This window comes from Neovison vison, chromosome 12, assembly GCF_020171115.1.
Source record: "Neovison vison isolate M4711 chromosome 12, ASM_NN_V1, whole genome shotgun sequence".
Taxonomy (NCBI): domain Eukaryota; kingdom Metazoa; phylum Chordata; class Mammalia; order Carnivora; family Mustelidae; genus Neogale; species Neogale vison.
Window position 1 is genome coordinate 143,235,337 of NC_058102.1, and position 142,521 is coordinate 143,377,857.

General features: G+C 49.5%; 3 protein-coding genes across 9 annotated transcripts; 2 read left to right on the forward strand and 1 right to left on the reverse strand.

Moving 5' to 3' along the window:
- The first annotated feature begins 25,316 nt into the window (after nt 1-25,316).
- IL15RA (interleukin 15 receptor subunit alpha) lies at nt 25,317-54,176 on the forward strand. 2 transcript variants are annotated; one of them, XM_044228220.1, is made up of 6 exons: nt 25,317-25,509; nt 29,547-29,639; nt 31,789-31,983; nt 33,567-33,599; nt 40,039-40,111; nt 42,697-43,573. In XM_044228220.1, the coding sequence occupies exons 1-6, from the start codon at nt 25,335-25,337 to the stop codon at nt 42,866-42,868; spliced, it is 741 nt and encodes a 246-aa protein (XP_044084155.1). In that variant the 5' UTR covers nt 25,317-25,334; the 3' UTR covers nt 42,869-43,573. The 2 variants fall into 2 exon arrangements, with proteins under 2 accessions (XP_044084155.1, XP_044084154.1); XM_044228219.1 differs by lacking the exon at nt 42,697-43,573 and adding an exon at nt 53,790-54,176 and having other exon boundaries at nt 25,325-25,509.
- Nucleotides 54,177-57,954: 3,778 nt separating this feature from the next.
- On the reverse strand, nt 57,955-105,696 carry FBH1 (F-box DNA helicase 1). 6 transcript variants are annotated; one of them, XM_044228819.1, is made up of 21 exons: nt 105,637-105,654; nt 95,329-95,484; nt 92,790-93,391; nt 88,789-88,919; nt 88,548-88,683; nt 86,639-86,829; nt 83,825-83,917; nt 83,385-83,476; nt 81,257-81,425; nt 80,351-80,573; nt 79,585-79,672; nt 79,422-79,508; nt 78,566-78,702; nt 76,577-76,676; nt 76,362-76,483; nt 74,358-74,433; nt 73,559-73,756; nt 72,914-73,039; nt 70,976-71,082; nt 58,768-58,899; nt 57,955-58,436 (listed from the first exon to the last, which is right to left on the reverse strand). In XM_044228819.1, coding segments are annotated over exons 1-21 (3,138 nt in total). In that variant the 5' UTR covers nt 105,638-105,654; the 3' UTR covers nt 57,955-58,265. The 6 variants fall into 6 exon arrangements, with proteins under 6 accessions (XP_044084754.1, XP_044084758.1, XP_044084753.1 ...); XM_044228823.1 differs by lacking the exon at nt 95,329-95,484 and having other exon boundaries at nt 105,637-105,696; XM_044228818.1 differs by lacking the exon at nt 105,637-105,654 and having other exon boundaries at nt 95,329-95,488.
- A 426-nt stretch (nt 105,697-106,122) lies between these two features.
- Nucleotides 106,123-116,315, forward strand: ANKRD16 (ankyrin repeat domain 16). Its single transcript, XM_044227353.1, has 7 exons — nt 106,123-106,832; nt 109,084-109,304; nt 110,693-110,735; nt 113,163-113,271; nt 113,570-113,731; nt 114,556-114,634; nt 115,693-116,315. The coding sequence occupies exons 1-7, from the start codon at nt 106,513-106,515 to the stop codon at nt 115,848-115,850; spliced, it is 1,092 nt and encodes a 363-aa protein (XP_044083288.1). The 5' UTR covers nt 106,123-106,512; the 3' UTR covers nt 115,851-116,315.
- Nucleotides 116,316-142,521: the final 26,206 nt, after the last annotated feature.

Genomic DNA, 142,521 nt, shown 5'->3' on the forward strand with positions numbered 1-142,521 from the left:
ATTACTTGCAGGGAAAACCAATCATCTTAGGCAGAAAGGAATTTATTTCTTAAAGATCCTCACAACCTGAAAAGCTGCAGATGATTTGCCAAAAGCAGCTAAAGATGAGGATTTGTTTGAAGATAAATATACCATCTTGGGTTCTGTTACACAGGGTATTAGTATGCTTTGAGGTGGTTTTACAATTTTTGTGTAAACCATTTTTCAGAATTCTGGGGAGTTTTGCCCAAACCTTTCATTTTCAGTTTCAGATCAATTTTATCTAGTTATTATTGTTTTGTACTGCTACTCACAGCAAAAAAAAAAAAAAAAAAAAAAAAAAAAAAAGTCCTAAAAACTTAAATGCACAAAATATGGGATTTATTGAACTCAACCTAAATGTTCAACAGTGGAGGACTGCAGAAATTAAATGCAGTTGTTTTCAATAATATGCATCATATTATTCCATTTTTACCAGAAGATCTAGAAGTAGCTATCACTGAGTAGGGAGACACTGAGTTGTTAGTGTGTGTGTGTATGTCTGTAGTTGTCTGCTTTTTCTCATTTTTGTCATAATTTGAAATGACTTTGTAAAAAGAAAATAAAACTACAAAAGAAGTAGCTCAAAAAGGCTATAGAATTTGGAGGTTTTTTTCAGAATCATTTTTAAGTAATTACAGCAGATCTTGTTTGGTAATGTTACCATGACTTTATAAATTGGAACCAATTTTGGGTTATAGAACTATAAAGTTACCATAGATAACATTTGTGCATACACTTTATACATTTTATATTTTATGCATACATTTTACAATATTTTACTATTTGTTTAAACGGTTCCTTATAATGCGCAGACTGGATATTTAGGTTGTTTCAAAATGTTTGATATTCTAAAAAGCACAGAGTAGGAACAATTGGATGAAAATAAGCTATATAGAGCAAAAAGGACAAGGGAAAACTCAAAGTCTAAAATAAAGTGGCAGAAATGCTTCTTGGGATATTCTTTTTTAATCAAATCATCACTTCAACTAATCTGTCTTGGGCTAAAGCACTTTTGCCAAATTGATTTTATTATATAGTGTGTAACCGTGTAAATAAATGTATAAAGCTCCCCGAACATGTACACCTGGAGTCATACCCTGTTACTCATCATGCACGGTGATGGAATCTGAATGTTTTCTACTGGGAAAGACTTGATTTTCTTCTGAGAAGTAGGGAGCCCCTGAAGGTCTCTGGGCAGGAGGGACAGTCTTGGACCGGCTTGGGGGAAAGATGACTGTCGTAAAGCATGTGAAGAGCCGACTGTAGTCAGGAGGGTCTGGGGGCAGGCAGCCAAGTTAGAGACTTTGCAACAGTTCTTGTAAATGGTGAAATCCTGAACAGAGACGGTCTCAGGAAGGGAGAGAAGAGGGGGCGGATCTCCTCTGGAGCCCTGCAGGCGCGGGCTGCATTTCCACTTTCCCTTCAGCCTATGACCGCGCAGCTGTTTCAGGCCCTCGCGAATCAATCTTTAAGGACCCCAACCAAGATGAATTCATCTACAGCACAAAATGTGGGCTGGGAATTTCAGTTAAGGAGCCTGAGAGAGAAAGAACAGACTTGATGAGTTAAAGATAATGATCCGGGAAGAGCGCGTACTGACAGCGAGTGCCAGAAGGAAATGAACGTGTTGGCTCGGCTTGGCTGGCATTTCGGCTAGAAAAATAATGAAGGCAAATGCATTGCTGTGAACATAGAGGCCTTTATGTTTTCGACGCCTCAGTGTCACAGTGAGCTTCGTGAGGGGGAACTTACATCTGATACTTCCTACCACACTGAGAATACTGTAGACATATGAATGAATGGTAGAATAAGACCCCAAAAAATATTGGAATGGATTTTGGATTCCAGATATGAGACTAGGCCAAGGAATCTCATTATATTAGACTACGTAAGCCACCTTGATAAAGAAGTCTGATTCATGAGTTCTACCAAGTAGAGAAAGCTGTGACCCAGCACACTATTTTGGTGACTTCATTTATGATCACTAGGACTTGTATATGATTTTTTTTTTTTTTTGGCTACTTAAGAGTTTCTAAAATCCCAGAATCTTGTATTTATAACTATTGACATTACTTCATCCATTCCTGTCTGATATTCAGAAGCCACTAGCCCCAGAAGGCACCTATCACGTACTAGGCTTAGCAACGTGGGAGCACCAGAGAATGCTGTGAGACATTCACCGCTTCCAAAGAGCTCACAAGATTGCAAATAAGGCAACACTGGCTTATGTGGAATATCTAAGGAATAACGTTATGGGAAAATATATAGAGAAATGATCACTGAAGTGTCAAAAGATGTGATCAGGGTCTCTAGGAAGAAAGGCTACTGATACAATCAAATGTACTGTCTCCGGTGCCCTCTTTTTTTTTTTTTAAGATTTTATTTATTTATTTGACAGAAAGAGAGAGATCACAAGTATGCAGAGAGGCAGGCAGAGAGAGATGGAGAAGTAGGCTCCCTGCTGAGCAGAGAGCCCGATGCGGGGCTCGATCCCAGAACCCTGGGATCATGACCTGAGCTGAAGGCAGAGGCTTCAACCCACTGAGCCACCCAGGCACCTACTCCAGTGCCCTTTTGGAGAGCCCAGCTTTGGAGGGTAAATAAGGGGCCATCATGTGACTGAGGGGGCTGGCTTCAGTATATGGACATCCTTGTGCATTCATATATCAATTATTATTATCAATTCTTATTGTTCTTTGAGGCCTGTTCACAATCTATTAGACCACTAGTAGATTTCCTTTTTCAGCAGAAAGATAGATACTCTGAATTGCCACAAAACACCTGGAAATGATGAGTAATAGAGAGTAAATATTTATTAAAATACAGACCCAATAAAATATGTAATCAAGTATTTAAAGCAAAAAAAAATCTATTTTGGTGTTTATAATATACGCAGAAGCAAAATGTATGACCACAAGAGCACAAAGGCTGCGAGAAGAGAAATGGAAGGATAGCGCTTAAGGTTCATATACTGTATATGTGAAGCAGTATAATGTCACCTGAAGGTGAACTGTGATGAGATAAAGACATAAACCGTGAACCCTAAAGCAACCACCAAAATCGTATGATCGAAAGAATCACAGTTAGTGGGCCAACAGAGTGGATAGAATGGAATCATGAAACATACTCAAATAATCACATGACATGATCATTTCCATAGAAAATCCTATGGAATCTCTAAAAATGCTCTTAGAATAAGTGAGTTTAGCAAAATTGCAGAATACACAATTAAATTACAAATATCAATATATAATATACCAGCAACAAGCAGTCAGAAATTGAAAAAAAATGAAAAAAACCCATTTGTGTTGACATAAAAAAAAAAACAACCAGGAAATATTTAGGAATATAGCTGGCAAAAAAATGTATAAAACCAGTAACCAAAAACTACAAAACATTTCTGAGATGAATTACTGAAGATTTAAATAAACTGAGAGAGATACTGTGTTTATAGATATTGAGAAGATTCAATATTATTAAGACATTACTTCTTCCCCAACTTGATCTATAGATTTAATGCAATTTCAATCAAACTTTAAGCAGGTGTTTTTTTTTTTATAGAAACTGATATACTGATTCTGAAATTCAGTAAGGGACCAAACTCTGAAAATGATTAACATATTTATTATAAAGCTACAGTAATCAAAACAGTGTGGTATTGGGGTCAGATTAACAAACAGACAAATATATTGATGGAACAGAATAGTAAGTCCAGAAATAAGCCCACTCATACTGAGTCCTGGCTCAGGATCTTATCCCAGTACTGCTGGAGGTCCACTACTAGGGAACAAGGGGAAGGAGGCTTTTTCCTACACAAAACCTGTAAAGATACAGGGTAGAAGTTGATGACGAGGAAGTAAGGAGCAACATGACTGACAGCTCCAAGTCCAAGAGCCAGACACACAGGGCCTGCCTGAGTTAGCTGATGGGACACAGAGAGCAGAAAACTTCTCTTGACTCCAGGCCAGCACGCACGGACTACCAGCACAGCAGTCAACCCCTGAGAATGCAGTGGGTGAGAGTGTGGAGATACCCTCTTGGGGTTTAGATACACAGAGAAGGATGAGAGAGGAGGGTGAATTAGGAACACAGAAGATCCCTCTGGCCCTCCAGCACCCACCCTATGCCCAAGATAACACTAGAGGAATTTGAACCCAGTGGTGTTCTTTTATACATTTTTTAAAAGATTTTATTTATTTATTTGACAGACAGAGATCACAAGTAGGCAGAGGCAGGCAGAAAGAGAGAGAGAGAGGAGGTAGCAGGTTCCCCACTGAGCAGAAAGCCTGATGCAGGGCTCGATCCCAGGACCCTGAGATCATAACCCAAGCTGAAGGCACGGGCTTTAAACCCACTGAGCCACCCAGGTGCCCCCTTTTATACTTTTTTTTTTTTTTTAAAGATTTTAAGAACCCAGTGGTGTTCTGAAGGCAACCTCAGCACAACAAAATCCGAACCTAATTCAACAACTGACTAGCCCAACTCAGTTCCCCCACACTATCAGTCTAGCCAAAGAAGTTTTCCCATTTTCAGGTATAAATACTGTTTTACCTTAGTTCTATACACATAGTCCAGCAGTCAATCAAAAATTAAGTGACACACAAAAATGCAACAACACCACAATCCCATTATCAAGGGACAAGAAATAAAAAGATTCAAAGATGACCCAAAAATCAGAACTCTGAGACTGGAAGTTAAAATAAATATCACTAACCTGTTAAAGGCTCTGGTGGAAAGGATGGACGGTATTTCTGAACAAATGGGGAATTTTAGCTGAGAGGTAGAAACCATAGGAAAGTGTCAAATGGAAATGTTAGAAATTAGAAAGAAACCAAACAAACAGTAATAGATATGAAGAAAGGTTTCAACAGGCTTACTGGAACACCAGATGCATCCAAGGAAAGAATCAGTAAATTTGAATACAGATCAGTAGAAATTACCCTAACAGAAACACAACAAGAAAAAATGAGAGAGAAAAAAATGTGAGACAATGTATCCAAGAGCTATTGGACAACAGAAAATGATCTAATGTATGTGTAACGAGAATTCCAGAAAAAAAAGAGAGTGGAGCAGAAGAAGTATTTGAAGAGGTAACAGTTGAGAATGTAAGATATTAGATCCAGGAATCTCAGAGAACATTAAGCAGGATAAACACCCACCCCTCTCCCATCCAAGACACCCTCACATCTAAACACATTGTATTCAAATCACTGAAAAGCAAAGATGAAGAAAAACTGTGACAAAAGTTGCTAAAGATACATTACACACAGAAGAATGAAGATAAGAATTAGAGCAGACTTCTTACCAGAAATTATTCAAGCCATAAGAAAATGGATCAACATCCTGAAAATGCTAAAGTAAAACAAGCCATAAACACCCCATCAAGCCAGGGTTCTATAGCCAGAATAGCCAGTTATCTTTTGAAAACCAAAAGCAAAAGAAAGACACTGACAAACAAAAAGTGAAAGAATTCATCACCTGCACACCTACACTCTAAGAAACACTGAAAAACATTCTTTAGGCAAAAGGCATAGAATCCTAAACAGAAACTTGGCTCTCTAAAAAGAAAAACACTGGAAATGGTCAAAATGGAAGCCAATAAAACATATTTGTTCTTTAAAATCACTCTAAAAAATATTTGACTCTCTAAAGCAAAAATAGCAAAGTATTGCTTTGTATGTAACAGTAAAATGTATGACCGCAAAAAATGAGAGAGTGATTCCTAAGAGGATTCTCTGCCTTGGTAGAGTTCTTAACTATATGTGAGGTGCTACAGTATTATGTGAAAGTAGCCTTTGGTAAAATAAAGATGTATTGTGTACCTTAGTGAAACCTCTAAAAATAATCTGAAGTGGTACATAAAATAAGCAATGGTGAAGATAAAGTGGGATAAATAATAGTCAATCCAAAAGCAATCAAGAAAGAGGGAAAGTGAGCAAAGAGCAGATGGAAAAATAGAAAACAGCTAGCAAAATGGTAGGCTTACAACCAGCCATGTCAATAATTACATTAAATATAAGTGATCTAACCATACCAATTAAAAAACAGAGATTCTTCAATTAAATTTTTTGAAAAGCTCCACTATATGCTGACTACAAAATAGCAACTTTGAGTACACAGATAAAGATAGGTTAGAAGAAAAAGGATGGGAAAAGATATAACATGCAAACAGTAATCAGAAGAAATCTGGAGTATTTGTATTCATAGCAAACAAAAGAGACATCACAAGAAGGAATATTACCAGGGATAAAGAGGGGCATTACATAATAAGGGGGTTAATTCACCACGAAGACATAAAAATCCTAATTGTGTTTACATCTACACAATGGAACTTCAAAATTCATAAAGCAAATCTGGTAGAACTGAAAGAAGTAAAATATAAATCCAGGATTATAGTCAGAGACTTTAACACTATTCCTTCAGTAATTAAAAAAAACTAATAGGAAAAAAAACCAGTAAATATATAGAAAATCAAAACTTTCATCTAAGTGGCATTTACAGAAGACCCCTGTCCAACAAACAGGCAACCCATTCTTTTCAAATACATATGGAACATTCACCAAAAGAGACCATACTGTGGGCCACTAAGCAAGCCTCAACAAAGTCCAGATCAATGAAATTACACAAAATATGTTCTGTAACCACAATGGAATTAAATTAGAATGCCTTAACAGAGAAATATCTGGAAAATCCTCAGGTATATCAAAATTCAACAAAGCACTTATAAATAACCTGTGGGTCAAAGAAGAAATTATAAGAGGAAAATAGAAAATGTCTTTAGTTGAATGATAATAAAAATACACTCAAACAAGTTATAATTTGTGGAATCAGTTAAAAGAGATCTTAGAAAGAAATTAATCATATTAAGTGCTTGTATTAGAGAAGAAGTCTCAAATCAATGATGGTTTGATGGTTTCTACCTGAAGAAACCAGACAACAATGAGCAAATTAACCCCAAGCACAAGGAAGGAAATAGTAATGATAAGAGCAGAAATCAATGAAACTGAATACAGAAAAACAATAGAGAATAGCAATTAAACTAAAGATCAACTTTAGTTGATCAAACTAAAAAATCAACAGCATTGTAAATCTCCAGCCAGACTGATCAAGAAGAAAAATGAATAAACATGAATTACACTGGGAATGAAAAGGAACATCACTGCAGGTCCTAGAAATATCTGATGGGTCATGAAGTTTTATTATGCATTACTTTATGGCTATGAATATGACAACTTAGGTAAAATGGACAAATTCATTGAAACAATATGAAAGCCCATTCAGGAATAACCTGAGTTGTCTTATACCTTAGAGAGTTAGAGCTGTAGTGTAAAACAACTCCAGCAAAAAATTCCAGACTCAGATGGCCTCATTGGCTAATTCTTTAAAAAAAAAAAAATCAACAAAGGTATGCAAATTTGAGTAATGGCTAAATCTTCAACAACAGCAGGGGACTATGGAAGGAAGGTATAACTTCTTGCTAACACAGAAGTCCATGCTGCACAAAACTGTCATTTAAGAAAGACAGTGAGATAAAGACCCAAAGGAAGAGAAAATAACAGGTGATGGCATTGAAGTATCTCTAAGGTTCTTGCATAGCTGGGGAGAAGGCTGTAGATATTGATCCCCTTTTCCATGTTATTAAGGACACACGTTAAAAAGGTCTGACCACTACCCAGAGACAGGTTGCTTAACATGGGATGGTAGCAATTCTAAAGATTTTTTTTTTTTAATTTGAGAGAGAGACAGTGAGAGAGAGCATGAGCGAGGAGAAGGTCAGAGGGAGAAGCAGACTCCCCGTGGAGCTGGGAGCCCGATGTGGGACTCGATCCCGGGACTCCGGGATCATGACCTGAGCTGAACGTAGTCATCCAACCAACTGAGCCACCCAGGTGTCCCCAGATGGTAGCAGTTCTAAAACACAGTCTCGAACTATATGAGTCAAAGCACTGGGTGTGATGTGTAAACAGTGAATCCTGGAACACTGAAAAAATTAAATTAAATTTTAAAAAAAGAAAATAAAATAAAAATTAAATTTAAAATTTAAAAATAAAAAAATAAAAGAAATAAAATAAAAAGTAAAAGAATTATATTTGAGGACAAAAAAAGAAACAAAGGAATGTATGTGAGAGTGTTAACATCATACAGGGAATATCAAGAAAGACATAGAAATTATTTTGAAAAAGAAAAAATGATCAGAACTATTAGATATAATATATATTAGCAAGTATACAATCATGATGGAAAATTTTAACATACCTCTAAGTATTTGATGGCTCAAATGTGAAAATAAATCAGTAAAAATATAAAAGTGAAAACAATTAACAGGCTTATCAAATTGTCTAACAACTGAATAACACAGATTCTTTTCCAACACACAGAGAACATTTATAAAAAGACTATGTGTTTCCCAGGCCATAAAATCAGCCTTAATACATTTCAAATGATAGTTATCATATAGACCAACTTCTCTGACCACAAGGAATATAAGTCAGAAAAAAAATTTTTGACTTGGACAAAACAACACAAAAGCACCAAACACCATCATCTGGCAACTTAGAGCCATAAGTGCCTACGTTAGAAAATAAGGAAAGCTTCACATTATGAGGTAAGCATCCTACTGTATATTATAAAAAAGCAGAATAGGGGTAGTGCCTGGGTGGCTCAGTCAGTCAAGTGTCTGCCTTCGGCTCAGGTCATGATCCCAGAGTCCTTTATTTGAGTCCTGCACTGGGCTCCCTGCTCAACAGGAGTCTGCTTCTCACTCTGCCTCTGGCCCTCCCCCCAGCCCTGCCCCGCAACTCAGGTTATCTCTCTCTCTATCTCTGTCAACTAAATAAATAAAATCTTTTTTTTTTAAAAAAGCAGAATAGGTCCAAAAGAAGTAGAAGGAGAAAAAAAAAAAGGATAAAAGCAGATATAAATAATACTGGAAAAGATGTACATTAGAGATATGGCAAGAAATCCAAAAGTTGGATTTTGAAAAATCTACTAAAATGAATAAACCTCTAGCAGAATTAATTGAGAATAAGAGAGAACGCATAAACAAATAAAATTAGGCATGTAAAAGAGGTCATAAATACAACATTTAAAATACTTTCATGCTAAAAAGTTTGCAGTATAGATAACAAATCCTTATTTTTTTTTTTTTTTGACAAATCCTTATTTAAAAACAATTTACTGAGATGCCTGCGTGGCTAAGTGTCCAACTCGTGATTTCCACTCATCATGATGAAGCCTGCATTGGGCTCCAGGCCCAGCATGGAGCCTACTTAAGGTTCTCTCTCCTTCTCCCTCTGCCCCTCCCCCTCTAAAAACAAACAAACAAACAAACAATCAAACAAAAAACAATTTAGCAAAACTAACTCAAGAAGAAATAAGATAGATAAACCTGAAGACTCCCTTTCAAAACATGAACAAGGCCAAGTTTCACAGAATAACCCCTCCTCTTCAACCTTATACAAGAAGTGCCAACCAATATAGTACAAGAAAAACAAACATTGTACAGATTGGAAGAGAACTTTTCAAGCTCTCATTATTTTCAGACATATCATTGTTATTCCATTATAATAATTTGCAGATAAATTAGTAAGGATTGAGCTAGATCACTGAATTAAAAGTCAATATTCAAGAATCAATATTCTTTCTGTACATGGGCAAAAAGCATTTTGATAATACATATTTCTAAAAGATGACATTTACAAAGCACACCTTCCTGCCCCAAATTATCAAGGAATAAAACAACAAAAGATACGTCACTCCCTTATACAGAAAGTCATAAAACTTTTTGAAAGAAACCTAAATAAGTAGAAAGAGAAACAAAAAGAAATCATTCCAAGAACCACTGTGATGAATCTGCAGAGCACCAAAGCAGAGATCTTAAGTATCTTGAGAGAAAAGACAAATTGGTAAAAAATTGCTAACAAAGAAACAATAATTTGGCTTTTTAGTAAAACATCAACACTAAAAGCGTCAAAGCATCAAAGTTCTGAGGACAAAAACCATCTGCATAGAGTTGTATACCCAGAGAAACATTTATTCCTAACAGTAGGCTGAAGTAGGATTCAGGGAAGGTGTAGAGTAGGAAGTATGCGGAATCTGTTCACTGTCCTGGACAATAGTTGCACTGGCAGAATCTGTGTGATAGAACTATTTTGGAACTCTGGGGTATACTGAAAGCTTGCAACTTCCAGGAGAGACTTGGAGGGTGAACAGTGGTCAGTTTCAGCTCTAAGGAGCCGCCACCCATCTGCCACCACCAGCTACATGGCAGGCAGCTGTGTGTGTGTTCCTGGAGCAGCCTGCACACAGCTTGCAGGAGCCAGGGTAGGGCAAAAGGGAACCTGCCCTATAAATACCAGGGATCTGTGCTGTGACTGCTGATTGGTGCTTCTGAGCACAGACTTGCTGCAAAGAGGTGGAAAGCCATTGTTCTGCACCTCTCCCTGTTGTTGCAAGCCCCTCCCAAACCAGTTGATATGACTTCCAGGGGAATTTAGAGAGCCAGCATCCTTTTCCCTCACCACTTCTTTTTCCTATTCCTTCCTTTTGGGAGCTAGACATTAAAGACTAAGACATTCATAAACAACTACATATTCAGGGAACAATAGAAAGTGAGCATACAAGCTCAGAGGAAAAAAAATTTTTTTTAAATATTTTATTTATTTATTTGACAGAGAGAGGGAGAGAGATCACAAGTAGACAGAGAGGCAGGCAGAGAGAGGAGGAAGCAGGCTTACTGCTGAGCAGAGAGCCCGATGTGGGGCTCGATCCCAGGACCCTGGGATCACGACCTGAGCTGAAGGCAGAGGCTTTAACCCACTGAGCCACCCAGGTGCCCCATCAGAGGAAAAATTTAGAAAGGATGTGAGAAGACCTTAAGATCACATCTCAGGATGACCCCTGGCAAAATCACAGCCTGCAGCAGTCGAAAGAATAAACAAATAAATAACAGCAAACCATGCGATATGGGCAAAACTGGAGAAAGTCAAAGAACAAAATGGAAATATTAATAAAGAGAGGGAAAACCTATAAAGAAACCAAAAATAAATTCTGGAGCTGAAAAATACAATGACTCAAATAACAAGTTCATAGAGAGATTCAAAGGCAGATTTGAACAGTTAGAAAAAAGAATTAACACATTTGAAGACGGAAACCACAGAAATGATCAAGTCTGAGAAACAGAATGAAAAAAATTGAAAGAAGGTAAACAGAGCCTGAGGGGCCTGTGGGACACCAACAAGAAACCCACATTGTGTGAGTCTTAAAAGAAGTAAGAGAGAAAGAAGCAGAGAGAATATTTGAAGAAATAAAGGTTGTAAATGTCCCAAATTTGATGAAAGACATGAATATAAACCTCCAGGAAACTCAAGTAACTTCAAGCAAGATGAACTGAGAGAGCTTCACCGAGACACAACAGAACCCAACTTTCAAAAGCCAGAGCCAAAGAGGAAATCTTGAAAGCAGCAAGAGAGAAGGAAATTATCATTTACAAGGGTTTCCCCAATAAGATAATCAGTATATTTCTCATCAAAAACTTTACAGGCTAGAAGGCAGCAGGCCAACATATTGACAATGCTAAAAGAAAAGAACTGCCAACTAAGAATCCTGTATCCAGAAAAACTGTCCTTCAAAAGTCAGGGAGAAATTAAGACATTATAGATCAGCAAAAGCTGAGGGAGTTCACTACCACTGAACCCAACCTTCAGTATATGTTCAGAGTCCTCCAAGGCAAAACAAAAGGACACTGGGACATACCTTGAAGCTGTGTGGAGAAACAAATATCTCAATAAAGGTCAATTCATGGACAATTACTGAAGCTGGTATTACTGAACAGTTTGTAACTGTAATTTTTGTTTTCTACATGATTTAAGAGACTAATATAGTTAAAGAAAAAAAAAAACTCACGTAAAAGGTAACATTAGTGTAACTTTGGTTTAAAACTCCAAATCTTGGGCGCCTGGGTGGCTCAGTCGGTTAAGCCGCTGCCTTCGGCTCAGGTCATGATCTCAGGGTCCTGGGATCGAGTCCCGCATCGGGCTCTCTGCTCAGCAGGGCGCCTGCTTCCCTCTCTCTCTCTCTGCCTGCCTCTCTGTCTACTTGTGATCTCTGTCTGTCAAATAAACAAATAAAATCTTTTAAAAAAAATAAAAATAAAACTCCAAATCTTTTTTTCTGCATAATTTAAGGGACTAATGCATTTTGAAGAATTATTAGCTTATGTCTTGGGATACCCAATGTATAAAGATGTGGTTTTGTGACACTAACAATAGTGATAGAGCTATAAAAGAGCAGAGTTTTTATGTCATTGAAGTTAAGTTGGTGTGAATGCAAATTAGAGTGTGATAACTTTAGGATGTTAAGTATAATCCCCATGGTACCCACAAATAAAATAGCTATAGAATAGACATAAAAGAAATTGAGAAATTTAAACATTTCATGACATCAAATAGGCTAAACATAAAAAAAGACAGTAATGCAGAAAATGAGGGGCAAAAAAGCTATAAGGCACAGAGAAAACAAAGAACAAATGACAGAAGTCAGTCCCTCCTTATTGGTATAACTTTAAATGTAAATGGATTAAACTTTTTAATGGAAATGGAGATTGGCAAAACACCCTCACACACACATACATGATCTGATTATATACTGTCTGTAAGAGACAAACTTAAGATCCTAAGACACAAATAGATTAAAAGTGAAAAGATGTAAAAAGATATTCTATGAAAATAGTAATCAAGAGAGAGTAGGGATGGCTGTACTACTAATATCAGGCAAAATAGACTTTAAATCAAAAAAGTTTAGACACAAAAAAGGACATTCTATATTAATAAAAGGTTTGAGATAGCAAGAAGATAAGTAATTATGTATCTAATAACAGACCACCAAAATATACATTCTTCTCAATCCACATAGGACATTTTGCAGGATGGACCATATATTGGGCCACAAATTAAGTCTCAATAGATTATACAAAGTATCTAATCTGATCATAGCAGGACAAAGTAAGAAATCAGTAACAGAAAGAAAACTAGAAAACTTGTGGAAATTAGGCAACACACTTTTTTAAAAAGATTTTATTTATATATTTGTTAGAGAGAGAGAGAGAGCGAGCACAGGCAGAGTGGCAGGCAGAGAGAGAGAGAGAAGGAAGCTCCCTGCCAAGCAAGGAGCCCAATGTGGAACTCAATCCCAGGACACTGGGATCATGACGTGAGCCGAAGGCAGCCGCTTAACCAACTGAGCCACCCAGGTGACCCAGACATCACACTTTTAAACAACCAAAAGATCAAAGAAGAAATCATAGGGAAATTAGAAAATACTTAGAGATGAATGAAAATGAAAACATGCATACCAAAACTTATGGGACATAGTGAAAATGGAGCTAAGGGGGAAATTTATAGCTATCCATGCTTACATTAAAAAGTAAGAAAGATCTAAAGTCAACAACTTAACTTTATACCTCAGGGCACTAGAAAAAGAACAAATGAAACCCAAAGTAAGCAAAAGGAAGGAAATAACAAAGATTAGAGCAGAGATAAATGAACTAGAGAACAGAAATACAAGAAAATCAATAAAACCAAAAGTTGGTTCTTCAAAAAGATCAACCAAAAGTGACTAACTTTTAGCTAGATGAACTAAAAAAAAAAGAGATAACTTATATTATGCAATCAGAAATTAAAGTGTAGACATTACTACCAATTCTATATAACTGAAAAGGATTATAAGAGAGTACTATGGATAATTTTGTACAAATAATTGGACAACCTAGATGAAACAGACAAATCCCTAGAGAAACAAAACCTACCAGAAGGTAGAAAAAAATTAAAGAAGAGAGAACATTTCCTAATTTAGCCTGAGGCCAGCATTACCCTGATAACAAGGCCAGATAAGGAAACTGTAAGAACAGAACATTACAGACAGAATATTGATGTAAAAATCCTTAACAAAATACTAGCAAACTGAATTCAACAGCATTTTTAAAGGATCATACACCATGACCAAGTGGGATTTATTCTGGGAATGCAAAGATGGTTCAACATATGAAAATTGATCAGTGTAACATACCCCATTAACAGCATGAAGGGGGAAAAACACATGAGCATCTCAACTGATACAGAAAAAGCATCTGACAAAAGTTCAACAACCTTTCATGATTAGAGAAAATACTCAAAATACTAGGAATAGAAGGAAACGTCATTAACATAATAAAAGTCATACATAAAAAACAGTCAACATGACATTCAGTGGTGAAAGTCTGAAAACTTTTCCTCTAAGATCAGGAACAAGGCAGGGATGTCTGCTTTCACCATGTGTACTCAACATAGCACTGAAATTTCTAGCATAGCAGGTGGGCAAGGAAAAGAAATAAAGGGCACCGAAATCAGAAAGGAAGAAGTAAAATTACCTCTGTTTGCAGACGGTACAATCTTTAAAATTTCACAAAAAAACTTTTAGAACTAATGAATGAATTCAGAAAAGTGCTGGACACAAAGTCGACTTACACAAATCAGATGCATTTCTATATAATTACAGTGAATAATCTAAAAGAAGATTACAAAAACAATTCCAGTTTTGATAGCATCAAAAAAATTAAAATACGTAGGAATACACTTAACCAAGGAGCTGAAAGACCTGTACAGTAAAAACTACCAATCACTGCAGACAGAAATGAAAGAAGACACAAATCAATGGAAACACATCCCATGGTCACGGATTGAAAGACTTAATGTTATTAAAATGTCAATACTACCCAAAGTGGTCTACAGATTGAATGCAATTCCTACCGAAATCCCAATGATGTCTTTTACCAAAATAGAAAAACCCATCCTAAAATTCATATGGAATCACAAGAACCCCAAATAGTCAAAACAATTTGGAAAAACAAAACTGGAGGACTCACACACATGGATATCAAAACTTACTACAAAGCAATAGTTATCACAACAGTGTGGTATGAGCATTAAGAAAGACATACAAATGAATGAAATAGAATAGAAAGCCCCCAAATAAACCACCATGTGTATGACAAAATGATTTTTGACAAGGTTGTCAAGATGATTCAATTGGGAAAGGACAGTCTTTTGAACAAACAGTGCTGGGGAAGCTGGACATCCACATGCAAAACAATGAGGTTGGTGGGGTGCCTGGGTGGCTCAGTGGGTTAAAGCCTCTGCCTTTGGCTCAGGTCCTGATCCCAGGGTCCTGGGATTCAGCCCCGCATTGGGCTCTCTGCTCCACAGGGAGCCTGCTTCCCCTCCCCCCTGCCTGCCTCTCTGCCTACTTGTGATCCCTGTCAAATAAATAGATAAAATCTTTAAAAAAAAATAATGAGGTTGGAACCTTACATAATACCATATAAAAAAATTAACAAAAATCAATAAATGATGGAAATATAAGACCTAAAAAAAATAAAACTCCTAGAAGAAAACATAGGACTAAAGCTTCATGACATTGGTTTTGCAAGTTACCTGGATATGACACCAAAGGCACAGGAAACAGGAAAAAAGCAGACAAATTGGACTTCATGAAAATTTTAAAATTTCGTGCACCAAAAGACCCTATTCAGAGAGTAAAATCAAGCCACAGAATGGGAGGAAACATCGGCAAGTCATATATCTGATAAAAGATTAAGGATCATATAAGATATATGATAAGTCATATATATCTGATAAAGGATTAACATCCAGAATGTAGGGAAAACCCCTAACACTCAACAAGAAAAACCAAACACCCCAATTCAAAAATCGGCGAAGAGCTTCTTATATCCCCAAAGATACAACAATGGAGCTAGGTACATGAAAAGATTGTAATCACTAGGGGGATGCAGGTCAAAACTGCAGTGAGATACGTCTAACCATTAAGATGACGACTGACAACAACTAAAACAAGAGGATGTAGAGAAAAGGAGCCTTTGTGCACCGTTGGTGGGAGTGCAACCTGGTGCAGCCACTGTGGAAAACAGTATGACAGTTCCTCAAAAAGTTAAAAACAGAATTACCCTATGATCCAGCAATTCCACCTTGGGTATACACCCAAACAATTTAAAAGTAGGGTCTCAGGGAGGTATTTGTACATCCATGTTAATAGCAGCCTTATTCACAACAGCTAAAACATGTTATCAAACCAAGTATCCATCAACAAATGAATGGTGGATAACCAAAATATGATATATACATAACAATGGAATATTATTCAGCTTTTAAAAGAGAGGAAATTATGTAATATCTGTGGTATATATGAATTGCGCTAAGGACAATATTCTGAAGTGAAATAATCAGGTACAAAAAAGACAAATATAGTTTCATGCCAGATGTCTTTGCAATCCTCCCCAAAATGGACTGGTCTTGGAAGTAACTGTATGTGTGGTGATTGGGGTGAGGTAAGGGTTCTTAGATTGTCCCTCCCTTCCAAAGTTTCAGAATAACCCATGGTAGGGGCCAAGGCTGAGAGCTTGACTCTGTGATCTCACAAGTTCCTCCAGACCCAAGACAACAATGCTGTCAGCATCGAAGAGAAAACTTGGCCAAAGGAAGGAAAGGGGTAGGTAAGGAAAAACCAGTTAAATACACTCCTACCAGCTAAATCCAGTCTTTGCCTAGCCTTCCCCTCTGGGGACTTCTTGTCTCTCGTGTCCTCTGGCATCACTGATCTGTGGCTGAATGGAGACTGTCCAGTCACCAATGATGTAATATTACCTGAGAGGTCCAAAGGTCTATGGTCGATCCAGACTTCCTCAGGAGGAAGGAACGTTTTATCATAGAGCAGAGTCTAGTATTTTTACGGGACTATGTGCTCCGCTCTCCTGTTAAAGATTTCTAGAGTGGAGTGTATTCTGATCATTCCTCCCTGTTCCACCCCACCCTCCAGCTCTAAGTATTTTCCCATCTATGTTAACATAGAGCAAAGCATCAAAGACACAAATTTAAGATTTTTGGCCGCATGGAGCCAAACCCATGGTACTACCAAACTAAACACATCCCTGTACACGCATGTGCACGGTGGATGGGTACTTTTTTAAGATGGAGGTGGGGGAATTGGGTCCAATCAAAAACTATTAGACTAGATATTCAGGAGAGCACATCAGGAGCAACCTGTAAAAGAAATCTTCATTGATGGTATCGATACCAACGAAAGGTATGAACAAGCAGTGATTCTTAAGTTCAAGAGAAGCTTTAAATCCACACTAGAAAGTAACTTGATGTGATGCTGGGAGACTCCGCACCTGTGAATGACAGATATTTTATATGGGGGCACGGGGCACACTTCCCGCAGCATCACCAGCATGTGGAACTGGTTAGAAATGCAGATTTTCAGGCCCAGCCCCAGACCTAATGACTCAGGAGCTCTGGGAGGGGATTCCAGCCCTCTGGGTTTTGACAAACCCTCCAGGTGGTTCTACTGTACGCTCACATTTGGGAATCGCTGACATAGAGGGCCCAAGACGAAGATGAAGGCAGTAAGGAGCAGAGTGGATGTAGCAGAACAAGGACTCAAACATGGCCATGAGGAACTCACACACCAAACCAAAGCCGCAGTCAGAATACCGAATGTGGCAAGAGCACAAACACTACTGTAGACCCTGGAAACGGAAGGAGGAACACGAAACAGCGTGACTAGGGGACAAGGCAAGAGGGAAAGTCAGCACTTTGGAAATCACAAGTAGGGAAATAATTCAAGAACGTTTTCCTGACTAAACTGTAATCTTGGCTTGAGTTGTCCAAGGCTCTTAGAGTTTCCTTCAAGAGCAATCCTCGGAACCCGGGTGGCTCAGTCGGTTAGGCGTCTGCCTTCAGCTCAGCTCAGCTCAGCAGGGAGCCTGCTTCTCCCTCTCCCTCTGCCTGTAGCTCCCCTTGCTTGTGCCTCTCCCTCTCTCTCTTACTCTCTTTCTCTTTCTCTCTGTCAAATAAATAAATAAAATATTTTTTTTAAAAGAGCAGTCCTCAAAGGACCAAAGCACCATTCACCAAGTGGTTTTTGTTTAGTTACTTACTTTGCTTATTTTTTTAATTTATTTATTCTGATGCAACCTCAAACTTAGAGTAAAACCACAAAAAAAGAAGAGACCTCTTAATACCCTTGACCCAGATTCACCGCCTGTTTACACATTGCCCAAGCGCTTTAACATCCCCATCTCTAACCACAGATACTTACTACACATGTGCCTTTTCTTCTACAGCATTTGAAGGTAAGTTGGAGACATTATGCCCCTTTACACCTAAACCCGCAGTATATATTTCCTAAGAATACGTTCTCTAGCATAACTTCCTAAAAACACAACACTCTCACGTAATCACAGAACAATTATCAAAATTCAGAAAATTTAATTTTGACACAATATTATTATCTAACACTCAGGTCATAGTCAGATATTGTCCGTTGTCCCCAAAACGCCCTTGCTCACCATTTTCTCCCTAATTCTGGATCTAATCCAGGGCCACATGGGGCATTTCATTGCCATGTCATGTCTTTTTAAAAGTCTCTCTCAGTCTGGAATATAGCCTCTGCCTTTCCTTACCTTTCTTTTTTCTTTTTCTCTTTCTTTCTTTTTCTTTCCTTCTTGAGAGAGTGAGCCTGCATGCCCGGGACGGGGGGAGAGGAGGGGCAGAGGGAGAGGGAGAGAAAATCCCAAGCAGGCTCCACACCCAGCATGGAGCCTGACATGGGGCTTAGTCCTGTAACCCTGAGATCATGACCCAGATGAAATCAAGAGTCAGACACTTGGGGTGTCTGGGTGGCTCAGTCAGTTAAGTGTCTGACTCTTGGTTTCAGCTAAGGTCATGATCTCAGGTCCCGAGATTGAGCCCCGGGTCCAGCTCTATGCTCAGTGAGGAGTCAGCTTGTCCCTCTCCCTCTGTTCCTCCCTCAACCTTCTCGACCTTCTCTCCTCTTTCCCTCTCCTTCTCTCATAAATTAGTAAAATCTTAAAAAAAAAAAAAAAAAAAAAGAGCCAGACGCAACTGATGCAGCCACCCAGGCGCCCTGCCTTACCTTTCTTGATCTCGAATACAGGCTGTTTTTCAGAATGTCCCTCAATTTAGGTTCATCTAGTGTTTCCTCATGATTAGATTCAGATTTTGGATCTCGGGGAGAAATACCACAGGTGTGATGTTGTGTCCTCCTCAGTGAATCGTATCAGGAGGCACATGAGATTAACTTGTCCCAAGATCACTGGTTGTACCACAGGTTAACTGGACACCATGCAGGGAAGGGGATTCAGGGAATGTGTGTCCAGCTTAGCTAAACTGACCTAGTGCAGTCTGCCACCTGTATAAACATCTGTCCCTTATCCCTTATCCCTCATTCTAGCTTCCACTGTTTCTTCTCTTACTCCGTCATTCCTTCTATATTAATTAGTTTTATACTGTAAAGCGAGCTGTAAGGAGGGCTTTCTCTTCTCCCCTGCTTACGTACTTATTCATTTACTTATTTATATTAGTATAGACTTACGGAATTTTGTTTTATTTTGTTCCATAATCTGTTAGTCTCTTTATTTGCTTTGATACTCAAATGGTCCCAGATGTGGCCAGTGAGAGCCAGTTCAGACGTCCCACTATATCCTTCTGATGATGTTGCCATCTTCCTTTGACTATTTCCTTACTTTCTGGTACAACAAGATATTCAGGCTCATCTTTTCATCTTTTAAAAGATCAAAATGCGGGGCCCCTGGGTGGCTCGATCAGTTAAGCGTCTGGCTCTTGATTTAAGCTCAGGTCATGATCTCAGGGCCATGAGATTGAGCCCCAGGTCAGGCTCTATGCTGGGCGTGAGACCTGCTTAAGATTCTCTCTCTCCATCTCCTTCTGCTCCTCCCCGTGTGTTGTCTCTCTCTCAGTAAATACAATCTTTAAAAATAAACAAAGAAATTAAAAAAATATTGGGCACCTGGGTGGCTCAGTTGGTTGGGCAACTAACTGCCTTTGGCTCAGGTCATGATCCTGGAGTCCTGGGATCAAGTCCCTTATTGGGCTCCCTGCTTGGCAGGGAGTCTGCTTCTCCCTCTGACCCTCCCTGCTGCATGCTTTCTCTCTCAATCTCTCTCTCTCTCTCTCTTAAATAAATAAATAAAATCCTTTTAAAAAAGAAATTTAAAAAGATAAATAATAAAATTATTAAAAATTATTTTAAAAATAAAAGAGTAAAAACTGTTTTCCCCATCCTATCCCTGGAATCAGCCTTTTTTCCAAGTAGTCATGGTTTCTTTTGGTGAAGACCAAGATCTGGGCACCAAGTATGCTCACAGTTAATGTGTCATTGCTTCTAGGTATCGTTAGAGGACGGAGGAGCTAGAGCACGCACACAGTCACACACAGACACACACACACACTTGCATGTCACATTGCCACGTACAGACATATGTACACACACATGAACACACACAGATGATTACGTACGGCTCTCTCCGACCCCGCTCTCTTCTAACACCACAGGGTACATTGTAGTCATCCTTTCCCCGTTCCATAGTCACAACTTCTTCCTCCAATGGCGAGAAGCCTGGACTGAATTCGTCTTTCTCATTGATGACAACTGATTCCTACACATTATCAAGAAGAAGGGAAGCGTTGACAGTGACTTTGGACTTTTGCCCTCAGATTTAACAGCAGAAATGGACTTCGTTGGAGAATCTGCAGCAGCTTTAAGCCTGTCACTGTTTACTGAGTATCTGTCCCAGCTTGCTTTTCCTTCTAAAACAGTGGTTCCCAACTGTGCAGACAGCTTACCTCCTGTGAACCCTTTCTGTTTGGTGTGTCACCTTCACCGTCACTAACGTGAATACACCTGCAAGACACAGTGTTTGGCGGGGTGGGGGCGTTGGGCTGAGAGGGTACTATGTGCTGGGAATCTAGCCGGGGGAGTAAGTCACGCTACCACAGAGAAGGCTGCAGAGTCACTGAAACGTGCAAGAACTCGGAGTTCTCTTGTACTCCGCAGACTGTCCCCCCCCCACAGCCACCGGCTCCGAAGGACGGCCTCACGAGTCACACGTTAGCACGGCTGCCTTCTGCGGGAGCCACGATTCTTAATAACTCTGGCTGACACGGTCGCCCTGTCGGTCCTCCTGAGGGACAGGTCACAAGTGTTTTAACTCAAAGTGTGCCACAAACGCTGAAAGTTGAAAACCACCATTCTAAATGGAGGAGAGTATTTTCAAGACTTAGGAGAGGTAGAAGAATTTGCTGATGAAAATCCCAAATCCGGAAACAACACAGAAAACAGCAGCGACTGGGGGCGGGTGACGGGGGGCGGGGGAGGGGGGAGGTGACAGAAAGAGAAGATAAATAGATTCAGAACATTATTTGAAATGAAAATGAAGCTCGAGCACTACCTGGTGAGTGAAAATGTTCTGGAAGGGATTCGGGCAAACAGGACACAACCCAAAGACCATGCAGATTGGGAGAGAGAGAGGCTGGGATGGTGAAGGGCGTAAGCCTCAGCAGATAGATTTCTTCTGTCTTCTATTGACTCTGCTTCTAGAAATAGTAAGAAAATAATGGTTTCAGAAAACTGGTAAGTGAGAATGAAGATTCTCTTATGACCTCACTGAAGAGGAAATGTCCGTGTCCGCTCTCGAGGCCACGTGAGTGAGGAGAGAACCTGACTATTAGAACAGCACAGTGGTATACTGTATCGTGCAAAATGGAAGATTCTATGCCGATGGGATTTGAAAAGAAAAGTCAGTGACTGGATTAAGAACCAAAAATCAAACAATCCCTTTCCCTTTCTTGAGACCAGGAAGACGAAAGTAAGGCCTGGGCTTTCCTCACCCAAGGGGCTGTCACAGCTCAGTGGGCTCCGGTGGGGACCTCAGCCAGGAAAGCCCACAGGGAGGCCTTCCTGAAGGAGGAGGGGACAGTCTGACCGCTGACCTGCCGGTGGGCTGGTCATCTGTAGGCTGCCAGGCCCTTCCAGGAGATTGTTCTGACCACATTCTGAATTTGCAGGGGGATCCCTCTGATTCTAGTATCTGAGGAAGCACACCCGGCCAGGGGGACGTTACATTAGGGGTCCAGGGGGTGAGTATGTGTCCTGGCCAATTCCAGTAGCTGTTCTTGGACCTCCAAACCTAAGCCAGCGGCTGGGCCGTGTGACAATGCAGGGACTGCTCTCTGGAGGAAAAGATGGGCAAGACCGGGGCGGTCAGGGCCCTAGTCCCGAAAGCCAGGGTTTCTAGGCAGAGACAGGCCAACCCACAGGGAGCCGGTAAGAAGGAAGGAGAAAGCTGCCATTTGGGGGCCCATGGCCAGTCAGAGCGGACCCCAGATCCTGCCCAACCCAAAGAAGGCTCAGCTTGCTGGAAAGCAGTCACAGGGACTATTTGAGTAAATCAGACAAGAGTGGCTCACTTGGGGAAGACAGAAGGAAACCAGCCCCGCTTAGAACACCCAGCTTAAGATCAGAAACATCACATTTGCCAGGACGGGTGGGGATTCATGTTCTGGAAGCCAGAATCCTCACTGGGACATGCGGAGCTGCACAAGTCACGTTTTCCAGAATCCATTCCCCCGGAGACCTAGCACCAAGGTCGAATCCGGGTAGTGCCTGAGCTCACCTCAGCCACTTGGGGTCCGGACACTGTACAGCCCACGCAGGTAGCTCGGTCGTCAGACGTTCAGACTAGAACTCTCTGCTCCTGGTACATTCCAAAACCCAGACGTGAGGATAGGGAACTTCACCAGGTGTCAAGCCCCCGAGCCATGAGACCAGCTTATCCTGCAGATCTACCGAGCACCTGTCTGTAGAAACGCCACCAAAATGAGATGAACGTGCACCAGCAGGCACGTCCCAGGACGCTGCCTGCAGCCAGGGAGGTTCATAGTGAGGAAAGTCGTGGGGTCTAAATTTGCTCAAATCTTTAGGATTCTAATTATAAGACGAGGGACATTTTTCACACAGCTGTACAAGTTAGAGAGAACGCGACTCGTTCTAGCTCTGGCTCTCACCTTCCTTTGGTGACATTCGCCTGAGAAAGGGTATCACTTGACATGCACTTTGTCAGGCCCACAGTCTGCTGGGAGTGACTGGGGTGGGGGGCAGGGGGCGGGCTGTCTCCCAAAGGGGTCCAGAATCCGCCCAGATGACCTTGCCTTCAAGGTCTTCTCGCCTTCAGTTTTTCCCCAAGCTGCCTTCACTTGCTCAGAGAAAGGCAAAAATTCCTAATTCCAGAATCTGCTGCGTTTCTCACATTCATGTAGCAGGCAACGTGGTATGGCCAAGGCACTGAACACCCCCACTCAGCAGGACTTTTCCCTCTCCTGTGCTGGCTCACCCAAGATTTCGGAGTTCCTGTGGCGGCGTCCTTTAAAATCTCCCATCCTGGGGCACCTGGGTGGCTCAGTGGGTTAAGTCTCTGCCTTCAGCTTAGGTCATGATCGCAGGGTCCTGGGAGCGAGCCCCGCATCAGGCTCTCTGCTCAGCAGGGGGCCTGCTTCCCCCCCCGCCCGCCTGCCTCTCTGCCTACTTGTGATCTCTGTCTGTCAAATAAATAAAATCTTAAAAAAAAAATATCTCCCATCCCCTGCCTTTCTATTATGCAGTATTTCATATATTTAAAACAGTGTATAACATACAGGCACAACTAATATTCTGCCGGCCTCCTCCATGTGGCCTTTCATCTGGGCCCAGTGGTCATGCCCCCCACCCCCCCCCGTCCCAATTATCACCCGCAACTGTTCTGACCGGTCAGCATCTGCTTGTTAGATACGAGAGAGAGCACAAGCAGGGAAGGGAGGGGAGACACAGAGGGAGAAGCAGGCTCCCAGCTGAGCCGAGAGCCCAATGTGGGGCTCGATCCCAGGACCCTGCGATCATGACCTGAGCCAAAGGCAGACGTTAACCAACTGAGCCACCCAGGTGCCCTTCGAAAGCATTTTTAACTGGTAAAACATCTGCACCATGCAAAATTCAGAAAGTATGAAAAGGCATTCAGTAACAAGTTTTTCACAGTGTATTCCCAGCTCCCTCACCTCCTGTGTTAATGGCCTCTTGCGTCCTTCCAGAGATGTTATGTATAGACAAACACTGTGTACAGGATCCATTTCTTCTTTCTTCACTGAGTATACCATGTAAAACATAGGGTTCTGTCCCTTTTCTTCCTAACTTAACTGTGCATCTTGGAGATCTTTCCACTCCGGTGCACAGAGAGGTTTCTTCCTCTATGTAAAAAGCTGGTGGTACTTCTTTGCAGGGGTAGCTGTACTGTAATTTACTGAATTTTTCTCCACTGACCACATACAAGGTAATTTACAGGTACTGGCTATTGTGATTGTACTGGCTATTACTTTGTGCTCTCTCCATAAATACACCAGTGTATCCGTAAGGTAAATTCCTAGAAATGAAATTGCTGGGGCAAAGGGCACATGCAAAATAAGCATCATTGTCTGAACAACTCTTTCTCCAACACCTTCGCTTGCCAGCTATTGTACAAGGCTCAGAGAATCCAATGTTGGGCGAGACAGATGTGGTCCCCGCCCTCCACTGCTCAAAGTGCCAATGATGGGACACAGCCACCGCGGCATCTCCTTGTCTTCAAACGCAACCACGAGAGTGGCTGGCTGTGCAGGGAGAGAACACAGAGCTATGGGACCTGGCTGACTGGGTGGGGAGGGGAGGGGAGGGAAGGCTTTCCTGAGCAAGTCATGTTCACGTTCGGAAGGATGACAGGAGATGGGCTGGGGAGAGCAGTGGGCATGGTGAGCGGCACAGGTGGCGGGGAGGGGGGCACTGAAGACCAGAGTGACCAGGGGAAGAGTAGCTGGGGGGCGGGGGCAGGTCCAGCAGAGCCTTGAAGACTTCTTGAGGATTTTAGCTTTTATGCTAAGAGCAGCAGGCAACCAGGAAGGAGTGAGTCATCCAGGGCACATTTCTGAAGATGACCGGCTGTATTACGGAAGTAAATCAAAGGCTTTGGGGAGAACAGGCAGGGAGACCAATTCAAAGGCTACTGCTGCTTTCAGGCAAGAGAGCGCAGAAGCCGGGCTGGAGGGCGCCAAAGAGATAGAGATGGTGAGAGACTGATGGGGAGGGAAGGGAAGGGAGAGGCATTTCCACGGATGGCTGCACAGTCCCTAGCTGTGTTGGATGGTGAGCACTTAAGATAAGGCTCCTAGAAGGCTTCTAAATGATGAGACCTTACTGAACATTTTCCACATGCTTAGAATCTGGGGTGTATCCTAAGGGGCACCTCACAAAGCCAGACCCTGGCTACAAAGGCACCGAGTGCCACCCAGGTTGCCCTGGAGAGCGCCTTCTGAACGAGCTGAGATGTGCTGATCCCCCGTCTTATCTGCACCCTTGCAGGCGTCACGTGCCCTCCTCCCATGTCGGTCGAACATGCAGACATCCGGGTCAAGAGTTACAGCCTGAAATCCAGGGAGCGGTACACGTGTAACTCCGGCTTCAAGCGTAAAGCAGGAACATCCAGCCTGACAGAATGCGTGTTAAACGAGACCACGAACATTGCCCACTGGACAATTCCCAATCTCAAGTGCATCAGTAAGTAGCTATCCCTGAAAATCTCTCCGTGCCCCTTCCCAAAGCCACACAGAGCCCAGCTGTAGTGTGGGAAGCCCAGTAAGCCCATCTCTGGGGGACAAGATATTTGTGTTAAGGTCTGAAACTAAACAGACCTCTAAACAACTCGAAATATTGTGTAGCCTCTAAACAACATCCCTGGGAGCTGGACATACATAGGCTTTAGGGTCACACCATTTTGGCTTCCTTGAGCAAGGGTCTGACCATCTTGGATGTCTCTGTCCCTCATCTAGAAAATGAACCCAACATGAACACTGTGTAAAGTGAAACCTGGTCAATATTAAGTCCAGCCATTCCTCATTTTGTTGCATTTTGCTTTATTGTACTTTACAGATAATTGTGTTTTTTTATGAATTGAAGGTCGGTGGCAATCCTGCCTCATGCAAGTCTACATATGCCATTTTCCCAATAGTATTTGCTCACTTTGTATCTCTGTGTCACATTTTAGTAATTCTCACAGCATTTAAAACTTTCTCATATTTGTTGTGGAAACTTGGATCAGTGACCTTTGATGTTACTGCTGTCATTCCCTTAGGGTACCACAAACCCACATAAAACGGTTAATTGAATCAATGGATGTTGTATGGCTGTCCCCCTGTCTCTCTCTCTCTCCTCAGACCTCCCTATCCCCTGAGACAGAACAATATTGAAATTGGGCTAATTCATAGCCTTATGATGGCTTCTAAAGGTTCGTGTGAAAGGAAGAATCACATCTTCCTCTTCAAATCAAAACTAGGAATGATTAGGTTAGTGAAAAAAGCACATCAAGCCAAGATAGGCCAAAAATGGGCCTCTTATGCCAAGTTATGACTGCAAAGGAAAAGTCCTTGAAGAAAATTGAAGGTGCTACTCTAGAGAAAACACAAAAGGTAAGTAAGCAAAACAGACTTGTTGGTGATATGGAGAAAGTTTGAGTGGTTGGATGGAAGATCAAACCAGCCTCGACACTCCCACAGGCCAATGCCTCATCCAGAGCAAGGCCCTCTTCTCAATACCACGAAGGCGGAGAGAGGTGGGGAGATGCAGAAGAAACTCTTGAAGCTCATGGGGGTTGGCTCATGCACTGCAAGGAAAGAAGCCATCTCCATAACATGAGTGCAAAGTGAAATAGTCAGTTGTCCAGAAGATCTGGCTAAGGTAATTGGTAAAAGTTGCTACACTAAACAACAGATCCTCAATGTAGACAAAACAGCCTTCGTGTGGAAGAAGAGCCCATCTAGGACTTTCCCAGATGGAGAAGAGAAGTCAGTGCCTGACTCAGAGGACTCAAAAAAAGAGCTGACTGCCTTGTTAGGGGCTAATGCAGCTGTTGACTTTAAGCTGAAGCCAGGACTCACTGACCATTCAGAAAATCCCAGGAACCTTAAGAATGATGCCAAATCTACTCTGCCTGTGCCCTGTGAAGGGAGCAACAAAGCCTGGATGACAGCATATCTGTTTACAGCATGGTTTACTGAATATTTTAAGGCCACTGTTGAGAACCACTGCTCAGAAAAAAGGGTTCCTTTCAAAATATGGCTGCTCACTGACAATGCACCTGGTCACCCAAGAACTCCGATGGAGATGAAAACGAAATTAATATTGTTCTCATGCCCGCTAATAGAATATCCCTTCTGCAGTCCCTGGATCAAGGAGTCATTCCAACTTTCAGGTCTTCGTATTTAAGAAATACATCCCATAAGGCTATGGTTGCCAGAGAGAGTGATTCTTCTGATGGATCTGATGGATCTGATTCTTCTGATGGATCTGGGCAAAGTAAATGAAGAACCTTCTGGAAAGGAGTCACCATTCCAGATGCCATTAAGAGCATTCATGATTCATGGGAAGACGTCAAAATACACACCTTCACAGGAGTTTTGGAGAAGTTGATTCCAGCCCTCATGGGTGACTTTGAGGGGCTCAAGGCTTCCGTGGAGCAAGTCACTGCAGAGGAGGCGGAAACAGCCAGAGACCCAGAATTAGAAGTGGAGCCGGAGGATGGGACTGAACCGCTGTGATCTCATGATCAAACTCAAGCAGATGAGGAGTTGCTTCTTACGGACAAGCAAAGAAAGTGGGTTCTTGAGATGGAATCTACTCCTGGTTAAGTTAACAACAAAGGATTTAGGATATTACATGAACTCAGGTGATAAAGCAGAGTTGAGAAGGCAGACTCCAATTTTGAAAGAAGTCCTGCTGTGGATGAAATGCTATCAAACAGCACCACCTGCTCCACAGAAATCATTCATGAAAGGATCAGTCACTGCAACAAACTTCATCAGTGTCATATTTTAAGGAATTGTCCCAGTTACCCCCAGCTTCAGCAGCCTCTCCCCTCATCAGGCAGCGGCCATCAATATCGAGGCAAGACCCTCCACCAGCAAAGATTATGATTCACTGAAAGCTCAAATGATGGTTCGCGTTTTTTAGCAGTATTTTTAAATTAGGGTATATATATTGATTTTTTTAGACACAAGGCTATTGCCCACTTCATAGACTACAGTATGGTACAAACATAACTTTTCTATGCACTGGGAAATAAAAATATTCATTCGACTTGCTTTATTGCCACATTTACTTTATTGTGGTGGTCTAGAACTGAACGCACAATATCTCTGAAGTATGCCTTTAAGATTATGGTAGCAAGAATTTGGCTACAAAGGGTATGTGCTCACAGCATGCTTGCTTCCCAGAGAGCTTCCCAGTTTCTCCCTAGAAGACTGTATGGAAATTATTAGTGTTCTTTGTTGTTCTCTACAACGAAGGGGAATGGGGGCTACCTAACTTGGTCACCCATGTCTGGTGTCCAGCCAGCCCTCCAGAGCCCACGTGAGGGATGGTTTTCAGAATCTATTTTTTCTTTGAACCATCCACAACTGGATGACTATGTCAGAAGCCAGCAATCTTGGAGTGGAAGTCAATAGTTATTTCCAGGAATACTAAGCCCCTTAGTCTAGTAAAATAAAGATCAACTCTGGTTTATTGTATATTTGGTTCGGTCCAACTGCAAGCTAGATACTTTCTCATATATTTGAAAAGTCTCAACTCCTCACTGGGGAAGTGGACGAAAGGGGTTGTTCTAGAGCAAACTCACTCTGCTGTAAGATTCCTTGAAGAGCCAGACTTTCTCATTGATTTTGTGCACCTGTCTCCCACACCTGGATGACTTCATGCAGACATCAGAGGCAGGGCAAGGAAGAAGCCTTCTGTTTGTTGCAAAGGAATTGCTCAGGTGGGGAACATAGAGCCACATGACATCAAGTGGTATCGAAGTGATGAGCTAGCCAGGTGAGGACAGGTATGAGCAAAAACACTCTGGCAAAGACACACAGTGGACATCTTATTCTGTCCAGTCTGGACAACCACTGGTACCTGTAATCCAGGGGCAAAAATAAGGACTTTCCAGCAGCAGCAAAGTGACTGTTTCTTCAAAGTCCCAATTCCTTTGGGTGAATGAATCCAAAATAAAGAAGAGTTGGGGGCTCTGAACAAGTTGGGTGGCGGGGGTGGGGGGGAAGCAAGGGGGAGAGACCTTGGGTCATAGACTTTTAGAACCTAAAGACTGGAGATCTTTAGGTTTTGTGTAGCCCAAAGATTCTTCACCTTCTACCATTTATAACTCCCTCCATTACTTTTCCTAACCTCCTGTGCTTGGAATGCGTTTTTCCCCCCTTACAAAACAATGGAATGTACTGAGTAATCATTTATTTTCCCATGTAAAAGACAGTATCCTAAAACTGAGTTCATCTCATTGATATCTTTCTAACCGAAAATAACAAGACATTTGATGTGTGCAGTCTTTTCAAAAGGCTAGAAAAAGTTTGCTGTGTGTTTGCATTTGCATGGGAATTGCAGATTGGGAAACACTGTTTCTTACTTCTTGTGCTTCTGACCTATCCTGGGAAGCCAGATAGCTCTGTTTTAAATTTACATATTTTCTTTTTATTTACATATGGCTTTGAGGCACTCCAGGTTCCACGCCCAGGCTCATGAGTGCCATGTGGTTATCCTCTCTCTAGGAGACCCCTCCCTGACTCACCTAAGGCCGTCCTCCACAGAAGTGCCGGCAGGGGTGACCCCAGAGCCAAAGAGCACCTCCCTTTCTGGAAAAGGTAGGGATGTTGGAAACTTTTTAAGGACTCCCATTCCCTGTGACCACACGGGTCCCTCTGAGTCCCTCAGATTCTTGGACCACTGCTGGAGTTCCACAGCCAACTTAAGCAACAGAACCCACTTTTTATTAACATCAATATTAAATTTTACGTTAGCTTAATTTTCTCTTTTAAAAATCAAAGTTGCTTGATAGCTAGGTTTCAGTTGCACACAATTAATGATGACTCAAAATCCGCTCCAAATATGCCGGATCAGCCTCAGACGCACTTCCTCATCAACACTGGGGAGGATCTGCAGATTCGCCTGCCCTGCACGTTAGCCTGCCGACATTCATGGGAGCCAGCGGAAAACAGGGCATTCCTCCTCCAGAGACCAAGGATGTTCTTACTTGCTTGCTTACTGACTTAGTCAGCATATTTGCCTCAATTCCCTTATCTCTGTGCCCCACAGGGGCAATGGGGTGGGTCTCCAAGATGCCCACACATCCAACGGGCTGCTTCATAGCAGAGGAAGGCTGAGTTCAAGGAACTCATGTATTTTTCTTTTTAAAGAATTATTTACTTATTTATTTATTTGAGAGAGAAAAAGCTCCTGAGTGGGGGAGAGGCAGTGGGAGAGAGAATCAAGCAGACTCCATGCTGAGCAAAGAGCCCAGTGATGGGCTCCATCCCAGGACCCTGAGGTCACCACCTGGGCCAAAAATCAAGAGCCAGACACTTAAACCACCTGAGCCACCCAGCTGCCCCAAGACACTGGAGTCTTTTATAACTAACTGACCACGTGTGCCCTTTGCTCCAAGGAGAGGCGCTGTCTCCACACTCCAAGGCTATAGGAGCATCTTTGAAAAGACAGTCCCAGGCAGGGCTGCCAGTGCCTCTGCCAACAAGGTGTACAGAAGCATGAGAGACCCACGCAGAACTGTTCCCCCAACGGTCCCAACTGTGATCGCTCTGGTACAGACGCATTGGGCAACGCTGCCAACGTTACCCATTTCCAGGGTCTTAGCTAATCTTCTATCCCCATTTCCTCAGCACTGACCTCATGTTAAGAAAATTTGAAATCGTAGATGCTAATATCTTAGGACAGTGTGCCCTACATCCTAGAAAACCCTTACTTCACACTGACCTCCTGATCTTTTGTGTCCCATTATCCAGTGTGGCGCTTCCGCGCCCTGTCTTCCCCTTCCTGTGCAGTCACAGTCACCCTGCGGCCATGGGCTGCACTGCTCCCGCTCACCTTCCCTACGGCTCGGCTTCCGAACCGTGGACGCACACGGGGATCTCCCTGGAACTCTGGCGATCTGGGAAGTAGGGTTCTAGAAGCTCCCCAAGTAACTCTTAGGGAGCCAAAGCTGAGAACCAATACTGAAGGGGAGATGGCGAGGCCCGAAGGAGGTTTCCTCCTGCTTAGTGAGGTAGTTCGTTGACTACAGACAGGAAGATGTGGTCGAGCGCTGGCTACATTTAAGTTTGGGGTAATTCCAAAAGCCCTTTGACCCAAGTCACGGCTCGTTCACCAACTGATGAGAATGACCAAGTGGTCTCTCCAGCCTTGCCTTCGTGCATCGAACACTTGATCAGGTGAAAGTGTGCAGTCGGGATCTCGGGCGTGGGAGTGTCGTCTCTGACACGGGGTGACGTGGCCAGGGGCACGTGGGTAGAAATGCTCTGGCGGACCCTTCCTTCAAGTGTGCTAAGATTCGGTCAGGCCGAACCTCAGGCTTCCCCTTATTCCAGAAGTCGTGTGCAAACATGCAAAAAAAAATAAAGAAAACCAGCTCCCCGGATGTCTTTGGCAAATACAGTTACACTCGGGTTTTGAGAACAGCGTCTCACGGCGCCTCCGGAGCCTTCTCTACGACACAAGCCCGGATCTACTCAAACCCGTGGCGTCTTTAACTCAGGTGCACCACGATAAACAGCTGTAGAGCCTCTAGCATTCTGCAAAGTCCTGTGGCCATTCCAGGAGGATGAATAGGTTTTACCCACACAAGGGATTTTTCCCAAAAAGCCACGGAGGAGTGCACTGGGGGAGGGCTGGCCCATGAAGGACTTCACTAGAGCAAGTATTAAGCCCACTCTCTTCTGGAGCTGAGCAGAGACTCGATTCTAAACATTTATGTTCTCCATATCTTGCACTTTCCTACAGAACCCGCTTTCACTTCCAAGTCAGACACCACAGTGGCCACGAAGTCCACTATGGTGCCGGGCTCCAGGCCGACGCCATCAAAGCCTCCTGCTGCAGGAACCACAGGGCCGATCAGTCAGGAGCCCTCCCAAGCCCCACCTCAGACAACGGCAAAGGCCTTGGAGCACACTCCCTCTGCCTCCCTGGAGACGCCAGGTTAGCACTGGCTTTGCGTGCACTAGAAGTCAGCCGGCCACGGGCTGCTTCTGAGAGGCGGGTGGAGACCTGGAGGGCGCGGACTGCATGGCTTTATACCATCGGATCCAAAGTCCAGACGACTCAGTTAACCCTCTGCCTGCTGCTCTGCTCTCTAACCTCTGTGCTCTGCCCTGGCTCCGCCCAGCTGGAAAAGAAAGTCCATCTCCCGGATGGGACAAGTCTCACCGTCTTGACCTACATGGCAGAGGCTTTGCCAATCTGAGTAGTACCTGCTTCCTCCCAGTATGGGGGGGACAGCGGAAGCCTTCTGCAATCTGGAGTCACAATCTGTGGGATGGAGAAGCTCTCGGTAATCCGCATCTTCCCGAAAGGCCTATCGGATTCTTTGTGGCGTGTTTTTCTCTACTGCGATACGACTGATCTATCGCCCATGCTGTACCTTTCATCCCCGTGCCTCGATCATCCCGTCCCTGGAAGCCTGGACCTCCCACCCTCCTTCCCCCGTTTTGCCCATCCTCCCACTCCCCTTCCCTCTCGGGCTGTCTCACTTTGTTCTCTGCGTTTCTGGGTCTGTTTCTGCTTTTGTCTGTTTGTTCATCGATTTCATATTTTAGATTCCACATCTAAGTGAAATCATGTGGCATTTGTCTCTCTCTGTTGGACTCATTTCACTTCACATAATACACTCTGTGTCCATCCATTGTTATCTCAAAGGGCAAGACTTCATTCTTTCTTGTGGCTGAGTAATACTGTGTACAGACTCACCACATCTTTACCCGTTCACCTCCCGATGTCCACCTGGGCTGCTCCCATGTCTTGCCCACTATAAATGATGCTGCCGTAAACATAGAGGGCACGTATCTGTTCAGATTAGTGTTTTTGTTTTCTTTGGGTAAGTACCCAGCGGAATTACTGAATCTATAGCTATTTCCATTTTTAGTGTTTTGAGGAGCCTCCATACTGTTTTCCTCAGCGGCTGCACCAGCTTGCACTCCCACCAATAGAGCACGAGGTTCCCTTTTCTCCACATCCTCCCTAACAATTGTTGTTTCTTGTCTTTTTGATTCTAGACATTCTCACAGGTGTAAGGTAATGAGTATCTCATTGTGGTTTTACATTTGCCTTTCCCTGATGTTTTGCGTGCCTGTTGGCCATCTGTGTGTCTTCTTTGGAAAAATGTCTATCTGGTCCTCTACCCATTTTTCATTGGATTATTTGCTTGTGTGTGTGTGTGTGTGTTCATGTGTGTTGAGTTGTATAAGTTCTTTATACATTTTGGATATTAACCCCTTATCAGATATGTCACTTGAAAATATCTTCTCCCATTTAGTAGGTCGCTTTTGTGTTTTGTTGATGGTTTCCTTCACTGTGCAAAGAAAGGGCATATTTGCTTCTTAAGCATGACCCAGCATCTAAATAAATTACCCTTGTTCTCTGCTAAAGGGAATTTGGTTTTGCCAACCATGAATCTCTCAAGGCTTTAGGATGGAAGCCAAACTGCCCAAAATTCTTCCTGCTTAATGAGAAATTAATGCCTTTAGGACTACAGCAATAACTGAGCTGTAATCTCTTCTCTGCAGGTACATATTCATACCATTCTGAAGCTATGACTGGTAAGTATGCTTGTTTGTTTGTTTTCTTGTCCTAGCAGTGTTTATGCCCAGAGGACCCCCATTGCAGGGGGTGGGACTGTCCTGGTTTATGTGCTGCCCCAGCCTGGCCGCCAGCAGCATCCCCTTCCACTCTAAAAGGTGTCTTGGTTTAGGTAGTAAGTTCTAGGCTCCCCCTAACATGACTGCTTTTCTCACTGTTGGGAGCGCTTCGCTGTCAGGCTGCTGATGTGGGAACCAGAGAGCTGGCGCATCATAAAAGGGCCTCCTTCCACAAAGCCAGGCTAGGCTTGCATCCCACACTTACCAGAAAGCCACGAGCACAGACTGCTGTCATTGCAAGGATGCTGTCATTCTGTCATAAATTGCATTCGGCTTTCGCATGGTGTCAGCACGACACGCTTCATGCAAGACTGTCAGAGCTGTCAGTGGAACACACTTCTTACAGAAGATGCACACAACACTAAGGCTTGGAGAGAAGGTGAATGACCAGGAAGTGTGAGGAGGATTCGCAAGAATTAAAGAAAGAGAGGAAGAGAGGGGAGGAGAGAGGAAGGAAAGAGAAAGAAGGGAAAGAGAAACATAATCATAAGAAAGAATCTAAGACTTTGGTCTGATAAGTTTTCAATAAGCAAACAAAATAAAACAAAAAAACCACCATAACTTTGTACAGACAAAAATCATTTCTATTGTCTATTTACTAGTTTTCCTACTGGAGAATAACTCATTTTGTGGCTATATTTTATCTGCATCATGTGTCATCTAGGGGCGCCTGGGTGGCTCAGTCGGTTAAGTGTCTGACTGTTTAAGCTCAAGTCATGATCTCAGGGCCACGGGATGGAGCCCCACATCAGGCTTTGTGCAGAGCATGAAGCCTGCCCAACATTCTCTCCCTCTTCCTCTGCACCGCACCCTCCCCCCCCCCGCCCCCCCGCATGTGCATGTTCATGTTCTCGCGCTCTCTCGCTCTCTCTCTTAAAAAAAAAAAAAAGTCAACCAAGTGGGTTCGGTCATTTCAGCACCTAGTTGATTAGAATGGTTTTAAAATGATCAAAATGTATATGCAAAAGCAAGACATTAAAAAAAAAAAAGCCCCTCTGGCGAGTATTTTCATGGAGAAACTGTGGGATTTAATGACAAGGACACTGAAACTCTAATATGTTTATCACTTGAGAGGCAACAGCGAATACAGTAGCTGACCTAATTTTTCTCCTTATGTCGCATATTACATTCAGCTTTCTACAAAGCTTTGCATTTTTTATTCATTTTTTTGAATTGGTAATATGTGCACAGGGTTTAAAAATTACAAATTACATGGGATGCCTGGGTGGCTCAGTTGGTTAAGCAGCTGCCTTCGGCTCAGGTCATGATCCCAGCGTCCTGGGATCGAGTCCCACATCGGGCTCCTTGTTTGGCAGGGAGCCTGCTTCTCCCTCTGCCTCTGCCTGCCTCTTTGTCCGCCTGAGCTCACTCTTGCTCCTCTCTCTGACAAATAAATAAAATCTTAAAAAAAAAAATTACAAATTACAAAAAGATACAGAGCGAAAAGCCCCATCTCAGACTGAAAATCCGCTTGCAGGCAGAAAGCAACCTCTTACCGGATTTCTGTGTATCCTTTCAGAGTCAAGCAGCAAACAGCTCACAGAGGACACATGACGCTAGAGGGATTGTGTTTTCACTGCTTTGTACCTTGTTCATTTTCACCTAGTGGTATCTCTTGTAAATCTTTCCTTATTGATACATTAAAACCACTTTGTTCTTTAAAACAGCTACAAAATATCCTACCAGATGGATTTGCCACAATTTATGTAACCCCCTCTTTGGACATGTGACTCTTTACATTCTGTGTAAACATACAAACATACAGACTATGTTCCAGTGATTAGCTGGAAAACCCATCATTTTGTTATGTGCAAGTATATCTGTAGGATAAAATTCTCCACCTAAAATCTGGAGGGCCACATTTTCTAAATAGATTTAAACAACGACTTTATTATTTTTTTTTAAGATTTTATTTATTTATTTGACAGAGAGAGATCACAAGTAGGCAGAGAGGCAGGCAGAGAGACATAGGAGGAAGCAGGCTCCCTGCTGAGCAGAGAGCCCGATGCGGGACTCGATCCCAGGACCCTGAGATCATGACCCGAGCCGAGGGCAGCGGCTTAACCCACTGAGCCACCCAGGCGCCCTAAACAACGACTTTATTATGGGATATCATCTTATCATGTTTCTCCAGTTCATAACTTTCTCTAGATTAAAATGTCAAAACTCCCAAATTCTAAAGTATGATGTCATAAACATTAACTCAACACCTGCAGTAGGCAAAGATAGTTCTGTGCAAGAAACTAGAAATACGAAGATTAAAAAAACAAATGAAAAACTTTAAATCTTTCCTATTACATAAATAAGATTTCCTTCCTCCATGGTGCTTCAAGGTAAACATGTTAGCACCCACCTTAAAAGACCGATCAAGTCATTATTAGCAAAGAAATAAAAAATAAAGATGAGTTATATTTCATTAGGTGTTATTTTAAGTTTTATCAGCGAGGAAGGTGTAAACTGAAATTAAAATCATGCTCGTTGTCTACAAACACTTAGTGATGGTGTCTGCCAACGATGTCACAACAGTCCCGGCTACCTGAGACCCAAGAGTTTGCCCCTGTTGGGTACAAGCAGCAGAGACACTGGCTGGCTCCTCGGCCATCTGCAGGTGCTGCCGTTTCTGCGTAAATAAGCAATCAGTGGACCATGTTTGTAAGCAAATATAGATACTTTACCATAGTGATCACTCAGCAAATGTTAATTAACAATATTTTCATCAGCCCATTGATAACTACTGATGTAATTTCTTAAAATGAGTCACATGAATGATTATCGCAACTTCTAAAAGTTTGGTTTTTTTTTTTGGTTCAACAGAAAATGGTATATAGTAGATGCTCAATAAATAGTAAACAAGTATGCGAATGAATACATCAATTTGGGGACTTCAACATTTTGATAAAGGTTTAGGAAGTGTGATTCATCATTTCGGTGTCTTCAGTATCTACAGGCTCGCTTGGCAGCCTTTTTTTTCTTGAAGATTTTATTTATTTATTTTAGAGAGCGAGAGCATGAGCAGGGGGAGGGACAGAGAGGGGAGGGAGAGGGAAAGAATCGGAAGCAGACTCCCACAGAGTGCAGAGCCCCATACAGGGCTCGAACTCATGACCCTGAGATCATGACCCGAGCCAAAACCAAGAGTCAGATGCCTAACCAACCAAGCCACCCAGTGCCCCTGGCAACCCCTTTAATCAATAATCTCATTCCGCGATTCCAATATCCACTCTCTGATCTTTGACTAGGCTAGGCTACTCCTGAGGACTCCTGGCTGTAAAGTAAAAGGCCAGAAGGTCACCTATGACAGTGTTTACATTGCCATGTTCATTTAAGACACTAGGAAAGGAAAGTTAATTCTTCAAACTGTGTCATACTTCTCATCTTTCATATCTGAAATGAATTCGCTGCAGTTGATATGCTCAGTCTTTAATAGGAGTGAGCTCTATGTTATATCATTCATCTGTTTATTCAATAGATTGAGTTCTCACTGTGGGCCAGGTTGGTTCTAAATTGCAACAAAACAAAGATTTCTCATTGAGAAGCTAACAGCACATCAAATGTACTTTAACTTATGGACTGTGAATGGTTTCGTTCAACCAGTTAGGTATTTACCAAGTACCTACTCAGAACCCAGCACTTACGATGTGCTTAGTGCTGTAAGAGACAGACGAGAAACACTGCCCAGAAACAGCAATACTCTTGCTTCAAAACCGATTTCATCAGAGGCAGGCGCTCCGGCACTCAGAAACAGCACTGCCTGGCTGACCTAGTTACAGGTACTGCTAAGAAATGATCACCAACCCCCACCCAACTCCACCCCCGCCGCCAAGTTCTCAGAGGACCTTTTCATCTTTCACACTGAACAGTGGCCACTGGCTGACTTGGCCATGTTCTTTGCTTTAGACCCAACACATACGGCGGGTTGAAGTCAAGGTGGGGAGCTACTGGCCTTTCTCACCCTCCTGAACAATAATCCATTTTTTCTCCTTTCTCCCCCCAGACTAGAATCCTCCTCTGTTCTCCTCTGGCTCACCAAACCTCTCTCTCTTCCTCCTTCTCCAACCCACACCTCCCCTGGGAAACACAAAGGGGTGGGGAACCTGCCAGTTGATTTGTTCAGCTGGCATCTTAGTGATTTTGGTTTCAGTGTCTTTAACTCAGTTTGCCTGGAGGTAATGGAGGAAGAGGCCAAGGTATGAGTTCGTCCCTGGGTTCAAAGTTCTCCGTCACATTATTGGCTCAGGAACCCTCCTCTCTCTGGAGTCGGGAGCCTGCAGGCTTGGTTCTCATTCAGGAGAAACAGGAAGAGGCATTATGAAAGCAAAACTATAGTTGACACGAACGTCCTTTTCCAATAAATCCCTCCAAGGACAGTAAACGCATGCCAAGCTGATTAGTCAATGGAAGAGACTGTTTACCCAAGGGTACACCATTCCCAGAATACCAGAAGTATTTCTGGTTTTTAGTCACAATGATCACTAATGTTAAGTCTGAAAACTCAAAAACTTTCTTCCCTAATTTGCCATGCTTCCTTGTTATTTCCTTTGGGACTTTTCTATTCGTGTTTATATTTTCTTAGGCACAGGTAGTTTCGTCTTGACAACTCTACTCTTTCCTCTGGTGACAGGACCACTTGAAAAATATCAGGGAAAAAGCAAATGTTCTAAAAGAGAAAATAAGGATTATCTACAAGCCCACCATTACTTAATACATTGGTATCTATTCTTCAAGGCTGCCCTGTGCTACAGACACACACATGGCTTACTAGAGATTATTTTTTGGTTCATGTTTATCTCAGTCAGTTTTTTTTTTTTTCACTTAAGATATGGGAGACATCTGTCTGTGGTAATATAGATTCATTTTATAATTTTAAAAAGTTGGATGATAGTCCAGTGTATGGGCAGACTACAGTTTAATTAATTTTCTATTAATAAGAGATTGAGATTAATATTTTAAGAATTGTTTGAAACAATACTTCCATGAAAACGCCTGGTGTATTTGCCCATTTCTTTGGAATCAACCCCTAGAAGTGGGACTAGAGAGTCAATGGGTGTGGTCTTCGCGGAAGCTGAGAAAAACTGTACCACAGTCCGACCCCAGCCCCCAGAGGTTCAGGGTCCTCCTCTCTCGTGTAGAGCAGGTGGCTGTTTATCTGCAAGGGGATTTCACAATAGGGAGGCAAATTGGCCAACTCTGCCGGGAGCTCATTAGGATGCAAATGTTTTCGAAATAGGTTCACCCTGCCTGCAGGCTAGCCCTCTGGCTTCCCCCGCAGAGATCGCAAGCTTCCCTGTCTAATCTCCAATGCCCTGCAGCTGCTGGCCTCCTACATGCAAGTACTCCTTCCAGGCTGTTCCTTTCTTCCTTTTTTTTTTTTTTTTTTTTTTTTTAAAGATTTTATTTATTTGACAGAAGGAGAGAGAGAGAGATCACAAATAGGCGGAGAGAGGGGGAAATGGCTCCCTGCTGAGCAGAGAGCCGGATGCGGATGCGGGGCTCCATCCCAGGACCCCGAGACCATGACCTCAGCTGAAGGCAGAGGCTTCACCCACTGAGCCGCCCAGGCGCCCCAGGCTGTTCCTTTCAACTGAACCCAAACAAAATCTCTCCCCTCTCCTACGCCACGCCGCCTTACTCTTATCCCTACCTCCTTTCGCCTCCTCTCGCTTCTTACCACCCTTCCTCCGCCATAAAAAGTTGCCAGTAAAAAACCAATAATGATGGGGATGCCTGGGTGGCTCAGTCGGTTAGGTGTCCTACCCTTGATCTCAGCTAAGGTCTTGATCTCAGAGTCATAAGTTCAAGCCCTGCATGGGGCTCCATGCTGGGCATGAAGCCTACTTAAAACAAAACAAAAAAGATGAAATTGGAAGAAACATGGCACCGAATGCTATTGTTTCTCAATCGAGAGTCTGTGAAGTTGAAGGAAACGGGGAGGCTGACCCACGGACAACTATTTTCTGAGTCTGGATTTAGCAGCGGACCTGGTTTCCCATCCACATACTCCCAACCCCAGCCGGTGAACTCCGAGGCCTTTACTTTCCCCTCCTGTCCCGTCCCCGTGTCACCCTGGCCAGGAAGGATGGATTGGGAGGGGGGATGTGGTGTGACCTGAAAGGGGATGGTCTGAACTGGCGGTAGGGGTGGAGAAGAACGAGCTTTCTGCCCAGAAGTAGTGAGTGGGGCTGTGTGGATCTCCAGAAATGTTAGTAACAGTCCGCTGGCTGCGAGGGCCTGTGGATCGCTCGGCAAGACTGTCAGCTGTGAAGAGTTTTCAGATTCTTAGACATTCTCACTCCTGCTGCTGGGACTCTCCACGTGACAGCTCAGTTCTGTTCTCTTGCAGCGGTGATGGGGAGCGTACTCCCCGTGGTCTGTGTAGTGCTGGTGGTAATTCTGGTCTGTTACCGAAAATCGAGGTGAGTAGCCGAGAATCACATTGCATGGGAGTCAGCCTTCCTTCCCAGAAAAGAGCATCGTCATGATGCCGCTGTCCCATCGAAGCAAGATGCTCTTCCCTGGCTTCTGAGGCTGGCTGTCAGGCTCGCCCACTCCTGTACTGACCAAAGGGAGAGCTGGCCCTGGGAGGCCCTCCAAGGCCACCCCTGGAGACAGGGCAGCCAGAACCTAACTGGTGGCAAGGGGCTGCTCTACATCAAGGAAAGAAAAGAATGAACCAAATTGTCTTTCCTTTTCAGAAGGAAAGAACCTACCCAATAACCAATCTGATGGAAATGCAATTGCTACAGTACAGCCATGAATATATTTTCTTGAACGTACTCATTAAAGATAGGGATACTTTCTTATTTATGCACTCATTAAATGTCAGCCTGACTTTTGTCTTTCTAATGGTTGAAATTCTTCCTTCATCATTGGTGATGAGAAGACCGTTTCCACCACTTGCTAAAATTTCAGTTTTTGTTATTTTTCTAACCTTGAGGCATTTTTATCATTTTCATTAAAGCCTTAAATGACATATTAGCCTTAATTTCATGCTTGTACCAATTAGAAACCAGTAACCAGCATTCTGTGTTCATATGGCTGTTCCAGATCCGTTCTCAGCATTGTACAATGAACAGCAGAAATCCGATTTGTTGAAACAAAACTTTTAGTTGCTAGTTATAAAGAAGGTTTTTCTAAATATACCAGTATAAGGATGATACCCTTCTTCAAGCCTCGCTTTGGCAAAAGAAATGTTCCATGAAATGCCACTGTGAAGCCGAAATGAAAGAGTCATCTAAAAATTCACATCCATCTTTGGAAAGCTGTTACTACTGTCCCAACTGAAAGACATGCTATAAACCTCATAGATCATTTAGAAACAAACACACTAAGATTGATGTGTGACTTGAAAATCTATCAAAACAGTCCCCCAAAGGCTAAAATGTTGGCAAAATTTAAAAATGGCTTTTATAAGAACTTTCAAAGTGTCCTTTTAACTAAATTTCCACATGAGATGCTATATTTGGAGTTATGTTCTTAAGAGATTATAGTGACTATATCGATGTTAAAAAAACGCACACCATCTTTCTTAAGCATGAGATGTTAAAAGTAGAATCTTACAAGACTTTGTAAATCTGGTATGTTTGGCCAATAAATATGCTGATAAGATGAAAACAACAATATTCACTGACAATAGTAAAGAAATATTGATAAATATATCTTTAAGAATTCGTAAACCTGAAAAGCAGTACTTGGTCATTTGGTGAATCGATTCTTTGCTGTAAACTTCTTTTTTACAGATGGGTTATGAGGTAGGTTGGTCATTCAACAGATTGGCTTTCAGCGAATCATTTTCAGTACACTGGCCTAGAGTCCTGACTATAGCTTAGCTCTCCCTCCACAGAGCTCAACGCGTTTACATACTTGGTAACTGAAGGGGGCTGACACCAAGGAGCCTATTAGTTTCAGGTGTAAATCCCACTGATTCAGCATTTTCATGCATCACGAAATGATCCCCATGAGAAGGCTAATTACTGCCAGATGCCACACAACGTTAATACACCATGACCGACTATATTCCCTGTGCCGTACATGACGTAGTTATTTTGCAACCAGAAGTTTGTGCCTCTGAATCCCCTCCCCCATTTCACCTGCCCCCCAGCCCCGCCCCTCTAGCAATCACCAGTTTGTTCTCTGTATGGCTTGTTTTGTTTGTTCATTTTCTTTTTTTTTAGTTCCACAAATGAGTGAGATCATATGCTATCTGTCTTTCTCTGTCTGACTTATTTAACTTAGCACTCTACCCTCTAGGTCAATTCATGTTGTTGCAAGTGGCAAGATCTCATTATTTTTTATGGCTGAGTAATATTCTATCTTGTATCTATACATCTTTTTTTAATCCATTTCTCTATCGATGGACACTTCGTTTGCTTCCACATCTCGGCTGGGGCAAATAACTCTGCAGTGAACATGGGAAGCAGCTCTCTCTTCCAATTGGTGTTTTTGTTTTCTTTGGCTTCAAAGCATTTACTTTGAAATGTCTTAAAGAGTTGTCTGTCCTCAAGAGGTAGATGACAAAACCCACGGAAGAAACTGCCGACCCAGATACTCGGGGTCTAAAAGCACGAATCCTTCAGTGACAGGGAGACACGTGGAATTAAGATGTTCTGCCTTCACCACCTTGGTTGCTCAGGGACTGGTTTCTTTAAACACATACCAGGTACCAAGAACTGTTTTAAAAGCTTTGTGCCCATTGCATCCTTTTTAGCAAGATGATCGTGTCTGGCTTTGCCGGGATCCCGGTTACTCTCTCCTTTTTGTTCCTGCCATCTGAACTACTGCTTTTTAGCAGAGGACTGGAAAAAAGAGGGTATGCTGCTCCGACAGCACAGGGAATCTCTGACGGATTAGTGGCTTAAAATACCAAAGTAAGATTTCAATGCCAGCCCTGAATGGAGGTGAGCTAGGCTTTCCCCATCTGAGTGTTCAACAGGAACCGTCTGTTCACTCGTGTTGAGGGCGACCCTCTCTTTTCAAAACCTGTGAATGATCTGCTTTACAGGCACACTGCGCAGACACCCAGTGTTGAAATGGAAAGCATGGAAGAGATGCCAATGAATAGGGGAACCAATGGCAGAGTGGAGGACGCAGAAAACTACCCACACGACCTAGGACACTCCAGGGAGAGACTGAGGGCAGCAGAGGCTGGAGCGAAGGCACCGACCCTGCCCTAGCCAAAGAGGACCTGGAAATGACTCAAGATCTTGGGAGAGAGCCCGTCGGGATGATAAGGCAGATGTCTCGGCGTCATTGTATCGATGGCTCCCAGGTGAGACACCTCCTGGGCTGTCCAGTCTCAGGATGGATGCTCAGGACCCTCCCGGCCCAGCCTCGGGTGCAGGGCTGACTTCCTCAGATCCCAGCAGCTGAAGCTCTCCTGGCAGTGGCTGAAAGCCTCGGCTTTCCTTTTATTTCATGTGACATTTATGCAGGATAGCTTAGCAGCCTGACTATTCTGCCCCTCATCCGGACTTGAAGTTTACAGAGAAAAGAAAAATGCCTGAGACGCTAAGACAGTTAGGTCCCTCGTGCTGGCTTAAGGAATGTCTACAAGGATGACAAGAGCGTTGGCAGCTCCAAAACGCTATCCCCCTATGGAGGTGCGAGCATGAACTGGAAGGAAGCAGGTATTGTGCTGCGTGAATCCACTCGATGTAAGGATCCAGAAGGAAGGACATGGAACGTGGGGACATTTCCCATGTATATGCATTTCTATTTATACTCCCTATCCATTATATCTACATATTTTATGTAACTGTTATTTTGAAACTCTGCCTTGTATAAACAAAATATCTATTTTCAATACAAAAAAAAAATTTACTGAATCACTGAGAAGAAATGTGCCACAAATAAACGAGAAGAAAGAGTGGGAATGCAGAGTCCCAAATGGTTGAGTTTGGCTTTTTTTCCTAAAAGGAGAAAAATAATTTAAAAAATAAAAAAATAAAATAAAAACCTTCCCTAAAACTGGATCCGATCACAGGTTTGGAGAATCTCTCATAAGATTTCCCCGTGAGAAGCAACAGGTGGCAGGGTATGGCCCAGGGTACCTCGCACACACACTGTCTCTTTCCCTGCACTGTTCTTTCTTTTTTTAATTAACATTTATTTACTAAATCGGGGCCTCATCCCACCTTCTCATTTTACAGATGAGGAAGCTGAGGTTTCTGGAGGTTGACTTGCCCAAGGTCACACGGCTCAGTTAGTGCGAGGCTGGGCAACACTTAGGAAGGGCGATGGGGCAGGAGAGGCGCAGCCCCAGCCAGAACCCAGCCGGGGGCGGCGGGATGGTCAGGCCACCTTCACAGGCCTGTGGAAAGTGGGACCCCGGCTCGGCGACCATCCACGGGTCGCCAGCAGGCTCAGCTCGCCAAGGGCCATTCCCTACTAACTTCTTCACATCATCAATCTCTACGGTTTCACCAAAATTGAAGGAAGGGTACGAATTTCCTGCAGCCGGTGTTGGGCGTTTAGCACGACGCCCACTTTCCCTGCCTGCAAATTCTTGCCCAACGAGAGGAAACTCATTGCTGACACATGAGCGGAGCCGCTCTATTTGTGGGTTTAATCACTCCACTATCCTGAACCTGCCTGATGAGCTAAATGTTTTGCTTCTCTCTTCAGCTGTTTGCTCCTACGTTTCTTGAGTTTACCATTAACTGGATCCATTTTGTTTGTTATAAGTTTTAAAAGTTTGACCCTTGTGATTTCCAAAACTAATCTCACAGAAGACACAACTCGGCACACACACACACACACACACACACACACACACACACACACACACAAATGCATCCAGTAAAACCAGAACTTTGCAAGGCTTCTCCTGGGTATCAAAGTGTTAAGTCACAGGGGTACTTCACAGACTCGGGCTTCTGGTTCACCATCATCTTTGGAAAACTAATATGACGACCTCGGGGCGGGGGGATGGCCCATTTCGGGGCTGCCTTGACAATTCCAAGCACTAGCTCGCATTTGGTCCCCATTTTATCTGAAAATAGTACTTGCTGATGCCAGAGGGTCTTGTTGGGGGAGGGGGGGACACAGGGACCAGAAGTGAGGAGGAGGGCGCGGAGACAGGGCCAAGCCACAGGGGGAAGGCGGGTGTGAGTTCCACGGGCAAGCGAGCAGCAGGCAGCGGGGGAGGCCCCCGGCTCCTGCTGCACCCCGGCCCCTTCCTAGTCCCTCCCGTCTCCCCGCTCTCAGGAGGCTGCACGCCAGAGTTTTCCCGAATCACCACCTTCCCCTCTCCTACCTGAGAGCCTCTGATTCTTCAGCCTGGGGCAGGGTCCTGCCGACTGAGCCGGAACGATGCTCCTTGCTCTAGTGATCTGCTGCTGCAGACCCCACCATGGAAACAGCAGCTTGAAACTCCACTGTGAGGGTCTCGGCGGGCCAGCGGGGCTCAGCCGGCGGCTGTGTCTGATCTGGCAGCAAACAGGTGCTGCGTTCAGGGCCGCTGGGCTGAGCCGGAAGGTGGGAGAAGGTTTCCCGGGCTCTTCCCATGGCTCCGCAGCCTCTGAGCGAGCCGGGGCTTCCCGACAGCATGGCGGCTCGGTCGCATCGGAAGAAACTGCCAGGCCCCTTGAAGGCTAGGGGAGGGACCGCCCCCTGTCACTTCTGTTGCATTTGATTGGTCAGCGCAAGTCCCCGGGCAGCCAGATACAAGGGGAGGGGAGCAACAAAAGGCATCAATGGAAACTATCTTTGGAGACTCTCTACCACAATACTTTCTGGGGCCATCAGAGAAACGTAATCTGGGCTCCGATCTTTGGCACTCGGTAAATGCCAATAAAGTCCCGACAGCTGAATGATCCAGGGGTGCCTGCGGGGGGGACTGGGTCCATCTTTTTATTTTTTTAGTGGAAGAGGATTTGAAAGTTCTTCAACGGATACACCTTAAGCCCGCATCTGTCAGCCGGCTGAGAGCTCCGTAATTCACACTGTTTTCTCCACTTTCGTTTCCCATCATCCGCAGCATTTGCCACAAAGAAAACGGATTGCTCTTTGTCTTTTTGGTCTGCTTTTTTCCTTGCCTCGTAAGTAACAATTATCATCTTCTTTTTCAATCTTTCGGACATTAGGAAAGGAGCAGACACCAAAGAGACGCATTTAAGGGTCTCTCCGTGTTTCTATCCATCCAATCCATTTTCTTCCTCAAGGAAGGACCTTTTACTCTTAGCCTCAGCATGTCGAGAATGTAACAGAGAATCCTGAGTTTGTTTTCCCACAAACCTATGCTCCTTGAAGACCAGGCCAGATTCAAACAGTACAGGAATTCAATGTGCAGCTATTTTCCTAGAACTTATAAAGTTACAACACTACCTTTATAGGGAATTCTGGTTCCTTTCTCCCCTGCGAGCCTGTCTGTAAATCCAGCCATTCCGCGCTCTCGTTATTTGTAGCTCCCCAGAATGCAGCATCCTTCTTCTCCCATTTTGGGGACCTACTGTGGCGCTGGATTGCCTCAGTGTCCCCTCACCTAGACAGGCAGATATCCCCTCTCCTGCTCCCAGCCGGGGTGGGGGACTGACCGGGGCCCGTCAGATACCCTCACGCAGTTAGAACCCAGAAGCTATGCGGTGGCTCTGGAATGAACGAATGCAACGGAACTGCTGCGGCAGCTCCCAGCAATGCTTCGAGACCATCGGAAGCTCGTCATACTGTTTCTGGGCTCTGGTTTGTCTCCGTCATCCACACCGAATCCTCCAACTTCCCACGATTCTGTGAGCTCCCAACATTCTTTCAGAACATTTTCTTTTTAGAACAGACCCAGTTTCCATTACTTGCCACTGAAAAGTTCCCAACTGGCAGGGAATCTGGAGCGAGGAGCGCATATTGCAAACGAGACAAGGAGGGAAATGGGGCCGCGCCGTGACAGTCTGAGACGGAGGGTGGAAGCAGTGACAGTCCGGCTAACACTCCGAGATGCGAACCCAGCAGCCGCGGCAGGCTGGGAATCGGTTCCCCGACGCCCACTGTGAGGGCCCAGCTCTGGGGGACAGCACTGCGCCATCCTAAAATACCACGGGTCAGGAAAGTGCAGGCCGTAGACGGCGGCTGCTGTTAACGGCAGTGAACAATTCAGAAAAGAGAGGAACAAGCCCAGCTCCTGAAGGGCTCCGTTCGAGCCGCAGATGGAAGCCTAGAGACGTCTAAGCCCAGGCTGAAGCTCATCCTTCGGACAGCAGAGCCAGGAGGGCTGCAGACCCAGACTGAGAGTCTGCATCCTCCTGCTGTTGGGTCACGTCACCGAGTTCACAGCCTGCCAGGTTTCGCAGCTGACGCTGACTGGGCAATACTGGAATGAAGATCCGGGGGAGGTGTGCAGGGTCCCAGGGATGCCCTCCCGCATTTACCCCACCTTGTCCTCAGAATCAGCCCCTGGTTTTGTCTGGTGATGCAGCTCCTCACTTCGAGGTCATACTATTTCCTGGGTTCAGGAGTCATCTCGCAAGAGGAAGCCTGTTCTCCTGGTGACCCACCTCCGGACTCGGGGTCCGCAAGGGAAGAAAGAGACTCGGCTCCCACAGCGGCCGTCCAGAGCCTCGCTCCGTGCTGCCGCCCTCACTGCACTTGCCTTTGCCTCCGGGGGACTGTCCCGTGGTCTTCCGCGGGCCAGGCACGTTGCTCCTGATCAACTCATGGGTCGTTCCTGTGCCATCCTCTCCACACCCAGTCTACGCTCCAAGAGGCAGCCTGATTTCTACCTTCTCCGGGCGGCCTTCGGTAACTATTCCAAAGTACAAAATCCTCTGGCTCTGAGCTCCCGGGACATTCGCTGTGCGCCCTGGAACTGTGGCATTTGCTTACGACTACTTTTGTGCAGCGGAAGGAGCGCAGGACTTAGAAGACCTGGGAAAGCTTAGAAGCTTTCCTTCTGGCCTGGTCAGCTTGGAAGAATCCCTGAAGTCACACACCCTGGCATTCCGTCTTTAAAGAAGTGACCGAAGGACGGCGCCTCCCACCGAGGTGAGGAACAGAAGGGATACTCGAAAGTGCTCCGTGACTGGCATCTGTCTCTCCTCTCTCTCTAGACACTGGAGATGCGGAAACTGAAGACCTGGGACTTATCCTTGAGGTGCTTACAGCCCGGCCAAAGAAAGAACCGTCAAAACAAAGAGCTCTTATGACCAGACTAGTCAATACCAATGCCACCGGGGTCATGAACAAAGGAATGTCGCAGAAGTGTGGGAAAGGAGGGAAGAAGCCACTAAACAGCCTAGATACGTGGGGAGTCCTTTCTGTTGTGGTGGGACTTACGAAGAAGCATGGCTGAGATCGAAGCAAACAGAAACAGGCAGGGAGGGTTCTCCAAGGGCCAGTGACAGAGGTGGGGACACGGAGAGGAGAGTAAGGCAGATGGCACCTGTGAGCTGGGGCCCCAGCATGGCTGCTGGGTAACTGCATGTCGAACAGACCAAAAAGAGCGAGACTTCAAGAGCAAAGGTCTCACAGGGACTGGACCTAGGGTCTTCTGCCGCATCCCTGGCTCCAACCAACAGCCCAGTAGACGCATCACTACGAACCGAGATGGTCACCTTTCCAGGGCTTTCTTCAGTCCTTGGGCAGAGGACCAAAAGCACAAAGTACAAAAGAAGTGTGTCATCTTCAAAATCCCCTTTGAGAGAAAGGGGATCTAGAAGGCACGCAAGCGCCTCTGCACCCAGTGGTCCGGGGCCGCCTGGCTGTACGGGGCTGTCCATGTTGCCAGCGTGTTCCAAGGAGCCTTCGCTCCCAGAAGCGCGTTGGGTGTTATCCAGGGTGGGGAGCTGAGAAGGATCTCCAGTTGCTGCCCTGAGTCCCGACTAATTAGAGCCGCCTCGCTCTTGAGTTAGGAGTCATGTCTGAAGAATGTCATGGCTAAGAACATCTTGAAAGCCTTCTATGCACTCAGTTCCTAAGAAATGCAGTTGTTTTTTGTTTATTTGCAGAGTCGTTGTTCCCAGGGTTCCCATGGGGGCAGTGCAAATACCGTGGGTTTGGAGATGGCACGGGAGGTGGAGCCCGAGCTCTGATCTATGTGCTGCCGAGCACAGTGGCCTGGGCCCACCACTCTAGAGCCTTCCACTACCTGCTTCTCCAGCTTTGTTGGGGGAACCACATGGAGTAAGGGACATGAAGTCCTAAGTGTGTCTACTGTGTAGGAGGCATTTCCAAAACAAGATCTATTTATATGCTGGAGAATCAGCCACCTGCGGCTACCTGACCCTCCCCTTGCTTCTCAAACAAGTCCCAACACTTGGGTGTTTCTTCTCTTCCACACAACCATGCACATCAGAGGAAGTGGACAACCCAAGCTCCAGGAAAGGAGACCCTGAGTAACTGAACCCATGCCCTCACCAGCGCCTGGCTTAGGAATGGACAGATGACCCAATTGTCACCATGGAGGTGGGGAAGCTTCTAGGAAAGTGTCCTGGCTCTTAAGAGCCGCAGAAGACGGGCTTCTCACTGCCACTGCGCGTCTGGATGCCCTGCCCCAAACTTCTGCAAACAGCCTGTGGCAGGGAAGTCAGCCCGGGCAAAGGGCAGAGGCAAAAGAACCCAGCTTCTCCACAGCTCCGCTGAGCGACTTCTGTCACCGCCCTACAGTCTGTCCCCCTCTGCACTCCTAGGGGAAATCATAGCATTTATCGTTCAATGCCCTTTGGAGTTTTTGTTTAGGGTTACGGCCAAAAAAGTGATACAAAATCTGATACTGAATTTGTTAAGAGAAAATGGGAGACATCCTAACAGATCCTAAAATGGTAACTGGCTGAGCAGAAGCAGTAGAACAGAGGGCAGGGGGAAGGTCCCTACTACTTTCGGCTAGGAAGCCAGGGCCCCTCTATTCTGTGGTCGTAAAGCAACGGATTAAAATGTCACCTGTTTTTCTGGGGGTCCAGATTAGGAAAACATACTGTGAGGAAAGTGATGACTTAAAAAGATCCAGAACTGCTGAGCTGGACATTTAGGAAAGGAGCACGAAACTGGGGTGCTGATCCTGTGTTGGGTACTTCTCAGGCCTTCAGTAAGACCCTTAGAACATGAGCTTCAGTTCAAGGTAGATCAGATGTCTCTTCCGCCCGAGGTGCAAGTTTGAAAGAAGCCCCTGGGGGTTTTAAGCAGGAGGCTGACGAAACTTCGCCTCCATTTCAATAAGATGCGGTGTGCTTCTCTCGTGGACAGAAGATGAACGGGCAAAAGCACAGAGCGACCACCGGCCGGGCCAGACGGGAGCCCCGGTTCAAGAGCACGGATGACGGACAGAAATGCAGGGACTTGAGATTCATGCGAGGTCAGGTCAAAAGGATTTGCGCGTTGGTTCTTTCCTGACGTGGGGAAGGGCGCAGGGAGGAGCCAGCCGGGCAGGGGAGGAAATCAAGAGCTGCCTTTGCATGTTTGAGACAGAACCAAACCGTCCCATGGAGTCAGCAGGCCAAGGCAGTTAGGGTTGAAACTCTTCTCTCTCCACCTCTCAGTCCAAACCGCTGGGAACGGGAAACCACGGGTGGTGGGTGGTGGCGAATGTGGGGCCAACACCGCCGGGCTCACTCGGAGAGTCCGCAATTAAGCAGCTCAGGGAGGAAGGCAGCTCCCTCCAGAGGCTCCGAAGGCCCTGGCAGCCTAAGGGGAAGGCCTTTATTGAAAGACCTCGGGTGAGGTCTTCCTCTGTAGGGGGCAGGGTCTGGAGGGACTCCGGGCTGCCTCATTTGGGGACGGCTTTACCGCACCCATTCGCTGGCAATGCAAAGCAGTCGGCTCGCAGCCCCCCTCCCCCGGGTGTACCCCACATTCCTCAAGCCCAGCGGGGCAGGGGGGCTGGGAAGGACAGCAAGGGGTCTTGAGGGGCGTCCAAGCCCCTTCCCATGCAGGCGGCCGGCCCAGAGGCAGAGCGGTCCCACCACAGGACAGCAGGGCCTGCCACACAGGCTGCGGACAGGGCTTTCCCACAGGGGGAGCTCCCCCTGGCCACTGCCCCCGCCCCAGGCCCTGGTACTGGTGTGTTCAGGGCCTAGTAACTGCGTGTGGGCCTAACCGTTGGCCTTCTCTGCGGGGGCGCAGGCAGCTGGGGAAGCGTACGCAGCCACTAGAGGCGTGGTGTTCAGGTCGAGCCTGTGCTGTCCGCCCCCGCGTCACCCCCACATCAGCCTCAAACCTTCCACACTCTCTGGGGGACCCGCATGGCCACTTCACGACAAACATGCTAAGGTGACTGAGTGACAGCACCTGAAACTTCCTCCTTAGCCATTAGCGGGGCTTTCCGGTCTCCCTCCAACCCCCCCAGCCGCCCCTCGCCGGGGTCCTCCCTCCACCGGCCCCTCTGCCATCTCCCACCCAGCACGGAGGCGACCTGCCCTGATGCCACGTCACCCCCCATCCACCGTCCTCCCCATTCCCAGCCTCCCGGGAGCCTCGTCTCTGTGCACAGTGTCTGGCTTTCACTTCCCACCCCTGCTCTAAAGGTCTGTCATACGGCAGAGTCCACGCCAATCGCGACATGAGAGACCTTTCGTGAAAGGCCCCCCCCCCCCGCGGGGAGGACGCTGTTTGAGGATCTTTGAGCTGATGTCTGCTGTGTGTCCCGTATCTCTAGATAAGCCCTTGGTGACCTCTACTTCCATGTCTCCGTTCCAGGCACGGTAGCCAACGTCCTACAACAGAGGCTGAAGGTCAAATACACCCCCCTCTGAACCCGCGGGTCCCCGCCTTGGACCCCCGCCGAGGCGAGGAAGCCTACGCGAACACACCCGTGCGCAACCGAGCCCCAGCGAAGCAGTAAACGACCTGCCTTCCTTATTCCCGTCTACACAACCTCCTGCTTTAATTATTAGAGAGTTAATCATGTCCTTGTTCCTCTGCCCCAGAGGCTTAGTATTCTAGGTGTCTATCACCAACTTCAGTCTGAACACTCTGCCCGTTTCTGTGAAGTACTTCCCAAGGTTCCAGAACAGGAGGGGTGCCCTCTGCTCCCTTTCGCCTCCGATGGCTTGTTTCCTGGAGGGGAGCCCTCCTCCTGCTTGGTTTGCTCTTGACTTTGTACAATTCAATCTTCTAGAAGCTTCTTGGTAGACAAAATGTCTGTGCCAAGTGCCTCTATGCTACTGCTCATTTGGCTCGGTTCAGAATTCTGCACTGGAAATTGTTTCCCCTCAGTTGTGCAGGGTGAGCTCCGTGTGCTGCTGGCCGTGGAATCGGAAGACATTTGATTTGCAGATGACGTTTTTCTTTCTGGGAGCTTGGAGGATCTTTGCCTCTGCTGTTCCTAAAATCTCACTATAACAAACTCACTGTAGGTCTGTTTTTCATCCATTTTGGCGACCATTTACTGAGCACGTGAATCTGGAAACTTCTGTATTTGGCTGTAGGCAATTTTGATGATTTTTTTAAAAATTTCCCAACCTCTGTCTCTTTCTTCCTGAAACTTCTATTTTTCAGACGCTCAACTGCTTCAACTGGTTCTGACTACGTATTTCCTGTTTTTTCAGTTTGTTTTTGCTCTGCTTTCTGGATATTTTCTCTATCTTTCCAACAATCCTATTGGGGTTTTTTACACTTTCAATGATGTTCAAATATTCACAGATGTCTGTGTATGTGTGTGTGTGTGTGTATATATATATATATATCTTGAGCCTATTATTTCATGGTTGCACTGTCTTCTTTTATTCTCTGAATACACTTAAGAAATTTAGCTGGTTCCTTTTCCCTGCATGGGCTGTTTTCTCCAAGCTGATTCAGCTTGTTTTGATATGAAGGTTGGATATCAAAACAAACTAAATGCAACCTTCACCTTAGAAATGTCCAGATGTTTGGCAAGTCTTGGTTTATTACTATATGAGTGAGACACTAAAAAATGTGTTTGAAGATCTGAGGACTTGGGTGGTTTGAAGACCGTAAGCTCTTGGCACTGGGTAATCTGGCTGGCCAATGTCCTTAGGGAGCCCTGATGTCACCGTCAGCATCTCTGCTCAAGCGGGTTACACACCCCAGCGAAGGAACCGGCCCCCTCCTACGGAGCCTAGGTGTGCCCGCACGTGCGTGTTTTCGTGTGTGTGTAAACTTCGTATGTTGAGAGATTCTAACCCCAAAGGGGATGGTATTAGGAGCTGGAGGTCATTAGGTCATGATGGCGGGGCCCTCACGAACGGGGTTAGTATTTATAAGAGACCCCGGAGAGCGCCCTTGCCCCTCCCACCAGATGAGGCACAGCAAGAAGATGGACGTCTGTGAACCAAGAAGCAGGAGGTCACCAGACCTGGGATCTGCTGACACGTTGATCTCGGACCTCCAGCCTCCAGAACCCTGAGGAATACGCGTCTGTTCGTGAGCCTCCCGTGAGGGCCTCCTGCCATCGCCGGCCCCGCAGAGTCCGGCAACGGCCTTGTTTTCACGCCGGCCCTGCCCTCAGCTCCTCCGAGTCTCTTACGTGACAACCGTCCACCCAGAGGTGAAGCCTCTTGCCTTCTGCTGTGGTCGAGCATGAAAAGCTGCCCAGAAATCTGAGGCCTTAAACGATTTTTATTTCTTTTCCTTTTCTTCTTCTTTTTTAAAAACTAGGCTCCATTCCCAGAGTAGAGCCCAACACAGGGCTCTAACCTATGACCCTGAGATCAAGACCTGAGCTGAGATCAAGAGTTGGACACTTAACCAACTGAGCCACCCAGGTGCCCCTTAGCTGGCTTTTAGAAATTCTTTTTTAAAAGACTTTTTATTATTTGAGAGACAGCATGAGTGGGGGGAGGAGGAGAAGCAGACTCCGTGCTGAGCAGGGAGCCCCACACGGGGCTCGAACCCAGGACCCTGAGATCATGATCTGAGCCGAAGGCAGACGCTTAACCGCCTGAGCCACCCAGGCGAACTTAAATAAACTTTTCTACTAGTCTTCCTGGTTTTTTGCTCCACCTTTATACTCTCCTTCCAGAAAAACCCAGCACCATCAGCACCATCAGTGCCCATCAGTCCTCACAACTTCTGAGAGTTCTTGGGCTTAGGACTCCGTTTACTCGAAGAGCTAAGTCGGTCACCACTCACTTACCTCTTTCCAACTGCCAAAATTTTATAACTTTTATAAAATGTTATAATTTTACCTCCTTTTTGTTTTCTTTGCCCTTACAGGTTTATGCCTTTTAAAAAAATATATCCTTTTACTGCCACTTTCGTGTGGTTTCAGAAGACATGTTTTGTCCGCCCAGTCACCTGGAGTCCCCCCGACCCCCGACCGCCCGGTGGCTTCTGGCCTCACTGAACCGGGGCACGCTAAGCCGCCGCGGACTTCAGAGCGTCCGAGAGACGAACGTCCTCCGCCTTCACTTGACCGGGTGGTGACGCGCACTTCCGTTCCAGCTCCGTCCTCTCCTCCTCGTGGCAACTCGGTCTCCGGGAATCAGGTGTCACTCGCTTCACAAATCCTCTCCCCTACCTCACCCCAAGTCTGGGCTTCCGGCGCCTTCTTACGCCTCTGCCCTTCTCATTCCTGTTATTCTGCTGGAATGAGCACAAGACCCTTACACTGAACGACCTTAACCGCCACTTACATACGCGCAACCCGAAGACCTCTATTTCCAGCCCGAAGCGGCGTGCTGAAGTATGGATCCGTTTCCCGAAGAGCCTCCGGGACAAATCTACTTGGAATTAAGTGCCCCAAATTCAACATGCCACACTGACACCCCACATCCAACATGCTCAACACCGAGGTCATCCCTGCGTTCACAAGTCTACGAAATCTCCCCGGTCTGCCTCCGTGGAGGGTGCCCTCACCCACCCTGCAGGAAGCCAGACGACAGAAGCCCTACGCAGACCCTGTGGCCGACAAGCCGCACGACCGGGGTCCGCTGAGTCCCTGCCACTGGCCACCCTCACCTCAGTACTTTCACGATCCCGTTGGTTCCACCTTCTTAACATCAAGAACAGGAGTTCTCAAAATTTTCGCGTGCCACGGGAGCGCTTGTGGGGCGTGTCAAACACCAAGGGCTGGACCTCGATGTCAGTGTGCAGTCCAGGCTGAGAATCTGCGTTGCTGACAAGTTCCCAGGTGACGTCGGTGCTGCTCATCTGGGGACCAGACTCCGAGAACCACATGTCTCGTGTCGAGTCACCAGCGCTTCTAACCGTCCCCTGCAGTTTCCCTGGTCCAGCAACACCCCCTCCGTGCAGAGCTACAGCCCTGTGTAGAGGGAAGGACGCTACTGCCATGCTCTCTTCCCCAAAAGACAATCTGGGGTCTTAAAATCTTCAGTGATTCCTCAGTTTTTCCAAATCACACTCAGATCCCTGGCCTGCTGTTCGAGGCCCTGGATGGCCGGCCGGGGCCCCTGCGAGCCCGCGGCTACTGTGCGCGCACCGGACCCCAGCCACACACCCTCTCCTCTTGACCCAAGCACGTCCCACGGCCTCACACCTTCAGCCGGCACATCCAGCTGCTGGTATGATGCGATATTTGGAAACACCTGTCAAGAGGTATTATAGGTTGCCTCGATACCATCACCTCATTATCTTCTTAGAAATTTAAAATCTGATTTACGTCTTGAGAGTGATTACAAGAAGGAACAAATTAACACCCGGTCTAGGATACACGGAAGTATCTCAACACTTATACTGCAAGAATAATTTTTATTTTATTTCAAATATCTTCCACACATGACAGCATTCCTGTTTATATCGGCAACTGCATCAGAATCTCTACACACACACGGTCAACACAGAGAAGGTGGAGACCAACTGGAAGCTTTCTTTGAAATGAAAAGCCAGAGCTGGCTAGCAATAGACTGAAAATTCTTAAAGAACCAAAAAGATCTCCCCTGAGGATCAAATAAGAGAAATTAATAAAAAATTAATGAGCCAAAATAAAAATTCAGAACTAGCTTTTAACTATTTTCTTACTCTTCCCCCAGTTATTGTGGGTCAAAAATTAAAAAAAAAAAAGACTACAGAAAACCTTGCACAAAAAACCATTCACAACTCAATAAAATCATGAAAGCCTCTTATTTCAAAGACTCACTTTTAAAGAACTGAATGTATTTTCATTTTCATGTGGTGTTCATGTTTTTGAGTAATGCATTTATTTTTCTCATCCAATCGCTCCTATTAAAATGATGATGGATATTTAACTTATTTTTTAAACTTATATTTTTACTGCCATGTAAAAATTCTTTTTCTATTTGAAACACACCCAATATTTAGCTTCACTCCTTTTTAAAAAATTCTTAACACTTGAGAAGCGCCTGGATGGCACAGTCACTTGAGCGTCTGACTCTTGATTTCGGCTCAGGTCACGATCTCAAGGTCCTGAGATGGAGGCCCTTAATGGGGCTCCGCACTCGGCAGGCAGCCTGCTTAAGATCCTCTCTCCCCTCCCCTCTGCCCCTCCCCCCGCCACACTCAGGCACTCTCTCAAAACAAACTTAACACTTGAAAATGAAATTATCAGTATTAATATTCCTAGATTCTGTTATTTTTTTTAAAAGATTTTATTTATTTATTTGAGAGAGAGACAGTGAGAGAGAGCATGAGCGAGGAGAAGGTCACAGGGAGAAGCAGACTCCCCATGGAGCTGGGAGCCCGATGCGGGACTCGATCCCGGGACTCCGGGATCACGACCTGAGCCGAAGGCAGTCGTCCAACCAACCGAGCCACCCAGGCGTCCCAATTGTTATTTTTTAAAACTAGTACCAAAATGCTAGTCCTGACACCGTGTCCTGGCCGTGCCATCCTTTTGTCCTTCCTGCTGTCCCTTCCTCCTAGAAAAGCTTCCCAGTCTCCAGCAGCCCTCTAGCCGCCTGTCCTGGTGGCAAACGCAGCTCCCGCATCACTCCCGTCCGCAGCCCTCCGACCTGCCCTGTGGCTCGGCCCGCCCGGCCGTCCCCGGCACCGGTGCGGCCCTCCCCCCGCGCCCGGTTCACCTCCGCTACCATTGCACTTGCGTCTCTGGGAGCGGGGCCGCACACAGCATGTGCCCCGCCGCCGGCGCTCCGGGACAGTTCCGAGACCTGATGATTCTCCAGCAAATGCACGGCTTCCCCTCGGGCAGGCACAACTTCATTTCCAGAAAACACGGGGGTGAACCCTTGCTGACTACCCCTCCCCCCACGCCCGCTCTGGAAGGACAGTGAAAACTGACCAACCCAGGGGCGCCTGGGTGGCTCAGTGGGTTAAGCCGCTGCCTTTGGCTCAGGTCATGATCTCAGGGTCCTGGGATCGAGCCCCGCATCGGGCTCTCTGCTCAGCAGGGAGCCTGCTTCCCTCTCTCTCTCTGCCTGCCTCTCCGTCTACTTGTGATTTCTCTCTGTCAAATAAATAAATAAAATCTTTAAAAAAAAAAACTGTGACCAACCCAGATCCACATTCCTCCCCCTCGCTCTCTTACTCTGGGCCACCCATCGAGCATGACGTAAGGCGAGGCCGGGAATCCGGGCCGAGCGGATGCCACAGCCCCGTCCCACGGCCATTAAAGTCTCCCACGCCCGCCTTCGGATTCCCGTCATGTGAATGCTCCTCGCCCCTCGATGTGCAGACCTGAACTTGGCTGTCGCCCTTGAGAGCACCCCTGGGCCCCCCGACAGCGCTGCTCTACTCACCGGCCGGCACTGAGCTCCACCAGGCTGCCGGAGGAGGCCAAGGGGAGGCTGTGACAACGGCAGCTACGAGGCCCGCTCCTGGACGCCGCCTGGCGGGCTCAGGGCCTAGATGTGCCGAGCTCTTTGGGCAATGCCGCGCCAACTCCCCCACCTGCCATCTGCGTCCCTGACGTGCTGTGTGGCAAAAACGTACAAATACCAGATCCATGTACATCTGGACGATGGCAGTTCTGTCGTCGGTTTCTGTAAGAATTGTCTTACTACGTGCGCCCGGCATCCCCAGGCAGCGAACCAGGTACAAAGCCCCCATGTCTCCCTAGGCCCCACCCACCCCCACAGGGGCCAGACAGCTCCACTTCTCTGTCAAGCATTTCTGACCCCCAGTTCTACAGCTGGGAAACACAGAAGCCTGGCTACTGTCACTCTGCACTTGTCATCCCGTGTACTGTGCTGCTCCCCCACTGAGACTGTGCCCCCCGTGTAACGGAAGGCACACGCTATGTCTCTTCATGTGTGATTCCCCACCGCACAAAAACCCCTTGTGTTTCCATCCGTCACTCATGGCCCGGCCATGAAGTCTCACACTCTGCTTGGTGCGCCGTGTGAGCAGGGACCTAGGTGTGGGAGAGTGAGCAGGAAAGAGAGAAAGTCGGAGAAGGTTCAAAAACCACAGGGCTGCGGCCGGGGGTCACACAGAGGTATGCCGGTGCTACAGTGCCTGTTTAATTGAAACCTTGTAATAAAAGTTTAAATACATAAAATGTTTTTTTTATCAAAAGAACATCCCCCGTACCCCCAGCCTGATGTGCACAGAGCAGGGGCAGTGGAAACTGGCTACCTACAGGGAATGGAGAAAACGGCACGTCCAACTCTCGTCGGCTTCGTCCTCCTCCGAAGAGGCCCTGTGTGTGAATTCAGAGTCCCGGGTGAGTGACGACCCTACCCTGCACGGGCTTTCTTCAGGCAACTCGAGTCCACACAAGGCATTCGGTACCAGGGAGAGCGTGCCGCTCGGCTGTCAGAAGACCAGGAAGAGCAGGGCTTCGTGTCTGGGAAGCACTATGTTCTCGACCGTGCGTTCCATGGCGTGCACCTGCTCGGGGGAGGCCGTCAAGAAGGCCAAGGGCCCGATGCGCTGCTCCGCGCACGAGTGGCAGAGGTAGCCTCCCTTGTTTTCCTTCCTGTTGCTCTGCAGGGAAGGGGAAGAAAAAGAGGTCGGGGGGCGATCAGACAGCAGGACTCTCCCCCGAGAGACGAAGCGTTAGCGTTCTGATGTTTGCAGACATGCAACACGGCCATCCAGGGTCAACTCGACTCTATCAGATTCCCGGGGGGGCAGCAACCTGAACTGATCGAGGCACGGGGAGGGGGCCGAGGAGAACCGGAGCGGGCCCTCCAGGAAACCGTGGTCCTGTAAGCGCCGGGCCACAGCCCGACCCGCCAGGCCATGCTCGCGCCTAAGACGCCGCCCACGACCAAATCGAACGCGACAGGAAGCCCAGGCTGCCGAGGCCACCTACGTAAGTGATGGGGAGCTTCCTCATGGTGAGCGCGGTGTCCACGGGGATGGCGTTGTTGCATTGCCCCACGCAGCAGCGCACCACTCCGGCCTTCAGAACGGCGCTGGTCAGCTCCGCCCGCAGGAAGTACTCCTGCGCACAAACGGGGAAGAGGGGGACAGGGTCACCGCGGGCCCTGCGCACAAACGGGGAAGAGGGGGACAGGGTCACCGCGGGTCCTGCGCACAAACGGGGAAGAGGGTCACCGCCACGTCTCCACTGCACTCAGCTCGGACACTCCGCCGGTGCCGGAGCAGAAAACGCTCCTTGGACGTGGCAGAGTCCTCACGGGAGACAAGCACCGACTGTCCGAGCGCCCTCGGCTCTTTGGCTGCCCCCCCGCCAGTCAGGCCGTCAGCAAGACAGGATGCTTAGAGCGGCTCGGCCAGAGTCTTGACACAATGGGCAGCTTGAGAAAAAGGGCTTAATGGGCAAACAGGAAATAATGATCTTTCAGGACTGCGTCTGGATTTTTATCTCACGCCCACCTGTCCCAGAACCAGTAAAAACCATCCGCATGCTGCCTTTTCAAGCCAGGCGAGCTGAACAGGCGGCCTTGAAAGATGTGCCCCACGGACCAGCCTGTCCCCTCCTCCCGGGCTTGTGGCTAAGCGAGGGAGCAAACGCTTGGGCTATTCGCGCCTCGGTCTCTTCAGCTGTGAGATGCGACAGCAGCGCCCGCCTGGCGTGACCTGGGGAGAAGAGACACTCACACGCGCTAAGTGCTCAGGGCCCGGCACGCAGGGAGCACCAAGCCAAACGCTGACAACCTCCCAGACTAGGAAAGTCGGAGGCACAGGGACCAGCGTCTGGTCTGCTGTGCCCGGAATTTAACACAGCTGTGGCAGAGCAGTAAAACCACAAGTATCTGCTGACCGAGGAATTATGATTTCCCGTTTTCTGGATCACAACGGGCTATTGATCTAATTGTGGCAAAACCTGTATCTCGTATCTGGACTGATCTGGCTTTCTCTCTTACAGGATCTGTCTGCCTGCAGCAGAACAGAACAGGAAATACATAAACACTCGTGTTCCCACCAATAACTGAGGTACAATGAAACCAGGAAATCCTTCCAAAACAGAACGACGGGTTTTGCTGCAATCCCCTTTCTCTGTGGTCTCTACTCCCCTGCCCCGGGGGAGCCAGTGCCGTGGATCGGGCGCGCACCCTTTTTGATCCATCCTAAAAGGATTTTAAGTTTACACATACGACCCAGAAGGCGAGGTACCATTTTATAGGTATTTGTTGACAGAAATGTTATACTTCGGGCCGCTTCCCATCGAGTTCATGGAGTGCCGCGCCGGGCAGGACCGCACTGCTCTTTCACGTCTGACTCAGCCGTTCCCTCGGAGCAGACACTCGGGTTGTTTCCAAACTACTGTCCACAAAGCAGCGACAAACCTGCTTGTACACAGCTTCCCCCCCACACATGCAAGGGTTTCTGCGTTTACAAACTTTCTGAGCACAATGCACACCAAGAAACTCACTTAGCGTTACAATTCTATACGCACGTGCGTGCGTACATCAAAGGCTGAAGAACGGTTTCATAAAACAGTATTTAACCTTAAGTGCAGTGTAGTCTTTCTCTTTCAGATTTTATTTCTACCTTGCTTTTTAAAAAACTTGTCACAGCCCACTAAATTCGTTTCATTAATCACGAATGGCTTGAGACCGACACTTGGAAAAGCACAGCTCCAAAGCAGCGGTTCTCAAACACGTTGGTCTTGGAACCCCTTGACACTACTAAACATGACAGGTTTCAAAGGAGGTTTGTTTACGTGAGTCTTATCTGTTACTATTTACTACATAAGAAAGGGGTGCCTGGGTGGCTCAGTGGGTTAAAACCTCTGCCTTCGGCTCAGGTCATGATCTCAGGTCCTGGGATCGAGCCCCGCGCTGGGCTCTCTGTTCAGCGGCGAGCCCGCTTCCTCCTCTCTCTCTCTGCCTGCCTCTTTGCCTACCTGTGATCTCTATCTGTCAAATAAGTAAATAAAATCTTTTTAAAAAAAAAAAAAGGAATTTAAGCCAAGAAATTCTAGAATGCTTCTCTTTTTTTATCGTTATGTTAGTCACCATACAGTAGCAGACCACTAGTTTTTGATGTAGTGTTCCATGATTCATTGTGTGTGTGTAACATCCAGTGCTCATTACTACATGTGCCCTACTTAATACCCATTAGCAGGTACCTCATCCCCCCTCCCCCTCCCCTCTGAAACCCTCAGATTCTTTCCCGGGGTCCATAGTCTCTCGTGGTTCATCTCCCCCTCCAATTTCCCCTTCAGTTCTCCCTTCTCCTAATGTCCTCCGTGCTATTCCTTATGTTCCACATATGACCGAAACCACATAATAATTGACATTCTCTACTTGATTTCTTTCACTCAGCACAATCCCCTCCAGTTCCATCCATGTTGACGCAAATGGTGGGTATTCATCTTTTCTGATGGTTGCGTAATATTCCATTGTATATATGGATATCTTCTTTAGCCATTTGTCTGTTGAAGGGCATCTTAGCTACTTCCAGTCTGGCTATTGGGGACACTGCTGCTCTGAACATTGGGGTGTACTTGACCCCTTTTTTCACTACATCTGTGTCTTTGGGGTAAATACCCAGTAGTGCAATTATAGGGCCATAGGGAAGCTCTATTTTTAATTTCTTAAGGAATCTCCACACTGTTTTCCAAAGTGGCTGCACCAACTTGGATTCCCACCAACAGTGTGAGAGGGTTCCCCTTTCTCCACATCCTCCCTAAACATGTTGTTTATTGTCTTGTTGATTTTGGCCATTCTAACTGGTGTAAGTTGGTATCTCAATGTGGTTTTGATTTGAATCTTCCTGATGGCTAGTGATGATGAACATTTTTTCATATGTCTGTTAGCCATTTGTATGTGTTCTTTGGAGAAGTGTCTGTTCATATCATCTGCCCATTTTTTGACTTATTTGTTTTTTGGGTGTTGAGTTTGAGAAGTTCTTTACAAATCTTGGGTATCAGCCTTTCATCCGTAGTGTCATTTGCGACTATCTTCTCCCTATAAAACAGGTGCATCTTGCTTGGGTCGTGGTTAATACTTTGGCATCTGTACATTCCCTCAACCACCCCTCAACAGATTGACTAAGAGGAAGAACCCCCAACAAAGAAAACAGAGACAAGGCCTCTGACACAGACCTAACGGGATATGGATATAAGCAAGATGTAAGAGGTAGACTTTAGAGCAGCAATTATGAAGCTGATCTCTAGACTTGAGAAAAATATTAGTGACAATAAAGAGTCTCTAAGGGCAGAAATGAGATCAAATCAGGCTGAACTTAAAAATGGTATCAATGAAATGCAGTCTAAACTAGATACTGCCAGGGTTAAGGAGGCAAAAGAACAAATCAGTGAGACAGAAGATGACAGAAAAGAAGGAAACCAAGGAGGCATGGGAAAAACAGCTTAAAGCCCAAGAGATCAGACTGAAAGAGATAAATGATTCCATGAAATATTCCAATGTCTGAATTATTGGGATCCCTGAGGGGGTGGGGGTGGGGGTCTAGAAGATATAGTTGAGCAAATCATGGCTGAGAACTTCCCTATCTGGGAAACGAAATGTATTCGTGTCCAAGAGGCAGGGAGGACCCCCTCCCAAGATCAATGACAACAGATTGATGCCCTGACATATAATAGGACAACTCAACAAATCTTAGAACTAAAACACTTACTCTTCTTAATAACAATTAAGCCTATCACATGTTAATGCTTTTATCAAAAACAACTGTATTTTCAGAAAAAAAAAAAAAAAAACTTGGAAGAGTAACATTGTTTTCACGTCTGGCTTAATGGAAGACAACTGCTTCTGCGTTCAGTCTGTGGTGAGAACACATGTCCCGTGGCCTCTGGAAAACCCCCGTGTGCTTGTCAGAGCACTGAGTGAGAAGGGCGGACGACATCCTGATGGCCTACACAGCACAGAGCACCGCAGCCAAGGTCTTACCAGGACTCATAAACACAGCTACAACTCTTTACCCAGGCTTTTTTCATGTGCCCTTCAATTGGTCTGACTCTCCTCCTTCCGGGAAGTGGATCTGAGGCTTGCCCCCAACAAACCCTTTCCTTGTGGCATAAACTTGATCCTACTTGATGTCTCGGTCTTCGCTGTGCACTGACTGGGCAGACGAGCTCGGTTCGGCTTCAGATCTGGTGAGCCAGCCAGGGGCTCCTTCCTGAGGGCTTGTCGTCAGTCCCAACCAGCGGCCCCACAAGTCCAAGCAGCTGCTTGGGCTCTCTGTCCTAGGATCTGTCCCTGGAGCCCCTTTCTGCTTGGGTGCGGCCAACCTTCGGGGCTTAATTTTACTCCTGTGGCAGGAAACAGTTTTAGGGTTCGACTGGGGCAGACGTCTCTTGGTGAGCTGATGGCACAAGAGCTCATTTCTTCCTCCCATTTGGTCTGGCTCTTAGATTTCTTCCTCCTGATCGGCTGCCTCTTAGCCTCTTTTCCTGCTTCAGAAAAGGCTGGCAAGGAAGCAGTTTGGTTCAATCAGTGGGGCTCTGACTTACGGAGGAACTAGAAACAAGGAAGCTGTTTGGTTCAGTCCGTGAAGCAACCGCCCCCCCACCCCCGCAACTACCCGCCCTGACTTCCAGGGAGGAACCAATGGTCACAGAGTCACTCTTGGCTTAGTCTGGTTTGTCTGTTGCTATAGCTTTTGATATCTTTGAATAAAACCAGACATGTTCTACTTGGAAACTGGGAAATGACACTTTGATTCTCCCACATGCAACCTTCTGGGCCATTCTCCAAACCTGGGCAATCACTTTTGGCAACACTGCTTGGCCACAACAGTCAACAAACGCTGGACAGAAATGACCAACTAACAAATCCATAAATTAGACAATAATCTTGCAATTGGGTTTTGTAAAAGGGGGCTCTTTGGAAGTTGGGCATTTAAGATTTTGTCTGCATCTTGTTTGTGTGGTATTGCTAAAGTTAATTTATAAAAGAGCTCTAGTTTAAAGGCAAGAACTTGTAAAAACTGGGCATTCTAAAACTCAGAAAGATAGGGCGTCTGGGGGCTCAGTTGGTTAAGCGTCTTCTTTGGCTCAGGTCATGATCCCGGGGTCCTGGGATTGAGCCCCTCTACCTACCCACCACTTGTGATCTCTCACTCATGCTGTCTCACAAATACATAAAATCTTTTACAAAGATAAAATTCAGAAAGATAGGAATCCAAATGTTTAAGTTCCTGTGACCTTGGAAAATACTTGGAATTAAAAGCTAATTTATGGCTGTTGGTTTACTAGAAATAAGGGAACCAAGTCTGTAAAGCTGTAGAAGTTTTGTGAGAAGGGAATCTTCGGAAAGGAGTTTTATGCGCAGTCAGGACTAAGATTACGAAGACTTACTATATAAAGAGTCTTACTATATAAAGAGTGCGCAGGATCAGACACGAGTTGAACAGTGACTCAGTATCAACAGGAACCTCAGCTGGTTCTCTGCAGAGTTCCAAAAGTTGGATTACTCTTCGGGGCATGCTACACGGAGGCAAGAGTCCTGGTTTGGGACCATGAGCGTCGAGGGCATGCCCTTGGCAAGGCAGCTGTCTTCGGTCAAGGCAATCCCTGATGGTCCTGCAAGCCAGGACCATGGGCAGCGCTCCTGCCGCTGGGAGTCCCTCATTCCTGATGAAGACTTTCAACTAAGGCAAAGAGTGCATTCCAACAGATTCTTGCTTGAACCATCCCTGGTTCTCTGTTTGCTCTTCCAGATTTAAGGCTATGACTTAGAGAAATTTGGTAAAATATTCCTTTGGAAACAAATATGGAACACTTACCTTCTTCTCCCAATCTGATCCCTCCAGAATTCAGAAACTCTGACTATTCTTATTTTTTATAGAAATGTATGTATTTGTATAAGTTTGATGAGAATCTGGTCTTATACAGAACACAACTGGAAACAGTGGTTATATTACCAAGGCTTTGACAGGAATGTCCTATTTGAGGGGCATGTGCATAGGCTCAGATATGACCAGTTTTAAGGAACTAAGGATGACTTTATGGAACCAACGAAACCCCTTGGAAAAATCGATCTGGTCCCTTGCTTATAGGGTTCCCAGCAGCCTTATCAGAGGAGTAAAGAAGGTCACCTCCCAGCACATGCAGGAACCTCAAGATATTTGGGGGACCTCGAAGATAGGAATTCACCGAAATCTATAGTATTGTAGGTAATGTCTGATGCCAAGTGTTTGGTTTGTCTTCTTAGCCTTAAGAGGCTGTTAGAAGTTGAATGTGAAATTCCTTATGAAAAGTTCCAGCAGAACAAATTTATCCAAAAAAAGGCAGGGGGGGGGCAATTACTACTCTTGCCATGCTTATGCGAACAATTAGGCCAACTTTGTTAAAACTGGCCTTATTTTACAAACAAAGGAGTCTTCATTTGGCTACCTCTGAAAATGATTTTAGAGAAACTGTTCCAGTAACACACCTTCGTGGGTGTTAGATTCTAGTTCTGAATGAACAGTCTTTGAGCGATCAGTTTGCCTGTTCAGCCGGACTGAAGCTGTGCCAGCCGCTTTGCCTCCAGTAAGAGTGGCCCTTGGAGGGGCTCTGCTTAAGGCCCCATGCTATAACTAGGATCTTTAAGATGCGGATGGATTCCCACTGGGCAAATGAATCATTTCACGGTCTAACAGTTTCTGAAAGCTAAAAACAAAGCAACTAACCACACCTTTAAAACCCCAAACATCGTGGGAAAAGTAAGTTTTCCTTTACAATGAGCTTGAAGACAATCAGGCACTGGTGCAGTGAGAGAACAGTGCCCCGGCCACCGAGACGACCAGCCCCCTGGCCCGAGGCACGGTTATACAGCACGTGTCAAAGAGGCAGACTCTCCCCGTCCCCAAAACCCTACCGGTGGATCCAAAACTGCCTAACAGCTTCTCCCCTGGACTCTAAATTCCACGAGGCCATGGAGTGTGTTACTTGTCTAGTCACCTGGACTCCCCAGTGCTAACTACAGTGCCAGGCACGGCACAGGGGCTGCCAACAGAGGGAACAGTCAATCAATCAAGCCACCTCCACTCTTCCCTGACATCCTGGGGGTCCGCTAGTGCCACAGGTGTGAAGACAGGAGCCGCTGGGAAACACCATCGTCCAGGGAACTGCCAAGGGGCTCATGTCATAGTTAAGTGCGAGCAGGAAGACCCGCAAAGCCGCGGCAAACGCTATCCCAAGGAAGGAAAACAAAACCTACCCCAAAGCTTCGCTTGAACCCTCAGGCTTCAGGAACCCAAAGGCACCTGATACCACTACCTCGGCATCCCTTCCTTAAATGTTTCCAGGCTGCTTTGGTCCTCACTAGCGGTTGGGTCCCCAGCTCCTAAGTCCTCACCCACCACCTCCTGGGGGCGATCCTGTCCTCGTCCCCGTTGCACAGAGGAGGGCACAAGAGTTGAGAAAGGAGGTCACCTATGCAAACGTTTGAGAGACGGGCCCGCAGGAGATACGGGCTCCAACCTGGTCTAAGTCCAGAACCTGTGCTCTCCCACCGCCAAGCAACAGGGAGGCTCCCTCTCCCCCGCGATCTGCACACACAAAGCTCCAGGACAAGGAGGCACATGACGACAGAGCTTCGCCACGAGAGCTGCCGAATGAATGAGTGCATGCGAGCCAGGACCCCCATGTCTCCCTCGGGTGCCGGTCCCCCTCCCCCATACCTTCCTTCTGGAGCCGAACGGCTCGACGACCAGTAACCTCGAGATCAGTAACTACCTCAGAGGACCCCCAGCCCGCACTCTCCCGATGCACTGACGGTTACCCCGTCAGGCCACCCGGACCCTGCCCTACCCTCCTCCTCTCCGTGCAGGTGCAGCCCTGGGCCAGCTTCACAGATGAGGACACGGGCGCACAGAGTGATGAGTAACCTGTCCACAGACTGTCCGGCCAGGAGAACTGAGCTGAGAATCGGGCCTGGCCCAGCCCCAGGCCGGAACGGGAGCCGCCCTCATCCAGGGACAAACCCTTCCCGAGCGCCAACAGTGTGCCAGGCGCGTGCTGAGGATACACCTGTGCCACGTGGATTAAGACTCGCGGATTCTGGGAGGCCGAGAAGCTGTCTCTGAGAAACCACATGACTTCCCCACGCTGCATTCAACAATGTGGTGATTCTCCTCACTTCCTCAAAACTTAAGGAAACAAAGGAACCAAAGGGCTTCTGGGGATTCGCTAGATGTTGTAAGGGGGTGAGAGAGAAGGAGGCTACCTGACCTGCTCCTGGTCACAGACACCACGGTGGCTTCTCACTCTGGGTCGCAGGAACAATGGCTTCCTTTTGTTCAAAAGCCTCAGCATGCAGGGCTGCCCCATTCACGTGTTTTCATGTTCTCCACTTCATTATCCTAGTCTCCTAGAGCCTTCAACACCCCACAGCTTTCCTCTCCGAGCGGAGTGGGGGCTTGGCCACTTCCAAAGAGGATGTCTCCAAACAGAGGCCTCGGCCGTGACAAAAAGCAGAAGTATTTCCTCTCACGCAAGGGCGTTCGGACCCAAACTTCAGCTCACACGGACGGGCCACGTTTCCGGGGCTCCCTCAGGGTCCTTCTGGGAGCAACAGATGTTTTCCAACCCAGCCTCAGCAAGGGGAAGTATTTCTCTTGATTCCATATCCCTTTCTACATGGGGGAAAATTCACATTCCCCATAAAATGTAGGTGATCACCAACTGACGAGCTTCCAACTAGCTTTAAAAAGCCTTTCAGATGCTTCTGTGCAACTGGTGGGCTGGGACTCTCAGGTAGACAATCTCTGTGGAAAACCTGGCAGCATCTAGAAAGATCACGCACCCATTTATCCTCTACCTAGAAACTGAGATTCTGCGAACCAGAAAACGATCTGTGCCTTGTGATGCCTCGTGGCATTACTCCTCAAGGCAAGAGACTGGAGAGAGCCCAGTGGCCATCAGCGAGGGGCTACACCAGCCAGGATACACGGACCCAGTGACGACGCCACAGCGGTCCCAAGGGATGAGAAAGAGCTGCACGCAGACTAACAGTGAGTGATCTCCACACACATTTCCCAGCGACAAAGCGAGGTTCAGAACGCTAGCTAGGGGAATGTCACCCTTCACGAAAAAGGAAAATAGGAAAATTTATATGTATCTGCTGATACTTGCAAAAAGAAATACCAAAGGATACACTGAACACAAATTTTTAAAAAATAGTTATCAATGGTGCAGGGAGTCTGAAGGGGACAAAGGCAGAATGAGGGACAAAGTTCTGACGTTGAAAACATAAATGTCTTATACATTCAAAAAAGATAATTAAGACACAAAGAAGCAAAGCAATCCCTGTAGAGACAGCAAACAAACAGGTCTATCTTCTTGTACTTACACTGGCGGATCTAACCCCAGAGGAAAAAGAACTTACTTCAAGAGCCCTCAGAACATGGTACTTGTACAACACGTCCTAGTAGAATATGGAGAAACGGGGCTGTCAGGAAATCTCAAATTGCACTCAATACTCTGCTGACAGGAATACTGGTACTACTTTGTCAAAACTACTTCTTCAGCAGGAGAGTGTAAATAAGTGAACAGTAAGTACCGTTAGGAACCGACATCTACACAACCACGTAAGAAAGCAAATCTAGCGTGGCGCATTCTGTAGCACACTCTCTCCACCACGAGCTGCATTAGAAGGAAGGGGGGGCCTTACACTGCTCTGTATTAAGAAACTTTCAAGACTTCACAACTCCGAATTCTGTTTGGACCCTGACTTAAACAAAACAACTCAAAAAAGGCATTTTTGAGATAATCACAAAAGTACGAATATGGACTGGGTAGCAGAGGCCACATGGAACTATCATAAATTTTACAAAGTAACGGCACTATGGGGGGGTCCACTTTTTTTTAAAAAGAGATATATATTCCAACTGTACATAGGTATAATTTGTATGTAGTAATTCAATTTATTACTTTCTTGACTTTTAAATATCTCAGGATTTTCCTCAGTTAGAAAAAATCCCATTGAGCCGAGCGGAATGTTGCTCCGCAATACCTCGGCTATAAGTCACCAACACGGCAGCTCGGTTCTGTGATGAATCCAGCCTCCAGAGCAGCACCAAGTCTAGAGAAAACCACACTCCAGCTTCTAAAAAGATACTTGTGGTCCGAGTGTATACAAAACTCATATAATCTCTACCTAGAGATTATCCGTACATAAAAATTATAGTTGACCCTCAATTTTGAAATGCACGGGTCTACTTACACACGGATTTTTTTTTTATAGTGCAATGCTGTAAATGTATTTTCTCTTCCTTATGATTCTCCCTTTCTAGCTTACTTTATCATAATACCATACAGAATACATCCAACATACAGAACATGTGTTAACCGACTGTTTATGCTCTCGGTGAGGCTTCTGGTCAACAGTCAGCTACTAGTTAAGTTTTAGGGGAGTCAAGAGCTACCGGCTGTCAATGGTGAGGGGTACTGGAGGGGGTAGGTGTGGTTCAGTGCCCCTCACCCCCTGAAGTTCAACCGTCAACTGTATTTCTACTTCCCCCGGCCCCGGGGTCCTAGCTCAGAGATTAAGAACAGCTGTTCTTATCTCTAAACCACGGGGCCAAGTCCAGACCAGCCGCTGCCGCTGTCAGTCTAGTTTTATAGGGACACCGCCACACTCACGCATTAACAACTTGCCGGCGGCTGCTCTCGCAGTCTTGGGGCAGAGTTAAGCCAAGGCACCAGAAGCCCTACCGCCTGCAACAGAGACCTGACACATTTACTGTCTGGCTCTTTCAAGAGAAAGCGTGCAAAGCTCTGCTCTAAGTCCTCTCTGGAAACCGCTGGGTGACCCAGGTGCCAGTCAGGACACAACCCAAAGAAGGGCTCTGGCTCTGGGATCTGACACACAAGCCATCGCCCATGGTGAGGCCCCAGCAAAGCAAAGATTCCTGGCAAAACATGCAGCTGATTTCAAATTCCAGAAACAATCTATGGCCAGATGGGCCCGTCTAAGAGAAGCTTAGAAGAAAAAAGTGCCACCAACACGCAAGGGAGTCAGTCTCATGCAAGAAGCTTTTGCTCTGGGATGGGTCCTGGAGTACTGGTCCGCAAAGCTTCCCCCTGGGAGGCTCTCACACCATCTTCCTCAAATATGGGAAGAGAAATCCTGTGTGTTGTCTCGGTCATCGTCAGCTCTGCGCCTGGAATGCAGGCTGGGGGAGGGCAGGCGTTCTCTGGCCGCCATGTCACCTCCAGGGCCTAGGAACGGGCGCTGTTCCGTTCTGAGCAGCAGGGTTCTGTGTCACCACCACTGAACAACGCTAGACTTCCAGACCATGTACTAAAAACCGATGACTGCCCCACACCAGCGGCCCGCCCTGAGGTGCAAAGCTGTTGGCGTTCACGGCTCAGACTCCACAGCTCCCAATAGTCCCAGCTCCTTGAGAGAGCACGAAATATAGCGCTTCGGCTGCACAGTCTTTTCTGTTCTCGAGACAACAAAGGAAGAAAGAGTATTTACAGTAACTTTTACACTGAAGTTTTTGGTTTTTGGCTTAAGTATTTTGGGTTCAGGGAAAGATACACCAAGTAGCCACTGTGAGCTCAGACTTCTGTTCTCGTTTCCAACAAAACTGAAAAGACTAACCGGCTTACACCCCGACCTATGAAGGGCAGGAGAGGACTGGATATAAGGGGGGAGCAGGTTGGTTTGTAGGGGATAAAGAGTGAGTGCCAACACTTCCCTAGATCTTAGTTCTTGACCAGAGGCCTGGTGCCTGAATATTCCTTCTCCCCTCCCGAAGGACATTTTCCTTGGAAGAAGTCTGCTGGCGGTAGCAGCAGCTGCCGGTTCAAAATGAACTGGGGAAAGGGAGGGAGGGAAAGCAGACGCAGGACACATTCTGGCTGGTGTCTCCCCAAGACTGTTCAGCACAAAGTGAGCAATTAAGAAACACATCAACAGTGGAGATTTCTAAAAGAACTTGTAAAACTGAATCAGGAAAGAATTAAGAGAACCCGCATTTTTGTCTCTCTGATTACAGCACCTCCTGCAACAGCCATGAGCCCAAAAGAAGCCCTTCTCTGCCAGCCCGGGATCCTGAACCAAAGGCCTTCCCAGGTCGCAGACTGATCCCTTACTCAAACCCAGCGAACTCTGAATGTTGCCGAAGTAACTTGTGCTACTGATTCCTCTTACCCCAGCTAAAGTCAGAATGTTCTCCAAGGATTTGGTCATGATGAGACGCTTCTTGGCACGGGTTACTGCAACATACAGTAAATTCCATTCATCCTCAGAAAACGACTCTAAAGAAAGTGAAGGAAGAAAGGTGTCAGCTCAGAGCCTGCTGATAAAATGCGTGTTCTCCTCTACACGTTCACTCCCCCTCCCGCCCCCGCCTCCCCCACCAAGACCTGCTGGCTGCACACACAAACTCCTCCTCCAAACACCAACTCCAAAAACATACAAAACCCAACAGACTAGTGGCACGAAATACTGAGTTTTAATCTTTGCTGTGACTGGTACATCCCGGGAGCCCGTTCACAGGTCATTTGACACCTAGGAGGATCTCATTCATGCCCCCAGACCTCCTCATGACAGCTGTGGGGGACTGAGGGGGACACTGAGGCTCACAGAGGCCAAGTCACATGGATGCACGGGCCAAGGCTGAGCAAGGGTCCGTGAGCAGAAGCCAAGGCTACTTGTCTCCAAAGCCCACATTCTGCCCTTTCCCTGACACTGTCTCTGTCTCTCTGGAAAGGTCTTGGGCTGTCATATGACAACCAGAGAAGACACACACATCCCTCTACTGTGTCCCGGAAGCCTGGCCCCGACAGTCACCACACCCAGCATGGCGGGGAGAACGTGGCCCTGAGCCACTCGTCGGTGACCATGGTAAAAGCCACCAGACTGTGCACTTTAAATGGGCAGATTTTATGGTATGTGAATCAGACCCTGATAAAGCGGTTATAAAACAAAATATAAAAATATGTTAACATGCAATGGCCAGCAAGGGAAGAAAAAGGGTAGTAATATATTAAATAAACTTTTCTTCTCCAATACGGAGCCGCTGTTGCCTCAGGCCACTCCGCTGCCCCACTCTGCTCTAACCTTCCTTCAGCACGTCTCTCTCTGTCAGGAATGCATTCATCAGGGACCAGGAGTTTGTACCATTTCCACTCACAGCCTGCCAATGTAGGCTACACCCCAAATTCCGAGTCCACAGTCAGCAGAATGTTTGTTTGTTTGCAGAGAAACTTTACATGGTTTAATTCTAAGATTCAAAACCAAAATGACTGCCCAGATGCTCAGAACATAACAACTTGCCTTGAGTATAAACTTACATAAAAGCAATCAAATGACACAAAGTGCTTACTTTTTTATGACTTCCTGGCCTCTTTAAGTAAAAAGAAGATTTAATTTAAAAAAACTACATTTGCGGGGGGGCACCTGGTGGCTCAGTGGGTTAAGCCTCTGCCTTCAGCTCAGGTCATGATCTCAGGGTCCTGGGATCGAGTCCCGCATCGGGCTCTCTGCTCAGCAGGGGGTCTGCTTCCCTGCCGCCCCCCCCCACCTACTTGTGAGCTCTGTCAAATAAATAAATAAAATCTTTTAAAATCAATTAATTTAAAACTACACTTTGGGGATGCCTGGGAGGCTCCGTCGGCTAAACGTCTGATTCTTAATTTCAGTTCAGGTCACAATCTCAGGGTCCTGGGGTCGAGTCCCGAGTCAGGGGCTGTGCTCAGCGGGGAGTCTGCTCGAGATTCTGTCCCTCCGCCCCCCCCCCCACATGTGCCTGCACACTCCCTGTCTGTCTCTCTCTCGGATAAATAAAGCCTGAACAGCAACACCTGTGGGGAGCAGGTGAATGGCTTCAAAGCTCCGTGAGGCCGGGCGGCCAGCATCCGTGGTGAAAGACCCAGAGCTGAAACTCGACCGCCGCACCCGCAGCCTGGGGGGAGGGACCCAGAAGACTCGCTTTCCTCAAACACACAGTGTGACGATAAAACACTGGGAGCTAGGAGGTGTCTTTGTTTTCCTTCTAGAAGGGTCATGCCAAGAGGCCACCACACCCAGCAGAAAGCAGACGACAAGGGGAGCCCGGCGGGCGGGCGGCGCACACACGTGTCTCACCGACTCGGAAGTGGGGCAGCTGCGCGAGGTTGTGCCTGGCACACGGCACTTTCACAAAATCATCCAACACGTGCACGGTGTCAAACTCCAAGCCTTTGGCCTTGTGCACAGTGCCCAAAATGTACTCTGGGTTCAAAAGAGAGCGCACGGTTAGGTGGGGGCGTGGCAGGGAAGGGAAGGAGACGGAAGAGAAAAGCGAGCTCTTCCCGCCACGCTCCTAAAAGCAACGGTGCTGCCAGGACCCTTCCTTGCCCACGTGTTGCTCAGGGGACAGCGGTGGGGGTAGGGAGACAGGAAACGACAGGAGACAAGAAAAAGAGACGGAGAGAAACATGAAAAGACGGGGAAGGAGCAACTTCCGCGTAGATGGGCCACTACCTGGGAATCACGTTCCAGAGCTGGCGGGGACTGGCCCAGCCCTGCAGTCTGCAGGCAAAGGGATGGAGCCACGGGAGCCCCGAGCCACTTGCCCGCAGTCCCACCCAGAGCAGACCCCACGACAGAACTGAAGGCCCGCTCTGCTCCCCGTCCCCCAGGCTCTGAGGCAGGGGTGCCACAGAGCCCCGCTGGGCCCCCCGGAGACCCAGGAAGAGGACCGTCGGACCGCCCTCCCGCCGGGAGGTGAGGAACCCCTGTCCTCCTCACCTGCGAAGTCCAGGTCTTCTATGTGGCACCTCTCGATCCTTCGCACGAGGTCTGGGATCCTGGTGTTGTATTTCTCCACGACCGCAATCTTGGCCTCCAGCTCCTTGTCCTCGGCCGCCGTCACGTACCTCTTGAAACCACTAAAGCCTTCCTTGTGCACCCATCTTCTAATGAATCTGTCCTTAATAACGAGGTTCTCTGGGGAGAACACACACTCGGGTTAACACAACAGGCCACGCTAAGCTACGCGGCAGCAGCTCCACATTCCTAGCCAACAGCAGCACAAACCCGGGGGATCCAGGTTCTAGTCCCGACTGCATCACTAACCTGCTGTGTGACCCTGGGCAAGTCAGAAAGGACCTGTGCTTTAGCCTCTCCGTCTCCAAACTTAGGATCGAGGGCCCGACCCTCGACAGCCTCACCTACTTCACAGGGATGTGAAACAGCGCAGTGTGGAAAAGAACTACGCTACAGGATGTTAGAAATGACCGTCTGAGGCCCATGCAGAGGTTTCGGCGGGTAAAGGTGCCCAGGCAGACAGAAGGATGGTGAGGGAAGACAGCCTAAGGGACCGACAATAGGAAGAAACGCAGACTCCTGAGAGAAGGGTCTGGAAAGCGCTCTCAGGATCTCTGTGACAGGCAGCCTCGGGCATCCCACTCTTGATGGGAAGAGAGCTGCCCTGGCCCCCCTCCTCCAGGAGGAAAGTAAGATCGCTGACGCAGGGCGAGCCCGAGCCTTCTCCCGTCCCGGTCACCGACGCGCTTCTGTCCACTGCACCGGCCAGGAGGCTACTCACGTTTCTTCCGCTCTTCCTCCGGCTGAAGAAGGATCCAGATATCAATGATTCTGTCCAATCCAAATGATTTAATCCCCTGAAAAAGTTTTTTGGTGGGATTTTTGGTTTTTTTGTAGTTTTCCATTTTGTTTTGTTACTGTTGTTTTAACAAAACAAAGTAAAGCAAACGTAAAGATGGGATTCTGAAATGAGGTGTTTTCATAGAAACAGACCTCAATCACACCCAAAGCACACAGCGGGCGACCTCCTCGAACACGAAAGCACTAGCCACCACGCGGCCTGAGCACTCAGGAACCTCGGACGGTAAGTTTCGGCTGCTACCTCAAACTCTTCTTCCATTTAAACATTTCTTTTCTTTTTAATTTATTTATTTGACACACAGAGAGCACAAGTGGGCAGAGAGACAGGCAGAGAGAGGGGGGGAAGCAGGCTCCCCACTGAGCAGAGAGCCCGATGTGGGGCTCGATCCCAGGACCCTGAGATCATGACCTGAGCTGAAGGCAGAGGCTTAACCCACTGAGCCACCCAGGCGCCCCTCTTCCTCTATTTAAAAAACAAAAGCGGGGGGCGACAAGAACCCGCTGCACGCTGCTTTCTTGCCCGAAAGGGGCAACTGAAACCATCCACCTTCCAGGAACAGAAAGATGGCCACGATGGACGCCCTGAGGACACCTGAACACAACATGCGGCATGTGATACTTACCGCTGTGTCCCTGGAGGAAAGGACTACACTAGAAAATGTCTACAGGTCCAGACTGCTGTATGTTCTGGAAGGTTAGCTCCTGCAGGAGGGGGCCCGCCTGGGTCACAGTGTGACCTTTCTACCCAGAAGTACGCGTGAGCACGGCCCGGGGCCACGGCGCCACACTCCAAGGATTTGTCCTCATTTGGGCAAGAGACACGTAAACCGTTAACATAAAACAGAGACTGAAACGAGCCGACACGTGCTAGTGTTGGAAAGCAGAAGTGATCCTGAGTGTGGACACGTGCTGCGGATGACGTGTGGGCGTGACGGAGGGACAACTGCCTCCTGTCTGCCATGCCCCGCGCAGGCCATACCCAAGAGTGCTACCTTCCTACAACGACAAAGGTCCCCGCGTTACACTACAGTCACTACATGAAATACTACAGTGTTAATGCAGCCAAAGGGAAGATGCGTACGTGTTGAGTAGAAACTGCACAAGTGTGTGTGTGCCCTGTTACTGCGAAGATGCAGAAATGTGTGTCTGTAAGAACAAAGACATAAACAGCAAAAGGGAAAATTATTATCTGAAATCCTGAGATTAAGGGTGATTTTTTTTTTTCCTTTTAATTTCCAGAACTTCGGGAACTCGGCTGTAGAATCTCTATCGGTAAGAAAAAGAAAACCCCGACCGCCTTCTGATTCCAGTTCACTGGCTGTGCTCCCTGAGTGCCCACACACAGCGAGCCTCGGAGCCCACTGTTTTTCATAAAAGGAGTGACTGTCTTGTGGTCGTGTCGCTTTGCTCGGAAGAGTCAGAAGTGTCATACACGTGTCACCTCCTCCTAACTTCCCCGTGAACCAGGTAAAGGAAAGGCATTTTTTTTGTCTTAGAGATGGAGAGAATGAGGCACACGGAAGCTGTGACTTGCCGCAAGCCACACACAGTTAGTGACAGAACCAGAGCTAGAACCCAGGCGTGCACACCCTGCACGCGAGCAGCTCCCTCGTCCCTCCACCGACGAGCGCCGCACGCCACCACACTCGCACGCAGCCAGCCGGCAGCCCCGCGGGGAGAGCCGAAGAGGAGAAGGCGCTAGTGCTTCTGAAGAGCGGAAGAAGGATCCTCAGTCCTCACTGGGTCTCTGTAGGGACGTTGGGCTAACGTCAGCCGAACGGCCGGGACAACGCCTTCAGCCACGGAGCAGATGGCGCCCAAGACCCCAAACGCTTGCTTGCGTCACAACCCAAATGCAGCCGACTATTGTCACCGGCTAGGTCTGTGTCTGTGCAGGAAGCAGCCGACAGAAATGTGCTCTTACCCCGATCAGATGGATCCTCGCTGGGACTTCCCCTTCCGTCACCCGCACAGCCTCATCAAACACGTTGGCATTGGTCCGGGACAACAGGGCTACCTGGCCCTTGGCATCACCTCTAATGCCACCTTTTGGGAGAGAGCGCACACTCTGTGGCCAATCCCAATAAACAGGAGAACTAATTTTGGAACAAATAAATGAAGAGGAACCGAAAGCCTTACTCTGATGGTTTCCTCCAACCAAAGTCTTTTTCCTCACTCGCTTGCAGACATCCAAGATGGTAGCTCCCACGTACGCTATTTCCACGCCAAATCGGAAACTCTGTGGGAAAACGACAAAACAAACGGAGTCAACAACCCCTCCCTGAAGCAGGTTAGCACGTTTCTGCCCCCGCGAGGTCCCAGCCTTGCCAAACCCCACTGCTGATTCCTGCCTCACCCTATCTGGAGAGGGGATTTGCAAAGTCCCCACTGTACACCCGCTCACAATCCCATGACCACTGGCTTGACTCCTAAGCTTTCGAAACTGCAGCTGCCTTCCCAGAACCTTCGGGATACCTACCTTCCTTTACCCCTTACCCCCAGATCCCAACCTGGGCAATTCTCCCACCGCGGGACCTAGACTGGTTTTCTCACCGCTGCTACCAGCCCAGCTCAGCAACCCAAACTCCACGCTCACCCAGTCGGTCTCCCCCTCCCACTGCCAGATGCGTCTCTACGCCTCTGTGCGACGACTCTTTCCCACAAAACTTTCATGGGGCCGCACCCTTGCTACAAGACAGGAAGAGCAGCACAGGGGGAAAAAGGTGACACACGCACTCCAAACAGGCCTCACAGCCCGGACAGCCTCGTTTCCTCTCCTGCCCCAAGACCAACGGAACACTTCTCTTTTAAGCAAAGCTACCCTTCCTTCTCAATCAAACCTAATGAAAAAGTGTAAATTATACAAGGGGGGGGGCGCCTGGGGGGTTTCTCCCCTCACCTCAGAGACCTCCCTCAACATTAATTTAAAATTGCTGCCCACACGGCCAGCCCCAAGCATCCTTCCTGAACATTCCCGGCCCTCGGCACAGGGCCAAACAGTCTCCTACCCTTCACAGCATGGCCCCACACCCTACTTCTTTGATCAGTGCAGCTGGAAAGACACCATTTGTCTCCAAACTCATGGTACTTACTGCCCTTTCCGTGCATTTATGACTTAAAGTAATAAACTACCGTGTGCTTTGGTGAACATCAATAAAACTCAGGAAAACACAAGACTTTGGATGAACAGTACTGTGTGGTTATAGCATCACTCCGAGTGAGCCGTAACCCAAAACATAAAATAAAATATCCATGAGTCCACACTGATATAAACAAATGGTTGAGTAAGTAAGTAAGTGGGAGAGAAGATAAAAATCTTCTTTGCAGAGGATTTCTCCATAATTTATGCAGCCTCCCCGACAGCCTCCCACAGACAGGTACTGGGAAAGGGAGGACCGTGACAGCTTTCTCAGACAGCCGAGGACGCCCCGAGCTGCCACGCTCATAGTGGCAGACACAAGTTTTCCAAATTCTCGTTTCACTTGAAAGCAGGAATTTTATCTTTGGCAACAAACATTTGTCGGTTGTTTTCCTTGAAGTCACGGCTCACTCCCTTCATTTTTGAGAAAATGCCAAAGACCGGAGCCCGTCAGCTGTTCCTTCACGTACCAACAGGAACGACACACAGGCGCAGCGGGCTGAGCTCCCAGCTCAAACCCAAGGGCCCTCGGTCCGGGAGCCCACACGCCTCCGTGCGCGGCCGGCCTTCCGCCGCTCTGGCCGCCTGCTCACAAGGATCCCAGAGACGCACCCAAGGGCCAGCAGTCCATGCTGTCCGAATGCTGTCACCGCAGGACGTCCCAGAGCGAACCGCCCTGGTCTGTCTGTCTGACCCCCCGCGGGTCGCAGGAAGAGCGCGATGACGGCCACACCACGTGGTGCCACGGCCCCCACCCCCGGGAAGGCGTCAGCGGTGCAAATGCGAGCACAGGGGCGACGGCACACGCAGGTGTTGCGAACACAGAGGTGACTCTGCGGACCCGAGAACCACAGAGAACCAGCGCTTAGAAGCAAGGATCTGCTACGTACTGGGCGCCTGGCACAGGGGAGCCGCGGGAAAGCGAGGGCGGGGAAGCGCAAAGCTGGCTTCTAGGGTTCTGGGGACTCGGAAGCAGAGGGAGCTCTTACCTGTGTGAGATAGAAGACGTGCGTGTGAGGGACTGTAAACAGAGCATTGACTGCACCACGGAAGGTATAGATCTGCTGATGTGGGTCCCCTACAAAGATTTTCCCACATGGCTGAGACAGAACTATGTTCATGATAGCTGCAACCAATAAGAGGGACAGTGAAAGAGCTGAAGGAACGCCGACTCACAGAGCACAAAGAACCCGTATTTACGACCGAAAAAGATGAAAATGCTTCATGAAACGAAGCCAGGGCACACTGGACAACGGACTTGTCCTTCCCTGCGGCATACGCAGGCAACGCAAAGAAACAACTGTATAAGGGACAAGAGAAACCACTTCTGAGCCTAGGAATGCAGATTATTTTTAGTCCCGGATAAATGATGGAGTCTTTAAAAAAAAAAAACCACATAAGCAAATAAAAAAGGAGGCAAATTGTCTTCTCTAACATTGTAACTCAAAGCTCAGAAAGGACCCCCGAGAGGCACGCTAGTTTCTAACAGCCACTTGGAAAACACGCACGCGCTGTCCGCTCTAAGTTGACTAGCTTTTCCCACTCAGCCTGAGTCCAGGGCCCAGTCGCCGGATGGACTGTGCTTAGTCAACATTTTAAGAGTAACCGAAGCAAAACATTAACAGAAAAATAAATCTGCTTTGAGTTGAGGGGCGGGGTGAGAAGGCCAACTGCTGAAATCCACAGTCGAGTAACAACGGATTTCTGTGTGACTCAATTATCATCTGTGCCTCTTCCTTACGACAAGTAAGAATAATCAGCTCATGTCACATGTGTGTCCTCTTCCATAATCATGGAGCCGCTTCTACGTGTTTGAGACTACTGATGTCCGGAAAAGCGTATCACCTGGGGTACAGTCCTGGGCCTCGTCCACAAAGATGGCGTCAAAAGAGGCAAGCAGAGGCTTGCTCAGCTGCCAGAGTTTCAAGTAGCCTGAAAGAGGGGAGCGGCAAGTCAGAACTCGCAGGCAGAGCAGTCACATTGAACGGGAGTCAAGCAGGGGGCATACCATCGTGAGTCATTTGGTAAGCCTCTTCTTTGCATTCCCCCAACTTCCGCATGTTGTCCCAGAGTCGGCTGGCTTCAAGGACACCGTTCTAGAAAGCAAGTGATACGGCAAGTCACAGTTTAAGACCCTGGATAAGACCCCTCCTCAAATCACGTTCATTCTCACATACAGACATCCGAACAAAGGCACCATCACAACACCGTGAGGGGCAGTCACCTCCCTAACCTTCCTCCGGTTCCACGACAGCCTTAGCACAATGTCAAGTGCAGAGATGAGTAAGAAGCTGGGGCCGTACCAAGCCCAGGGACAGACTATCAAAGAGTACAAGATCTGGGGCGGGGGTGGGGAAGGCGGGGAGGGGAGGGGGCAAGAGCACAAGACATGACGAGCCAGAAAAGCTGGATTAGCGCTCTAGACTTGCGACTGACCACTAAGCCATACGAAGAATGGCCAATGACTGAAAAGACAAGAAAAATCCACAAAGAGACTCCTTATTTTTAGATTCGAACCCAATGACAAGCTCCTATAAGCCTTGGGTAGGAGGAGCCTCATCTGTTGAATTAGGAGGACCAGCGTGCAAATTAAGTAGCAGGTCTGTGAGTCCGCTTCACAGAAAACACGCCACCTCACAGCCAGCACGACGGGCCTGCGGTCCGGGAGTCCGCCGTGCCGGCAGTTCGGAGGAAGGCAAGGCGAGCAGGATGGAGTATCACGCCAGCTCTCCTGCATCCTCCATCCCTGACCGTGAGGAGATTCAGATACTCACCAGCTTTTCACTCTGTTCAACCATGACTCTCTGTCCTTGGCTGTTCTTGCACCAGATCGGCACGTGATCGATAGTGAGCTCTTCGTCGGCCGAGGCGAAGAAGTTCTCTAAGGTCTTACATACGAGCTTGGCCCGTATGAATCCGCCTTTCCCTTCAGCAAGGACAGAATTGACCATGAAGGGGGTCAACTTGAAGAGATTCAGTTTCTTCTTTAATTGGTACCTGTAACACGCAGCCCAAACGAACGGTATTTGACTGTCAGCACGCGGTATTTCGGGCTCCCCCGACTGGAACCCCCTTCCCTACAGTGACACCACCTGGCCACGTTAAATGTCACAACAGGTTAGGGGAAAACAAAACCCAGACAGGTTGAGCAAGGTCCATGCAGGATGTGAAACGGCTTCACCCGGCTTTCAGGGACTCTCAGACAACAGCCCAGAAGAGGAAGTGGCTCACGGCAGATGCCACTGCTCCACAGTGTGGACTAGACTCCAAGAGGTCCCTGAGGGGACACTCGAGTTCCCTGAAGCCCTCCCATCCAAGGGACTGCTCAGAGGCCCCAGCGGCCCTGGGCGAATGCACGACCGCCGAGTCTCCCCCCACCTCGTCCCAGGGAAGCCCATCAGTCAGACTGAGGAGAGCCTGGGCACCAGACCAGTCCTTCGGACTCTCTGCACCTCAGTTCCGGAGAAATGAGAACGCCCCCTCAGTACGACACTACCGTCTGCAAACAACGCATCTTTACAGAGTGCAAATCACTACGTATCTTTCCGTTTCCTGCCTGTAAGCGGAGCGGAAAGCACTCCGTATTCCCAGTGTTGCTGTGTCTGAGTTCCTATGGAGTCATGACGCTCACGACAGGAAAACCAGGAACTAGACAAAGACGGCGACAGCACAATGCTCACTTCCGCCCGACGTGCCCATAGGCCATGGAATGGAAGGTCTTGCAGATGACGTTGGCAGGAAAGACTAGCTCGGCCTGCTTTGCGATGCTCTTGTTGAACGTCACATACAGAAACCTGCTCTGGGACCACTTTTCAGCATACTTGACCAGCGTGGAGGTCTTCCCGGTGCCTGGGGAAGCCAAGAGTAAAGGAGGTGACCCTCTGCCCAGGAAAACCTGTTCCAAAGGATGCCCTAATCAGGTCTTACCCATGCTTATCTTATCTCCCGCTAGAGACCAGACCAGTGACAGGTTTCTCAATGCCGATAAGGGGCAGTGAAAAGAGCAGGAGATTCTAAGCTTGATTAATCTGGGCTTGGCTCTCGGCTCTAGCTGGCTCCAGCTGAGCAGAGAAGGACGAGCCGCCGGACCTCTCTGACCATGGGTGTACCCCTCAGCCATGCGTGGGTAACACTGACCTTGCAGGTCTGGCAGGATAAAGCAATCATCAAGGCACCCTGCAGGGGAACTCAGTAAGAGCAGCTGCTGCTGTCCTACACATCAGTCACGATCCAAAGGCAAGAGCGTGCAGGTGAGATTCAAGGATGCTTCTGGCCCATTCTGAGCTCTCCGGCACGCCCTGCCTCTCCACCGTTCGCTTACTCAGTTACCATTCACTGAACAAATACTCACGAGCACCTACCTACTCCACGCTCAGCTGTATGCTAAGCACTGGGAGTATGCTAAAAACAAAACAAAAAAATAAAAACAAAAAAAAACCAATAAAGCAAGATTCCTTTACTACAATCTCCTCGGGAATACAATACCAACACAGCTGAAACAATTAGAACACAATGAGAGTATAATGACAACGCCGAAAACCAAAAAAAGTATGAGTTTGGAAACAAAAAATCACCTCTAAAAGTAGAAAAATGGTACCTCTTTCCCTCCCTAACAGGGCTACTGTGAAGTCTAATGACACAGTGCGGAAGTGTTTATGAAATGTGTGTGTTCTCTATACTTATTAAATAATCAGATGCCCAAGAGTTTGTATACATGATCAATTACAGCGAGAGTTCAGAGGTCATATAGGGCTCTAACGGCTCAAGAAGCCTCCACTAGGAAAAAGCCGCACCGATGTGAGTCGGGGACAGCATGGCGAGGAGGCGGGTGGGGGTGGGGGGCTCCTCTTGGAGAGAAACAGACCCAGCTGTGAATTCTACCTCCTCCACTTCTGTGCTTATCTAACCTGGGGCAAGTCCTCGCAACTTCTCTGAGCATCAAATCCTTATCCATAAAACAGAGATAACCAACCAACCTTCCAGAACGTTCTAGGACTCAGCACCGTGCCAGGTACTGAACGAATCCTTGCTGTTGTTTGTAGCAGGGTATTTAGGCAGAAAAGAAACAGGAAGGAATTCCAGGTAGAACAGAGTATGAGCAAAGGCTCAGACAAAAGGATAACCACGTGCTTGGGGCTGCAAGGGCAATGAGCAAGGGCAATGTAGGAGAACTACAGCCGGCATCACGGAGGAATGTAGGTTAGAACCAGTGCTGGGAGAGACTCCCGGACTTTCCACAACAGAAATCAGGGAGCTACAGAAACGTGGCCCGCCCCTCTGTGAGCAATCCGTGCCTGAGCATTTACAATGATAAATGACGGGCCGGGTCAGTCCTGCTGGTATCATCCCACAAACAAATGCCTAAGAACCATCTGTCCAACCAGGAAGGCCATGTGGATGCTCCCCGGAGTGGCAAAAAACAAACAAACAAACAACAACAACCAAAAAAACAAGCATTCCTTAACTGCTTTTAAAATTATTTATTTGGGGCGCCTGGGTGGCTCAGTCGGTTAAGTATCTGCCGCCTTCCACCCAGGTCATGATCCCGGGTCCAGGGATCGAGTCCCGTATGGGGCTCCCTGCTCAGCAGGGACATGGTTTCCCTCTGCTGCTCCCTCTCCTTGTGCCCTCTCTCTGACAAATAAATAAAAATAAAATGTTTAAAAAAAATAAAAATAAAATTATTTAACTGCAGTAGTTGGACAATAGACCAAGGTAAAGAAATTCTGGCAGGTAGCAGGGAAAAGGGAAGCAGGGCTGAGAGGCATGAACCCGACGCCCCAGTGCAGGAACGGTGAGCTCCCTCACCTGCAAACGCCATGATCTTGACCACCTGGAGAGGTTCCATCTTGTGGCTCAGAATCAGCTGTTGTTCATGTGTAAGCTGGATGGTTTTCTTGCTGTAATCATTATAGAAGAGAAATCAGAAAAACAAAGGAATTCCAAAGACCAGGTGACAGGACTGTCACAAAGCAAACAGGCAGACTGGAGGAAATTAACCCAACAAAAGGCCTCGCCTTGGGGTGATAAACATGTTCCAAAGCTAGTTTATGACGTTGGTTGCACACTCAATAAATGTACCAAAAACCACTGGACTGTACAATTAAAATGGGTGAATTTTATGTCATGTAAATTATACCTCAATGAAACTGTTAAGACAAAACACCCCTCCTCTCTAAGTATAAGGAGGAACTGAGAATAGAAGACAAAACACACACACACACACACACAAGTCCCTATACACATACCCTGGCCAAACCGATGGTTCCTCTTTAACTTCTCTGGCCTGAGGACAGGAATTCTCCTCAAGATATAGGCAATAGAAAATGCAGTAGTGAATCCTAGTAGGAAAAAAGCAGATTTAGAGATTTTCAAATTAATTAACAATCTTGATCCTGTTTTCTCTCAGATGTATTTGGACTCCTTACCATTTCTAAAAAGAAAATAGCTACCACCATTTTATAGGGGAAAAAGAAAAAAAGAAAGAAAGAAAAGATGTTAAATACACCTAGAGCTGACCAAAGCCCTCTCGGAAAGCCCAGCTCTGGGAAGGTGCCTGGCTCTAGTGCGTAACCGCGAAGGAGAGAGACCAGGACATGCTATCTGGCGACCAAAGCACTAACTGTAACCCTAAGAGACAAACAATCACAAAAGCAGCAAGACCGCCTGAAAACAACTGCAAATTCTACTCAGAGCAGTGTGATCCTCGTTTGAAATCACCTTAATGTCACCGTGTCTTTCTCAGACTCCTTTGCTCTGCTCCCTGCTTCCTGTAAGGTCATAACTGGAGTAGAAGCATGAAGAACATTCAGTCTTTAAAGGTCCCAAAGGAAGGGTGTTACACAGACAGCAGGATGCGATTACCAAGGACTGGAAACAGAATGGCCTCCAAGCCACCGAGAGGGGCCCATGACAATACGAAGCACTCAGCAGAGGCCCCGGAAATGGGCAAGCAGCCCGCTACACGCCACTTCCAAGCTCTCTGTGTTCACACTGACCCCAAACCCTTCCCCATCCATCACCAATCACCATCACCCTCCATCACCTGCCCAAATTTAGCGCACCGCTTCCCATCCCCAGAGGGAAAGTGATCTCTGAGCACCATCAAATACCTTTAATGACACAACACTTCTGTCTCTGGTCATATTACCTCCCAGGTAAAGCAGGAAGAAATTCATCAACACAACAAAACCCAACAGATCGCGCCCTCCCTTCCTCCTCTCTGGATGGAGAGAACCTGCAGGTTCGGAATCTGCACGTAAGAATGTTATTCACCATGTGTGTACTGTGTTGTACCAGTTAATCCTAAATCTCCTTGTCCTGTGCCTCAATGCCATGGTAGGGATACAACGTAACTGGCATTTAATAAACTGAAACGTAACTCTGAAACACAGCAAATACTCTGACATTTCTGGAGCACGCGTGTTCCCTCCTTGAACTCCAGCAAGGATGCCTGGGCCACAGCTCATGGGGTCTCCCCAGCCATGCATCCCCCCCAGGGCTTAAGGATTCCAGAGAAAGGAAATCCTCCCCGGGACTTCTGCTTCCCCAGGACCGGCTGCAGTAGCACACCACCCATCTCCAGGCGGGGGATTAGGGCGCCCTGACAGCTGCCCTCCACAGCCTGGATTTCATGCTGACCTCTCCCCATGGTCCACGTCAGCTTTCCTCGTCTGGCCGCTGCCGGCCTCCCGTAACTGTGGATCGGCTCCCTCTTCTTCACCAGTCTTGCCACAATAGACCGCTTCTCTTCCTTGGATGTACTAAATTCATCCCCGTCTTTGGACCCTGAAATTATCTACTCCTTCTGCTAAAATGCTCTCCCCTCAAATCTTAAAACGTCATTTTATTTATCTTTTTAAGATTTTATTTATTTGAGAGAGAGAGAGCAAGCGACAGACAGCACAAGTGAGCATGAGGGAGGAGCCGAGCAGGGAGCCCGACGTGGGATCACAACCTGAGCCGAAGGCAGACGCGTAACTGATAGAGCCAGCCAGGTGCCCCTTCCTCCCCCAATCTAACGCAGTGCTCCCCACAGCCCTTGCCCACTTCCCCCTTCTTTCTCTCTGAACCACTTGTCACTCACTACAATGTTCTTTTAAATTTTTTTTTTAAGATTTTATTCATTTATTTGACAGAGAGAGATCACAAGCAGGCAGAGAGGCAGGCAGAGAGGGAGGAGGAAGCAGGATCCCCACTGAGCAGAGAACCTGATGTGGGGCTCGATCCCAGGACCCTGAGATCATGACCTGACCTGAAGGCAGAGGCTTAACCCACTGAGCCACCCAGGCGCCCCTCTCTCCTTTTTTTTTAAGATTTTATTTATTTATTTATTTGACAGAGATCACAAGTAGGCAGAGAGGCAGGCAGAGAGAGAGGAGGAAGCAGGCTCCCCGCTGAGCAGAGAGCCCAATGCGGGGCTGGATCCCAGGACCCTGAGATCATGACCTGAGCCCAAGGCAGAGGCTTAACCCACTGAGCCTCCCAGGCGCCCCGCTCACTAGAATGTTCTTGTTCAGTGCGCTCACTTCCGCAGTCCCTGTCCGCTCTCTCTGGAACACAGCGCTCGAGGCCTGGACCAGCGGCTGACACGCAGCCTCAGACCTGCTGACCCTCCGCCAGCTGCCCTGTGCACACACGCTGGCGAGCGAAACCACGACGGTCACTCTGAACGAACCACCTCCGTCCTAGAGACGGTAAGGCAGGCGAGACTTGGCCACAGTGCTTAGCTCCCCCCCAAAACAGAAACGGAGGAACCGAATCGTAATGCTTCCCTAGGAAAATGAGGCCACACAGGAAGGCAGAAGGCTCGTTCTAGCGAGGGGACTTCACGTCAGGCTTCCATAGCCTCGAGCGTCCACGGGCTCAGTGCTATTCCCAGCGGGGTGGCACTTCGTATCCGCAGAGCATGTCCGACCCTCCCAGCACCTGCCGTTCACCGCTGTGGACTTGGGGTGGGGGGCCTGGGAGACCCACGGCGTGCCCGGGGCTAGAGCTGGGCGGCGCAGACAGCGCGGGCCGTGGCCTCGCCCGGGCCTGGGCTCTTCCTCCCCCCGCTTTACCGGTTGCTGATGTTGATCCCCTTCTCCCTCATGGCGTAGAGGAGCACGGCGAGGCAGTACAGCGTCTCCGTGATGTCCGGCACCGTCACGGTGGAGCTGGGTCTCCGGAGGCAGAAGAGCAGCTGCCGGATGTCGTTCACGCTGCTGGACAGGAGGACGATGGCCGCCACCAGAGCCCACACGTTGACACCCTGTGGAGAGTGGCAGACCGGGCAGGGAGAAAAGAACACGATTAATGAAAACCCATCGGACAACCAGCGAAGAAAGCCAAGGCTCGGGCGGCCTGGGCCGAGTGCCAGCTGCCCACGCGACATTCAGAAACATCAGCCTTCCCCTTCACCCTGGATTCCTTTCTTTCATCGCTTCTGGATTTGAGTCCTTAGTGTCTTCAGTTAAAAAACATTAATGAAGGATCTAACAGAGCACCGGCCTAGAGGAACACCTAGCTCCCAACGTTCCTCTCCGGGTCGGGGTGAGCCTCCTGTCCACAGCGACTCGACGGGGTCCGAGAAGCTCACTGGGCAACTGTGCCGGCCCGGGAGGCCAACGGAGGGGCGACGCAAAAGACGACAGTGGTCTTTCAGGGACAAAACCAAGACTGACAATTCCCTGGCATTAAGACGTTAATCTTCTACTTACTTCGCGTTATTATTATTTGTTAATTAATGTTTTAATTAATACAAATTCGATGTTTTAACTAACATTACGTAAATGACTGAAAATGTCTTATTATGGATCTGTTTAGCATACTCCGTTTAGTAGTATCTAAGAAAATGTTCAGGAACACAGAAATAGTCCAATACTGGAAAAGTATCTTTCTCATTCTTTACTTTACTACAAGCATCCCGGTTATAATTTCAGGGTCCTCTCACTCCAACCATCCTGTGAAAGAAATGACTCCCCCCCCCACCACCAGCAATCACGTCACTAAAGGCAGAAAGAGCAAAACACACGGCTGGATTGCCAGCTTTCTGCAGGCTGCAGCCGGGCAGAGGGTGTACAGAGCTTCCAAGACAAAACGGAAGAATCCCTGATCTAGATAAGAAGCCACAAGACCCAGTGAGGTACAACTGACGAGTCACTGAACCTTACCTCTGAAGCTAATATCACACTGTTTATTAATTAATTGAATCTAAATAAAATAAAATTTAATTTAAAATAAATAAATAAAACTTTAAAAGAATAAAAGGTCATCTGTCATATCAACACCCAAAGATACAGAAATGGTGAGCATTTCAGCATCTTTCCATCCTATTATATATAAGCGGTATATTTTGTAAAAAACAAAACAAACAAACAAAAAAAAGAGGCTGAGTCAGGAAACTGAAGATTATTTCTAGCTTCCCACTGACTCATGAATGTCTGTAGGAGAACCTTCATTTCTCTGATTCTTTCCAATAACCCACTTACTGACAATGGAATGGGCTCCCGTACAAAGAAATCCTTATTAATCAAAGCTTTTAGAGACCAGACAACCATCCTCTGTTGAAGATTCCTCCACAGAACGGGAAATTGGATTAAATGCTTTTTAAAATCCCTTCCACACTGAAGAATCTGTAACAACATGGCCTGTTATGTCCATAAGGGGACCAATGATGAGATTGAGGCTTCAAAGCAGAGATTAAAGGAAGACTTTGAGGAGCGCCTGGCGGCACAGTCCGTTAAGCCTCCAGACTCTTGATTTTGGCTCAGGTCGCGACTTCAGGGTGGGGAGATGGAGGCTGGCGTCCAGCTCTCTGCTGGGCATGGAGCCTGGTTAAGATTCTCTCCCTCTCCCCCCCAACTCCCTCTCAAAAAAAAAAAGGGAAGAATTTGAAAATAGATCTAAAATGGTGACCTTCAGCCAGACTTCATCTCCACTAGGCTTTCTGGAAGAGAAAGGGAGTGGCGTTGGCCTGCAGTCACTCACCGTGGCCGCCACGTAGAGATCCGGGAGGTGCTGACGCACGCAGGCCTCTGCCTCAGGAAGGAGGAGGTGATCCCTCAGACTCCACAAGGCCCGTCCAGGGTCCACACTGGGGGAGCATTTACTGGTGGCTGCATAGCTGTACGACAGTCACAGCAGAGTCCGTGAGAAAGCTGACCCCCAGGGCTAACAGGCGGGAAAGGACTGGAGACTCAGTCTTCCTCCCCGGAGAAAAGCCACTCACCGAATGAGGTTCAGCACACACAAGTCGGACTCCTTCTCTATCCCGTAGCTCAGCAGGATGCCATCCACTTTGCTCACAGCTTGTTCCTCATTCATCAGGTAGCGATGATACAGCTTTTTCCAAGGAATGAACTGGAGGGGTTTTAAAAAAAAATCCAGAATAACATGCAGGCAGCGGCGCTGAGGGCAGATTAAGCCACTCCTTATGGACGACCTTCTGACACCTGAAACGCACTTACAGCTCACAATTCCAAAGCTGGGCAAGGAGGGCAGAAACATTACACACGTTTTGCTGGAAATGAGGAGAACTGGGTCTTGGTTTTGATTCCAACACTAACTTGACACAGAATCTGGGAAAAACTAGTGTGATTTCCTGGTCAGGACACTGACAGCTCAGCGTTTCAATGAAGATCAAATAATAGGAGAACCGTAGCTGGGGCACCTGGGGGGCTCAGTCAGTTAATTGTCTGCCTTCAGCTCAGGTCACGATCTTGGGGTCCTCGGATCTGCCCCACATCAGGCTCCCTGCTCAGCAGGGAGTCTGCTTCTCCCTCTCCCTCTGCCCCTCCCCCCTGGTTCATGCTCTTTTCTCTCTCAAAAAAAAAAAAAAACCCCTGTGGCTATACTAACATCAGACAAAAAAAGGCTCTACATCAAAAACTATTCCAAGAGAAAGAAGATTATATAATAATAAACGGGCCAATGCACCAAGAAGGTCTAATAATCCTAAGTATAAATGTACCAAGTATCAGAGCTCCTCAATGAGGGAAGCAGACACGAAACCAAACGGAGGAACAGACAGAAACATGAAGTCCCAGGAGATTTCAATGCTCCACTCTGAAGAATGAACAGAGCCATCAGACAGAAGATCAATAAGGAAACAGGATATAAACAACAGTGGACCAAGGGGACCTAACAGACAGATCCGGAACATTTCACCCCACAGCAGCAGCATATACAGCCTTCTCCAGTAAACACGGAGCACCCTCCAGGACAGATAACATGCTAGACCACAAAAACAAGATGAAATCTGAGGGAGACTAACCGTAAGAGACTCTTGACTCTAGGGAACAAACTGAGGCCTGCTGGAGGGGAAGTCGTGGGGGAGATGGGATACCTGGGTGAGGGGCATGTGCTGGAGTGAGCACTGGCTAGTACGTAAGACTGATGAGTCACTGCCCTCCACCTCTGAAACCAATAATGCATCATATGCTAACTGAACTTAAGTAAAATTTTTTTAAAAGAAAAAAACAAATTTTAAGACATTAAAATTGTAGAAAGTATTCTTTTTGATCACTATCCCACAAGTATGTGGAAATTAAATAATGCTCTTAAAACCAGTGGGTCAAAAATGAAATCGTAAGAAATTAGAAAAGACCATGAAACAAATGAAAACAAAAAACACAGCATACCAAAGCTTAATGGGATGAAGTGAAAGCCATGCTCAGAGAGAAGTTTATAGTTGTAAACACCTATATTAAAGAAGAAGAAAGACCACAAATCAACAACCTAACTTTGTTAGGTCCCTAGGTCCTAACTAGGTTCCTAACTAGTTAGGGACTAGAAAAAAAAAAGCTAGCAGAAGGAAAGAAATAATAAAGACCAGAGAAGAGATAAATGAAATTAAGAAGAGAGAAGCAGAAAGAAAAAAAAAAAAAAAATCAATGAAACTAAGAGTTGGTTTTCTTAAAAGATCAACAAAATTGACAACCCTTTTGGTAGACTAAGAAAAAAATGAGGAGATTCAAATAACTGAAATCAGAAATGAAACATGGGACATTACAATTGATATCAGAAATAAAAGGACATGAACCAACTGAACAACCTAGAAGAAAAGACAACCTACCAAGGCTGACTCACGAAGAAACAGAAAATCTGAACACACCAATAATAAGTGACTTGAGTTGGTAACCAAAGACCTCCCAACCAAGGAAGTCCAGGACCAGATGGCTTCACTGGAGAATTCCACTGGGCATTAATTCCTTCAGAAGAATGAATATCTTTCCTTCTTAAACAGTCCAAAAAAACTGAAGAGGATGGAGGACCTCCAAACTGATTCTAGGAAGCCAGCATAACCTTAGAAAAGTTAGAGAAAGATACTAGAGCAATGAAAGGGAAATGAGAGCTACAACAGATCACCGGAAATACGTACGTCGCATCCTTGTTAAGCGGTGATGAAAAACAGCCTCAGTCTAACATTTCAGGAGGTAAATATGAGCTGGAAAAACCTGCCCCAGATCTTCTCAAGCAGAATGGAGAAAACTCACTATCCCCATCTGGGACTACTCAGGTCACACGGAATGCATCTCAGTACGGTGGGTAGAAATACTATGACACAAAACAGAGGTCACACCCAAAGGCAGAAAGGCAGTTCTCAGAAAGTACAAAACAAGACCTCAAGCAAAGAATGAAGCAAGAGTGATATGAAATTTCATCCAAACCCTTCATTTTTATAAGAAAAATGTATTGTCTTCCTATGTCCATCTTGCCCTCCATCCCTAAATTTTTTAAAAAGATTGTATTTATTTATTTGAGAGAGAAAGAGCATGTAAGAGAGGAGCAGAGCGGGAAGGAGAAGGAGAGAGAATCCCAAGAAGACTCTGTGCTGAGTGCAGAGCCCAATGTGCGGCTAGATCCCATGACTTCGAAACGACAATCTGAGCCAGAACCAGGAGTCTCAGACACCCAACCAACCAAGCCACCTAGGCGCCCGTCCATCCCTAAATTTCTAAACTTCACCATATCTGAAGGGAGAGTTTATCTTCATTTCTAGGGTTTGTCCCCAATGGCTAGTCTAAGGGATCTCGTAAGCCAAGCAGAACGTGCTCCCAGCCCGTGGGCTTACCCTTGAGCCCGCAGCTGGGAGGGAAGATATGTAATCGAAGACCAACAGAAGGGCAGGGTGCCAGAGCAGTGAGGGAATGGACTAAGCACCAGGAAGTCTCTCTCTCGCTCGCTTTTTTTTTTGGAAGATCTTGTTTATTTAATGGACAGAGGGAAAGAAACAGTGAGAGAAGGAACACAAGCAAGGGGAGTGGGAGAAGGAGAAGCAGTGCTAAGCAGGGAGCCCAGTGCAGGATCCCATGACCCTGGAATCATGACCTGAGCCAAAGACAGATGCTCAATGACTGGGCCACCCAGGCACCCCAGGAAGTCTCTTCCAAGAGCAAGGGCTGCCCACTGTATCAATGGCAAGAGGGACACCTAGGGTGACAAGATTTATTTATGAATCACCTACTGTATATAAAAGATCATGAGGCACAATGGAGAACTCAAAAACAAAGAGGACCGGCAGCCTTCTGTCCATGAGCCAGTAATTTAAAAGGAGAAGGAAGGTGGGCACCTGGATGGCTCAGTCAGCTAAGCGTCCAACTCTCGGTTTCAGCTCAGGTCATGATCTCAGGGCCATGAGATCAAGATCCTGCTTGAGATTCTTTCCCCTTCCCTCTCCTTCCCACTCTCCTCCTCCCCCTGCTGGCACACACTGTCTCCCTTTCTGTCTCTCAAATAAATAAAACCTTTAAAAAGAGGCGGAAGGTTCTCCAAACTGTAATATGGAATGGGATAAGCTTCAAACAGAGGGAGAAACTGCTACAAAAGCACAAGGAAGAGAAAGGGAGAAATTCTACTTCACTTCCCTAGGAATAGAGTGAAGCCTTGAACACATGAGACGTCAAGAGAGATATGAAGGGCCCTTTACATGGGGTGGGGCGGGGAGGAGGCTAGACCAGCCTAGACAAGGGGTATGCAGCTTACGGTCGGGACACAGAAAATCCCTTGTGGTGGGCAGAATACAGGGATATGCTGGGGAGTGGGCAGTGAGGCTCTCGGCAAATCCTCGGGCAAACACGGAAAGCCGTAAGGGCCTCCAGGGAACTCAGGTATTATTCCCGAGGCGAATAGAAACTACCATTTCTGGAGGAATGTTAAGGTCTGTTGTGAGCGAAGCCAACCTGTGTGCTTTCCGAGAAAGCACCGCGGAGCCACGAGCGGCCTACGTACCAGTGGGTCACTGATGATATCTCTCCAAAGGTGGCACACGAGGCTCACGTTCCAGTAGAGATCCTCCACGGGGAGGAAGGCGAAGATGTGCCGGAGGACCTCATTGGGCAGGCTCGAAATGTGGCTCTGGGCTTCCTGGCCTGGCAAGGTCCCCAGAAGCCCATAGTAAGAGTCAGGAATGGGATCAGGCCCAACGTCCTCCACTTCCTCGCTGGGTCGTCCGGACTCTGCAGAGCGCCATGACAGAGAGTCCTCGGTTTCTTGCCTGGCTTCCCTGGGTCTTGCGCCCGACGGGGACAAACGATGCCGTGCAGTCTTTCTAGAAACCCCATCCCACTGACTGGTCCCTGTAGCCTGATTCCTGTCGTCCTCAAAGGACCGAGACCGCTTCCTTGCAGGCAGAGCGGACCCTGCCACGCCCAGTCTTGCTTCTCCATCACCCTCCTGAGGCAGGGCGCAGTGGTTCTCTGCAGCAAAGATCATGTCCCCCTCCGAGTCCTTAGAGGCGTCCTGGCCCCCAGAACTGCTTTTGGCCATGTCATTGATGCCCCGCTGCCGGGCGGCTGGGAAGAACTCAGTGTTGTACCCGTGACATCCTTGACCTGCACGGAGAACCCAAACACAGTGAACAAGACAGGAAGGCCCGCGGACCCACGGCTGCGCCCCAGGAGGGACGCTGACTTTAACTATGTACATTAATAGAGAACAGAGACAAGGACATAGCTACCAGTCAACTAATTTCATACATAGATCTAATCCCAAAAGTCTTTCTATTTGGCTCTATCACGTACTCAGACACACGCATGAAGAGACAGACACCAGTCTCCAGATGGTCCGAGGAGCACGGTCTACTTTGCAGTAGGTACAAACTGAACACCGATGGACAGACAGAAGGTCAACAACTCCTCACACAGACACACCCACTTACAGGAACTCACTTCTCCTGCCTTACTCGTACAACACAAAATCTAAACCCGAAAATGCTTCGGGTTCTCAGGATTCAGGAAAACCTACTCTTTGCCTCAGTTAAAACCCTTGTGACTTATTTTTGTCTCCTCCTGTGAAGCTGACACAGTCACTGATTTTCAAATAAGAAGAAGAGAGTCAGAATTCTCTTCATAGGATGCGGGTGGTACCTTAGCCGCCCACACATTCCTTCAAGGGGCCTTCCTTCGGCACCCGGGATTCTGAGACAAACTGAAACTGAAACGGCCTGTACGGTCCCTGATCTCGGACTTCCAGGCACGTAAGGGAGTCCAAGTGGTGACTGCACACAGCACCACTGTATTCTTACGCCCTACTGTACAATGCCAGTCACGTGATTAAGCGCCTTATCAATATATAACAAAAGACACGGCTCCTGCCCGAAGTGGCTACAGCTGGAATTCTTACTGTGGAAAATAAGAGAGTGGAACAAGACCAGGATTAGCCTCTAATAGAATTCATAGGATTCAGTATTTCTTCTATGTTAGAGGGAAAAACCGTAACTGGTTCTAGGGCAATCTGATAGAAACCCAGGGCTTGGAGGCAGGAGGCGGGTGACATCCTGATACTCTAACTGTGGCGCTCGATGGCTCCGACACCCAGGGAGCCTGCATGTGCTCCGGGCCGGGACTCCGCACGGAAACGCGCACGCGCTGACCAAGTCCTTGTCAACGAACTCACGACACAGAGAAGCTGCCTTCTACACACAGAACAAACAAAACACTACCACGGAGTTTAAAACTGCCTCATACATGGGTTACAGTAGTTCCAAAAAGTGACAAACACGTATTACGATAGTTACAGATGACTACGTAAGATTTGAGTTGGATTCTGCAATTAAATATATCAAAGGGAACTAAGGCAATCGGGACTCTCCTGATGGGTATTACTAACAAAAGGAGGAATTCGTTTGGCACCTAAATGGGTAATAAGAAAAACCGACGTCCCAGAAGTAGAATTTGCATGTAATTAATAATAAATACCACGAGACAGCAAGTCCAAGCTTGCGTCCGTAAGAGTAACAGGGAAACTTTTCATGGCACGTGCCTGAGTGATGGGTCAGAAAACGGAACTCAAGGATATTAACTTGATGCTGGATGTTCCAGCTGGTTTGGAAGAAGTAACACGGGAAGGCAAGGAGAAGGGTTCCTGCAACAGTTGGGCACAAGGTGACAGAGGGCACAGTCGGCCGTGAAGCACGGCATGGGGGCATTCTGGAGAAAACTAATGGCACGGAAAACTAATGGGCTCAGTGACAGACCACTGGAGTAGGGACATCACACAGCTCTAGGGAGGACCATGACACTGGTGTGTGTCTCCCAGCGCACTGTGGTAAAGCCAGCCAATGCAACTCGTTCTGCCACATTTCCCTGGGGCTTTGGCCAACCGCTATCAGAGATGCCATTTTCACGGACACTCACACATCATGAAAAACGTGTCCAACTATGGCAAGAGGACTAAAAATCACAGCAGCAATATTTACAAATACCAGGAGAGAGTCAAAGGTCACACACACTACAGATTCAGAAATGCAAGGTATTTTTGGAAGACATACCCCTAGTCCCTCTTTTTGTTCTGGGTCTAGGATAGAGACCATGGTTCGGGTCTCTGTTGGTCCATCTTTGACAGAAGGGCTGGGTCACAGCCAAGTGACTCCGAGCCAAATGTTGGCAGTCGATGGCTGTAAGGTGCTTCCGCTTAAACCGTCTCACTGTTTGGTACCAACGGGCAGAAGAAATGGGACACTCGTTAGTCATGACCAACTCTCCAAGTGAGCCAACAGCTTATACTTCATTTTCAGGAATCTACTGACTGTGGACCACCCCAGCCAGCCCTTTCCTTCTTCCCTAAATTCCTAACCACTTTTAGTCATTTCCTAGTCTCTTAGCATTTCCTCCTTAGAATTTAAAAATCCTAAAATAAGATACCAAAATGATTGTTTTTCTTTACTAAACCTCCTGGAAGCCCTGATCATGAACATTTATTCAAAAAGAGGTTACCACTAATGCTTAAGTTGGGATCCAAGATCTTTTCTCTGACTTTATCCAGGCCATTTATGTTCCCACAATAACCGTAAGTATTTCAGGGTTGGCTTAGCTTTGCAAAAATAAACTCATTCATCATCCCCGGTATATACTAGCTTCTCCAGGTCTCAGAATCACAACGCAGCGACTACTGAAGAGTCCCTATAAAATCCCAGAGGGCCCCCCCATGTACGCATCTCAGATCCCAGGGCATCTCTGTACTGGCACTGATGTAAGCAGACAGGACTGATGCCCCCAAGTAGAAGAGAATCAAATCCACTCTCGAGGATCTTCAAGAGGAGGAATTTTCATACCCTCCCTTGGCAACGCATTAGAGCAGCAACTGTACCTAGAATTCTGTCTCAAGAGTACCGACATATGTAGTTTTATATTCATCATTTTCTATCAGGTAATTCCTTTTCATATTTAACCAAGACTTCATGTTTCTGTATCTGGGAACACATGTACGATCTAGCTACCTCCTTATGGCATTAAACAGAATGGTTAACACTAGATGTTCAACATTCTGAACAGTTACACTTAAAAAAAAAAAGCAAAAGTAAAGAAAGGACAAGAACAGCTATAACAGAATCCGAGTCATCCTTTACAGAAGGCGGTCAAGAAAGAATAAAATCCATTCCTGTCAGTACCACGTTTTCTCAAGTCCTAAAAATACTCGAGCCAACGCTAGTGTCAGATGCCAGAATCTCACGCAACATTTCAGCACAAAAATGTCTAAAACCAAGTCACGGATGAGCATAACCAGCTCAATTTACTTTTTTTTTTTTTTAATCATGAACCCCCTCGGCCCTTAGCTTCTTCAGAAATGCTCCTTCCAAATTTCAGCTCATTCTTTCAAGGTTTAAACAGAATTTGTAGAGAAAAAAAAGTCTTCATGAATATTTTAAGACTTTAAAATAATGATTCCTACATGCAAAAATAATTGTCCAAGCCCCTCTAAAAGGATGCCAGAGACCCTTCTACTACGTGAATTTAGAAACTAGAGGCAGAGACAGAACCGTGCAGGGCCAGAGCTGTTTCTACAAACACGGCCAGAGGGATCAAGGCAGCAAGCGGAGCGAGAGGAAGGGGCCCTGGTGTGAGCCCTTCACCCACCACACGGCACCTGCTGTACCCACCAGCTCACTCACTTCTCCAAGACTCAGCGGCATTACAACGCTTAAATGAGAAAATACACCCAACAGTCCCTGAACTACAGAACCCCACCCAAATACACCCCTCTGCTCACTCTGCTTAACAAAGCTTAGGTATGACCAGTTTACAGAAAACACTGAAATAACTTTCAAATTATAAAGATGCCACCTAATGGGAAGACATGAAATGCGTCAGCAATCCAATCTCACAGCCACGTCTGTATTCCCGGGAACGTCTTTAAAAAAAAAAAAAAAAGGTAACATATCTTAATTACTTACTATGAACCGAAAATATCCCTCCAATGTAATGGTTGGTAACTGATTTTTCTGTTGCTGTTGAACACGTTCCTTGACCCAAAAAACGAAGAGTCTTATTCACACTTAAAGAGGCAAAAAAATGAATGTGCACTCTGTCTACATTAGAAAAATAAAATGTATTTGAAATTTTCTACATTGAAAAAAATAAGCTTAAACTCTATTCTCCTTTTATATAAAAGACACAACTTTACCATTTCTGCTCCAAACCCCTCGTATTACAAAGTCAACAACCTAACTATTTTGCCTGAATGGGGACCAGCGGTCAGAATGGCAAAAAGTTCTAAGGTAGAGCTACAGTGACCCTTCCAGAATACCGACAAATCCCGGCCCCTAATTCGGGTGCTCCACGTGCACGCGGTTCAACTTACAGCAGCAGCTGCAGGGTTCCAACCATAAGCCCACTAACACTGTAGATCCCAAATACGTGCCTGGTCTTTGCTTCTCTGGCTCTTCAAATATCCCCAACTATTTCAGAACTGGCAAACAGAACATCTAGAATTAGAACAGGAGATAGGAGCAAAAAGCTACTAATAGGCACTTATTTAAGGAAGGTGAAGGTCTAGAGACGCCGGGGTGGGGCTCAGGCCATGATCCAGGCTCCTGAGATCGAGTCCCTCGTTGGGATCCGTGCTCAGTGGGGAGCCTGCTTCTCCCTCTCCCGCTCCCCCTGCTTATGCTTTCTCTGCCAAATAAATAAATAAACTCTTTAAAAAAAAAAAAGGAAAGAAAGAAGGTGAAGTTCTATTGCCAAACGGGCCTGGAATAGGATTAACATCAAACCACTCAAATTCATACAATCCCAGGGCCTTGGGGCCAGCGCAGACCTGCTTAGCTTACTGGGATGAGTCAGGTAACACAAGACGTCTAAAAGGCAATAGTGACATAGAACCAATAGGAACACTGGGGTCAGTCAGGGTTTTAGATGCCCACCCAAATCTACAATATAGCTCTAAGTTTGGCTGTGGCAAACTGTTAAACAAGACAGTGGCTGACAGCAGATGTGTACAGAAGAAGTACTTCTTCATAGAGCTGCCACGCGCCCTAGAACTTTTTCTGTAGAAAGTACGTAAGAATGGCTTGATCCCAGCCCATCCCAGCCCTCCTCAGCCAACCACCCGTCAGGGCGATGCATAACGCAAACGTGGGTGGCCCTGATAACGACCACCAACTGGGTGGGAATGTCCTGACCGCACGCCCAGCAGTCGGCCAGCCCGCCAGCCCGCGTCCTCCAAGTAGATAAGGTACTGTTCTGTCTTTCTGACTGCACCCTGTGAACACAGCGCAGTACTGGACACCGGCACCTGCGGAGCCAACACTAAGAGCGGAGAAGGAAGAGAAGAGAGCAGGGAGCGTGGTAAGGCTGGGCGGCACGGGACCCCGAGCCCCAGACTGCTAGGAATTTGCTGCAGAACTCCTTTCAAGGGCAGACCACACGAGAGAGAACATCAAAAACACCCAAAGGAATTATTTTTGGAAAAGTAATTATATGGACAGGGTAGGCTCTTACTCACATATTTATTTTGCAAAATACATCAGAATCTTAAATCTCTGTTGAGAAGATGCAATGTTTGCAGAAATCTTACGAAGACACAAGAGCGGAAGAAAGGCGTTACGGGAGTGAGCAGAACACAGTACTCGGCTTCCAGAGAGTTCGAGTAAATTCCCACGGGTTCCGGCATGCAGCCATCGCGCAAGGAGCTAAGGTTAAGAGCGGAAGGAGGAGGGGCCCCAGGCTGAGCCATCTGGCTTCTGGGTATTGTCGCCTGAATCGGTGTCACCTCGGCCACCTGTGACTGCTGACCTGGGAGGCAAAGCTACCATTTTCATTGGATTTCCGTATCAAAAATTACTCTTCCGACTTCAGCAAGAGATCAGAAAAACTAGACTGCATTTTATCTGACTCTCAGACCTCTGAGGGATGAAGTGCTTCGTTCACTAACTGGGAGCCAGAGCCCCGTGTCCGTCTGCCTCCGGAGTCACACAAATCACGGAACTGTGGTTCGATTCGTTCTCTGCTCGGCAGGTGTATTCAACCCTTAAAGCCTTGATTCCCTTATCATTCAAGATGGGGACGACCATAACCCACCACACTGAATTCACAGGACAGCCGAGGCTCCAATGAGACGATACAGATGAAGATACTCTGTGACATCCGTACGGAGGCTGACAGAATCGCCAGGCTACGCTGTCAGAACTACACGTGCGCCTCACCAGGCTCGGTGTCTCCTTGAAGGTGCATGAGTTTTATCTTAACAGCATGAATGTTCCGGTAAAATTTCTAAAAAATAGTACAGCAAAATGCTAAGCACCCTTCTATTCTCATGAACATACTTTTAAACCAACAGCTCAAGTGTAATGTCATCGAAACAAAAATGCGCAAATGTGACGTCCTCCTCCCCAGTCACCCGGACCACGCAGCATCCCTCCCTCCCCTAAATGCCAAGTGCACGGAGTCTCACGGGGCACAGCTGGAAGCTCTCGGGATCCCTTCGGGAGCAAAGGGGAAGCGGGCTCCGCGGTCAGCGTGCGGTGAAAGGGACGGCGAGAGATCAGGGTCCCTCGTGTGCTGAGCCGCGTGAGGCCCGGAGGTGTGAATGTCCTCTGTACCCACGCAGGTGTTCTGTACCCTCTAAGAGACTGTCCCACGATGACTAACAGAAATGTGTCATCCCCCTCATGTGTCAGGACTGGAAAAAACTGCGGACGCATGAAAGCCATTTGGCCAAGCAACACTGTGCCCGTTATCACACTGCTTTCCCCGGGACGGCTTTCTCGCAGCAGGATGTCCCTGCGACCCCCGCTCTGCTGGGCCCCCTTCCAAAAACCCACAGCTCAGCAGCCCAGCAGAGCCTCGGGTTCCCGCCCTGTCTGACTTCAAACGGTGACCGCCTGCAGTGATCATTACCTGGACCGCATCATCGAGTCTTCCCCTCGATGACCGGCAGATGAGCGGCCGTCCCATGCAGCGTCCACCTCCAGGCCACCCCTGCCTCGGCAGGCCCTCGGGCCCAGGCCTCCCCTGAGCCACAGCTGTTCTCGAGCGCTCCTGGACCAGAAGGCCCTAGAAGGCTGGGAACGTTATCCCGCAAAGTTCTTAAGATAACACTTTGCAAGTCACAGAGCCTGAGGCACCTGTTGAGTGAGAAGCACAGTCAGGATTCCTGGACTCTGTTCTCATCAGTCAGCTTCATTCCAGAATCATACGGCAAAACAACTTACAAAACAAGTCACAGAAAGTGAAACAGAGCGCTCTAGGTTTTGTGGCAAAGACACACAGCTGTGTTCTGCGGCACACCGCAGGCATACATGTCTCTGGCCTGACGAGTCAGGAGGTCACTGACGGAGCTCGAGCCAGTGGCATGAGAACAATCGGACGGCTGCCGCTTGCACGTCCTCTCGGGCTTGTTCTTCCATCCTCTGACCCCCTTCCAGTTAATAGGAACTTGACACCCCCCCCCGGGCATCCTTAGAGGCCCCACGTTCAAAACAGAAGCACCTCCAGCTGCCTGGGTCCTTGGATTACTGCTTCAAAGAGGGTCACTCCCCCCACTCACTCTCTCTCTCTCTCTCTCTCTCTCTCTCACACACGCACACACACACACACACGCACACACGCACAACCTGGAGCCACCTTAGATTGTCCTGACGTGGAGACATGAACTTTGATGGTCGTTACATGTTTGGATCTATCTGCTACTGTAGCCAAGCCTTCTCCCAGCATTCCAGGATCACTGGAAATTGGTACCAAGTTAATGTCTTTCTTCCCCTATCATTGCTAATCAGAATTTCTAACGAAACGTCCTCTAAAACTTACAGGTTACAGACCTAAACAGACAGGATGAAGACACTAAGAACAAACAGTTCCTAGACAGAAAGACTGTTAAGTAACTGCTTAAAAAAAAAAAGAAAAGAAATCAGGGCGCCTGGGGGGCTCAGTCCATTAAGCATCTTCCTTTGGCTCAGGTCATGATCCCAGGGTCCCGGGATGAGCCCCCCAGCAGGTTCCCTGCTCAGCTGGGGGTCTGCCTCTCCCCCCGCCTGCCATTCCGCCTGCTTGTGCTAGCTCTCTCGCTCTCTCTGTGTCAAATAAATAAATCTTAAAAAGAAAGCAAGCAAGGAAGGAAGGAAGAAATCAAGGTAACTGTCTAGGACAAGGTACCTGACCAGACAGACTGCTCCTAGTAAGAACCTCAAAGGGCAGTTTTGCTAACTTACTTACTGAGTCACCTAACCTCATCTTGTTAGTCCTCCCACTGTTCTCGGAGGGGCTCTGCAAAGACGGACGGTGGGCACTTTCCCTCTAGGGTTTCCTATGGAGACAGCAGTGCGGGGCAATGTGGTCCAACACCGCAAGGATCCAGGTGCTTCACAGGCCATAAGACTTAAGGGCCCAGTTTAACCAGTTAATGTGTTATTTCCCAACTTTAGCCCTGCAGAAAGCACTCACTCCGGGAAGCCCTCTGCAGTAATAAAACACTCTGCCTGGCTCTGAGATGCTTGTAAACAATTACCTGCAAAACTGTGTATTTAATATGCGTCGTATGCAAATTCTATTCCTAGAGTGTATTTTGCTGTTATTATATTATTGTCAACTGTCTGTGTGGGTATTCACATGTCTTCCGCTCTGGACTGAAAGCTCTGTCATCCGGCAGGAGTGAAGGACTCACTCAGCCCAGCACCCAACACACCCGGTTCCGTGGGTCACTGGTGTTCAGACAGACAAGCGAGCACCACAGTGCTCCCCCGCTTCCCTCCACAGAAGCTGGGTTCTTCCTTGGCCTCAAAACCCTACACGACCTGACAGCTCCTTAATGCCTCATGGCTCCAGGAGCTCCTGCACACATCCTCCCTGGAACCTACTGGATCCCATGACTGGGCCACGTTAGAACCACGGCTCATCGGAGGTTTGCTTGGGGGTGAAGGCACTCAGAGTTTCTGACTCCCCACAGGCAGAGTTTTTCTCCTGGAACATTCCGCCTTCCATATCCAGAAAGCTTTAACGCAGCCTCTGAAAACGTCAGGCTTCATTTCTAGGTCACTTTTTCTCGTTGCTGTGAAATGTCATAACCGAAGACTTAATAACAAGCCAGTATTTAGAAACCGTCACCGCGAGGAAAATCATCACTAACTCCAATAAGCTCAAAATGGAAAAACTTCAAAATATCGCGTCCCCATTAGCACTGCAAGAAATAAACACAGAACAAAGACGCTGGGGCTCCAGCTCGCTTGATGGAGTTGCCTCCCACGGCCACAGCCACATCCTACTTGTCTGAAAACCCCAAAGGCCTGGCCTCGCAGGCCTGATCTTCCTCAGATCGTCTCAGCCCTGCAAACGCCCGCTCCTCCTGAAGACACAGCATTCGCTTAGAGCACACAAGGACGGAGGTGCGGGCTTCTCACAAGGGTAAGAATGGTGAAAAGAAAGGAAAAACAAGAAAATGTTAGTTACAACCTAGAGTATATTTTTATATATTTGAAAGGCTTGTCCTGTCAATTCCACATTCCACTTTTCAGTTGTTACGATATCGCAGATTCATTATAAACACCATGAGGGCTTCCTCTCTTGGTATCTCTGATGTCATATGCTGAACACTCACTAGCACACCAAACGGCAAAGACTTTGCCTGCCCATGAGGTGGCAAGCAAAACAATCACAAATCACCAAACATCGGGCAATCTACATGCTACACAGATACGCACAGAAAGTGCTGAGAGTAAAGACAACAGATTAGGGACGTTGAAAAAGACTTCATGAAGAGTTTAGCCTCAGAAGACGAGTAGGGTTCAGTAAGGCAAAAGAAACACTAAGTACAAAACACAGAGAACTAGCACAGCACTGGTGCAGTGGAAAGTCGAATTTCATTAGAACAAGAGGTTCACAGATCAGGGACATGGCTGGAAAAGGAATCTGAAGGCACAGATCGTAAAGGTCCTTAAACAGAGCACTACAGACATCGTGGGCTTTACCATGTAAGCGACTCGGGGCATCATCTAGCTTACCAGCAGCGCTAACACAGGAGTCAGACTCACTCCGCAGCAGTCTTCCTGGGAGCTGGGTAGGGGATGGGTAGACGCAGAGGCCGCGAGGAAAATCAGACAGAAAGTCACTTCCCAGACCAAAACAAGAGTTGGGAAAGGTCTGAGAGCCGCAGCAGCAGCAGAAATAGAGAGAAGGGGAACAGGAAGATCAACACATCTTCTTCGACAAGACTGAAAAGAACGATGAAGAGCAGTGACAAAGGTAAGTGACATTTCTTGCGGGAACCCAGAGGTCACATCATTAACCACATTAAGGAGTCAAAGACAGACAGTGTTTTTGTTTTACTTGCTCTTTCCTGGAAGGGGAAAATGAACGTTTCCCTGTTTTGAAAGCAGTTGTTTGTTTTGCTTCATTTTAAATTTATCTGTGGGATGCCGGGTTAAGCTCCAAGAAGAACTGTGAAATAGGAGACTGGTCCTCAAAAAGCACATGGGTGACAGGTGAAGATGTAAGATGCTGGGAGATAAATTTCTAGGAGTCAGTGACTTCCACGCCAGAAGGGCAAAGACAGACTCCAATTCAGTTTTCAAATAAAGTCCACCTACGAAGGGTAGAGGGATATGATAAGCAGAGAAAAGAGGACGGCAGCAAAACTGAACTCACAGTTCTATGACCAATACCAACAGTGTTCACACACTCACAGACCACAAAACACACCAACAATCGGGACAGGGAGACCGTAGCTGAATGCTACAGGAACACAAAATACAGTGTATGAGAAAGGAGAGAACATAGCCACGTAGCAAATCTCAATGCCAATACTGACTACCCGAGCCACGAGACACTAAATGGCAGACCACAAATTCCAAAAGCCTGCAGAGAAGAAAGAGGCAGCCCAACTGGGAAATCAGCAAGACCCAAGCACAGCTCCATCTGTCAGCTCGCTGTACAGATTCCTCCCCTCCAGACCAAGCTTTTGATCTAGAAAAACCACAAGGGCCATGGTCAGACGCGTATATGTTATCATCTAGTTATCTAAAAGGGGATACAGAAGCTACGTTCCTAAAGAACACGGGAGAGGATTTTCACTGAGGGTACCAGGTAAGTAACCAAGCACCTGGATTTGAAGTATCCTTATCGTGCACCCATGTGTCCCCGTTTTCTTTTTAAAAACAGGGGAACTTGAGACATAAGGCAAAAAAAGGCGGGGTCTTTTGTAATTGGGATGGGGCTGGGGGGCATGAGCAGCAAAAAAAAAAAAAGTTACAAGATGCTCAGCTTCCACTGGCACCAAACGAACAGCCACAGTAAGAGCAACGTTGGGCATGTTCTAAAATTCCACGCATTTCAAAATACCTTTATGCCTACCCTTCGCTGAAGTGGCAAGATATAATGGAACAATAACTCAGGCAAAGCTGATATTGGACCCAGTTCTGTCTCCAGTGCCTACCTATATTACTCAGTAAATTAGCCAAATCCAGTCCGCTCATTAGTGAAATGAGCTTGTTTGCATGGGTCCACACCAGAGGCCTCCTTTCATCTCCCCTAATTTACTGGGGCGCAGTGCCAGGCCCCAGCAGGCACACACTAGGTGCCACCGTCCTTTGTTCCAGAGGACTCTATTACCTCTAGCTCCGTGGGAAAATCACTAACTTCTGGAGGCATCCATTTCCCTGCCGGTAAGGATGCCTCGCAGGGCTGTTTGCAGATCAATGAACGACTCTGTAAACCGTACGGCGCAACACAAAATGTAAAGCCCAACTGCTTCCCGGCCTGGCCAACAGTAGCAACTTCGGGACGGAAACCACCAGGAGGTCTGAACGACTCCTCCCCGGTGAGACCAGGCTAAGAATCCAGCACCTGCCCTGGTCCCTCCCATCACCCCATTCAGCTTGCTGAGATCTCAACGTTCTCTGCACAAGCCAAGCTCAAGGCCTTCCCACATCACCCTGATTTTCTGAATAGTCAGAGAGGGGGGACTCCGATGAGGCAGTCGGAAGAGGACACGATCAAATGACTCGCCCAAGGTCAAAACACCGGGGTAGAAAAGGAAATGCCGGCTTGTCAGCCTCCGGAGGCCACGTCCCCCGCGCCTCCTTCTGCAACCGACGGGGAACGACCCGCTCCCCGCTTCCCCGGCCGCAGGACGCCGCGTCGGGGCGCCCCCCGCCCTCCTCCGTGCACGCCCCGCCGAGCCCCTCCCGCCCGGCCGCCCGCGGCGGACCCGAGCTCCTGCAGCGCTGCGCTCGCCCCGGACCCTCACGCCCCCCGCGGACCTGCTCCCGCCGCGCGAGGCCGGACCCCCCGCTCAGGACCCCAAGAGCTTAAGTGTCCACACGGCAGGGCCCCGCCCGCGCGCTCCCTGCCACGTCCGCGGCCTCACGCACTATGGCGCTCCGAACCGGGCCTCCCGCCGCCGCCGCCGCCGCCGCCGTCTCCGCCACCGCCGCCGCCGCCGCAGGGCCCGGGCCGCCCGGCCTCCCAGTCCCAGCGTCCCCAGGGCAGCGCCAGCCGGAGCAGGCCGCGGACTTCCTCCGCCAGCTCCGCCCTAACCGCAGCCCCGGGAAGAGCCCGCCGCCAGGACAGACGGACTGCCCGCACGTCCAATCGAAACGGCACGCGGAGGGGGCGTGCTGACGGACTGCTCCAGCGACCAATAGGATCGCGCGCTCCCGGGGGGCGCGGCTACCGCCAGCGGACCGCGCCCCGCCCGTGCTTCCGCTGGGGCCGAGGAGGCGAGTGGAAACTTTCCCAGAGTTCCTCCGAGCTCCCGCGGACCCGAGGAGGGGTCGCGGCGGGGCGGAGGGGGCCGGCGGAGGGTGGGCGGGGGAGGGGCGGAGGGTGGGGAACGCGCGGGGCCCCACCCCCTCCCTGAGAGCCGGCGCCTGCCGGGAGACTTGAGGGCGGCGGTCCCGGCCCCCTCGGGGGCCGCCCGGCGCCGGCTCCCCCTCCTCCTCGTCCTCCCCGCGGCGGGCGTCTGTCGGGGCCGGGCGGATCGTGCCGCCGCGCGGACCGGACGCGGCCCGGGGCAGGCCGGGGGGCAGCACCCCTCACCCCTGGTGTGGCGCCCGCAGACGCAGCCCGGGCGGGCGGCCGCCTGCGGACAAGCCTGGGGCGCGGGCCGGGCCCCCCCCCCGCGAGGCGAGTCATCTGCTGGAGGGCCGCCCCCGCACGGGGCCGCGGGGATCAGGGCGTCCCGGGGTCCGCGGGGGGCAGGGCTGGCGGCCCGCACGCCCCCGCTCCCCGCACCCGCGCCCGCGCCCATGGCTGCGCCCGGGGCCCCGCGGCGGCTGCACCGGCTGGTGCAGGAAGGCCGGCTGTGCGCCCTGCGGGAGGAGCTGCGGGGAGCCGGGCGCGCGGGCTGCGCGGGGCCGGCCGGGGACACCCTCCTGCACTGCGCCGCCCGCCACGGGCACCGGGACGTGCTGGCCTATCTGGTCGAGACCTGGGACATGGACATCGAGGCCGCCGACCGAGACTACAAACGGCCGCTGCACGAGGCCGCCTCGCAGGGCCACCGGGACTGCGTGCTCTACCTGCTGGGCAGAGGAGCCGCGGTGGACTGCCTCAAGAAAGCCGACTGGTAGGTGGCCGGGTTCCCCAAAGACCCCCCCCACCGTTCTCCGCAGAGTCACGGATCCCCGTGGACTTTTCCGCCTTGACACCGGAGCGTCTGAACCTGGCCCTGGAGGACAGATCAGCCTCTGCGAACAGCGGGGTACCCTTGCGGGGTTAACTGTTCCCAGTCCTGTCCAAACCCTTTCTTTCCCTTTAGGGAACAGTCTGGAACGCGATAGCACCGCGAATCGTCTGTGCTGCCTGTAGCAGGGCCACACCGGCTGGGTCATGACTCCGCCAGTAACGTTGTTCTGGCTTGTCCCTCTGGAGCAGAGGCTCACAGAAGGTGGCAAAGAAATGTTCAGGGAAGCCCCATGAGCCCCTTCCTCAGTCTCCCCCAAAGTTACCGTCTCACACTGCTACAGTGCAGTACCAAGACGAAGGAACCGACATCGCCACAACCGTGTATTTTACCGCTTCCAGGACGTGTGTGGTTTTATCTCACAGAAAGCCTTGCGTCTGCTCTTTGTTAGATGGACATAGTTTCCAGTACCACTGTGTGGGGCTCTTGGAAGTAATGACATCCTAAGCGTCGTAACCTAATGAAGTTCCTGCCTGCAGGTGATTTCTGATCTGATGTCACTATGAACCCCAGTGGCTACACGGATAGTTAAGTAATGTGCTGTCTTGCCTGCTGGAAATGGGGGGTCAGCCCGCTTGATTGAGCACAAGACTAGTTTTCTTCTGCTGCTGGACAACTGGTCTAAAGACCATTCCAACAGACGTAAGACCTCATACATGGCTCAGAACAATTCTGTGGCTAGGGGACTGGCCTCTGCAAAAAACCATTAAAGAGGCAACGTTCATTGGAGTATGTATGTGGGAGGTGTAATTGCAGTGAGTTGTTTTTTTTTTTTTAAAGATTTTATTTATTTATTTGACAGATCACAAGTTGGGGGGGGAGCAGGCTCCCTGCTGAGCAGAGAGCCGGATGTGGGGCTCTATCCCAGGACCCTGAGATCATGACCTGAGCCGAAGGCAGAGGCTTCCCCCACTGAGCCACCCAGGCGCCCCTCGGTGAGATATTTTTGCCCGTTCTCACCTTTCTGGCTTTGCAATACCTTCCCTGCTTTTTTAACCATCCTGCCTTGCTCAGGATTTATTCCCTCTGTGAAGTCCTTCTGGAAGATTCCAGCCTTCATTTATCTGGGTTCCTCCCTCTTAATTTCATATTCACTCTCCTTACTACATCCCCCTGCCAAAAATATTGGTAATTAGTTAATATCATAGAAATCTTAGAAGACAGATCCTAGATGCAGCCTGTGAGGTATCCTAGGTATAGTGAGTTCCTGCTGTGTGCCTGACACAGGTCCTAACCTCAGGAATCAGGAGCTAAATAAGACCTGCCCTTGCTTTCTGGGAGTTCGGTCTCCCATGTTTTGCGGATGAGAAACCAGAAGCTCATGGTATAGAAATGTCTCACCCAAGATCATTTATGAAAAAAGGAAGACTAGAGCCACTTTCCTTCTTATTAATGTAGTTTACTCCCATAATTGTGGACACAAGACAGTTCAGAAACTTATTATAATCACACTGTTCCATTTGTGTCTCCAAAGTATGCTCCTCGTGAGTAGGCACTGTATCAAATGTTCTTTTTTAGCCTTTTTTCAGCACACTTTAACTAATAAACAATTACTGATTAAAGTGAATGGAGTAAGTGCAGCAGAGTACCTTTAACACAAATATTATTCAAGACGGGGCGCCTGGGGGCTCAGCCGGTGAAGTGTCTGCCTTCTGCTCAGGTCATGTTCCCAGGGTCCTTGAATAGAGCCCCACCTCGGGCTCCCTCCTCAGCGGGGAGCCTGCTTCTCCCTCTACCCCTCCTGCTTGTGCCTGCTCTTTCTCCCAAATAAATAAATAAAATCTTCTAAAAATATATTATTCTAGACAAACTGTCCATGGTTTTCATTAACTCAGTTTGTCTCTGTCTCAGTTTGGTCCCACAGTTTAAACTGGCCCGGAAGCAGGTTTGCCTCCTCAGTAATCCCCTCCTACAGGCACACCTGCATCCTAATTTCTTTCCCTTTCTATTTCTCCCAGAGCCTCATGGTGGCCAGAAAAGTTGCCGCCTCACGCAGATTTGCTGCTTCTCAGACCCCTGAGTCCTCTAGGTTTTCCACCTCTGCCAAGGGCGTGTGCCTTTCGGAACACCCAGCTGTGCACTTGTAATGTCTCAGCTGCCCTTCCGTCTGACAGTTTCTCCTGATTGGCCTTAGGACTCCTTTGATGATGGCCTGCACAAGGAAGAATCTGGAGGTGATCCAGGACCTCGTGGAACATGGCGCCAACCCACTTCTGAAGAACAAAGATGGCTGGAACAGTCTCCACATTGCCAGCCGAGAGGGCGACCCTCTGATCCTCCAGTACCTGCTCTCCGTGTGCCCCACCGCCTGGGAGACGGAGAGCAAAATCGGGAGAACGCCGCTGCACACGGCAGGTACGGCCGGGAGCTCTGCAGGGGCGCAGGCACAGGTGCGCAGGCCGCTCCCCCGAGCCCGCAGAACGCCTTCTAGTTAGGGGCCCCCACAGGGCTGCAGGGGTCTGCGAACTCACGGGCCAGGAATAGGAGCAGCTTTGGGGTATTTCGGCACAGAGTTTGTTCCTGCGGCTGATGGAAAGTGGCCCATAACATGCTCTTTCTCGTATTCGTGTGTATCTGTCCTGTCCACCCCAGTTTGTTGGAAAGCTCATTCTGTTCTTCACTGTCTTTGACCTTGGGCAGGGGACTGAGCCTCTTAAGCAAATTTCCTCATCCCCAAAATAATGATGATAATGATGCCCACGTCGCAGGGTTGCTGTAGAGGTGAAGGAACACGATGTATCTAAGTCCCTTGACACACACTGAGCGCAGAACAAACAGGCATGGCTATTTTCAGGATCATGTTTACGTTGTCACTGTTACCCGCAGGAGGAAAAGAGACAGTATTTCCCTGTATCTTCATCAATACCTACCACAGTGCTAATCTGTTTAAATAAATCTAGGAACTTGTAATTGAGTGCCTGCCTGAGTGTCTTTGACTTATCTAGTGATGATGTCAATAAAAATGTGGGATACAACTAATTATCCTTGAATCTGAATTATCGAGTCATAGATCATTTTAAATTACTGGAAAGCAGAAAGTGCTGTGATGGAAGACCCCATAGATAAAAACCTCAGGAGTCCAGGTCAAGAAATATAAAAAATGATCTGTAGCTTTCTGGGTAGTACGTTGAATTAGAGTACAGGGCCTTGGTTTCTCAAAGCATCACTACCTGTGACATGATATAGTTGAGGAAATACTGTAGCTTCAGGGAGCAGTTAGGGACCAAGGAATTCTTTTTAAATCTTGATGGGTGAGTAGAAGAACTTTTCTCTGCTACGAATTGTTTGACTAGTTCCCCTAGAAACGATCAGCCCCTAGACATTCACGGAAGAGAGTGGAGAACAGATAGTTGAAATCTTTATATACTGAGTGTCATTCTCTTTAGTAGGAGAATTACATTCCTCCTTGTTTTCTCATGGATCATTATTAATATGCTTTACATTCCCTGGGCAAAAACTGACCGGCCCTAAGGATTTGCAGCACAACATTGGAGGAAAGTTTAGGACTGAGAATTCGCCATGGACGTGCTCACAGAGTGAGTGTTGGCTAAGTGCCTGTTAAGTGAAAACATCATCGTTATCAGTTACCTAGCTAAATTTTTCTTTTTCTAGGATGGTAACAGTGTCCTTGATTTAATTACTGTTTCCCATCAGTCCTAGCTAAAAGGCTGGGGCAGAGAGAGGCGGAAAGAGGAGTTTTATACCTGCTCTGAACGCTCTGACTCTCCGCTCTCTTCTCCCAGCGATGCATGGCTGTTTAGACGCGGTGAAGGTGCTTCTCCAGAGGTAAGAACAAAACAGCAAATGGAGGAAAGGATTCACTAATTGTAACAGTTAATGTCGATGCTATAGGAAAAGCTCAGAAAAATAGCTCAGAAAGAAACTCAAGCACCCAAAGAGAGATGAACAAAGGACATAATTCAAAGAATATAAAACAAAAATCGCTGAGTAACATGAGACAAGAAAAAAATCACCCATGTATCTGCTCGTTCGGCCAGTTTTCATAGGCTCAATGCCTCAGCACCCACTAAGCACTGTGCCAGATGCACGGGCCGCAGGAGAGGCTGGCCGGCACGGGTCCCCTTGTGGAGCTCACACACTGGCAGACGGGAGTCCCCGTTCACACCCTGCGAGCCCGAGGAGAACAAGGAGTCACGGGCTCCCTCCAGGAACATATGCCAGGATGTCCCAACTGGACTGGGAGGGAGGAATCTTGGCCCCAGGGATAGTCAAGCTATGATCAGAAGGAGGCTAAGAGGGGGAGGCAGGGCCCCTTTCCAGACAGAGGTGACAGTCCCCGTGAATGCTCGGAGCCAAGGGAAAGCCTGGTGCTGTAGCAAACTGAAGGTCCGCGTGTGCGGGCGCGTCTGGAGCAATGGGGCGAACAGGGCGCTGTGAACAAAGGCCGGCGGAGGGCGGACCCGGACGATGGGAGGACTTGAGATTTTGTTGAGAGTATGCCGGGCCACAGAAGGGCTTTAAGCAGAGTGGAGAGCAGACAGTAATAAGTTTGCATTCTTCAGAGATCCTCGGGTTGGAAAAGAGGGAGTGCGTTGGTGGGGAGCAGGAGTGGGTGTCACGAACGTCAGGAGGCCACTGCAGTTCCCCGGGAGAGAGAGGGCGGTAGCTGGGCTAAGAAAGAAGAAGAGGACGTGGGGGTCCTTAGGAAATGGAATCAGTGGATTCAGGGAATCATTTGATCACGGAAATGAGGGAAGAGACGTCAAGGATGACGGGCTTCTCGCTGAGCCACTAGGGATGCCATTTGCTGGGACAGAGAGCACTGGAGGAGGAGCAGGTTTCTTGGGGGGGGAGGGATGATCATTTCCCTTCTGGATGCGAGGAGTTGCGTGTCCCTGCGAGGCACCCACGTGCAGATGTCGAGTGCCCAGCTGCCGACAAGATCCAGAGCCCACGGGAGGGGTATGAGCTGAGAAGCCAATGCGGGCATCATCGACCTATAAATGACTGAGCTCACGAGAGCGGAAGAGGTTATCTGAGCAGATACTGAGTAGTAAGAAGAGGACAGGACTTCACTGTGAGGTAGCAAAGGTCCTACTGTGGGTGGAGAGAAGTCAGGCCTCCATGAGGTCATATCAAAGCTGTAATTGAAGTGAAGAAGGGAGAACCAGGGGCGCCTGGGTGACTCAGCGGGTTAAGCCTCTGCCTTCGGCTCAGGTCGTGATCTCAGGGTCCTGGGATCAAGCCCCACATCGGGCTCTCTGCTCAGCGGGGAGCCTGCTTCCTCCTCTCTCTTTTCCTGCCTCTCTGCCTGCCTCTTTGCTTACTTGTGATCTCTCTCTGTGTCAAATAAAAAAAAAAAGGGAACCAGTGCTCCAAGCAAAGAGGATCAGCACATGCAAAGGCAGCAAAAAGCTGGGAAGCTGGAGGAGATGATAATGAGCGAAAAGAGGGTTGGAGACGTAGGACCATAACAAAGGTAGAACAGGTGGTAAGGGGGCCCAGAAGGTACGACGGACAGGACCCTGAAGGAAAGAACAGAAGGGGAGAGGAGAGGTAGGAGAGGCAGAAGGTAGGTCAGGTAGGAGGCAGGACCAAGAAGGAAGTAGGACAGGTAGGCCCCCAGAGGAGGTAGGAACAGAGGAAGGTAGGTCCACATGGAGCTGGGACAGAGAGGAGGACCAGGGAGGCGGCAGGAGAGGGTGGGACGGAAGGCGGGGACGGAAGGCGGTCCCCCCGGAGGCTGAAGTAGGAAAAGGACCGAGGAACAGGAAGGCCAGGACAGTGGAGCAGGTAGGGAGAGAAGAAGGCAGGATGAGGCGAAGGTGGGCCGTGGGACTGAGAAGGTGGGAAAAGCAGGCCCGGGAAGGCGGTGCGAGCAGGAGGACCAGGAAGGAGGCAGGCGGCCCAGAGGAGCGTGGGGAGACGGGTAGATGCCGCATTATCCTGACCCCGCGTCGTGAGCGTTTAGATTTTCCTCCTGATCGGGAGATAAAGGTTTCAGGGAGGACTAGCCATACCCACGGTGGTCTGGTGGCGCGCGAAGGGTTAGCAGGGCAGGAGCCACAGCGGGAGAAGTGGACCCAGACCTGAGATTTTGGTGACCGGTCACGAGGGGAGACGATGCCCATAAGCGGGGTGAGGAAGTCCGAGGAGGGGCTGAGTTAGGGAGACAGGGACCGCGCTCCGGTCTCTGTGGCATGTGTGCGCGGCGGGGACCCGTCTGACCGCCGCTTTGGGTTCGTGCGGCAGGTGCCTATACGAAGCCGACCGTGCGGACAGGTGCGGCTGCACCCCCTTCATGGACGCGGTTCAGTGCGGCCACACGGCCGTGGCCAGGCTGCTGCTCCAACAGCACAAGGTACAGAAACAGCCCTTCCCGTGGGTCTCAGATCAGGGAGCACCGCCAGTGCGGGGTCAGTGTCACCGTGGGCGAGGAGGAGGCAGACGTCCTTGTCCGGGGCCCCTGCGAGGGTCCCGTGTGGGGTGTGCGGGGAGCAATTAGGAGGAGGAGGGCCCAGCACGCTGCTGGTGTGCAGGAGTGACTGCCGGCCGCCCGCCAAGGGTGCCGTGGCCGGAGCGTGGCATCAGCGAGGCCGCGGGGCTCCGCCGGAAGGTCCCCGCTCCTCACACACGGCCTCCTCTCTCCGGCCCCCCAGGCTTGCTGGGCCACGCGGGATGCCTTGGGGATGCAGGCCATCCACAGGGCAGCCGTCACCGGGCAGAACGAGGCCCTCCGCTTCCTGGTGTCCGAGCTGGGCGCCGATGTGGACGCCAGGGCCGTACCCAGCCGCCTGACGCCGCTGCATTTCGCCGCCAAGGTTTGTCTCTCCGTGAAGACCTTCCCTCCGCGTGACGCGCCAGCTTTCGTTTGCACACGCCCTTGTTCCGTGTTCAGGAATAACGTTGTTTGCAGCCCTACGAATCCCCCCACGTAAAGTCCTGCTGCTCTGTCCTTACAGTAGATTCCAGAAGGGAGCGTTGCAGCCGCGGAGGCTCGCTGCTTACAGCCCAGCTTGGAGTGTTTGGAGAGTTTAGTGGGTCCTCTCCAGCCGCACTGGCTGGCTGCCCCGACTGGCTTTCCCAGCAGCAGCAATAGTTATTTCCCTGCGAGTGGCACTCTCCTGTCCCCCAGGAAGGCAGTGGAGAGATGAGGGAACCCACACCTGGCAGAGGCCATGGGGGAATGGATGGAACTCGCAGCCATGATTCCGTGTCCCTCCGGTCCTCGCAGCCTGGCCGGTTGGACAGGGATCCTGTCAGGTGACACGTGCTGGGATGTGTGCTGTGACGGGCGTCCAGGATGGGTCACGGTCTGCCTGTTTATCTTCGCTTTGAAATTCCAGCAAAGAGCCTGTTTGCTGGGAGAGATTCTAGAAGCACGTATTCGGGATGCCTGCTGCCGACTGTAGTCATGTAATTTGGCCTATGGAGTAGATCCTTTGTGTTTACATAACCAAATGTTCCCAAAATCTGGATTTAACAGTTTACACTCGAACCTGAGAGCCATGTGGGTCTTTCTGTAGTTGTGAAAATGCATTGTAGCAGCTGAGTATTTTAGAAAAAGTACGTGACACGCATTAGTTGGTGTTGAAGGGCTCGTCAGTGTCCTCGCCCCAGGATAACAAGTGTATCTCACCCTCAGGAAGGACACGTGAGCACAGTCCAGGAGCTCCTGTCCTTGGGTGCCGACATCAACTCCAGAGACGAAAGGAAGCGATCAGGTACGGCTTCGTGTCCCGTGCGGCTGGGGAGTGACTAGTGATGGATGTAAATGACGCAGGGACCTGGCTGTGGAACACAATCCCTCCAGCAGCTCGGCAGCCCGTCTTTGAAACAATGTGTTTGTGAAGCTCTGGAAATGTCGCTGTTGCCATGGCAGTGGCGGGGCCTGTGCTGGTCGCTGCTGTTCTGACCACTTCGCACCATGACCACGTGTGCGCCTGGAAGCACTGGCTGGTGGATTCAGTGGCCCCCAGTTCAGATTCTCCCGAGGCCGTCTCTCTTTGGAGTGCGTTTGAAAACTAGAATCACTATAATTTCTTTTCTGGATTTATTTATGTATTTTAGGTGGTGGGAGTGTGCAGAGGGAGAGAGAACCCCGAGCAGGTTCCCCACTGAGCAGTGAGCCCAATGTGGGGCTCCATCCCAGGACTCTGAGATCATGACCGGGGCAGAAGGCAGACGCTTAACCAACTTAGCCGCCCAGCTGCCCCACAATAACCTTTTAAACGTGAGGCCCAGAAAGCTTTTCAGAGCTAATTCTTTAGACTCGGGTTAGAATAAGCCTCTGCAAACGTTGGGTGCACCATGGCGTCTGGCAAGCGTCTGTGATGCTCAGGAGCCGTGTCCAAGGCTACGAGGACGGTCCCTACGTGCAGGGACACGAGTCTGTCTGCAGGACGCAGGAGCCCTGATTCCCGAAGGGGAGCAAGTGTCCGTTTGTTCATCACGTCATTCATTCATGGCAGTGTTTTTACTGACACACAGAATTCACAGAACCTTTAAAATGGTTTCTGGGCCATTTAAAGTTGCCTGTTCGTGAACCTGCTTCATTGCTTTAGACAAAATTTCTTACATTCTCTCATTGGCTGATACTTATAAAGCTGTTTCCGACCCAGTCAGGTTAAAAAGGAAAATGCTCTGATCCCGAAGAGGCAGGGGCACCGGGAGGAGTCGCAGAAACGTGGGGGGAGGATTGGTTTGGGGATGTAGCCGCTCGCCTGGCGGGCACCGCTACAGGGTCCTGCTCCAAGTCCGTGTGGCTTCTGTGTCCCCGCAGCCCTGCACCTGGCCTGTGCCGGCCAGCACGCAGCCTGTGTCCGGCTCCTGCTGCAGTCCGGGCTGAGCGACTCTCCCGACGCCTCGGGTGCCCTGGCTCGGCAGCTGGCTCGCCGCACGGACGTCCTCCAGTGCTTCGACCACTGCCCTGAGACCTGACAGTGCTTCTGAGCGAGGACGACAGGCGTGGTGACCACGTCCTGCTGCTGCCGTCGTCAGGATCCCCAGCCAGCGGGCCGTGAGGACGCCGGCTCCCGAGCCCGGTGACCCGCACGCAGAGACTTTTCGTGACCCAGATTCGGCTTTTTCTGCCCTTTGAGGAGAGTTAGGGGATGTTCTTAGAGTCGGTGTCTAGAGCCCTCCGGGAAGCAGGTGGCCCGTGTGACTGTAACACAGTATGAGTTCACGTAACTATGTCATGTGTTTTGGGAGTAATGTCGAGGGGGGCGGCAAGGGCGAGGATGTCAACAGTACAAGGGCCGGAAGCTTAGCTGGCCTGCTGCGTCCTGCCTTCCTTCCTCGCTTCTTGGTTCATTACAGTGGTTTCGCTCTGGTTTTGTAGCCTGAAAGGGACGCCTGCCCAGACATACGCAAGGAAATAAAGGAAATATTTGTACTTTCTAAGCGCTGCTGGTTAAGCTATGTTTATTGTTTTGTGTTTTTATTTATTTATTTATTTATTTATTTTTTTTTTTTAAAGATTTTATTTATTTTTATTTATTTGAGAGAGAGAGACAGTGAGAGAGAGCATGAGCGAGTAGAAGGTCAGAGAGCGAAGCAGACTCCCCATGGAGCTGGGAGCCTGATGTGGGACTCGATCCCGGGACTCCAGGATCACGCCCTGAGCCGGAGGCAGTCGTCCAACCAACTGCGCCACCCAAGCGTCCCTGTTTTGTGTTTTTAAAGATTTTATTTATTTGACAGAGATCACAAGGGGGCGAGGCAGGCAGAGAGAGGGGGAAGCAGGCTCCCTGCTGAGCAGAGACCCCCCAAATAGGGCTTGATCCCAGGACCCTGAGATCATGACCTGAGACGAAGGCAGAGGCTTTAGCCCACGGAGCCACCCAGGTGCCCCTGAGCTATGTTTTAATCTCGAGGTTACTTTTATTTAGTGGTTCTGCGTGGGCTGTCTTCAGATAACGAACACACCTAAGAGATGCAGCTGCGGGAGTCCCAGTGGAAGAATGGCGTTTGTTCCGCCCTTCCTCTCCGGAGCCCCCCGCCCCCTGCAGCCTGGGCGCGTTGAGGACACTTGACTCTGTAACCAAAAGTTCTGGAGCAGTTTAAACAGATCGAAGGGAGGCTGCATGCTCAGACCTTCGGATTCTTTTCCTTTTTCCTTTTGGGGGAAAGTGATAAAAATCATCTTCTCTGGGTCACAAAGAATAGTTAATCCAGGTTGGTCTTTGGAAATGACACGTGTCGGGCACAGGCCAGACTCGATCCTCTGCTGGTCACGAGCCGGTCAGGACTGACTGCACGCTGGCCCGGCCTGATCGTCGTGCTGGGTGGGGAAGGAGCCAGACTTTCCAGTTCTCCGTCATCGCGGACAGCACAGGTTGGTTCCCAGTGCGACAGCCAGCATTTGCTGAGCTGTCACACCGTCTCTGAGCACTGAGCATCTGTCTTGTGACCTCTGAGTGGCTTCTGGTGCGACCCACGCCAGTCCGAGCTTTGGTTCCTGCTGCTTTGGAGATAACCCGTGTCGCTGCCCTTTGGGTCTGAAGATGGTCCTGCTACCCGCAGGGGGAACAGAGGGCGGTGGGGGCGCCGGCCGCCCTTCCCGCTCACAGGCACGCAGCTCCCCATCGCGGCGGCTCGAGCGGGGTCCCCACACACCTACAGCTGTGTGTCTGCCCCACGAACCAGCATCACGTTCCCGACTCCATTCTGTGGTATAGACCGTGGCTGCCACACTGTGGTATAGACCAGTGGTGTTGATTGTGGCGAAGGGGGCAGGGACGGTCCAGGAACCACCTGCCCCTGGGGTCACCTCGCCAGGAGTGAGTTGCACCCTCACTTCCGAATCGTGGGAGCTTGAGTCCACTTCCAGGGAGGCCCCACCAGGCCACCCGATCTGAAACCCTGACCCCCCTTCCCCCATCCCTGCTTGTTTGCTCCTTGTTAGCACTGACCGGCCACACGTGTGGGTCCTGCTCTTCGTTTCCTCTGTCCCCGCAGCAGGAGCGTGAGCTCCGGGGCGGGACTTTGTCTCCCTTGTTCACTCGCTGTCTACATGGCCCAGACAGTGCCACACACGGAGCGGAGTTTAAGTTCTTATGTGGCTGATGTGTGAGTGGGGGTTCCTATTTCTGGAACACGTGCTCTGTCCTGGACGCGGTGCTGAGTGCCGGACCCACATGCTCTCTCTCTGCCCCCCCACCCCGTTTCGACTCCACCTCGGGCACCCTTTCTCTGCAAGACTTGGGCACCAGCCCCTAACTCACCCTCCGCGGGGTGACCGGGCCTCGCTACCCGACAGGTGGGTCAGTAGCCCTCGGTCACAGTCCTCTCACTTCAGGGGCCTGAGTCCTTCCTGCCCTCTAGAAGCCCGGCCCCCACCACAGCTGATGACACACGCCTGGGTTTTTCTGGCTTTTCCTGTCAGCTGGGATGCCCCTGCTTGTGTGGCCCCTGGCCTTGCCACACCCAGTTTATCCCAAACCGACTTTCTCCGTAGGCTGCTTGCACATGAACACGACTGGCCACCGCATCGATGTCCCTGCAGTTCACGGTCTCTCTGTGACTCCCAGGTTCAAGCCCTCCGGCCATCATGCAGACAGACCGTGGTGGTGTCGGCCTGCTGACGGTGCCCCCTACACCCCCGGCCCGCCCTCCTCGACCCCATCCCCCACACGACAGTCCCAGAGCTCTCACCAAAGTGATTGGGGCGCTGACCACTGACGTGTTTTCCCACCCATCTCCTCAAGGGCTGTTCACTGGTCCTGCACGTCCCCCTGACCCAGCGTGAGGGTTTGTTGCTAAGACCAATAGGGGCAGAAGCCTCTGGAAGGAGATAGAAATAAGTAAAAATTGTAATCACTTGAAAATAGCCACAGCCTAACGTATATTACTGTGAAAAAATGTGCAAGAAAATATTCACAAGACAAAATAAAAAGGAGATCTCAAAACAGAAAAGAAATTACACAAGTCAGGCCAAAAGTGGAGAATTCCATGAAGGGACATCAGGTGCCCCGGACTTGTGATTCCCACTCTGCCCCGCACGGCTGGAGGCCGCCAGCAGGGGGCAGACCTGAGAGCAGGCCGTGGGGTCCCTCCTGCTGGCAAGGCTCACCAAAGGTTACCAGTGGTGAAGGAGAAACAGAAATCACCTATTTCCCACCGCCCAGAAACAACCCTTAATTCCTCCTGCCTGTAACTGTATGTTGGAGGTGAGGCTGTGCACAGTCTCCCCTAGCATATGCTAACACTGCAGAACTCTGCACACCTTCTATTGTAATCACTAACGCTTCTCGGTGTTGCTGCAGTATCTATTCTGACACGGTCATTCTTGTTTTGCTTTGGTAAGAGCGGAACTGGGACATCCATGGAGCCCTCGGACTCGGCAGGAGCAGAGGCAGGGGTGTCAGAACTGACAATGGCTCAGGTCTGATCCCGGGTCAGGGCTGTGTGGGGCTGGGGGTTGGAGGGGCCAGTGGGGACAGGGGACTGCTAGGCCTCACTCTTGGAGCTGCTGAGTGGTGACAAGAAAGGAAAGGTAGAAAGACCGTTGAACAGCACCGGTTTTCTCAGAGAGGGTGAGACCCCAGTGTTTCAGGCTCAGATAAGGGCTGAGTTCGTTGGATCCAGGCTCTGCGGGATGTGGGGAAGGAAGGGGAAGGGAGCCTGAAAGCCCCAGGGCTTGGGATGCCAGGATCAGGATCGGGTGCACACGAGAAAGAAGACGGGATGACGAGGGGGAAGTTTCCAGGGCAACTGCGTGCGTGTCTCTTGTAGCATCAGTATTTGGCGGGTGTGGGGTTGGTGGAGCACGTGTGTCGGTGTGAACTTGCAGTTGGGGTATTTATGGACTTTTCAAAACTGCTTCCCGGAGCCAGCAAGGGTGTGGAAGGCATCGCTGCCTGGAGGCTAATGTGGTCCTTACGCAGAGGGGACGAGGTGGAAGTGAGGGCCCAGCTGTGGCGGGAAGGACTTGCTGGGCGTGCGGGATGAAAGCCGGTCACAGCCCGTCCAGAGTCTTGGTCCAAGTGACGTCCCTGAGAAGAGCCCTGGAGAGGGATCACGTGATGAGCCACCTGCCTCTGCTGCTCGCTGGGCCTCTGCCCCATCTCTGAAGGGCCCCGTGGACTCTGGTGTGAGGGGCTCCCAGGCCTCTGAAGCCACATCTGGGGATACAGCTGTCCCACCCCCTCCTGCCCCATTCCGGGCGTTTTCACAGGGCGGGGAGGCGGCGGAGCATGGTTTGCGGGACGGGCCAGAATCAGGCTGCCAGGATTCGGATGCATTCTGATACCACCGTGTGACCTTGGGAAACTCATCTGGAATCTTTGAGGCCTGCTGTAGCAGGGGAGACAGACTGGACCCTGGCAACTAGTTACAGATGTGAAACGTCAGGGAGTGGGGAGTTCTAGGAAGGAAAATAGAGCAGAGAAGGGGCAGGAAATGGCAGGGGCCGTGTGGGGGTCGCATGGGGGGGCCCCTGAGCAAAGTGTGTGGCCCTCTGGGGAGGACGCTCCGGGGGCAGCGAGACCAGCGTGCGAGACCGCGTCCCCTCCATGTGCAGGGAGGGCGGGATGCCACCAGCTGTGGCCGCCAACAGGAAGCCGGGCAACCAGGCCATTCGGGGCCATTCTACTGTGGGCGAGAAGGAGGAAGCCTCAGGAGGGTGTGAGCCGCGGAGGGATGAAACCCGCCTGAGCTGGACCGGGACCGTTCAGAATGCCAGCTGGGGGCAAGAGCCTGGCGAGAGGACATCACGCAAGCTCAGGTGAGGTGCGGCGGTGACAAGCGCCAGCCCACGGCTCTGTGTCCAGGGAGATCAGCAGCACTTACCTGTGACCTGGACGAGGACCGTGAGAGAAACGGGAGAGGAGCAGACCGGGCCTGAGCGAACCGAGAGTGGAATCGCCACACATCGGACCGAGAAAGCTGGACAGCGGGCGGGCAGGGGAGGAGTGTGGCAGTGGGCCTGGACGCTTGTTGGGCACGAGCTGCGCGGCCCAGTGGGGCATTCGACGGGAGCCGTGAGGTGTGGGTTTGCACCCCCGACAGGCTGCCGTGCTGGCATGGAGGCTGCCGGTCTGGCCAGCGGCGTGAGAACCCCCGGCCCGGGAAATGCAGAAGGACAGCGGCTGAGACCCCTCGTCCGGCTCGCTGCGGGTGCAGAGAAGGCACAACATTGGGTTTTCTCAAGGTGGGCTAAGGGGGGACGCCGGGTGGGGCGGGGGGCTCATAGGTTAAGTGTCTGCCTTCGGCCCGGGTCATGATCCCAAGGTCCTAGGGTCAGTCCCACATTGGGCTCACTGCCCGACGGGGAATCTGCTTCTCCCTCTGCCTCTGCTCCCCCTGCTTGTGCTCCCTCTCTCTCTCTCTGACAAATAAAATCTTTTAAAAGGGGGGGTGGTGTAAGTGGAGCAAGGATGATTCAGCGCAGTATCCAGTTCATGGTGTACACCTCCAGCCTGCCGGTGCCCACAGCTGCCGGCCGTCGCACGCCCCCGCCCTCAGGGAGAGGCCCCTCCCGGCCCTGCACACAGTGGTGAGGGCCCACGCCCCTACCATGGCCTTGACCTCACTTCTTAGCTTCCCCAGACTCATTCCTTCTGCAACAGGAGGCGGTAACATGCCAACTTCATGGAGTCGTCGGAAACCTTAACCGAGTCTCAGCGTGTAACACTCCGCGCTCGCCAAGCCCAGGACGAACAGGAGACGTCCGAGGTCCTCGAAGGCCAGAGGAGGCCACGGGAGCTCCCAGAGTGATGGGTCCTTCCAGGCCCCTCCGGACTCCCATCTCTCCTCCACGGCTCTGCTGCACACTTGGTAGCTACGATCGCGTGGTTTGCCGTGTGTGGGGCTGCGTGAGCTCTGCTCGGGCCTGCTGAAGTCCACCCCGGCACCTGTCTCACTCCTGCAGCCCAGGAGCCCCGTGCCTGACCCGTGTCACACCTTCAGGGAATTCTTTGTGGATTTGAAATAAGCTTATCCGATGTAACTCTCATGCACCTTATTTAATGAGCTTTTATGATAAGAGTAATAAGCCTCCACCTGGTGAAAAAGAATCCAGACAACGCAAGTAAAAATCCCCCCTCCAGCCTGTTCACTGACCTGAAGGAACCGCTGTTGGGGGCTTCCCAACCGACGGCGGACCGGGGGGTTCTGATTACCTCCCAGACCCTGTGCTTACTGCCGTGCCACTTCCGTGACGCACCAGCGCACCCTGGACGGGGCTTCTCACTCATCCTCGCAGACCTGCCGCTTCTCTCTCCCACCGTGTCATTCACAGTGCTCCGTAATTTGCCCATAGACATTCAGGAGGCACCCAGGGTTTCTGAGAATCACCGTTGTCAACAGCAGCACGGTGATCGCGGATCTCTGTGTCCTTCTGTGTAGAAGTGGAGGATGAATTCCTAGACGTGGGTCAAGGACATGTAAATGTGTGTGGCGGGTGCAGCAGGGCCTGAGAACAGCGCGCGGTCCAGCCGGTGTGAGGAACCAGAGGCTTACTGCAGCTGTGGGCTGCTGTGCAGAAACGTTGCAAGGTTCAAAGACAGGCTTTGGTCGAACATGAGGAATGACTTTCCAGAGGCATCCTGCAGATCTGGGCCTCGAGAAGTCCTACCTTCCTCGTCAGGCAAATCCCTGCTGGCTGGGCCGCTGCCCCTCGCCTGCCAGCTGCAGAAGCGTGCCGTCTAGGCTGCCGTCGGGACGCGGAAGCGGTCAGGAAGTCTCCTGGAAACAAATCACTGATGACCGTCTGCCCCCAGGAGCGCCGGTTCCTCCCCAAACTCAAGCAGCAGAATCCAGCTCACATCCAGAAGTCCGGCTCTACCGGAGCCTGGGGACCTAGTGTATAACTCTCCTGCTTCTGTGATGTATGAGGTCTCGTGAGAAGGAGGTTGGGATGGGCCTGGAGTGCCACACACCCACCACGCTGGGTTTTGCCAAAATACCTTCCAGAATCCCTCCGCACGTGAAGGTGCCTGAGTCTAACACGCCACCAGCAAAGCTGGGTCACCATACCTGATTTCTACTAACCTGGCTTAATAGCTCATTATTTCAAGTTTGTGTTTAATTATGGGTCAGATCAAAGATATTTAGATCTGCTTATTGACTTTTTGTGTTTTTTATCTGTATTAGTTAGCTATTACCTGGTAACAAGCTAAGTCAAGGGACTCCTGGGGGGCTCAGCTGGTTAAGCACCTGAATCTTGATCTCAGCTCAGGTCATCATCTCAGGGTTCTGAGTTCAAGCCCCAAATTGGGCTCCATGACTTAAAGAAACAGCCGTTAATTATTTCTCAAGAGTCTGTAGGTGGGGTGCCTGGGTGCCTCAGTCAGTTCAGCGTCCCACTCTTGGTTTCTGCGCACGTAGTGATCTCAGGGTCACGAGATCCAGCCCCATGTCGGGCTCTTCGCTGCACTCAGTGGGGGTGTGCTTGGAATTCTCTCCCTGCCTCCCCTCCCCTCATCTCTGGCTGGCTCACCTGTGCTCTATTTCTCTCTCTCTCTCTCTCTAGTACCAAAAAAAAAAAAAAAAAGAAAGAAAGAAAGAAAGAAAACAAACTCCACGGGTCATTGGATGGTTTTGCTGATTCTGGCGGAACTCCACTGCGAGCTGGGCTCACTCGTGGGTCTCGGGTCAGCGGCCGGGCCGCGCCAGCTGGGACTCGCTGGCCTGATGGTCCCGACAGTGGCAGGGATCCAAGAGAGGAGGGAGGACAACTCAGTACGTTCCCCGCATCTGCTCTGTGCGTGCAGACACCCCTGCCACGTCAGCCAAAGCGGGCCCCGCGGCCAGGCAGCCAAGGGCAGCCTGAGTGCGTGAGGCCACCAGCCCACGCGCGCGGCAGCCCGGCTTTGAGGGGGCCGTGTATGGAAATCAATCTCTTGCGCTATCTTTTCTCTCTTGTTTCGTGTCTTGCTGATTTGTAAGAGTCTTTTTATGTGCAGTAGCTTCACACGGAACGCAGAGAGTGACGATAGAATGTGGGCTGGGTGTTTGAAAGTAAAGACAAATGATGGGGTGTCTAAAATACAACCGTTCTCGTGGTGCAGACCCACGGAGGCTCGCTGGGTGTGGCGGAGGGGCCCAGCTGGGACGCGAGGCGTTGTGCTTCCTCAGCCACGTGCGGCCGCAGGGGAGCAACGCCCAGACTTCTAGAGCTTCCCTCTGCGCGGCCCACGGCAGGCCCACGTTTCCCGAAAATCCACACTCAGCTAAGGTTCGGATGGACACGGAAGGCCTTGGTGCCAATTCCAGCCTGGGGGCTTCTCCCTCCTGGGCTCAGAGCCCCGGGCCTCGTGCCCTTCCCTCCCCAAGTGACCCAGGTAGAGCTTGGGCCAAACCAAGTTGCGACGAGTCAGCTCAGCTCAGACTCCCGTTGTCGGTGACCCGGTTCCCCCTCCTGGGGCTGCTACCATCGCGAACACGCGGCCTGTGTGGGGTCCAGGCCGGCTTACCCGCCTATGACGGGGACAAGGACGAAGGAAGGTCACGCCCCTTTTTTAAGGTGACGTGTGTGTCATTTCCATTCACACCCTACAGTCTGCCTCCACCCTCAAGAATCTAAAATCTGAAAACAGAAGGACCCTTGGGGCATCTGGTGGTGCATCTGGGGAACCATCCGACTCTTGATGCGGGTCAGGACAGGATCTCAGGCTCTTGGGCCCCGAGTCCGGCTCTACATTCAGCTGGGAGCTGGCCCAGGATTCTCTCTCTCTCCCTCGGCCCCTCTCCCCAGTCACGCTCGGGCGCACTTGCTCTTCCTCTCTCGCTCTCAAAATACATAAACAAATCTTTAATTTAAAAAAAAAAAGAAAAAAGCAAGCCTTGTTAGAAATCTGCATGGCGGGCACATGGGTGGCAAGGGCCACTGGGGAGCTACGGGGACAGAGCGCAGGAGGCTGTCTCCAGGAAGCAGCGGCATCCGGGCCGGGACCGGATGTGGGGGTAGTGTTGGCTCGTGGAGGTGACAGGAAGGACTTTCCGAGCAGGGTCCACAGCAAGGATGTGATGGAATGAGATCCGGGGCGCCAGATGCGGTGCAGTAAATTGGAATTTCAGGTAAATGAATTACTGCTGCGTGTCAGCGCGTCCCAAGTGTTGCACGGAGCACACTCACTAAAAATGGTATTTGTCGTGTGTTTGAAATTCAGACTGAACTGGGCATCTGTGTTTTCGTGTGCAGGGTTTGGCAACCCTGAATAAAATGCTAATTCATGTATCAACTTGGCCTCTTTCTATATAGGGGGAAAACAACGTGTCCTTTAATCCGTTTTGTTGAACTTGACTTGTTAGCTGAACACGCAAAAAAAACCAAGGTGAGCTGAATTTGGAGCCCAGCGTCTCTGCCATTGCTGAACGATCCACCTCAAAATCTCAGAAGCTTGGCAGAAGAAAGGTGTGCTTCTCGCCGACAGACCGTCTGTGTGTTCTTGACAGGTGCCCCCCCACCCCGGGCAGTTTTCACCTAAGCGGTGGCGCCACCTCCTGGAGTCCTTTGTGGTCTCACAAACCCGGGAAGGGGCAGCCCAACGAGCCACGTGGCTCTCCCGTGGGTAGGTCTGCAAATGGCACACATCGACGCTGGCATCTTCCCAGTCGCAAAACCAGACAGGTGGCTCCACCCAGATCCAAGCAGGGACAGGAAACGTCCCCTTCCCGTGGGCCCCGAGCTCGCTGCTGCCAAGACAAGGGCCCATAATGGAAGGGATGTGGTTCTGTTCAAATCACGGCCCTGCCTTTCTGTGTGCATGAGACTCGGTATCAAGTTCCAGAATTTTCTCCCTGGTGGAAAGGCCACACAGTACCTCCCTTGCGGCAGTGGTGTCCAGGCCTGAGGCCCGGGTGCAGAAGCTCTGAGGGTAGGGCCGGTGTATAGCATTGGCACTTTGTTTGCCACCGGGTCAGTTATCTGCCCGGCTTGCTGCCGGGGGCTGGTTTCCCGAGAGCAACGCAGAACAGTCGTATTCAAGTGTTTCCTGTCTTAAACTTTTAAATCGGAGAAACCATCCACTCGAGTGAAGCCGAGGTTCAGTCACGTTGGTAACTCGGCGGAGCTCACACCGCCGAGCGTCTCAAACCCCAGCCGGCGCCGTGCGCTCTCAGCAACCAGGGCGCGCGCTCACCCGCGTCCCCACGGTCACCTGCGGGCATTTCCGCGTGCAGGGTCCGGCTGCATTCGCTCCTTTCCTCCAGCAGTCGGGAGAGCTGGGTGCTTTCCCTTTCAGGTGTCAGAGCTGGGTGCCGGCTGCAACCTGCTGGAAGGCCAGGTCCCCGCTCCATGCGTTCGTGTTGCCTGCGTGGAATCTGGCGGAGAGCCCGGGAAACGCTCCGACCTCCTCTCGCCGGCTTCAGCCCCGCATCTGACCGCTGGGCGGGCCGGAGTCCCCCTCCGCAGGCTGCGCCCGCCCTGCCCAGCCCAGCCGTTCAGAAGTTAGTCTCGGCGGAAAGCGGGTTGCTAATGACAACAGACCATGAAACAGCCCGACCACAGTTCCCCCCGCTTTCCTTTTTGGTTTTCAACCTGGTTTCCTTTTGCCAGTGAAGGGAACTTGGGAGGCGGGACTTTCAGTGACCCAGCAGCAGAGCCTGAGATCTGCTCTTCCCAGCGCCGCGCCTGGGCCACTTGGGTGGCCCAAAGTTCATCTTTGCCGTAGTTTTCCGAGAGACAAGGCAGCGTGAGCGAGAGAGAATCATGACTGCATGAGTTTCCCAGAAATCCCGGCTCTGTGACCTGTTGCCACGGCCTTGACCTGTTTGCTGGCCTGACCCTTCCATCTGCCAGCGTCCAAAGATGGGCCAGCGGCTGAAACCAGACGTTCTCCCGGCTCACAGGGATACACAGTAATTGCCCCCGTCCTCTTAACCCAAAGAGGAGGAGGTTTGCTTCACAGGCCCATCCCGTCCTTCAAAATGGTTCGCCCACAAAATATCTCAGACCCGGTCTTCTTCACAGGTTCCCTCCAGCAACTAGCAAGATCCCCTTCTCTGGTCTGGACATTTTCACAGAACAGACACGGTAGGGGTGGTTCCCTCGGAAGACTGGCAAGTTGTACACTCGAGGCTATGCGATGAATGAAATGCCTCGTTCCATAGAAAGGCTCAGAAAAACACCTTTGACACAAAAGTACGATGAGGTTTATGATTTAGAGCAAATATTTGACCGGGTGCTCCCTGAGAAATGACCAGCGCATCCTGTCTGCTCCGTCTCCCAGGAGGGAGGAACGGGTCCCCACAAAGTGCATGGTACCCTCTGGGGGACCCTCCTGGGTCAGACAACTCCCAGGCCTCAAAACTGAGAGTTTCTTAGAGTGACCAGACTCACTATAGTTGACTTTTAAAAAAAAAAATAAATAAATAAATACACATTGAGAGAAGCTCCCGTAATAACTTTTTTTTTTAATTTTTAAAAGATTTTATTTATTTATTTGACAGACAGAGATCACAAGTAGGCAGCGAGGCGGGCAGAGACGGGGAAGCAGGCTCCCTGCTGAGCAGAGAGCCCGATGCGGGGCTCAATCCCAGGACCCTGAGATCATGACCTGAGCCGAAGGCAGAAGCTTAACCCACTGAGCCACCCCGGCGTCCCTGTGATAACTCTTAATAGATCAGCAACTAAATCCAGCCCTCCTCATTTGATCGTCCCCTCTGGACAGTATGCATCACTTCCCCCAATAAACAGGAGAAACAGAAGACGGAGAAGGCAGATTACAGGACGGACGTCATGACAGCAGCTGAAAATAGCTGGGTGATTGCACTTGTCACCAAGGGAGGGAGGAGGAGAGTTTGACAGAAGTGGCTCTTTGCATCGTGTGAAAGAACGTCTGGAAAACTTAACTACGGTGCTGGTTTGAAATCGGGTGTGTGCAAGCCTCAGCTTGACCCCAAGTTGCAAAAATTAGGCTTTTTAAAATGAAATTACAAAAAAAATGGAGCGCAGCTTCAAGAATGATTTACGAAGTTAATATATGATCAAGTGTAGGAAAACATAAAAAGGAAGAAACGCCTAAAAATAGGTTTTAAATGTTTAAAATAGAAATCTATACATGTAAATACGGCAAGTAATACAAAAACATGAACACAGAAGCCAAAGTTCCTGTTAGCCTTCTTCCCAGAAACAACCAGAATTAATGGCTTAGTGGACAGCTTTCTAGATTTTTATCTGTATGCAAACAAATACATGGGGAGGGCACTGCAAAAAAAAAAAAAAAGTTGTTCTTTAATGCTTTATTTTATGAATTTATTAATACTTTCTCTTTAGCACTCACTTTCTTTTCCCCCCACTGTATCTGGGACATCCCTCCATGCTAGTACCGTATAGACATGCTTTGTACTTTTTCTTGGAATTTTTTTTTAAGATTTTATTTATTTATTTGACAGAGAGAGATCACAAGTAGGCAGAGAGGCAGGCAGAGAGAGAGGAGGAGGCAGGCTCCCTGCTGAGCAGAGAGCCCGATGCGGGACTTGATCCCAGGACCCTGAGATCATAACCTGAGCCAAGGCAGCGGCCCAACCCACTGAGCCACCCAGGTGCCCCTGCTTTGTACTTTTTAACTGTTTTTTTTTGTTTTTTTTTTTTCTTTTTAACTGCTATGGAGGATTCTTGCAGGTGAATATTTTAACCCACTCTTTACTCAACAACATCATCATCATACCGAAAGGCAGTTTCAGGGGCTTCGCTATAATCATGCTCTCATTCTACGAATTCATGACTTTCAGTTTTTCGTGTAGTTTCCCTGCCGGTGCCCATCTGCACACACACTTTTTTTTTTTTTTTAATTGCTGAAACTAACTTTTTAAAAGATTTTATTTATTTATTTGACAGAGAGAGAGAGAGATCACAAGTAGGCAGAGAGGCAGGCAGAGAGAGAGGGGGAAGCAGGTTCCCAGCCGAGCAGAGAGCCCGATGCGGGGCTCGATCCCAGGACCCTGAGATCATGACCTGAGCCCAAGTCAGCAGCTTTAACCCACTGAGCCACCCAGGCGCCCCTGCTGAAACTAATTTTGTTTATTTATTTTTCTAGGTAGGCTCCACGCCCTTTGTGGGGCTCAAACTCACGACCCTGAGATCAAGGGTCCGATGTTCTACCTACTGAGCCAGCCGGGCCCTGCACACACGTTTGAATCATTGTTCTGTGAACCAGGAACTCTTCGGGGAATCGCTCCTGCCAAGGGCTAGGGCCTGCCAGGTGCTAGGAGCAGGCACGGCTGGCCTTGTGCGAGAATGACAGAATAAGCCAGGGCCAGGCCAAGATGACCCCTGCAAGCCTCCAGCTGCTTGGTCATCTACCGCTGAATTTAAATAGATGTCTTTGTAGAAGGTGTAAATACCTTGCTAAAAATCAAAAACTCTCATTTTTGTCAGATGCTTTCTTCAAGGGTAGAATCGTTTATGCCCCTCCTGGGTCTGACTTGGTTCACGTGGGTTTAGGATGGCACTGACCGGTGATCTAACCCCACTTTTCTCTCCGTTTCTCTGAGGCCAGGCAGGAAGCGAACTGTGACCTCCTACAGACTCTCCAAGCCGCTACTGCCGCCACACAAGAGGGCCCCAGACATGTCCTCCCTACTTGACACTGACGCTACAGAAGCAGTCGGGACCTGGGCTGTGATGCGGACAGAGCAGAGGCGTTAACATTCCCCGTAGAGGAGAGTAACGTGTGCCTTATGTGAAGAAATTAGATCGTTAAAAAAAAAAAAAAGAAAAGAAAAGAAATTAGGTAGTTTATGTATTTAGAAACCTCGAAAACGGATATGAAATACTATGTTAGTCTGTCAAATAAAATAAATAAAATCTTGAAATACTATGTTAGTATTTATTAAAATGCTTACAAGGAGTTTAAAAATCTGTGTCAGATATTTAAAAAACAAAACTCAAGTCATTAAGTTTAATATGAACCAAGGGGAGCTGCAGGAAGGGACACGGTGCCTTCTGGAAACTGAGGAATAGAGCAGTTCATAGATAACTCACATGCCGTACGGGGAACGCGTGCAGTTCAGCGGCTTCTAGAATATTCACGGCGATGGGCCGCCACCACCACCGTCCATTCCGAAGCATCTTCATCACCACAGGGGAACCCCGTGCCCCCCTCTGGCTCCCCCGACAGCCCCTGCGGGTCCACAGACACCACGGAATCTCTGGGCTTCTGGCACTTGGCACAACGTGCTCACGGTTCATCTGTGTGTAGCACGTGTCAGAATTCCATCCCTTCCCGTGGCCAAACGACACCACCACGCGCAGAGGCCACGCTCTGTTCCTGTGTCAGGATGGGCATCTGATGGGGTTGTTTTCGCCTGTGACTCGGCTTCATGCTGCCGTGAACTTTCTTTTCCAGGTTTGTGTGCGACGCGTAGTTCCCATTCCTCTCGGGTACGGAACGGGAATGGAATTTCTGGGGCATAGGGCAGGCCCCTGTGTACGTCTGATTGTTTGAGGAGCCGTTGGAGGGTTTCCCGAAAGGGCCGCTCCGTTTCCCGCTCCCACCCACGCTGTCTGCGGGCTCGGATCTCTCCCCACGCTTGCCAACACTTGGGACTGTCTGTCTTCAGTTGCGACCATCCTAGTGGGTGTGAAGTGGTGTCTCATGGTTCGGGTTCGCGTTTCCCAGATGACTCCTGACGCTGGGTGTCCTCTCACGTGCTTGTTGGCCTTCCGTACGTCTTGCTTCGAGCCATGTCTGTTCAAGTCCCTGGACCATCTTCGAACGGGCGTGTCTTTTTACATCGAGTCGTAAAGCTGGAAGCTTGTATTGCTTCCCTCCTCCTTCCCTCCCTCTTCCTGTTTGTCCCCCTCTCCCTCACTAAAAGAGCAGTAGACCAGACGACTGCTCCCATAGACCCTGCTCGATAGGTCACAGTCCACGGAGGGAATAGCACAGAAGGGGCAGCTCCTGGGGCTGGGGGTGGGGTCCGGGGGCTTCCGAGGACGGAGACTAGAGGCGAGTGCTCAAGAGCATTGCAGCTGGCCTGTGACCTCGGGAGAGTCTTGCTCTCGCTTCCGTCCCGCAGCGTGTACCCCCTCGGCGAAGGAGGCATTGCTCGGTCAGAGTCACCTGCGTGCCAGCTCAAGGTGGGATCCCGCAACTGCACGAGAGTTCAGTGACAGTGATCGACAGCGGCCCTGGGAAATGTAGACAAAGCAGTCACGTGGTGTGGTTTGGGGGTTCCAGAAAGACCCCCCAAAATATATATCCAACTACCTCCCATCTCGCTACAGATACACCAGGACTACCTAGAAAACCTCTTATTTTTAGTCTGTTGAGACATGATGTCACGTGGGAGACAGAATGTCCCCAAGAACTAGTTTATGAGGGAGGGATGGGTTTATAGAACAGGGATCTTAGGGTGTGAAGCCTCTTCCCGCATAGATAACAAGTCCCAGTCTTCCTGGAGTCTATGTCCTCACGTGCAGAGCGGATTTAGTAACCCACTTCGTGTGGCGATCGCAGGACTAAGGAACCAGCCTCTGATAAACACATCCTAGGCCTTGGCCAGAACAGGACCTCCAAACAGTAGTTTGGGGTTTTTTTCTTTAAGATTGTATTAATTTATTTGTCAGAGAGAGAGAGCACACAAGTGAGGGGTGGGGAGAGGCAGAGGGAGAAGGAGGGAGCCCGACAGGGGGCTTGATCCCAGGACCCCGGGATCGTGACCTGAGCCAAAGGCAGATGCTTCTCAGACGGAGCCCCCCAGCCGCCCCTCCAAACAGTAGTTTGAAATCGTGTCAGGTCTCGGAGAAAATGGAATACGGAACAGGAGGAGAGGTCTGGGTGGGGCATTGCGGTGGGGCCCCCAAACCCTGGGAGGGGGATGGGCACTGCCTCCTGTCCCACTGAGCCAGCAGCGTGACACCTTCCGGGGGAGGCACGCCCTGCACAGAATCGCGGGCTCTGCACATTCCATCAGCTTCTGTCTGATTCTCTGTCAGTCACCAGGGATTTCCAGGGAGGCTGGGGATGAGGCCTCTGGGCCCGAACCCTTGGTAAACCTGACAGTGAGGCCCAGAGCCACCCATGCCCCCTTGACCCCCGTTCTCCGACTCCGCAGGGCACGTCCCAGAGCTGAGCGGACACTCGCCCATGACCCCTCGGCACGGAACCAGGCGCTTTGTGAAATGGCCAGAGATGCTCCCCTGACAGCTCCGCAGTCCCCCCCCCCCCGCAGGAAAATGAACTGTGTAACAGCTTCGCCCACACCACAAGGCCGCCTTTGTTGCTGGCCTCCAGGGATGCTGTGCGGGGCCGCGGTGACCGCGCAGGGAACACGCAGGCCTTTGATAATAGTCCTTTGTCCCGGCCCCCCCCAGGAAGAGCAAACAAGAATGGCTCCGGCAAACACAGCCGAGACCCTGACGTGGAGACCGGACGTGCGGGCGAGGAGCTCCAGGCTCCGTGCGAAGGAGGAGGACACGGGAACTCGGGGCCCCGGTGCACAGCCACTCGGGGGAAACCGGCCCCCAGAGAAAGTCCCTTCCCGGGAGAGGCGGTCCTGCGCCACCCTGAGCTCGGTCACTGCCCCACCCGCTGCCGGGCAGCCTCGTCACATGCTCTCTGTAGCAGATGCACAGCCTCAGAGGCTGCTGGGGTTCGGACGGGGGCGACCCTCACGTTGCAGAAGTCCCCATTTCACAGCGAAGGACGCGGGAGCATTCCGGGCACTCCCGATGCCGCACAGACACCACCTCTCCCCGGCTCCGAAACCGGGTCCTCGTCCTGGAACGAAACCGGTTCGAGCACGTGCTCCTCGCTCCCCTCCCCCCGTGCCTGCAACCACCCACCTGCTTTCCGGTTTCGTGGATTTACTTCTTCTGGAGACTTCGTACTAACAGGATCACACAAGACGCGGCCTTCAGTGTACGGCGGCGTTCGCTTGCCACGAAGCCCCGGAGCGCGAACCAGTCCTTTCCTTTTCCGGCTGAGGGTCTCGCTGGACGTGCAGACCGGGCTCTGTTTATGCGTTCACCTCCTGGGGGTCATCGGGGCGGTTTCGCCTCAGGCCACCGTGAGTAACGCTGCCAGCAGCAGGGGACGCGCCCATGTCCGGTACAGTCCCCGCTCACAGTCGGGCGATGTGGCCGGGAGTGGACTTGCTGGGTCAGAGGGTGATTCCGGGTAACTTGGGGAGGAGCCCTCGAGCTGTTTTCCACGGTGCCCGCACCATCTCACGTTCCTGCCGGGCACGGACGAGGCCTCCAAGGTCTCCAACCCTCACCAACAGCCGCCCTTCGTGTTGTTGTTGTTGTTGTTAACTACGATAGCCCTCTAGGGGGTAAGAGGGGGGATCCCGGGGTTCTGCCCTGCATTCCCTCCTGACTAAGGACTCAGAATGTCTCTCCACTTCTGTCTTCACAGGAGTGTCCATTCAAGTTCCTTGCCCACTTCTTACCTGGTTGTCTTTTTGTCACTGAGTTGTAAACATCCTTCACATATCCTGGATGAATTCATCTGCTTTTTTTTTTCCCCCTCTAAGGAGTTTATTTTTACATCTTAAGTAATCCCCGCATCCAGTGTGGGGCTTGAACTCACAACCCTGAGATCAAGAGTCCCACACCGTACCGACCAAGCCGGCCAGGCACCCCGAGTCCAAGGGCTTCTATCATTGCTGTTAACACACTGCTGTCTCGTACGTGTCTGTCCCCAGTCAGGGGCTCCGTAAGGGCAGCCCCTGTGCCTTCAAAAACAAAACCAAAGCACCTAGAATCCCTGAGCCTGGAACGGGGCCCGGCCCAGAGGAGCGATCAGTGTGGGCTAAACCGTGTGTGGAATGAGCCCGTCGTTAGGTGGTCCCAGGAGAAAACCATGACTCGTCCCTACAGGTCACGCGATTCTTTCATGTGCACTGAGCCTTGGCGCTCTGGGCTGCCCGCTGCGGTGGGTAAGCGCCCGACGTATGGCACTCGGGGAAGAGCCATGGCGGCGGGCACAGGTTTTCCCTGATCGGCAGCCCTTCCCTCTCCTCGGCCAACAGAAGAAGCCCTCCTTCCCGTGGGAGCCGACTCCACGTGCTTCCTCTGGGACTGTGGCCCACCCAAGGGCGGTCACAGGCCAGGCCTCACCCCTGGCCACGGGATGGGGTGTGATGGTGGGCCTGAGACCAGCGAGCCAGGAAACCACAGAAGCAGCTCTTTCCACGGGGTGGCTGGCCCGGTCATGGAGTGTGGTGGCCGTGAAGCCTGTTCAGTGTCAGGAGAGAAGGACAGACTCCCCCGCCCCCGCCCCCCCCACATACCTGTGACATTCTCTTAGCCTCTAGATCAGCCATGCCGAAAGCCCACGTTTAGACTTTTAAATTGTGTGACCCCAAACATTCTCTTCCTCAAGGGTCCCCGTCTCGGCTTCCCTTGCTGGTTCTGTGTCCACCTTTCTGCTACCCTAGACTCCAGGGGTCGGGCCTGCACCCGCTGTGCCCACCACCTGCCGTCCTCACGCAGTAGCCGCTCCGGATTTCCGGAACCGATGACGTCCCCGCTAACCGACCCTATGACTTCAACACATCGGGGGCTCCCACGGCAGCCCAACCTCCGGCAGCCCCTGTCCATAAGGCTGTCATGCTCGGTAATGGGATCTGAAGTCCCGCTCTTCTCTGGGATCGGGGCTTAGGGACCCCCAGGTAACTGATAAAACATTGTCCCTGGGCCGTGTCCCCGAGGTTTCTGGAAGAGATGAGCGTTGGACTCAGTGGCCCTCCCCGGGGCATCGTCTCGTCCGCTGAGGGCCTGAAAAGAACAAAAAGGCAGAGGAAGGGTGAGTCCGCTCTGTGCCTGGGCTCCTCCTGCCCTCAGACGCCGGGGCTCCTGGTTCTTGGGACTCAGACCGGGTGACACCACGGTCTCTGCTGGGCCACCAGCCGGCCGCAAGCAGATCGTGGGGCTTCTCGGCCACCGTAACCGCACCAGCCCCTTCCTATAATAAATCTCTCCTCTGTATCTCTGTGTATCCTGTTGGGTCTGTTCTTTGGAGAATTCTGACACACAGAATCTGCTGCTTCCTTCTTGCATTTGGTTCTCCCGCAATCCGCCAGTTTCCTGTCCTGCAGTGGGCCCGTTGCTCCGCACTCCCTCTGGGGAGCAATGATCAGTGTCCTCTGAGCTGCTGGACGACCCCTGAGCCGACTCTCCTTCCCGGCGGTCTCCTGGGGTCGCCCGCCCTCTGCCTGGCGGAGGTCCCTGCTGTCATGGCCGATCTTCCTCCGTGGAGGGCTGTCATCCATACCGCCACCTCCCACCGTGATCGCTCAGGGCCCGGGTGAGGGCCTGGGGGCGGGTGAGAAGGAGGCTCCAGAGCAAATGTCCTCAGGTGCGAAGGACTTCAGAGCAGAGCCCAGCCCTCCCCCTTTTAGATCACCAGCCCACGGATTCTTAGACTGTTTCCGTCTGACCCCGCAAAGGGGGCGTGTCCCCCCGGCTTCAGTCTCGGGGAGAGTGCGTGCCCAGCTGAAGCCTGTGGCCTCTGTTTGCTAGAAGGGCTGATCGCTCTGGGAGGGCCCTCGCCTGGCCTGGGTGCCACCAGTCCACGTCCAGGCTCAGCGAAAGGAGGATGAGAGGGATAGCCGGCCAGTGGATAGGGCCTGCAGGGTCCTTTTGGACACTTTTCCTTTTTTTTTTAATTTTTATTTTTTAGGATTTTATTTATTTGGTGGGGGAGGACAGCACAAGCAGGGGGAGTAGCAGAGGGAGAGGAAGCTGCAGACTCACTGCTGAGCAGGGAGCCTGACGTGGGGCTTAATCCCAGGACCCTGGGATCACGACCTGAGCTGAGGGCAGACCCTTCACCCACCGAGCCCTTTTCCTTTTATCTGATGGCTTCAGCACAAAAACCCAGGAAGTGACCTCATGTCCCTCCCTCTCTCTGCAGCCTCACGTCCGGGCCTCTGCACTTCGGTGGTTAAAGGCACCTCATCGCTCACCTGGCCCCCCATGGCTCCCTGCTGAGCAGCACCTAAAAGACTTGCAACACCTTTGGGTCATGAGTTCGAACTAGCCAGACGGAGAAGACGACTGACCGCCTGGGCCAGGTCCGGATCCATCAGGTGCAGTTCTCGGAGGGATCAGGGGCAGTGGGAGGGGAGGGGAGCGGTGTGCAGGGGTGGGGCTGGGGGCACGCAGAGGCCGTGAGGGATCTACGCCCAGCCGAGCTTTGGACTTCTGACCCCGCCGTTGTGGGATGTGGGGATGGCATGAGAGCGAGCTGGACATCTCTACCTACTTTTTCAGGGCTCAGGGCTTCTTAATTTGTTTTGTTCCCTTAATGTTACGTTTTTCAGAGTAGCCTCAAGGCCTGCTGTCCTGGTGGGTTAGCTCTGTTCTGAACAGCTAGAACAGTTGCAGAGTGTATCTGGCTGGGGATCAGCGGATTCGGCTAGGTCACCGCCGGACGCACAGCACACCCAGCCTGGGCCGGCAAGGAATTCATCTCAGTGAAGAACAAAAGGTCCACACCGGCAGGCGGCAAGAGGGCTCACGGGCCCCGGGGCCCAGCTCTCCACAGCTAATTTGCTGCGTCCTGGGCTGGCGATGGGGAGGGGTCAGCTGGTAGCAAGCGAGGGTGCCCCAGAGCCAGCACTCATCAGTGCCCCTGCCCAGCGGCCCTCCCTGCCCCTCCTGCCGTCGGGCTGTGCTCTTTGCCCGCCCCCCACGCATGGTGTCGGCGGGCACCGCCGCTGTTTTCCAAACGCGGCTTCCTCCTTCGTCTGGAGCCGGGGGCTTGACCCCACGCGGGGCCAGTCAGAGCCCCTTCCTACATCTGTGCTCGGCGGGCAGAGACAGGATGCAGCCTGGTTTCTCTCTGCACGAGGCCACTAGGAGGCTGGTGCGGAGCAGGTCTCGGTGGAGCCCCCGATCCAGTGCGTTCCGGGGACTCCGGGCCGCTGCTCCGTGAATGGTTCGCGGTAAGTTCCCCGCCCCTGCTGGGATGGCCACGGGGCCGCGGCGGGCAGGGGCGCCTTAGGGAGTCTCCGGGTGGCAACAGCTGCCGAAGGCTGGGGAGGGAAGCCGTGTGGGGCGAAGGGGAAGCCGCACCACCACGCGGCCACGAGGACGGACTTGGGAATCTCCCCGGGGTGCGGGAGCGCCAGGGCGGGCCTTCTGAGTCAGGGGGCAGAAGGGCGGGTCTCTGTGTCCCCCCCCCCCAGGACCCCTCCCAGGATGTGGACCTAGGAAGGGCATGGCCCTGGGCAAGGTGGCCCTCCAGTCCCCCGGGGGCCGCCAGGGGCACTCCTAGCATTTTGGGTGGTGATTTATTCACCCGTGAATGGGAACCAGGTGGCGCCTCGGAGCATCCATATGCCATATGGATGTGTGTCCATATCCGTGTGTCCCCTTTTCCCTAAACGGCTTCGAATCCCATTTTGGTTACAAAAGGAGTCCTGACCCCGTGGGGGGAAGGTTGTTCCTTCCGGTGAGAGGAGTCAGTCCAGCTTTCACGGAAGAGCATCGGGTGCTCACAAGGACAGGAAGCGCCCCCACGAGCGAGGAGAAAAACGCCGAGTTGTGGGAAGGGGCAGCGTGAGCTGTCATGATCCCAGCCCGGCCTTGAACGAGGAGGCTCTCCTGCAGAGCCCCGAACGCGGTCACAGCCTGTTTCAGACCCTGTGGCCCCACCTTCTCCTTCTAGACACGAAGAAAACCAAGACCCAGAGCGAGTAGGGTTTGTGACATCTAGGTCAGCGCCGTGAATCGGTTTCCTAGGGCTGCCTTAACAAATGACCCCAAACGAGACACGTGTTCTCTCGCGGTTTGGAGGCCAGAGTCCTAAAATCAAGGTGTCAGAGGCACCTCGGGGCTTCCAAAGGCTCAGGGGAGGAACCGCGCCTCCTCCTGCCCATTCCAGCTTCCAGGGGCTCCCGTATTCACGGGCTTGGGGCTGTGACCCTCCTGTCTCTGCCTCCCTGGTCACGTGGCCTCTCCCTCAGCTTTCCTCCCATAAGGACCCTCCATCCTAAATCAGCATGATCACATCTCAAAAATCCATAATTAAACCTACAAAGACCTTTTTGCAAATAAGTTCATGTTCACAGGTTCCGGGGACATGGGGCTTTTGTGCGGGCACCATTTAACCCCTTGCGTGTTCCTTGAGGGGAAATCCCCTGTCCAGCCACGAATGCAGTACTTTGCCAAAGAGGTACAGCTTACTCCTTATTTGGTGCTCACATGAGTGTCCCCAAACTGTTTTCCACCTTCTGTCTTCATAAAGTTTTCTAATATTGTAATATGACCTAACAAATAATAGTAATGAGGCTGAATTACAGGATGTCTTGGAACTATTAGAAATGTAGATTTATATGTACAGAAATGAAACAATTTGTAGAATCTATTGTTTTGTTTATTTTTAATTTCTTATATGAGAGAGAGAGGGAGAAACAGCATGAGCAGGGGGCAGGGAGAGGGAGAAACACGCTTCCCACCGAGCAAGGAGGCCGAGGCAGGACTCGATCCCAGGACCCTGAGGTCCTGACCTGACCTGTGACACTCAGACGACTGAGTCACCCAGTCGCCCCTAGAACGTGTTGTTAAGTGCAGAGGGGAAGGAGCAGAAAAAGTGTGTTGCCGTCTGTGTTACCAAATGTGTGTGCACAGGCGCACGTGTGCACGGACGGTTTCTGAAACGATGGTAAGAAATTTAACAGAGAGACTGGAGGTCCGCGCGCGGAGCTCGTGTATTTTCCATGCTGTACCCTTAAATATCACTTGACTACTTTGTCCCAGCTACGTGTGTCACTTTAAAATCAGACATTAAGTAATAGAGATAGATGATCTTGGCTCTTTTCTCATGTTGGCTTTTTAAGGGTGAAATGTGCAGCGCCTGTTTGCTGACAGCGTAGAAATGTCGGGCTCGGAGGTCATGAGTCCCCATCACGGCATCTCCGTCCTGCCGACCGGGCGAAGCCACGGTCACTCAAGGTGAGCTTCGTGGATCTCGTGACGGGAGGGAGGGCCCTGCACACTCTGGTCCTTCCCAAGGAGGAGCCAGGTGACCCCAACACGCAGAGGAAAGTGCTAGACCAAGAGGCCAACCTTCGGGCTGCTCCCCAGAAGGAACTTCGGAGCCAGACGTCCCCACGGACCCGCACTGTCACTCTGCACGTGGCCGTGTTCCCAGCCCTGGAGTGAGCCAAAGCCCGGGAGAGTGGGGGAGCTGGGCCCAAGGAGCCCCCCACTGAGAGCGCCTGGGAGGGCGGGATGGGGAAGGCGGGCAGCCCCCGCGCACCGGGGGTGGAAAGGACTGTGTCACGCCACCTCCCCCGGCCCTGGTTTGGCAAAGTGTCAAAGGTGGCACACGAGGAGAAAGATCTGAGAGGGGGAGAAGGTAGGCCCGAGAAATCGAGGAGCAGGAGAAGAGGGGGCGTGGGAAAGAGCTGACGGGAGAGAGCAGAGGAGGTTCAGAATCCAGAGCAAAGTAGGCTGCCAGCAGGCCGGTCCGAGGCCCTCACCACGGCTCCCGCCCGGGGGCTGAGGCTTCAGAGCTGAGGAGGAAAACGAGGAGCGCTGTCCGTTCTCGCCCTGAGGACCAGGCGGCTCCTGGGGGAGCACACGGGGGGGCGGGGGGCAGGTAACCAGGCTCTGAAGGCAGAGGGCTGCAGCTGGAAGAAATTCTCTGGGTTTACATCTTTTTTTAAGATTTTATTTCTTTATTTGAAAAAGAGAGAGAGCACAAGCAGCGGGAGGGGCAGAGGGAGAGAGAGAAGCAGGCCCCCCACTGAGCAGGGAGCCTGACTTGGGGCTCGATCCCAGGACCCTGGGATCATGACCTGAGCTGAAGGCAGACGCTTCACCAACGGAGCCCCCCAGGAGCCCCTCTGGGTCTTCATTTAAATCTTCACAGCATAAAGCAAGGCTTAAGTAAAACACACAATTTTGGCTGGATTCCACCGGAAGAGAAATTTAATTCCCTGAGAGACGACGGTTAAGGGTACAAGCTGTGTCAAGTTCCTCAGCCAGGGAGTCCCTCACCCATAAAATCCATACAATGGGGAGATGAAGGCCTCTGAAGTGTTTTCCAGTCCATTCTAGAATCCGGCAGCTCTAAAGGCTGTGGAGATGTGGGGAGGGGAACCGGCACCGGCGATTCTCTCCACAAGAGGGGCAGGAGACCCACCACCTTCGGACAAAGGAAAATCCAAACGGGAACATGAGCATCCGTTCCCCCGAACACGGAGGGTGGCAAGAACGGATTGGCTCCAGCCTCGCTCTGAGGATGCAGACAGGTTGCTTCCACTTCCACAGAAGAGGAGGGTCCCCTTGTTCCCAGACGCTCCCCTGAGGAGCCCGGTGTGCGCCTGTGGCCTTAAGGAGCCCGAGGAGTCCGTGAGGCAGGCCCAGAGCGGCCCGAGGCCCACGTCAGGGGCCGGGAACAGCAGTGCCCAGTGCCAACGAGGGAGACTCCCTGCGTCCCAGGGTTCCAACCTCCTAAGTGCCATGGGGCGTCCTTTTATTTTCTCAAAGTGAAAATGCTCTGTGTTGTTTTCTTAAAATGAGATTCTATCCCAGAACATTTCTTTAAAACTTTTAGCTGCTTTTTTGTTTGTTTGTTTGTTTAAGTAATTACTATGCCCAACATGGGGCTCGAACTCACGACCCTGAAATCAAAGATCACATGCTGTACTGACAGAGCCAGTCAGGAGCCCCCCTTTTGGTTGTTTTTCTTTAAATTTACCCTATTTTTTCTTTTTTTTAAAAAAGATTTTAAAAATCTTTTAATCTGTTTTTTTATTTAGAGACAGAGCATGAGGGGGGAGGGGCAGAGGGCGAGAGAGGGAATCGGTAGCCGACTCTGCTGCGTGCGGAGTCCAGTGCGGGGCTCGATCTCACGACCCCGAGACCATGACCTGAGCTGAAACCAAGAGTCGCACCCTCAACAAACTGAGCCGCCCAGGTGCCCCTAAAACATACTTTGTTTTTAAGAACAATTTAAATTCACAGCAAAATCGAGTGAAGGTACAGAGATTTCCCTATGCCCCCTGCTTCCCACACTGTCCGAATCCCACAGCAGAAGCCCGTCTGCTTGGGGATGGCGTGCTTTTTCTTCCCAGGCTCATCTGACTCCACTGTCCACCGTCAACCCCCGGCCTTTCGCTGGGGACAAGGGGACGGTGGCAGGGTGGGATCCAGGAACCCACTGCTCCTTTGTAGGCACCTTCAACCGGTGCCGTCGTCCTCCCCGCACTTCCCCGCCTGGACTCCGAGGCACCTGCCCCCTTAACTCCTGTGGTCTTTTCTGGAACCTTCTAGCTGAAGTGAGCTTGCTTCTCCACGCCTTGCCTCTGTGACGGCTCGGCTTTCTCTGGGCGATTAGGTCATGGACTTGACGGTCTGCTGTCTTCCAGCAGCTGACTCCCTTTCCGCTCTCTCTGAACGCAAAGCTTCAGACCCTTTTTCTTCCTTTTGTGCCATTTCAGCAGACCCTGGGGCGGGAACGTGCTCAGTCTGCACCATGCTGTCTCGAGTTTTGTCCTATGTTGTCGTCCCCCAGCCCCACTCTCTGACGAACGCCGTGGCTGCTCCCCTCACGCTCCGGCACTCACACGAGTGTGCTTGAACAGCGTGTGACATCGGGAAAGTTTATACTAGTGGATGGGTAGGAAATCGCCTCTTGTCTCAACTAGTTTCAGCCTCCTCCCCTTCGCTACCTTGAGGCTGATTCCTTCTGATTGCTGCTGGAGCTTACCTCCCACTCTTGGCTCCCCTGTATTAGAGTTTGATGAACATTTTAGCGCTGCTTTTTATATCCCAGAAAACGTTTTTTCCGTGCGTCCCCAGGAATAGAGCTGAGATGTAGGGTTTGGCAGATTCCTCTCCATAATGACTGTGGCAGTGGAAATGTCTCAGAGACCTTCCCCCGTCTCCACTGTGACTCTCCCAAAGGAGGACATAATGGGGAAAATTTCCCAGACTTACATGACAGATTGAAGAGAATCTGGAGGGAGATTTTTTTTTTTTAAAGATTTTATTTATTTATTCGACAGACAGAGATCACAAGCAGGCAGAGAGGCAGGCAGAGAGAGAGGAAAGAAAGCAGGCTCCCTGCTCAGCAGAGAGCCCGATGTGGGACTCGATCCCAGGACCCTGAGATCATGACCTGAGCCGAAGGCAGCGGCTTAACCCACTGAGCCACCCAGGCGCCCTGGAGGGAGATTTTGACAGAGCACACAGAAACTGCAAGAGCAGCACGCGCGGTGCTGGGAATTGGGCAGAGAGCAGACACTGCAAACCTAGTTAATTTTTAACCTGACAGGGTCCTTCTATATCACTTTCATGCACAGTGAATCCTTACTTGCCAGCTAACATAAGAACTTATTTTTCTGTTATCTGAGAAAAGACAAGATGTTCTTCCTAATACTTTGTTATTTATTTCTGGTAGGAGTCAAGACTAACCTTGGAATTCTTTTTTTTTTTTTTTTTTGAGAGCCGTGGGCAACTGAGTTTCAGTGGTCAAAACCGACCGTTCTAGTAACATATGGGCATGGGGTCATGAATAGCAAGACTAACAATTCTGACAGGCAGATAACGCCACACTGAAATAAAGAAGACAACTGATTTAAAAACTTTAAAATGAAAAATAATAATTAGATCGGGGCACCTGGGTGGCTCAGTCAGTTAAGTGACTGACTCTTGGTTTTAGCTAGGGTCACAATCTCCAGGTGATGGGATCGAGCC

Coding starts and splice junctions, on each gene's coding strand:
- FBH1 (XM_044228819.1), bottom strand. Junction 86,830..88,547: donor ATCTCTACGTGGCGGCCACG/GTGAGTGACTGC, acceptor CACTCTCCACAG/GGTGTCAACGTGTGGGCTCT. Junction 83,918..86,638: donor GGGATCAACATCAGCAACCG/GTAAAGCGGGGG, acceptor TTTTCCTACTAG/GATTCACTACTGCATTTTCT.
- ANKRD16 (XM_044227353.1), top strand. CDS start 106,513: ATGGCTGCGCCCGGGGCCCCGCGGCGGCTGCACCGGCTGGTGCAGGAA. Junction 110,736..113,162: donor GTGAAGGTGCTTCTCCAGAG/GTAAGAACAAAA, acceptor TTCGTGCGGCAG/GTGCCTATACGAAGCCGACC. Junction 113,272..113,569: donor TGCTGCTCCAACAGCACAAG/GTACAGAAACAG, acceptor CCGGCCCCCCAG/GCTTGCTGGGCCACGCGGGA.
- IL15RA (XM_044228220.1), top strand. CDS start 25,335: ATGTCGGTCGAACATGCAGACATCCGGGTCAAGAGTTACAGCCTGAAA. Junction 29,640..31,788: donor CACCTCCCTTTCTGGAAAAG/GTAGGGATGTTG, acceptor ACTTTCCTACAG/AACCCGCTTTCACTTCCAAG. Junction 31,984..33,566: donor TGCCTCCCTGGAGACGCCAG/GTTAGCACTGGC, acceptor TCTTCTCTGCAG/GTACATATTCATACCATTCT.